This window comes from Mya arenaria, chromosome 5, assembly GCF_026914265.1.
Source record: "Mya arenaria isolate MELC-2E11 chromosome 5, ASM2691426v1".
Lineage (NCBI taxonomy): Eukaryota > Metazoa > Mollusca > Bivalvia > Myida > Myidae > Mya > Mya arenaria.
The window spans coordinates 36611228-36733123 of NC_069126.1; the positions used below are offsets into that span (position 1 = coordinate 36611228).

At 35.7% G+C, this 121896-nt stretch overlaps 4 protein-coding genes and 2 long non-coding RNA genes across 6 annotated transcripts in view; 3 read left to right on the top strand and 3 right to left on the bottom strand.

The window, feature by feature from the left end:
* LOC128236253 (RNA-binding protein 42-like) overlaps positions 1-4624 on the bottom strand; it is a 9322-nt gene extending 4698 nt beyond the window's left edge. Inside the window, exons 1-5 of the mRNA XM_052951136.1 lie at positions 4488-4624; positions 3267-3420; positions 2007-2106; positions 1325-1801; positions 231-460 (exon numbers count right to left, since the gene is read on the bottom strand). Of these exons, the coding sequence (XP_052807096.1) occupies positions 231-460; positions 1325-1801; positions 2007-2106; positions 3267-3420; positions 4488-4540 (1014 nt within the window). The 5' untranslated portion in view covers positions 4541-4624. The remainder of the gene's footprint in view (positions 1-230; positions 461-1324; positions 1802-2006; positions 2107-3266; positions 3421-4487) is intronic.
* Positions 4625-20446: 15822 nt separating this feature from the next.
* On the top strand, positions 20447-26311 carry LOC128236264 (uncharacterized). The gene is made up of 2 exons (XR_008261302.1): positions 20447-20775; positions 21988-26311. It is a non-coding gene; the product is annotated as an uncharacterized LOC128236264 (long non-coding RNA).
* Positions 26312-43229: 16918 nt separating this feature from the next.
* On the top strand, positions 43230-47802 carry LOC128233817 (uncharacterized). Its single transcript, XM_052947673.1, has 9 exons — positions 43230-43300; positions 43605-43702; positions 44583-44688; positions 44999-45097; positions 45315-45422; positions 45803-45888; positions 46434-46509; positions 46797-46874; positions 47773-47802. The coding sequence occupies exons 3-9, from the start codon at positions 44641-44643 to the stop codon at positions 47782-47784; spliced, it is 507 nt and encodes a 168-aa protein (XP_052803633.1). The 5' UTR covers positions 43230-43300; positions 43605-43702; positions 44583-44640; the 3' UTR covers positions 47785-47802.
* Positions 47803-52954: 5152 nt separating this feature from the next.
* On the bottom strand, positions 52955-66299 carry LOC128235374 (uncharacterized). The gene is made up of 15 exons (XR_008261202.1): positions 66237-66299; positions 65465-65592; positions 65045-65158; positions 63328-63435; positions 62556-62683; positions 62136-62249; positions 60420-60526; positions 59648-59775; positions 59228-59341; positions 57512-57618; positions 56740-56867; positions 56320-56433; positions 54605-54710; positions 53833-53960; positions 52955-53526 (listed from the first exon to the last, which is right to left on the bottom strand). It is a non-coding gene; the product is annotated as an uncharacterized LOC128235374 (long non-coding RNA).
* Positions 66300-69687: 3388 nt separating this feature from the next.
* On the top strand, positions 69688-83316 carry LOC128235656 (uncharacterized; the record flags this gene model as incomplete). Its single annotated transcript, XM_052950460.1, has 3 exons — positions 69688-69730; positions 69899-69951; positions 83260-83316. Coding segments are annotated over exons 1-3 (153 nt in total), but the record flags the coding sequence as incomplete, so codon positions are not given.
* A 28961-nt stretch (positions 83317-112277) lies between these two features.
* LOC128234544 (uncharacterized) lies at positions 112278-121198 on the bottom strand. The gene is made up of 7 exons (XM_052948812.1): positions 120991-121198; positions 117606-119141; positions 117097-117242; positions 116508-116666; positions 116091-116229; positions 114948-115078; positions 112278-114508 (listed from the first exon to the last, which is right to left on the bottom strand). The coding sequence occupies exons 1-7, from the start codon at positions 121064-121066 to the stop codon at positions 114272-114274; spliced, it is 2424 nt and encodes an 807-aa protein (XP_052804772.1). The 5' UTR covers positions 121067-121198; the 3' UTR covers positions 112278-114271.
* Between the last annotated feature and the right edge of the window lie 698 nt (positions 121199-121896).

Sequence of the window (121896 nt, forward strand, 5' to 3'; positions counted from 1 at the left end):
GAAATGCAAATAAATCTCCATCTGGTCTACTGAAATAAGTGCCATTTTCCAGTTAATTGATAAACTCTGACAAAGTTAACAGCGAAAAACACACACATTCCTCAGATTAATAATTGTTCCAAAAATTAAACTTAAAGTTGTCTGAAAAAACACTGCAAAATCAATTACTTAACTGAAGAATTACAATTGGTACTTAATTAATAATAACCATCATCAACAGTAAAACCCACCTTCTCCATAACCTTGGCAGCCTGAGTATGAGCCTCGCCCGTGCTGACCCCATACATGTTGTCCCCAGGGGGTCCTGGTGGGCCTCCCCCCATGGGTCGTGGCCCCTGCATGAACCCTGGCCTAGGACCTGGACCCCCAGGCCCTCCCATAGGTGGCCCCGGCATCCTCATTGGTCCACCTGGTCCGGGACCTCCCGGACCACCCATCCCTCCCATACCATGATGGGGACCTACAAGAAATGTGTTTTTACAGCAAAATGCAAACTACAACACTGAAACAGGGTTTGACACTAAAGAGAGCCTGAGACTCCTAAATTTAGACCCAATCTCATCCTACATTTTTGGTGGATATAAGTCCAACAGACTCTTACTTTATTTCATGCTGATTATTCATCAACAACAATACTTAAATCATTACTCGATATATATTTAAGAGCCATGCCATAAATGATACCGAATGTGACGTTACTGATTTTTCTTCCAAGCACTTTATGCAGTGAAACAGGCTTAAATGAGAGCTCTAAAATTATATTTTTTATGAAATCACTGTCACGACTGGGAGATTATCTGGATATAATCCACTGTTATTTTTGGGTAAACAACCAAAAATAACCTGAAATAAAATAACTTAACTTTTTATTAAAGTAATTAAATTAATTAAGATATAACACTAAAGTAATTTAATTTTGTGACTGAGATATTAAAATTGGCTCCAGGCCAAGAGGAGGTTGTCTCTGATTGGCCTAGAAATGGTAGTCTCTGATTGGTCAATAGATGGTAGTCTCTGATTGGCCAAGAGATGGTAGTCTCTGATTGGCCAAGATATGGTAGTCTCTGATTGGCAAAGAGATGTGAGTCTCTGATTGGCCAAGAGATGGTAGTCTCTGATTCAAGAATACCCATTTTTACTATATGTTCTTCCAAGGTTACTTTTGATTCAACAGAATAGTTGTGTTTGCGTCTAGCTGCAAACAAATGCAGCATGCATACTGATTGTTAACTGTCTCTAAACTGGAAGTATCTAGATACATATTTATTAATGATGAATTTGTATAAAATTAAGCAACAAAACACATTCAATAAATCATACATACCAGGTGGGTATCCTCCAGGCCCGGACTGGTGACCCGGATATCCTCCAGGCCCGGCCTGGGGTCCTGGATATCCTCCTGGGCCGGACTGGTGACCCGGGAATCCTCCAGGCCCAGGATGGTGACCTGGTGGTCCATGGGGTCCTGGTCCCTGCATTGGACCTGGGCCTGGACCCATATGGGGACCGGGGTAGGGTGGTCTGGCATGAGGGGGTGGGGGAGGTGGCCTCATTCTTGGAGGTCCTGGTGGTCCACTGTGGGGCCCTTGTCCACCTGGTCCAGGTCCCTGAGGTCTGCTAGGGGGTCCCTGTGGTCTGTTTGGAGGTGGTGGAGGAGGGGCACGGTGTCGTAACTGTGGGGGCACAAATGAAGGGGTGGAAGAGGGAGTGGAAGAAAGCATGGGTGGTGGGGGAGGTGGTGGCAGAAATGAGAGGCTAGGATCAAGTGCTGGCTTTTGAGTTGGTGGCTCATTTCGATCCCCTGAAAAAAGAGATCATTCCTTAATGTTATCAGTTCTGACAATTGTTAATTCAAATCAAGAAAATAAATTGATACAGCAAAAAGCACTTATATAATATATTTCACTTTTATTTGTTAAATGCACAGACACAATACTGAAAATTGAGGTAATAAATCTTCTAGAAACATTTGATTTCCCAGTTAGGGAATAATTCTTGATTATTACCCGAGCTGTATGCCTCCCCTTCATCGTCATCATCACTACTTTCTTGGCTGTGTTGTTGACTCTCTGATGCTGCCCGCAAAGCCTTCAACTGACTGGAGACCTGCAACAAATTAATTCATTTATTAGAAATGTGAAAACAAAAGATAATTTCATATTTCCCTTAGTAAGTTAAAGCTGCACTCTCAAAGTTATACTGTTTTTACAACCTTTTTATTTTTTGTCTTGGAAAGAGCAAATTTTTGCGTAAATATCTGCAAACCAATGATAAAAGATTGCTGACAAAAGATCAGATCGCAGATATTCATATTTCCGATCGAAAATTAATGTTTAATGGCTTACACCGTTACTAACGGTTTTTGAAAAATGCATATAACACCAATTTATTATTAGGTTATTATACTTCTCAGAGATACTGTGTCCATTCACATTCTCACCTAATTAGATAATGAACGGACTAAGGCTTCTAAAGTAATTGATCGGACAACTACTGGGTAGTTTTTTTTCTTTTTTGTTACCTAGGTTTTTTTCTTATTGGATGGTATTCCATTTAATGCATTGGTTTTAGTATTAGTATCATATTCAGTCGTAACATTTACATCATAAGAAGTATAGTTTTTCTTCATGAAGTGTATTGTTATACAAATTTGTGATTTTATTTAACAAAATGTACATATTAATCTATCCAATACCGTTTTTGAAATATTTTCATGTCAAACTGCAGATCAAGCTGTAGGTGCGAAAAAATTTATGACGGTTTGCGGCATGTCACTAAATTACCAAGCATGTCATGCGAATAATAAAAGTTGTTTACCGGTATGATTTTTATTAAAGAGATATTTACTACTCAAGCTCTGGACTTATTGTTTATGTATAAACATGGAGATCTTAATTGATTCGATGGCATTCAAATGGGTCCTGAAAAAATAACTTTAAAATATCAGATGTTGGTTGACCAATTCAGAGAAGAACCCAGGGTAAAATGATTGTTCTATATCTGTGATTGTGTCAACACAAATAATTCATTGTTTTTATTTTCAATAATAAGTTTGCTGTTTTCATGATGGCAATAATAAGACTGATTCAATTGCATATGTAAACATTAGACATAATTCGGACTCAAATGTGATATGTTTTTGTATTTTGGATGTGTCCAATGTTTGTTATCTCAAAAAATTTCCCTAGGTCCCGATAACTTTGACATATTGAGTTTGGACTATATATTATTATGTGGCCATGTCTGGTTGCTAGGTTTATATGTACCTCTTGCTGGCGCTGTTTGCGTTCACTATCGGACATGTTTGTCTGTGCCCTGAGCATTTTCAGCTGGGAGGAGACTTGGTTGTAGGTGTTAGATCCTATCACAACACGTGGCAGATCACTGGCGGATGGCTCAGACAAAATCTCAGCTTCAAACCTGTCAATTAAAATTTCAAAATAAGAGGTTGAAATAAAGTTAATAGTAATAACAATGTTTGTCCAACTGAATTAATATTGTGATTTAAAACTGCACAACCAAGAATCTATCATCATCTTAAAGAGTTTTTATATCTTCAATAGTACAGGGACTAAGAGGTAATGTTAAAGAAATTAGTATTAGGTTGGAAACATTATTGCTGACAAGGACTATTAAGCATGTAATTGCTTTAAGTAATATTAAAAGTAAGCTGTAGGATTGATGCAGATCTCAAACCCATATCCCCCAAACTGCACTTTACAGACACTATAGAGGGGACTATTTAAATGATAACAGTCTTCATGAAACTTTCAAGTTCCAACTCAAAATATTTAAAAGTTCTAAGCATCATCAGATGTAAAATTTCCAATTATTTTAGTTATTTACATGTATTACTGTTAAATTACCACAACTAGTTGTAAGGAAAATATAGACCAGATTCTTTGAGACTAAGTTGGTCTCAGAATGGAGCCATTCCTTGATCTCTACATAAGGGCCCATGAACTTTCATTAACTTTAAGATTGATGAGTAATGAACATGATGTTTTTCCTGAAAGTGGTTTAATTTTTCTTGGACATACTCTTCTTTGGGACAGTTGAGAAAAAAACAACCTGAATAACAGTGTTCAGACAAATTTGCATCCTTGTGCTATTAGCAGGGTAAAGTTTTAAATGGAGCATCAAAATACCCAAAAGTAATTGCCACTAGTGAAATTGTTTACGGAAGTTTGCTAGAGAGTAGTTACACTTGTTACAGCATATTCGGATCACGTCTCAAGAAATCCTGCCTCTTTGAAAAATAGCGATAATGTATTTTTGCTGATGATTTTGAAAGAAGATTTCAATCCGTCATTGGGCTTGTCATGCCTTTTCGGACGTTGACAAGTTTAGACGGCAGTTTACTTATGTCCAACGTAATTTCTTGAAATGTGAAAACAAGTGATATTTCTCTTGTCCAACAACCGGTCTGATTCTGAATCGAAAAAGAAATTTTCGACGATTTTGATTGTAAAACAGTAGAGGAGTACCTATCCATCTCCGCCTCCATTTCTATCAGTCGTTGCTGACTGATTCCAGCCATTGTTGAACGCAGACAAGACAGTGATTATCTGTAAAATGGGTAAAAATTGCTAAAATACTTTTACAATACGTCTTGCTCACGAAACGCTTTGAGGATATTTCATGGCATCAAAATCGCAAGCGGCTACACACAACTAATATGTCAACTGTCAAATAGACAAGAGTATTACCCCTTGTCATTGACTTCTTGATAAAGATCATTGTAAACTTACTATCGTTTAGCGTTACTGTAGCTTAAAAAAATGGGGAAAAAAATGCACCTCTTTGTGTTATTAAATTAGTATCGTTCACTGACCTGAAACAGTGTGAAATAAACCGATCTAAGAGTGAAACTTATTTAGTGTCCTACAAAAGGAAAACATGTTTTATGCATTTAATATACAGTGCACAATAAATGGGTGGCTCAATGTTATCAATCTTATAGTCGGTTCAAAATCATACATAAGCTAGCTTATGTTGTGTTGTAATGCTGTTTTGCTGACCTTAAATAAATCTTATTTTATTTGATCAGATAACAAAATTATATAATAAATAAAAAGCGAAGCTGAAGGTCCAGGGTGGGGTTGGGGGTTGGGTACGAATATACAAATTAACCGGTGGTGTCTATGAAACCGGGATGCATTTTGTTCATTCCAGGTCGGAGGATTTCGATGCATTAAAAAACCGGTCTTGAAAGTTGTATAGTCGATCTTGGACTCGGCATGATCGCGTGTAAAAAAGGTTGCGGAAGGCCGGATCTTTTCAGAGGCACCTAGATGCGTTCTTCTTTTGACAATAGACCTGGGATCTTTATTTCAAATTTTACTAACCGTTAAAAACTGACCCCAGTACTGATTTAAATTTAACATGACCAATTTTTAACAGCTATTTTGATCATAATGAATTTAAATGCTTAACTTTAATTTTTAAAGTTTGAAAAATGACCTTTGAGCTTGGGGTCAATTTTAAATTTAATATAACCCCGGATCCAGGAGTTGGCATAAGAGAGGGAGTAACCTAGGGATGCAAGATTTTAAATGCGGCCCCTTGCTCAGAACCGTAGCGTCCCGGCTCCCCCCCGTCAAACCGCTGATGAAACTTGATCATGGTGTAGGTGGCCATGATCATGAGTACTCTTGACAGCTACATGTAGTAGGTATTTGGAGTGGGAGTTAATTTTATGCACCGGTAAATCAAAGTCAAGGTGCTAATGTACATGAACTGTATCAAACGGTCACGCTCTCATGACTCTTACTGACAGCGGCTAATGCAAGAAGGGAACAAAAAATAGCTATAAAAATAATGACTATATAACAATTAAACTGCAATTGAGTATATGACATATTTCCTAAACATGCTACTTTGGGTCATGTTAAATGCAAGTAACGGAACCATAACACATACAAATGGGAAGTTTTTGGAGTTTTGTTAAACCTCATTTAAATGACGAACCAAAATCGAGAATGCATAATACGTTCTTACTTCAGGACGACCATACACATATATTTTTTCATATTCGTACCATGTCTGAGGGTACTTCCTTTTTTGACAGTTCAATCACTCCCATATCGGAACGGTAATAAGCAGGCGGAGCTTAACCATTCAATAACTATTATGCCATGTTTGAGAGTGTCTCGTTTGTTTTTGTCTGTTCATTAACTCCCATTTCGGAACGGCAACAAGAAGGCGGAGCTTAACCATTCAATAACTAGTATGCCATCTTTGAGAGTGTTTCCTATGTTTTCGCCAATACATTAACTCCCATATCGGAACGGTAACAAGTAGGCGGAGCTTAACCATTCAATAACTATTATGCCATCTTTGAGAGTGTTTTCTATGTTTTCGTCTACATTAACTCCGATATCGGAACGGTAACATGTAGGCGGAGCTTAACCATTCGATAACGATTATGCCATGTTTGATAGTGTTTCGTCTGTTTTTGTCTATTCATTAACTCTCATGTCGGAACGGTAACAAGAAGGCGGACCTTAACCGTTCAATAACTAGCATGCGGATAAATTATTACCAGATTCTTAAATCGCACGCTTGATATTGAACATTGCACTACACAACATCATACGCAACAGATACGTCATCCGCTACCCTCGTGGTTAAAAGTATACTGTCTCGGTGAACCGCCCGGGTATAATTTCAATAATTCGGGTTGTGAAATGACTTTTATGACTTACATACTAGATGGGTTTTTTTTATTCACGTATAATTTATATATTTATCCATGTTATGCTCATATCTTTAAACACATGTTAACTGCATATATATGCGTTTAATTTAAAAAAAAAATGTTCATATTTTTATATTATTATCTCACTTGGTCAAACAAAATAACCGGTGTATGTCTAAAATGTATGCAGAGAAATAATATAAATTATAAACACTAACGTTGGTAAATTGTACAAACCCGTTACAAAAAAACCTGCACGGAAGTATGTGAATCAGACGTATCGATAATTACAGTGAAAAGCGTCTGTCAGATATTGACAGATCGATGTTATTAAACGGAGGTTACAGATAGCGTCATAACCCCGGCTGTATTGACACTAAATCGAAAACCTTCACATGTTTACACATTCGTTGCAACTATTTGGTTGCATAATCTCGAAAGCGTTTCATAAATTAAAATTAAATTACAATACATGTAAAGTTGCGTATTCTTTGGATACATGTTAAGTGACACATGAAGTGGTTTTAAGAATAAGTGAATCTAAGTTTGCATAATAGTGAATGCACAGCGCGGGACGGAATATAGACATCGATGGTAATCTTATATTTCTTTACATTTTTATTTTTCGAATTTCATATTTAAGATTTTATCATGCACCCTTTTAATTCTCGACTCCATTTTGTCGCATTTATTTCGGGCGTGACTGAACAAAGTTGAAATACTTATTAATGAACATTTATTTGCGTTTCACACGAGCTTCATATAAAGAGTTTTATAACATCATGAAATAAGTTGGCATGATCTTAATGCTCCCATTTTTGAATGAAAGGAAGAGACAGTTCAAAAGTTGCTGTTTTTTTCGTTGATTTCTTTCCATCAAATATGTTCCTTATTCCATATAAACACAGTATTTTTTTTACCATATCAAACTTCTTGAAATACATTTACGTGCATGGCAGTGGGTTTTTCCCTATTTTTGAAGTACGCCTTTTTAGCGACAATTTCGATATTTGGACTGAATTTGGAAAATCCAATTTTCCATGAAATTCGTAATAAATGCTGTAAGTAATATATAGAGAGAGTAAAAGTCTGCGATAAGGTTTGCTCCTTTCGATTCTGCCATACATTTTCTTTTTATTACAAACTATTTTTCTATCTCAGAAAAGGAATATTAATGATATATATTATCGAAAAGTGACACGCTTATTTAAAATCAATACTTACACATGTATAGCAAACATAAATGTGGAGTGATTAACCTTTAACTATTAACTAAAAATGTATTAATGGAAAATAATAATTACTGATAACAAAATTGTAACCGTGTATTTAATAGCTGAAAACGCACAAATATTAAATGACAGTGGGGTCCTAAAAGATTTACAGTGATCAACTCTCGTCTCATAAGGTAAAAATACCGTGTTTTCTGCAAGTTTCTTTCGAATTAAACACAGTATTTTTCGTAAGAACCATAGTTTTCGATATTTATTCATCCGTTTCGGTAAATTAAAAATTGAATTAATTGTGGTACTGCCTCTGTGTGAGTGCATCTTTAAGGCAGCCGATGTACAGATTATCTTGTACATTTATTGAGGCATTTGTGATAATGTTAGATGTTGATGCCTTGTTAACACATTTAATTCTTGTATCATTTGAATTTGTATTTTGCTTACCGATAACTGTTATCACAAATAAATGACCATTATATTTATTCAGTATTTCAACCGAAATCGGACGTGAAATGACTAATTGTGCAATGTTTCAAAGCAGAACATGGGTGACAGTAATACAATTTCTCGGTATATCGTTAACATATCCGTCTACTACACGTCAAACTCGATGAAATTTTACCAAAATAAAAAGTGGTCACCAGACACCCAAAGTCACATTATTGTACGCCGGACACCCAAAGTCACATTATTGTACGCCGGACACCCAAAGTCACATTATTGTACGCCGGACACCCAAAGTCACATTATTGTACGCCGGACACCTTAAAGCTGCACTCTTATAGACCGACAAGTTTGACGTTATTTAAATTAAGCCATTTTAAATTGCTAACAAAAGTATATATCTCAGTTGTTTGAAAAACTGCCGAAAGTTTCATACTTCTTAAAGCGTAAGTAACGCTTTTAGCCATAAATCATCCATTTTCGAACATAAATAATAAAAAAAACTGAGATCTGATCTTTTGTCAGCAGTCTTGTATAACTGGTGTCCAGATATGGAGGCAGAAATTGTCTCATTCGAAGACCAAAAATAAAGTATCAAAACGGTCAATCTGTGAGGGTGCAGCTTTAATACATTTGAACTGAATTGTGAGTATACCAAAAAGAAATTACATGAGAGGAAATGGATATTTTTTATTACGAGCAGCCAAGGTTAGCAGTGTCTCGGTTTGTTTTCGTCACATCATAACATCCCTGGTCAATGCATACAAGTAGGTCCAGTTTATTGTAATTGTCGATCATGTTCTATTATGATTTTATTGCAGAGGGACACTATGTGTTAGTATTAAACGTATTCGTCGGGCAGCCAATGACCATTTTATGGTCAATAAATGTTATTTTGGTGTGGACTTTATATTTGAAGGTCATTTTTATATCGCTATACATTTGTTATACAGACGGAAAGGTATTGCAACTATTTAAAGAAAAGGAGAGGAAAAAAACTTTAAATAATAAAAACAATAATGCAAATATAATGTATACAGGTGAGTTCCAAAAAAGAGACGCTTAAAATTTGACGCATAAACTATATTGTCTTGGAAAAATGGATAGTGGATATCTCTCTATATAGGGCATGAAACAAGAGTGAATGGTTGAACTTCTTCAATACCTGACCCTCAGAGCAAAACCATTCTGTTGGTTTTGTCCTAGTATATATGCATTTTTATATCTGCTCATATGGAACAGCCCCCACACATACTACATAATACATATATACAAAATAAATCACTCTGCGGCGCTGCGTTCAAGTTTGCACCAAATAAACCACTTTTGCAATAATATTTGCAGATATTGTCTTGATTGGAAGTTACAGTTAAGTTGAGTTAGACCCGCCGTGTGACTTAGTACCTTGACCTTGGCCAATACATAAACAAAATTTTGTCAATGTGACTCTCAAGTGATACCTTATCCGTGTATAGCATATATTCAGAAAAGGCGTTAACGCATGGTATACATACTGTTTGGAACTTATGAAAGATAGCTGATTTCAAAGCACGGTTTGTTCTGCGCCATTTCGTCCCAAATGTATGTCACTCACTTGACTGAGTGCTTTGAAGAACCTAATAATAAACTTTAAACTTACTGCTGATAGTTGCCTGAAAGCCTAGAGTGTTTAGTATATATATTTAAACCAACAAAACTTCGCTGTAAGTCAATCAATTTATTGCTGTTTAGTTCGTGTGATTACGAAACTAAGCCGACGTTTAACTGCTACCGATCCCAACTCTGTCAATACCTTTATGTATAAGATTATAGGAAGTCCACTAGTCTACATCCTAAAGCTGGGAGTGAATTGGAAATATGTGATTTATATTCGCTATAACGTGAGTAGTTTTTTTCCTTTAGTAATTTTACAGCGTACCAAAGCATTATTTTAATTAAAAAAAGATCTCATACGCGAAAGGAATTTTCATCAATTTGCGAAAAAAAGGTAAATTCTATTAAATAGTTCTTGCAGACGACTTAGAAACCAATGCCGATATTGGAATGTCATTTTATCTTCTCCATTATTATCACTATCGTCATTATCATCATCATCATCATCATCATCATCATCATCATCATCATCATCATCATCATCATCATCATCATCATCATCATTGTCATCTTCATCATCGTCATCGTCATCATCATAATCATCATCACCACCACCAGCATCATCATCGTCATCGTCATCATCATAATCATCATCACCACCACCACCTACATCATCATCATAACCATCGTCGTCGTCGTCGTCATAATTATCATCATTACCATCATCGTCGTCGTCGTCGAAAGCGAAACACAATAATATTGGGAAAATATGAAAATATTTTATTAAGTAGCTGAATATTGTTTCAACTGCTTTCAATTTGAATAAGACTTTATTTTGTACTTAATATATCATCATCATCATTATCATGATCATCATCATGATCCTCCTCCTCCTCCTCACTTGCAAATGGAATAAGACTGCTTTAGGACATGTTGGCATTAGTCGACATAGTTTGAACACAGTGATTCCTTTTACGTAAAGAAAGCTATTATCTTGAGCTTGGATTAAAGTATAATCTGTTTAATAATAATTGTTGTATTGCCACTGAATAATTTTATTGTTGAATATCAAAATATATTATTTCTTTAAGATTTAAGTAAGGCGTTCAAAAGTTCACAGCTGATTTAAGACAAGCACTTTTTGTTTTGCAGATCAAGTTTGTTATATTAATATTTGAACACTTCTGATACGGCAAAGTGTGGATTAGGGAAACTTTTCAATAAATACTGAACGAAATAGATTTAAAACGGAAAACTAGCAAACATTCCCACACATATTATATATCAACTAATCATGCGAATCCTGGTACAATGCTAACCTTTTAACACTGTTTTCCGTGTGTCCGTGGTTGGCGCTAATAGACCATACTCTACACTTAGTTGCACAAGAAAGCGTGCACGATTTTATATATTCGGCCAGTCTAGAGTACTTAACGAACCGTAAAAGGGAACAGCTTCGTTACGTTAGTGTTTGATTTAGTGTAAGATCGTAATATATTTCACCGAATAAGCACTACAAGTTATACTTCACGAGGGACATAGCTTCGAGTGAAATATTAACTTTGGGTGTTCATGAGGTGAAATATGTATTGCGATCTTACACTGAAATGAACAATTTTTCTTTTTTATTGTATGCAAGTCGAGTCAATATCTAGTTATTGTCGGATATGACATAACTTATAATCATGAGCTATGTTTAGCTTTTTATCGACAGCCGTTTAAGGACATAAAATGGCAGTGTATTACGCTCTTTTCCAGGAATGGAATTTATTACGTTCATGATTACGTCGTGTGACGTCACAGTCGGCCCATGCGCGGCCTTATCGTCGCTTACATTAACATCAGGGGTGATCATACTCGATATTCAACGAAAGCCATCCTAAAAATGACGCTGATAATGTCTCATTTTTCCAATTATTAAAGCAGTTTTCAAATTTCTTTTTTAACCCGATCTACCATTTTTGGCCAAAATATAACTTAAAATATTCAATAATTTCAAAATATAAATGCAAACGAAATTGAGCAGAAACTGATCTAAAGTTTGATAGCAAACGTCATTGTATTTGTGTTTTAAATAAAACATAAAAACGTAAGTGCACACTTTTCTCCGAGTCAAGTGCATAAATTTGTTGCTAATTAAATAATATTAAATAAAATCACATAGTCATGTTATGCTTTTTTGTAAGTTTTATTGCTAAACGTTCCGGACTTGTACGCATTTAGCATTAACAAAGTTTTTAAATGTCTTTTTAATGTAAATAAAAATAGCGTTCAATGGATGCACTTTTAAACAGAAAATTTGTTGCACTTCGGTTTTATTAAGCCATGTTAGACAGAGCAATTTATATTTACGAGTGTTTCTATTTGAAAACTGTTCGCAAATACAAGTAAATAATAACATCCTTAAACTAAATCGTTTTAAATTGAACTTAATGAGGCATTCAGGCGAGGATAGGGATGAAACCAGGAACATTTAACAAAGCATTACACAAAATATAATGATTTTTTGTTCAATTTATGATAAATATTTAAGACAGTTTCTCTTTCTTTACACCTGTCAATGATTAAAACAGCTCGTAGAAGATATTTTTTTAGTTACTTTCCGATATACAACCTACGCAACTTCATGTATTTTTCATTCATGCTATTTTTTCTTTGTAAAGAAGACTCTATTTACTGTTTATGCTTTTCGATGGAAGGTTATTAAACCTTGTCACATTAAAGCTGAATGGTCTTTGGCTTTCTATACTTGCTTTTCATAGTCATATATATTATTCACTTGTGTTCCTTTGCTTAAAGCCGCACTCTCTGGGCCTAGGTCAATATATGTGTTAATATTCAGTAAATGAGTAATAAAGATACAAATTAGTAATCACTGGATACATGTATATGCATTTTTATAAACCTTCTGCTTGATAGTGAGGTGTCGACAAAATGTTTTTTTTTTTCAAAAGAATGTTTGCTTAACCTGTACAGTATAAATATACTGATTGTTGAAAAATATCAGATAATTTATAATCATGCATTTCTAACGCCTAACATAACATAACGCCTGCCTTAATCGTAACAACTCGGCCATCGGACAGATATTGTTGGATATTGGCCGAGATGTTCCGATTGATCGATGCCTCAGTGGTCCATCTACCGATCCAGTGGTCCTTCTTTTATATTGATTTTTTAGCATCTATTTTAATGCTAACTTTCATGATTTTTTTGAAAACCATTTTACATTTCATTACTTTAATACTGCGCTTAAATTTACAAAAGATACACATTCTTATAACAAGATATTCGGGGTAAATGACGGGGTTTCAAATTGGGATGATACCGTATTGTTGCTAATGTTGATCCTTCTAAATTTGGCTGCCATCTTGGATTTCTCGGATATGACCATCATGCGACACGATCACCCTAACTTGTTTGCACCTGAGTCATTCCTCTAACAAAATCGGCAATTATAATGTTGGGACCTTTTATGCACACAGAAACCCCCCAGGAACTGTACCATGAGACAGAAAACTACCGTTGACTTTTTAAATTGTGTGTCCACTGATCGTAAGTAATACGATAAATAATGCTGGTTTCCTGAATCTCTCACCGACCTTAACTCTTGTTTGTTATTCTTTAAAATAAGCTGCTCGTATGTGAGAGGTTTATTTTGTGAAAACCATATTATTATTCGAAATGAGATGACATGCTTACAAATGTTCAGGTGTCGGGTATCTCAACGGCTGATACCATGTTGAGCGGACATGGACTCTTTAGACAATATGTAGATAAACTAAAAAGTTATTCAAGCATCCACGATTAAGCTGTTTTAGCTCGTCTGTCATTGAATGAGATAAATCTAGGGACAGTCGAACTCCGTTGGCTCGAACTCGCTTGGCTCGAATTACGCGTTGGCTCGCACACTAAGGGAAAAAATTCCCGTTTCGCTCGATTTCTCCGAGGCTCGAGGTATGTTCGCCGGTCCCCGGGAGTTCGAGCATAACGGGGTTTGACTGTATAATCATAGCCTGGTCGGCGTCGTCGGCGTCGTCGTCATCGTTGTATAATATTTTTAACCTTGGCCACAACCCAGCACGGTTCAATATTATTCCAATGAAACTCGGTACACATGTTGCAAGGGATTATGCGCATATGTATAGGAAGGACCGTAACTCTGGCTTTTAGATTTGTATAGCTATGCTGCCTTGTTCAGCTAAAAGTCAGACTAGCGTTTGCGTTCGCCTCGCAGTGCGTTTGTTTAAACTGTGTGTCACCCATGAAAACACGAATCGGCCAAACATTGTCTATCGTTACAGACATTGGCTGTGAAAAAAGATGGTTAAAATTTTGAATTTCTCAAACCTTTTAGGATTCGTTCCAATTACATTGTTATGTTGTCAATGTATGATGCATTCACAAAGTCAAATGATCAAAATAAATGTCAGGGATTTTACTTGCTCGGCCTTGACATGAGTCATGATAAGCGACTATCATTAATAATTCAACAGACGTCTGTTTGTTGTTGTATGTTTCAGAAAATGTGCATGCATATCTTGTAATCTTTGAAAAGAACCAAGGCCACTTTCAGAGATGATTTTCTATGCAAAATTAAACAGCGAAGACAAAATCATATAGACATATCATTGATATATAAAAATAAAGTTTAAATTTTTATCAATAAAAGCGCGTTTTAAGAGAAACCCAGAATTTATAAATTGTTTATTTGACATACACAAGATTAGGTCAGTAGTTTATTACGGTATAAATGTAAATGAATAAGCCACGATGTAAACAGATTTGAAAACATCAAAAGGTCTTATTTATTTGAACTCATTGTTAAAACAGTCGTCTTTATTCTTTTCAAGGAGGAGTGACACCACAATGTCATAACTCACTGGCCTAAACTTCTTCACCTAATACACAGATTTGTGAGGGGTGTGTGTGTGTGTGTGGGGGGGGGGGGGGTAAATTAGTATATATTTAGTATTATCTACTACTTCAAGTATTTCATAACATTTACCAAACATATTGTTCTTACTTTAAGAACTAGATGTGTAATACAATTGATCAACTGTGAAGACTGAAGCTCTATGATGTGATATGCAACACTCTGTTGAATGGCTCCTGGATGAAAACCAGGGGCCGTGATTACGAACAGTCTAAAGAAATTCAGTCAGAGTCTGATCGGGAGCCTCCTTGTAAACACCGTCAAAACAAATAGAGTCTGAAATCGGTGAGTGTGAGCCCAGACTCAGACTTAAGACCGTTCGTCATCACGGCCCCTGGGCACGTTTTCACAAACGTTTTGAGTGTAAATTTGAGACTCAGATTCAGAAAAGCAAAATATTCATTTTGTTGTAAAAATGCTATTAGATACAAGATACAACTTGAGATACAAGAATCTTTATTTAAAGTCGGGTATGTGTTAACAAGAAATATTAGCTCAATGAGCTATTTTCCAACATGAATAACAAACATACATAACATATCAAATAAAAATAACAATGAGATTATAGAAGCAAAGATGCTAACAAATGGCTGCATATACAATCAAACAAACATCTTTTTTCAGTTTTCTGAGCCTGAGTCTTAAACTCAGACCTAAGACGATAGTGAATACATCCCCAGTACTCGAATGTCTCCTTTAGAGATGCATAGAGACCCTCCTCCTGGTGGTGCTCTAACCAATTCAAAATATTTTGGATAAAAGACGATGCGTCTGCCTCACAACCATCCTCTACTCTCAAAAACATAGTTTACCATGTATGACATTCATTGTATCTCAAACGAACTGAAGTGAGGGTATAACTCTCTCCCCGTGGCATCCGGAGTATTCCTTTATTTTTTGCCCGATTTTTACTGCGTAACAAATTACATAAAACTATATTTTGAGTCTGCAAACCAAATAATGCCAGTTTCATTTTTATTCGTACTGCATACCACTATCTTCAGTTCCGAGTACTCCATAAACAGCCCATGAATACTGCGTACCGAAAGTAGAATAGAGACATGGGCGGGGAGGGGTTCAGCCTGTATCTAGTCAGTAGTTTTGTACAGTAGACAGCTGACAAAACCGAAACTGTGACGGACATGATGATTCATGGAAGAATAAAGCCCGTCTGTCTGCATATATTACGCAATCGGACACAGACATTCGTTTTAAATGAATTATAGTTATAATGTACCGTATACACCTCTGATTTAAACACCTATAACCAAAATCAAAACCACAATCCAACAATCATGACGTGGCCCCCCTTTTTAACCCAGCATTTATTTTCATCACCTTGATTTGTGCGTATTATCAAACATCTGATTCACACTAGTTCAAATTATCATTAGACGACTGCTCGTTAGGATCAAATTGATATCTTGTGAATATAATCATGTTTCATCACGTTTGACAAGTTTGATTAACTGCCATCTGGATTTTAGGTAAGATCTTATTTTCTTGTTTATAAACATCATGTGAATTAGGATTTTTGAAAAAAATAATTCAGTGTATGTTATTTTGATTACTGACTTCTATCATCATCATCATCACAACCACTACCACTACAACCACCACCACAACCATTATCATCATCATCATCATCATCATCATCATCCTCATCATCATTGCATAAAATTTAAACTAGCTTATTAACTGCAGCTTGTGAAACATTGTTTCAACTGCGAATACGCCGTGACTTTATTTTGTACTTTATTTATATATATATATATTAATCAATTGGCTCATGATTTGAATCGAAACTAGCCATAGTTATTGCATTATGCAAGTAATAATATTGATACTTATCCTAAAATTATCGAAATCTGATTATTATTACACTATTAAGTACACATAAGAGTATAAATGTCTTATTTAGTTATTGTGAGTTTTATGCGTTTGCTATTCTAGAAGTTTTTAAGTGGATCGTCTTTGGACTAATATGTCAGATAATATACAATGTACACCAGCTGGCGTCGAAGAGTTGTTATAAATTTTAAGATGGCAAATAAATCGAAACAGAAAGAAGCAAGTAAACTAGCCCTAAGTAGACCTAATCTTCTTATTTCAGACATAATTGCGGAAGATTAGTGTACATGTAAGCCTTAAATCTTCCGAGAGTGCACACTGTATTTGCACTGGCATGTATTTTTTTGGACTTTCTCCAAATGAAGGGCATTAGATAATGGTTCGTTTATGGGCATTGTGGTGGTGTTAAAGCTGCACGCTCACAGGTTGGCCGTTTTGACAAGTTTTATGGGGGCTTGGAAAGAGCCAAATTGTGTGTAAATATCTGAAAACTGTTGATATAAGACTGCTGATGAAATAGCAGCTCGCAGTTACTTTCGAAAATTGATGTTTTATTGCTAAAAGTGTTACTAACGCTGAAATTTTCGGCAGTTTTTCAACCAATTGAGATCAGTTCTATTGCGAGTTCATTTATATGACTAAAGTTAATGCAGTGATGCCAAAATCGGCTGATTCTGAAACAAAATATAAAAAAGTTGTCAAAGCGATCAATCGGTGAGAGTGCAGCTGTAACAAAAAAGTAAATATACATTTAATGTATTCCAGTATGTGATTTTCTTACCCGCAGATAACAGACCAAAGTATAACGTATAGTAATTCCAGGGGCAAATCTAGGAAATCACGTTTGATTTGCGCCCCCAGCTCGAACCGAAATGCATATTGCATAAATATATTGCACGGGGTTTTGGGGTAACTCCCCAAGATAATTTTATCAATAATGCATTTTGCGCGTAATTTATTACTTTTTTTTCTCCGATATTGATATAAGAAGTAACCTTGGTTAATTTAAGGGGTTAATCCGCTAATGCATTCGACAGGAATTTTAAAATTATCCCCTTTCAAATATGATAAACGTACAAATGTACTCCTTGAGTGTGCACCTTTAATGTACTATGCATTGTCTGTCGATCCAGCCAGATAAGCCTTTGAACCAGTGTGAATATAAATAATTCCGTAGCATGGGAATTGAACGATGTCTTTAATTCTCACCGTAGATATATCGATGGTTTGAATTATAAATGGTCCCTGGCAGTACCGCACGTGACATGAAAAATACACAGGGTATCTTTGATGTGTGCGTCTTTGTTCCCTTAAAGACTGGCAGATTGTTAGCGCATCATTTAGGAGTAGTTTGTTAAGTCAGCTGTCATTCGGTTTTTCTATCTAAATAAAGAGATGGGTAATCTACAACATGTCTGTCAAAGCTAATAGGATCATTCTGATGACTTCCTTGGTATTTAACGTCAAGCTAATATAGCCAAGAAACGATTTATTTGGGGCGATTTCAAACATTTCTTTTTATCGCAAATTACTGCACGACTTCTGATTATCTGGGTTCAACTGAAATAAAAAAAATCCACTTTTCGTTTGCATTTTAAATTCTAATATCTGCTTCTGTATGGGGTCTAACTAAGGCAAACGTTTGTAAAGATTTCTATGTAAGCAGAATTTATCAATGATATTTCAATTCTCAAATTAAACGCAACCTTCTTCATTAGAATTTAAAATACAAAGCGTATCAATCGTGTTACCTAGTATGGAAGTTTAAAAAACAAAAACACACTGTCAGATCGTGCCGTTGTGTTTCTTATCTTTATGCCTCGATGCACTTTTATGGAATTTATATTCAACATATACACTTGAAAAAAATACCACAGTTGGTAGTATGTAACCTCCAGGAACGGTGCCAACGACCGCCCGGTAGATCCTTACCATACATTTAAGCTGTCAGCGCTTATCCTGTTCAAATATTTAATTAGATTATGGAATGATTAGCTAACATAGGCATTTCATACACATTCACTATTTTTCGTCAACTTTAGTAAAATATAGAACGTTTCATTGTCAATCTGCGTATTTATACTATTTTATTTTTTACTTTTTGAAAAAGTATCAAAAAGTTGTGTTTCAGAAATGTTCAATCAATCAATCAATCAATCAATCAATCAATCAATCAATCAATCGATCAATTAACCTATAATTAAAATAAATATAAAATAAATAAATAATAAATAAATAAATAAATAAATAAATAAATAAATAAATAAATAAATAAATAAAATAAATAAAGAGATAAAGAGATAAGCAGATTAGATCTACTTCACTCATTATATTTTTCTTAATATTGCGAGTGACCTGTTTATGACATTTCTTGATATCTGTGGCAATAAATGTCAATAAAATTACAGCATACAAAATGAAGACTGCAGCAATTCAAGAAACAGGAGCTGAAAAATCAAAATTTGACACACTAGCAGTTTTAAACCACCATTATACTGTGTGACACGAGTGAGCGCCTGGGGTATTAAATTTAATGAGGATGTGTATATGTTGCCCTGTGATGTATGTCCGGGCAGATTACAGTTATGGAAACACAAACATCACTGGATCCGGATCTTGAAAATGATGTTAAATTCGCACTTAATCCTTTTACAAACAAACAAAAACACTTAAGACTTGTTCACTTTCGATAGGGTCAGACCTCAACAAAATAATCTCATGTGAAATGTGAACAAATTGGTTTATACTCATTTAGAAATTCTCTATTTTACCGAAAAGCATCAGTTAAGCTATTAAAAATAATTTGTCTGGGCTTTGCTTACAAAAAATGTTGATATGGGTATCAGCCAGTTGTGGCTTGGTGTTTGTTCATATAAAAGTAAACACAATAAACTAATTTTCAACAACGTTTCAAAAAGATTTTTTCAGCATAAATTGTGTGAGTGAGTTCCTTAAATACCATGTTTTCTGGAAGGGGGCCGTAATTGCTGTTGGTAAAACTCGCTGCCCAATTTCCTTGGTAGGGTTGATTTCTGAATGTTTGTTTCAAATCTCATTGCATTTTTTTCATCCAATAACATACTTTAAAGACATTCAACATATTGCGCATAACCTAAGTATTGAATGGGACGAAAACATTGAAGTACCATGGCTTTAAGACTTAATGTAAATCCATTTTTATAACACTTATGTTCAAATAATACGTGGGATTTTTTATTTACCTTTCATTGTTCTATAATCTATAAATTTGATCGTGCAGTGTACATTACAATACAGCCGAAACCCGTTGGCTCGATATCGCTTCGCTCGATTTCCTCGTTGTCTCGAACTTGCTGAAAAGGACCGATTTTCTTACTGTAAGTCATTCCCGCTTGGCGTCGTATGTGCAAGGCTCGAAGTATTTGGCCGGTCCATGGGATATCGAGCCAATGGTTTTTGTCTGCACATATTTGCAAAGATTGTATTTTTTGTCATTGCAGTCAGTCAATGCTATTTTATGTCCTTGTATGAGATTCACTGTTAGTTCAGCTAGTACACTAAGTATGACTTCTCGTATATCTTTCACCTCAGTAGATTGTGTTTCAATGTTTTTGTCTTAAGTTTGAATAAGTTTGGCAATGCATTCACGCAACTCGGGCACAATATATAAAACTAATATGTATAGCTGGCTATGCATTCCCAAGTTGACGAGTAGTCAATCTATTTTCTCTGGCTCTTATCTACCCGGCAGTAGATTTGTTTACTTGAAGCAAACATTAAGCTAGACAAACACATTTCTCTTCATTGCTGCATGGGCTCTCAGGAAGACGTTGTGAAAGAGCCCTCCGTCCATCTCCGACATCAGGGTCGGTTAAGGACACGAACATTCAATTAAATACGTGTTACAAGCCAATCTTCACATTTATTTAAGTTCCGTATCCATATTTGATCTTGTAATGTAATTGTCGAGGATAAGATTCAAGTAGGGAAAGGAACTTATTTAATTCGTGTTTAGTGGTGCCTTAAGTCAGTGTCGTTAACATGTAAGTTATACTTTGAAACATTACTCCTTGTGTTTTGTTTTTGTTTTGCGTATTAATACTTGAATGTTTTTATTCAATATTATGTCTGTTTTATCGTTTTTGAAGGATTATTAAAACTGTTAATCGATCTGATTGATTTTCCAAGTATTGTATAAGCCACGTTATCTGATATGTATTGCTGTAGGGGCGAACCCTTGATATTCTTACCGATTTGGGCGGTGATTAACCTGGGCAATTGCGTGTTTTAAACGGAAAAGCTTTTCGAATAGTAATATATCAGAGATGAAAAAACACGGTGAAAGATACAAATGATAGGTTACAGATTCTCCCAAAAAGGAATATTTGAACATTTTAAACACCGTATGCTTGATGTTTTATATATAAGTCTATGTGATGCTTTCATTAACAAGCGTATTTTATAAACAGGCTTTTCAGAACTGATATTTTCTTTAAGCATATTAAGCATATTTCCAAAGAACATCAAAATAATTCCTAATTTCTTCATGAAGTTTTATTGAAACGAAAACAAATTCTAACTTCTGGTTTGGTCCTTATATTTTTGCACATACATGTATATCATATTACCTGGCTTTTTTGCTATTTAAAGCTATGGGTTTCTGAAACTGAATGAGGAACTTAATCCAACATAGATCTTCGTCTCACTTGTTCTTAAACCTACCGTGAGCGATTCCTCGAACTCCGCATCTATATCACAAAAATACTTAAGCCAAATCTCACTTTGATAAGATATATAAGATGGAGCCCTCACATTAGGATATAATTGATTAGCTCACACTATTATTTACACAAGCGTTTTCGTGTCAAGGGTGACTTTTTCCTGGTTTATGTGTCACTGTTGTGTTCTTCAAAGAAATAAGACCTCATTTGCGTAATATTATTATATATTGTGCGATTCATTGAATTATAAACCTCGAAGGTATTGGTGCGTTTGAAACGATTTGCATCTGAGCATATATATATATATTAAAGCTTGTTAAAATGAGTTCATGTAAGATCACACATGCTAGAATGGGGATTGTTTAATTGGAATTACAGTAAGAGGGTAATTTGTTTAAATAATTGAATAAACATTGTCCTATTGGACATTGACAAACATTCTGTTCAGATCATTTTATCCATGTTTTTTTCTTTATTCAGGCGCAATGTAAATATTTGTTTTCCGCCATACACTCGATATTTTTCTCTTTGCAGATCAACCTGATGTAGAGCAGAGATCAGAGTCTCAGTCTGCGGAAAATACGCCATGTAGGAACCATATTCAGACTTGGTCATCTACGTGATACAACGCGAAAATTCTTGACAAAAAACAGCGCCATTCGCCAGTTTCTTAAGTCGTCGCAGACAATTACATTTTCCGGAACTATAATACAGTGTTCTTATAGAAGATTATTTGGTGCCCCTCAAAAAACTTAACTTCGTTCTTGCGAGAAAGGATTAACACATCCCAAAGCCATGTCGTGGCTTAAATTCTGGGGAAAGAAGTCTTCGAAGAAGTCACGGAACGAACTTGCCAGGTCCGAATCTTTTAATGAGGAATCGGGCTTGCCGAATGAATCCGAAAAGGATAAAAATGGCCGACTCCGACACTCTATGTCGATTTCTAGGTCGGGTCGGTTCAAACAGAAGAACAAACAACGATCCGGTATCCTGGACAAACCGGAGTTCTTCGCCAATGGGAATGAAAATGGTGAGGACGGACAAAAAGAGAACTACGAACAATCAGGAGTGAATCAATCCAGTGGTCCTTATAGCAATCAAAGCACTAACTATACTGCAATTAGCGTTAACTCGCACGAGAGCAAAAGGACTCCGCCAAGCACGTGCCGTGAGGTGTCATCCCGACAACCAATCACAGCGCGGAATTATGAAGGACATCAAACGGTTCTGTGATTTTGTGTATATATTTATTTTATTTTGAAACAGTCGTACAATTGTAAATGTGTTCTGAACTTTTGCTACAACCTGTGTATATAGTCATCCGTTGCCATTCAGTGGTGCCTTAATAGTGATAGTACTTTGGAACGAACGGAAAAAAATGGGAGTTTCCTTTATAACCATTTTGGTAATATGTGTACTCATATGTGATATGAAGTGAATAGTTTTGAGTTAACATCTGCGAGAGCGAGAGTTAAGCGTGTGTAACATTAGAACAACCATTGATCACCACGGCACTCGTGCTTGGGAATATGCGCGTTTTTAACTTGAATCATTTGATCCATTGACCTGTACTTGTATATGAGAACCACGTGTGCATTAGAAAAAGTAGCGTATGGTGCATGTTTGCACGCTTAAAAGGCATGTTTGTACGCGTATAATGCATGTTTGCACGTGTATATTGCATGTTTGCACGTGTGCACATGCCGAAAGTGACTGAGTGTAAACATTCGGCAAAAACACATGTTTTTATTATATGCTGTACATGTAAAATTTGTCACAAATGCTCGTAGCCTAAGGGACAGTTTGGTTATGTTTTGATTGAAAAGCTTTGAAGAAAGTTCATTAAGCACGTTCGGTCTGCATTGTCGGAAGCCTTCATATCCCATGCACTAACACGTGCAGGGCTTAACCATCCGTCAAGTTCCACGTGTCCACGTTTGACTGGAGAGGCACGACTTTCACGATCGACTTACAATGACGTAACAGGGAGATTTCACTTGCTAAGCTTTAGTACAAATTCTGAAGGGTGAGGTGCTTTGAACATTCAGGAGAATATTAGATGCTTCTCGCTTAAATCATTACCAATCCGGTTTTCTAAAATTGCTTTCCCTTTTCTTTTTAAATATAATATATTTCATATTTTATTTATATTTTTGTTAATAGAATCAGTAATGAGATCGCTATACTTGTACAAAATCTCATGCAAAAAATGTTCGGTAAACATTCAGTGTATACCTGCAGCTTATGTTGCTGTTTTCCTTCGTTTAATGTTTACAATTTGCTTTTTACATCATTTCCGAATGTTAATGAAATTTTATTATATTATCTTCAAAATTGTGAGTGATTATAACTTTTTTCTATAAAACATATATTATTACCAAAGTTCTTAAGGAAAAGGATACAATAATAATTCAACAATCCATCAAGCACGCAATTAAACATTTAATTGAACTATTCATGTACATTTGATAGGAAGTTCATCTCACAAAATCTATTTAAAGTCGATAATTTATTGATCAAATCGACGAATGTGTTTAAGATGATAGGTTTAACATGTTTTGATGTTTGTTGAAAACCCGATGAGGACTATTTCATGGCTATCACGGTTGAATCACTCCACGATTTATGTACTTATGTACTATCAAATGACAGCCTCAAGTGTTTGATTAGTATTCAAATTGGTGATTGTGGTGAGCACGTAGGCTGGTAAGGTAAACATCTACCCCGATATTGTAAACATTTTAATTTGACGTACATGTCACTTGCACAATCTGCATTTTTATTTGTCTGGGCAACTTTGTAAACACTGGCTTATTCTGCATGTAAAGATAACTTTCCTCATTAAGTCCAAATTAATTTTAATGTTTTCGACTTTCACCTCGCCCTGGCACTGAACTTAGGACCTTCTGATAACTACATAAATGGGCTTTTATCTTTTTCTTAAGCCCCTGGTTTCAGCACCCGAAACATTTCGACTTGTTATAAATTAATTATACCCCATTATGCTTTTCTGACTTCCTGCTCCGGATAGCTACAGTTTAAGCGAATAGCATCTTCATTTCCAAGCTTCCAAAACTTAATTTGACTTACTTCTGACATCACAGATGAGAACTTTTGCATGAAGCATTTGACTCTACCGTACCAGAACAGAACATACTATATTAGAAAAGAACAGACTGTTCTAGAACAGAACATACTACGACTGAACAAACTATAATAAAAGCATTGAAGAATCCTTAAGCATTTGACTCACCTGTACCAGAAGAGTACGTACTATTATGGAATAGAGTAGAACACACCAGAAATGAACATACTATATAACATAACAGAACAGAACAGAATGTACCATATTAGAACAGAACTTGCCAGAACCGAATAAACTAAAACAAAACAAAGCACTCTTTACTAGAATAGAACAGAATATACCAATGCTGAACAGAGCAAATATATAAACCAGTTCTTGTGACATACATTTAAATAACTCTTAAACGACTTTTAGTGGCTTTTGATGTTTCCTAATTTTAGGGCTGTAGAGAAATCATTTATCATAGTACATACTTCACTGTGTTTTGGTGAATGAGGGCTATGAAAATCACTGAAGATTCGTGTGTACGCGTATTAATGCACCTACTTGTTGTAGCGTAGCGCTAATGAACAATATATATTATATTACATTGTAGAAATGCTAGTCCCCAAGTTCATTATTGTTCGTTATCATGTCCTGATTTGTTAAAGATTTGTACTTGAGATAAGCTGTCTTACTCTGTGCTATCTTTAAATGTATCATTGTATTTGTCTTTTTTTTAAATGGCGTGGCGTGTCCCATTTATAAGCCCGTGAGAAAAGAAATCATAGAAATCTTTGTCCTACAAAATAATTGTGTTTTAATGTCTCACCTTTAAGTGTTTTTCAAATGAAGCATTGTAGATATTACATGTTTGTTTGGTCTGCTTTTTCATTATGTTCATTTATTTGAAGTTTTAATTAAGAACTGAAATATTCATGAGTAGTTTGACAGGCGCATTAACTGGTGAATCATTTTTGGGATGCTGTCAGAACTTTCGTATTTTAATTTTGACAACTTGTTTCATATGCACTCACGGGAAGTTTTATCATTACAAATTTAAAAGAAAAAAACATGTATAAGTATAAGTCAGTATTATGAGTCATCTGGTATCTGCATGACATTATCAATTATCTTGCAACGCGAGCGATATCAGTGTGAACATATTTGCAGAATGCTGAGTTTACCTCATTCAAAGAAACAAGATACAGATAGATGATGAATGTGTTTAAAACTAGTGTTCATGCATGAAAAATACAGACATTATATACCATATATGGCTGTCCGACACCTTTTATTGTAAAACAATGTAAATATGTTTAAAATTCAATATGCTATTCATCGAGATGCTTTCTGTCATAATAGGCCATCCTTCAAGATATTTGTTTGCATCTGCCTTACCGACACAACAAAAAGGCTTTGAATGCCCTTTTTTGGTGTCCAGGGCCTTATTGTATTGTATGTTGTTTGTAGTTTTTCAGTCAGTCATAAAAGGGAAGGATATCCAACCCACCGACCAAAGGAACAAAGTATTGGTCGGAGCACCGCAAACAAATATCTTAGCTCAGTCATAAAAGAGGATTTCCAGCCCACCGACCAAACGGAACAAGTCTTGGTCGGGGCACTGCAAACAAATATATTTTAAGGACTGCCTCACCATGCATGCATTGTTCGAAGATATTTGTATTTGATTGTAGCTATGATTTTTGTGCCACACTGGTACCTATGGACAAACATATCATTGTTGATTTTGTCTCAATGAAATATAATTATATAATAAAGTGCTTGATGATACCCGGTTTTGTTCCTGCTTCTTCAATGTTCAATAGTCTTTTATCATTATTCATATCTCTTATAGCAATCAATGCGACGATATCTGAAGAAAAAACACTTTGGCCTAGTAGCGAGGCGACAGGTTAGTAAAGTCACGAATCCAGACATGTGGGTTTTTCTTCCGGTTACTTCTTACTTTCTTCTACGGCATAAAACCACAAGCTAACGCAGTCAATTACTCTTAAAGCTGCACTCAAAGATTTACCATTTTTAAAACTTTTTTATTTTTTGTCAAGGAAAGAGTAATTTTTTGCGTAAATATCTGCAAACTAATAATATAAGATTGCTGACATAAAATCAGATCGCAGATTTTCATATTTCTGTTCGAAAATTAATGTTTTACAGCCTAAACCCACTGGCACCGGATTTTCAAACTCAAATATTTTTTTTAAAAATAAAAAAAAAATCTTATAATTCCTCACTAAAAATTATAATACCGAATATGTGAAAAAATATTGAATTTTTTTTTTTAAATATGCACTTTGTACTGTATATTATACTAACATGGTATTGAAGGTTTCTCTACCCGGGTCAGTATAACATATATTGAAAAATATATTTGTTTTAAATATGCACTTTGTGCTGTACAAAGTGCATATTTAAAACAAATATATTTTTCAATAGTTTTTCACATATTCGGTTTTGTAATTTTTAGTGAGGAATTATAAGATTTTTTATGATTTTTAAAAAAAATGTTTGAGTTTGAAAATCCGGTGCCAGTGCCTAAACCGTTACTAACGGTTTAAGAAATATGCATAGAACATCATATTTTAACTTAAATACAAATATCTGCGATTATTTTTTTGTCAGCAGTCTTATTTAACTATGTCCATGGATTTTCGCAAAAATTTGCTCGTTGCAAGACAAAAAAAAAATGTTGTGCAAATGTTCATTCTGTGAGAGTGCAGCTTTAAGTTGGCTTGTTTGGTGGAAACCAGTATGGATATTCCTTTTGACGGACGCTCCTAGTGGTTCTCGAACCCGGGGCGTCTTGGATAAAAGGCGGACACATCGGAATGTAATTCGTCACAAAGAGTTGAAATCAGCTCCAACTCAACTAATATTGTATTACTATAGTTTATACCAATGAAGTTAATTATAATCGCATCGTCAGCAGTATCGGTACTTAATTTCGTTTACACCATATTAGTAGTAATTAAAGTAGAGCGTAAAAATGTACCAGCGGTGTCTTGCTTAGTTTGGCTGTGTCCGGCAGTGTACCGGTGGTGTTCGGCAGTGTATCGGTGGTGTCCGTCAGTGTACGGCAGTGTACGGCAGTGTAGCCGACTTTCTAACAAAATATAAGGGCGCAACAACCCCATCCGTTTTCTTTGTATGCGTTAAGGAGGCTGTACGGTGTACTTAATACGCAAGAACTACAGTGGTTAGCGATATATATGCACTGAAATGGGCAATATTTCTTACGAATACTCTCGTATTTTTTAAAAAAAAAACACACTATTTGAATCGAAAGATTTTGATATAATTTATAGCAATATTCATTACATAGAGGGGTTGGACAATCCCTGATAAATGTGCTCAATAATCGTGCATATACATATGAATACATTTCATCAAGGGGATATAATCTACCGACTCCTGCCTAATACACCTTACAGATTATATACGTAGACAATATTCTAAAGATTTATTTACTGGCATGATCATGTTGGATCTGCAAAAAGCTTTCGACACAGTAGAACTTGATATTTTATGCCGAAAGCTACAGGTCTTGAGTGTGGAGTCGGTGGAGTGGTTTCGCTCATACCTAACTGACAGAAAACAATCTGTTCATGTTAACAATACCAGATCAGATTTTGATCAAGTTGTGTGTGGTGTACCTCAAGGAAGTATATAAGGTCCTCTGCTGTTTTTATGCTACATTAATGACATGAATACAAGCATCAGTTCTAAATGCAAACTTATACTTTATGCTGATGACAGCGCTATCTTATTTTCTCATAAAGACCCTGATATTATTAGACAAGTTCTTGGTCAAGAATTGCAAAACTGCAGCATGTGGTTAACTGATAACAAATTATCCCTCCATCTAGGAAAGACCGAATGCATTATTTTTGGCTCCAAACGTAAACTTGGCAAAATAGGGGATTTCAGCATTCAATGTAATGGCCATGAAATCAAGTCTCAAGATTCAGTCAAATATCTTGGGTCAATTTTGGACTCTGATTTGTCAGGTACATCTACTGTGATTAATATTGTTAAGAAGGTTAACTCTCAAATCAAATTTTTATATAGACAACGTGAATTTTTAAACAATTCTCTTAGGAAAACTCTTTGTAATGCATTAGTTCAATGTCATCTTGACTATGCTTCATCATCTTGGTACTGTGGCCTTACCATGAAGTCTAAAAATAGACTCCAGGTGGCACAAAATCAAATTGTTCGTTTTATTAATAATTTTCATTGTAGAACCTTGCTTTCAGTGGCAAGTTTTGTTGATCTTGGTTTTTTAAATGTCGAACAAAGATGTAGACAACTTAGGCTAAATCATGTACACAAAATATTTTATGACAAATGCCCAAGTTATATGAAGGATAATTTTGCCAAATGTAACGAAGTTCACTTATATGGCAGTAGATCCAACTTAAAATTTTATGTCCCACATAATGGTGGTTTTACAGCAGCTTCTTTTTATAATAATGGTATACGGGATTGGAACATGCTTCCAAATAACATCAAAGACACAGAATCAAAGTATGTTTTTTAAGAAATTAGTCAAAACTCACCTCTTAAAGGAGATGGAGAAGTTTGAAAAGTCTGTCTTTTTGTATTCATAATTTTTATGTATTAGATAAATATAAGTGCGCTTTCTAAGAATACGCACAATTTTTATATAGTTGCTTTGGTAATTTTTAAATATTCCTTAACTATTTGTATAATTGTGTGGTGTATTATATAATTATGTGATACTGATAGTAGTTTATTTGTGATGAATGTCATATATTAATTTAATTCATCTGAGTATATGATTTAATATTATATAATACTGTTAACTAAATCATTTAATGCCAACTTTAATACCTTAGACATGGACCCCGTTGGAAATAAGCGTTTGTACTTGTGCAAATCTTTACGGGTTATCCTGTGCAATGTCATTTATTATGTTAAACTTTATTTGGTGAAACTTTATTTGGTAATAAATTAGATAGCTTTATCATAAACACCTAGTAATACTTGTTTCAGTAGATCAAGTATTATGTATTTCATGTTAAACTTTCTGTGATATAACTTATTAGGACTCTAAATATCATGCAAATACAATATCATGCAAATACAATATGTGATATATCTTATATTGATGTAAAATGTACTGTTATTGACATAGTGCACGAATTAAACTACTACTACTACTAATCGCGTTGGTGTTTCCCAATTACTAAGTTAACATTGGTTGAGTGTAACCGTGAACATTTCCTTTTATGACGTCATACCGGAAGTGACTTTATGTATCTAAGGAGAAGGCTTCTTAGTTACTTTATTGTGACAACGCAAGTGAGACGTACATAAAAGTAATCTCCAGCAATATCGCAATTATTTTGCCTTTATTCTGTTACAGATCATACGGAAAGGTAACTCTTTTATGAAAACAATGTTCAATGTTGCTGTTGTTTACATTCTTATCTAAATAATTCGTATTTTGAAAGTTATATTTACTCAACTTGAAATAATATACCCCACCCAGGGATGCTCCAGTTAAATAACAATAGATTGTTGTGTTCAAAACGTTATTTATTAAATAAGACATGTTACATTAAAAGTTGATGGTGTTAGTATATTCCTAGGGGTCGTTCCAGTGTAGCGGTCCCAACTATAAACATTATTTAAGAGTAACCCTATACATGTATTGATGTAAAATGTACTGTTATTGACATAATGCACGAATAAAACTACTAACTACTACTACTATGCTCAACCAGCCTAAAATATGCTTGACCTCATTTTCATTGACTTTGAATCTAGATTAGCACATTTAATACATGATTCAGATAAAACAATCTTCTTTTTTCCAGATGGCTACATCAGAATCATCATCCCTTATTGTGGGTGTGGAATTTCTCAAACCGCTCCAGGTTCCAGCCCTCAAAGCCCCATCTGTTGCAGACATACTGCAACCCTCTCAGGGCCCTACAGGCCTTGAAGAAGTGTTCCAGCCTTCTGAAGCCAATGCAATTCTTGCAACTGCAGAGGTTTTTCAACCATGTGGAGCGCCTGCAATTCTTGCTGTTACCGAGGCCTTTCAACCGTTTGAGGCCCCTGCAGACCATGCAGCTATTCTGCAGAGGCTGGACCCTGTTACTCAGATCGACTTCCAAGCAGCAACAAAGCCAGCCGCAGTTACCTCGGCTGTTATGGAAGATATCTGTCTAGCTGAGTCCCAAGTGTTGGCGTGGGATGGTTCAACACAGCATTTAGTGGATCTCACTTCTGCTCAGGCATGTGAGATGACCCTGATATCCTCATCTGATATCGGTCCTGTCCAGGCCACGAGCTCAGCTTCATCTGATATCTGTACGACTCAGTCTGTCTTCTCAGCCCTTCTACCAGCAGTGGATGCCACAGTCGTGTATATACCTAGGCCAAAAGTCTTCACTGCCAACATGCATGTGTAAGTTTTTTCACCAAATCCGTTATATTCCACTGAAGTGCACTTACACCATAATATGATACGATTGGAGACTTATTATCTTTTTTAAAATTTCACCATTTTTTACGCACCGTATGTGCATAAATGTCATACACCTATCAATGTTTGGGTGGGACAGGGGGGTCACTTTCAGTGGATAAAGACAAACTGCAATTTTTTGTCTTAATCCTTCCCATGGAACAGGGAGATTTGTAAAAAAATAAATATCTTCGGTCGGGGTTCCTGGCGCCTAAGTCTGTTTAAAATACTAAACCTATCTCGATTCAACCGCCGGTGGAAAAAACATTGAGTGGTGCATATATGTTACATAACTTACATAGTTTTATCCACAAACAACTTGAACGCCTTTTTGTTTTCCAGCTTTACTGACTTGGCTACATTTAGCAAAGCCACGGGATTCGTGCCAACCACCCCTTCTGTGAAGATGACGACAAAGATGCCCAACATATTTACGCAAGGTAATATACTGGTTGGACTGTTGGTTGCATAGGTGTTTTCTCACTCCTCAATTTCTACCTGTCGCTGAAACAAAAACCCTGTTCTGTTTCGTTTCTATCCCTATCATCAACCAAATTAATTTGTTTTCTTCCTCACAATGTATATCCCTTTACTCCTATGTCTGTTATTTCTTCTTGGATCTTTTTTTTCAACTGTTTCTTTATCTCTATTCTGTCTTTCTCTCTCCCTCTACCCGTATCCAGTGCGGACTCTCGGCACTGCGTGGCGCGGCATCAAGCGCAAAATAACGCCAAAATATAGCGGCGGGAGGCAGCAAGGCACTCCTGGAGTCACAGACATGCTTTCACAGCAGCTGTAAGCTTTTAAGCATATTGTAGGTAACCTTTCTCGGTGAATTTTTTGTTGATGAATTTTACAGTCGAATATCTCCGGTTTTTCCCCTTACAAAATTCGTTCAATTCCCTTTCCCCCTGCCAATGCAAGATGATGATGATGATGATGATGATGATGATGATGATGATGATGACTACGGCTTTGACTACTCCTACTCCTACCACTACCATTCTCACTACCAATACTCAAACCACAACTACCACTTCCACTACCAACACCACTACCACTACCACTGCTACTACCACTTCTACAACCACTACCAACACCACTACCATTACCACTTCCAACACCACTACCACTTCCACTACCACTTCCACTACCTTTACTAACACCACTACCACTTCTTCTACTACCACTACCACTACCACTTCTACAACCACTACCAACACCACTACCACTTCTTCTACTACCACTACCACTACCACTTCCAAACCACTACCAACACCACAACCACTTCTACAACCACTACCAACACCACTACCACTTCTACTACCACTACCAACACCACTATCATTACCACTTCCAACACCACTACCACTTCTACTACCACTACCAACACCACTACCACTTCTACTACCACTACCACTACTACAACCACTACCAACACCACTACCATTACCACTTCCAACACCACTGCCAACACCACTACCTTTTCTACAACCACTACCAACACCACTACCATTACCACTTCCAACACCACTACCACTTCTACTACCACTTGCAACACCACTACCACTTCTACTACCACTACTACTACCACTTCTACAACCACTTCCAACACCACTACCACTGCTACTACCACTACTAACACCACTACCACTTCTACTACCACTACCACTACTACTACCACTTTAACAACCACTTGCAACACCACTACCACTTCTACTACCACTAGTAACACCACTATAACTACTACCACTACCACTACCACTACCACTTTTACTACCACTTTTACTACCACTACCATTACCACTTCCAACACCACCACTACTACTACTACTACTGCTACTACTACTACTACTACTACTACTACTTCTACTACTACTACTACTACTACTACTACTACTACTACTACTACTGCTGCTGCTGCTGCTACTACTACTACTACTACTACTACTACTACTACTACTACTACTACTACTACTACTACTACTACTACTACTACTACTACTACTACTACTTCAACAACTACTACTACTACTACTACTACTACTACTACTACTACTACTACTACTACTACTACTACTACTACTACTACCACTACTATCACTACCAACACCACTACCAACTCTATGTCCACTACCACTACCTCTTCTACTACCACGACCAACACCACTACCACTTCTACAACCACTACTACTACCACTACCACTTCTACTACCACTACCACTACCACCACCACCACCACCACCACCACCACCACCACTACTACTACTACTACTACTACTACTACTACTACTACTACCACTACTACTACCACAACCACTACCACTACCACTTCTACTACTACTACTACTACCACTAGTTACCAACACCACTACCACTACTACTACTACCACTTCTACTACCACTACCACCACCACCACCACCACCACCACCACCACTACTACTACTACTACTACTACTACTACTACCACCACTACTACCACAACCACTACCACTACCACTTCTACTACTACTACTACTACTACCACTAGTTACCAACACCACTACCACTACTACTACCACTTGTACTACCACTACCACCACCACCACCACCACCACCACCACTAGTTACTAACACCATTCCTACTACTACTAAATCTACTACTTCTACCACTACCATTCCTACTACTATTGCTACAACTACCACTACCACTACCACCACCACCACCACCACCACTACTACTACTACTACTTCTACTACTACTACTACCACCACTACTACCACAACCACTACCACTACCACTTCTACTACTACTACTACTACTACTACTACTACCACTAGTTACCAACACCACTACCACTACTACTACCACTTCTACTACCACTACCACCACCACCACCACCACCACCACCACCACTAGTTACCAACACCATTCCTACTACTACTAAATCTACTACTTCTACCACTACCATTCCTACTACTATTGCTACAACTACCACTACCACTACCACCACCACCACCACCACCCTTACTACTACTACTACTACTACTACTACTACCACTACTACCACTACCACTACTACTACTACTTCTACTCATATTACTACTTACAACAATAACAACTACTACAACGCCTACAAAACTACCATAACCTCCTTTACATAAGACTACTCACTAGTTACTATTTCACTCTTCTTTTATCCAATGTTTGTGCGTTTTGGTTATGTCAAATATAAAACCAATTTAATTCATCTGACAATCGTGTTATCACACAAACCATGTGCCCACTTTTTCAGATTTCCCTACGATATTCTTCAAGCTTGGAGAAAAAAGAAAAAGGATCTTCTCTCCTCCATTCGCAAACATAATGACTCCCTCTCAGAACTCAGAGTGGCCAGAAAGGTGGACCTCAATTATTCAATTGCTGTTTGCTTTTCATTGTCGTAATAAGGAGAGAAATATGGAAAAATGTTCAACAATTTTAACAAAAGTAGCCATACAAACAAGTAAAACAAGGCTCGTGTTTTGCTGTCTCCAAGCAAAGTTTAGAAGTGTTACAACTGCTGTGATCATTCCTTTTAAAAATAATGTTGCTGTTGAGCCAACAAGGGGTTGCTGTTGAGGTACCGTTTGAATTGCTGTTGTTATTGCCGCAACATGTTAAAGAATGTTGTTGCGGTGAACCTTGTTAAACAATGTTGGTTTGGACATTTCAGGCATGCTTGAAGAGCGAAAGAAAGGTCCAGAAATACACGAACGCTCGGACAAGTTCCTTCAAGGTACATACAGATCATAAATTATTAACTCATTATTATATCGTTTGAGTATTTCGGTAAATATCCGCGAATTCTTAAGTTTAATATTTTTCTGACTTATATACTGACTCATATATTAGGACGGTATTCATAAAGCTATTTAGTGAACATTGTTTCAAATTTCTTGATTTTTCAACTACACATATTTTGAATACCCACTATTTTTATAAAATTAATTTAAATGACTTATCATTTGAATATTTGTCTTGCATATTTTTAAATTTTAAGTGTTAAAACATGTTAGTGTTTATTAAAATTCAACTAAGAAAAGAAGAATTTTTTGTATTTATTATTTTCACTAAAATGCTTTCAATACGGCGCCTGATAACAAAATTTGGAATTGCATCAGATGACGTGAATAAAATACATGTTATTATGGGAGTGTTAATTTACATGTTCGAGATAGTTAAAAACACTTCACAAGATACTAGAAGACAATTTTACGTTGTTTCCAGAGGATGGCGGGCGTCTTGGAACGAAAACAGATGAAACACCAGCGGAATGTTGAAGCATTTATGGGGACTTTCAGGAGGGAATTCGCCCTCAGGAAAGCTGTCCTCGAGGTAAATGAACTGTATAGAACCAGTCAGTTTAAAGCTGCACTATAACAGATTGACCGTTTTGACTTTTTTTAATTAATGTCTCAGAATCAGCCGAGTTTGGCATCGATTCCTTCAATTCAGTAACATAAGATAACTTGCTATAGAACAAATCTCATCCATCAACAAGCCCATCGCATCTCAAAAAAGTGTGAATTCTGAGTTAAATTCATTTCCATGTTTATTTCTTACAGAAGACTCGTGATCTGGAGACGACCATCCTGATCACGATGGAGAGGGCCATCACCCGGCTGATGAACTCAAACAGACAGGATGTAAGGTAGGGCTTCTGAGGACTCGGAGAGATGAACATTATCTTTTTAACGTTAACGCATTTTAACGTTAACGCATGTTAATTATGCTTAAATTATTAAATTGGTTGTGTGTTTTTAGGCCTTTAGTATTTTTAACACTAGTTTATCGATATACTGAGTTATCGAGATGAATTTTTAATAATAATATTATGCTCGGCGAAAGTTGAATGTCATTAAGATATTTTTTTTAAAGAGTACATTTTGTGTATTTTGGGTCAACACTATATTACTTAATTTTCCACCTTCCCCTGAAAAGGGTGATCTTAAAAAGTATTCGACAATCTTCCATTATATAGCTACTTGTGATCGCCAGAATTATGTATACTTGTTCTAATGAAGGCTATCAACACTAGGTGCAGATCTCCTATTCAGTGATCTCCCTTGATTTGCAGACAATAAACATGATGTATATTGTCTTTTTTTCAGTGCTGAGCAGGTTGCAGACTTTGCAAGGACAATTTACGCCATGACCTCCCGTGCTTATATCTTTAAACCAGTCTTGGTAGGAACATAACTTTATAATCATATTTTTCATTCTTATTCAGAGATTAAACAGTAATGTTCCAATTAAATTCTTCTTTAAAAACAGTATTTTGTTTGATAAACATTTAACTTTATTAAATGGTTTTGTTGAATTTCATTATTTTTGCTAATTAAAATGATAAGGATTTCCCAAATGCCTGTTTAAAGAACACTATTCATTTATTTCTTGTGCCACTGAGTACCAATGTATATACTTAACTATTTTCAGCCCGAACCCTGCCACAAGGAGTTGATCTCCAATCCAACATTCGCGACCAGCAAGATCAACAGGAAGAGGATGCTAAAGGTAAGGGGTAAATGATTGCACTCATTTTAATGAAAATGTCTTAAATGAGGTGGAGATGTCTTGGGGCCCGAGATGTCCGTAAAGATGATTTATGATTAAAGGCGCACAATATTGGTTGATGCGAAAAACGTATAAGCGATTTTGGGCGCTTTTTGTGACCACGTAGTTATTTATTAAAAACAACACCATATATAAGGGCTAATATTTTTAATCTGTACACAAATCATATGTTTTTGTAGTTTTTTTTTTCTTAGAAAGGCAAATGAGTTTTAAAACATAATAATGCATTAAAATATTTTTTTGCATCAATTTATATTGTGCATTAATGCTTTAAAATTAAAACATTTACATTACCTCATTGGTACCACCTGTTGCATTAGAAAACACGCACATGCCCCTTTTTCGACTGAAAAATAACAGAGCGTTGGTGTTCCTCCTGTGCTGCTTTTGTTTAGCTGAAATCCAGCTGTCAGCGCACAATTTGAAGTTATTGGATTCCGTTTCTATGGTTTCCTTCGTCTCCTGTCAGATTTCAAAGCTGTAGTTTCGATTTGTTTTCTTTCAGTTATCGGCTTGAGGCCTTTCAGTTATCGGCTTGAGGCGGAGCTCAACAGCTTGCAACGTGTGCTTTGTTACTTAAGTTTTAAAATAAAATTACTCAAACAAGCTGTAGCCTTCCATCTCTTTTTTTTATAAAACAAGCAAACGTGTGTACGGATATTGAATCATATAATGTACACTCAAAAGTATTGTGTACTCAACTATAAGTATGTGTTAATCAAGCCCGAGTCCGTTTCCTCAGTAGAAACCAGTACTGGCGTGGTGATTAATTTTAAAGGTTAAATGAAAATGGCCCTGGTTTAACTCGAACCCATCATTGCAACTCCTGGATGCGACGCGGACACCTAGACTACACTTATCATTGGGCGGAGATACCGGTATATCAATGCCTGGTTGGAAATGCATAGAAATGATTAATGCATGTACACTGGCAAACACGATTATGTAAAACCCGAACCCTTTAATAATGAGAAGCGGACATCTTTACCAATTAAAGACTTGAGACGATGTAGCTGTACATCAATGGTTGGTGATGAAATGCATAATTATCAATTCTGTATACACAGAACTGTCAAACAAGTCTATGTAGAGCTCGAACCCATCATGGCAACTCTTGGATGAGAAACGGACACCTTTACCAATCTTATCTGTCGGAGGAGGTTCATATGTATTAAGCATGGTTAGAAAATCAAACACATGTATTTTTAAGAAGTATGCATTGACAAATATTTTTCAAAAATGAATAAATTCTTTACCTTAAATTTTAGTTTCACCTTCTGGTCATAAGTAAATATAATGAAACGTGTTAAACCATATCTAGGGATATAGCACGAACAAATAACAAAACAAAAAAGAAATAGTCCGTTGTTGGACACTAGCCTTGTAATTGTCTTGCCCTGTCACATACAATCTGTTTTGGGGTTTAAGTATTGTGAACATGGTAAATAATCAAAATAATTCTTTACCATCTACGTTATCAAATAGTGACAGAGCCAATTATGATAAGCCAATGCCGTTATAAGTGGATGTTATACATAATAACTTATCACCAGGGCATTAAGATAAATAGCTCATGGTTTGACCCTGACCCAGTGTTGGCCGAGAGGCCGGACATTACTAACGAGTCTGGAGCGTGGAGAAGGGAGGGGAGCGCAACCGACGTGCGACCCCTAACATTGTCCGAGTGATCTTTTCGTGACAATATAGCAGCTAATAAATACTTTAGCCCCTGTCACATCTACCTATGGCCTTGTTAAATTTACCAAAGCGCCGTAAAATTTGCAGGGCAGGAAAAATGATATTTTTCATAAAGATGGCGATGTCATGGCGTTCTCACGGCGACATTGGCGTTTCTACGGAGCTCCATGGGGCTCTACCGCTTTAATGCGGAGTTTTAGTTGGCGATTGTCTGCGCTCTCATGGTGCTTTCACGGCGCTTCCACCGAGTTGTCACGGCGTTCTGTGCGATACAACCGCGTTCACTGGCGATGCCACTACGTTGCCACGGCGATGCTTGCGATTCCATGCGCTCAGATCGGCGTTCTTGATTTTTCATGTACGCCGTGGGAACGCGGCCCCAATGTGACAGGGGTTTTAGACTATACCAGAATGCACCGTTTTAGACTGAAAATAGCCGAAATATTAAATTATAAAAACTTTTTCAGTTGTTAAATAATCAAGCTAATTATGGTCATTCTTTCTCAAAATACATTGATACTGCTATTCTTTTAAATAAGACTCTTTGAAGCATATATAGAATTTTGATATATAAAGCACCACACAAAATAAAAACCACAAAACAGCTTGGCATTACAAAAAGATACGTTCTAAGAAAAGTAAGGTTAAGCATAGAAATCACTTTCACGGCTCTATATTTGCGTTTCAAGTTGCGTGTCGGAAATGATGAAGATGTTTTGTTATAATACCGTACAGCTCGTTCTGTGTTCTTGGTTGTCTACTTCTGTTAACTTCACGGTCTACATCTTTGTCTATGAGTATTATCTATCCCTCCGTACCTAAAAGATGCATACATGTCTTCAGTACGTATTCCTATTTCACAGTTTTTAGAGTTGTCTTCCTCTACCTAACTTACAGTCTTCAACTCATGTTACCTCGCCCCACTTCGCCTAAAAATTGAACATCTGTCTACAAAGTAAAGCTGTCTATATCTCCCTATCGTTCAGTTTTGAGCTATGCCTACCTCAACCTACTTAACGATATGTAGTCTTTCCTTCCTCTCACTTCATCACAATATGCACATATGATCACCTTTTCATGTCGTATAGTCTGCGACTTTGCCTTCCGCAATTGCCTTTATCTCTCCGTCTTCCCATTATTCTGCTCTGTCTACCCCTCCCTTCATTACGGTCTGCAACTATGACTTCCTCTCCCTAATCCACAATCTGCATAATATCTACCTCTTACTAGCGTACAGTCTGCAGCTATGCCGTTTCCTCTCCCTACAGACTGCCTATATGTCTACCTCCACTGCTTTACAGACTGTCTATATGTCTACCTCCACTTCTTCACCGAATGTCTATATGTTTAGCCTCACTTCGTCACATACTGCCTATTTGTCTATCCCCACATCTTCACAGACTGCCTATTTATCGATCCACACTTCTTCACAAACTTACTGTATGTCGACCTCCACTTCTTCGGAGGCTGTCTATATGACAACACCCCCAACTTCTTCACAGACTGCCGATATATCTACCTTCTACTTCTTCAGAGACTTAATGTATGTCTATCTCCCAACTTTTTACTTACTGCCTATATGTCTACCTCCCACTTATTCACATACTGCCTTCATATTTACCTTCCACTTCTTCACACACTGCCTATATGTCTATCACCCACTTATTCACATACTGCCTTCATATTTACCTTCCACTTCTTCACACACTGCCTATATGTCTATCTCCCACTTATTCACATACTGCCTTCATATTTACCTTCCACTTCTTCACACACTGCCTATATGTCTACCTCCTACTTATTCACATACTGCCTTCATATTATGGCTACCTCCTACTTCATCACAGACTGCTTATTTGTCTGTATTCGGGTCGCTGCAAACATTTTTTTTTTAAATAACTTAACCATACATGCATCTCTTGAAGATTTTATTGTTTTTTCTTTGCTGTGATTACTTTGTCAAACTGGTACTTATGAACAAACATCGCATTCATTACTAAATGCAAAAATAAGTTAGTGCGTATCAATATAAAAACAGTTTTCAAAGAAACTTACTCAAGGCATTCATCTATTTTTCAAGCCTGCACGCATGTGATATATATATTGCATACTTTAATTGGCCATTCAATGTCTAACAGTGTTCAATGGGTAAGGAGATTGATCAAATAAGAATTTTATTGGAGCACGGTACATAATTGGAATATTCTGTCTAATGACGAGCGTCCGTGAAACATTTTTGATAGAACAAAATATTATGTCCATCATTTCAATTATCTCATTTTGTTGTCACATAACGTCAACTTATGAGTTCGAAACAACGCGTAAGTAAGATGAAGATGTTCCCGTGGTCACGTTGAACACTGGCCTCTTTCGTAGCCAGTAAGAAATTGAATCCCTTTTTTGATACAAGATATTAAAGGTAGGAACGCAAGAGCTAGGGTTGTACACGTTTCACAAACATAAAATCGCCAGTATATGATATCGGTAGACAGACTCTCTAATTTGATAGAAAATATTTTAAAAATATTATTTGAATGTAACTTTTTGTGTACTCGCTTACATACTCGATCAAAAACATGATCTCCCCGCTACAAATAATATATTTATCTAGGGGAGATCACCGCGTAAGTGTTATATAAGTTATTAAATAAAATTAGTTGTATGTAGCCGTGCAATATCCTATTATGACATCAAACCGGAAGTGATATCATGTTTCTAAGAGAAAAGCCCCTTAGTTACTTTATTGTGACAACACAAGTGAGACGTGTATAAACAAGCTCAAGCAATATTGCAAAATTTTGCCGTTATTCTGCTACGGATCATTTTGAAAGGTAACACTTTGATGAATTAATGTTTAATTATGACCTAGTTCGATTATTAGAAACTCTTACCTAAATAAAGTCGATTTTAAAAGGTATCTACCAATTTAGAAGGTTCATACCCCACCCATCGATGTTTTAGCTCGATTCAAAACCTTTGATGCTGGAAGAAACACATACTATTTTATTGCTCTTGAAATAAGAGAAATCATGCCATTCAGCTTTTAAACACCGAATAGTTTTGAAATCTTTACTCTTATATTTAACAAATACAAAATAATTAGATCTACTAAAATTGGACCTCTTAACTGGAATCTACCTCATGCTATTTTTATTTTGTGCACACAACTAAGCCTGGTACTCCCCGCTATATTTTATATCAAAGTTCATGGCTATAGAAATGATTAGTCATCATGCGAGTTAAAAGCACTTATAAGATTAAGGTAGATTGAAACAAAAGCACTTAACTTTTTAATGCAATGTAATTAAAGGGATGGAAGGTAGAAAAACGGGACTAAAAATTGTCAGAAGAGGGAGAAGAGCCCTGTAAGGGGACTATATTAAAAACATAGGAGCTATGTTGCTCATACAATTTCCCTGTTCATCACCAATTCAGTTGCTTTCACAAATTTATAATTTTCTTTTATTTAGCACTGTAAATTGAAACTAAAGTGGTAGTAGATTAGTTCTAGTTCTAAACATATAAGAACTAAGTATTTTCAAAACTAAAATGTTATTTAAGCATAAGCAATCTGCATGTTTAGCTCGAACTTTTGAACAAACTTTTGAATTTAAGACAGGTACATACATCGTACATTTCTTATCAAATACAGATCTGACGGGTTTTATTCACTGGAATTCACTGTTTCTTGTTATGTAATCAGCATATATACATATTACTAAGAATCACTTTAAACACAGATACTGGGAGTTTTGTAGAAGATGGGACTCTTTGCTTTGACCAATATCTCGCCCCAGTATCACAAAGATGCTTAGGTCAATTCTCAATCTCAATCTCAACTCACTTAAGCACAGAACTACATAATTACCATGATTCAAAATTGCATATATTTTATTAAATCTTTTCAAATGCGCATTTTACATAAATTATGTTGATAAACTATATTAAAAGCAATTCACTTTAATTTTGATATCCTTACCGTAACAAAACATTTCATATTTATGTAAAACATCAGCACTTTCTGTGATTAATATTGTATCGTCAGAATAATTAAATGGCTGAATGTTCTATTCTGAATTATCAACACCTGCTATGACCCATTCATGTGTTAATTTGGAGTATCTTGTAGATGTGCTTTATGGTTGAAGAAATCAGAAAGACCCTAATTTATCTAATGGTATTTTTGAGCCATCTAATATTTTAAAAAGTGTATTAAGTTTCTTTTTCTCTTTTCTAGATGTCTACATCAGTCTCGTCTGCTCTAGCTGCGGAGGCAGGTGTTCTTCAACCTTTTGATGACCCAGCCTTCCAGTCCCCTATATTCCCTGAAGAAACACTTCAGTCCGCTCAGGTTGCAGAGGCAGTCCTTGCGTATGCAGAGGCATTTCAACCGTCCGAAGCCCCTGCAATCCTCGCCATTGCGGAGGTTTTCACTCCATTCAAGGTGTCTCCAGTCCTTGGAGAAGTTCTGCGGGAATTTGACCCTATTACTCGGCCTGACAGCCAAGCAGCCGCCCAGGTCGCTACATGTTACGATCTTACTGACAGCGCTAGCCTAGCTGTCATTGATAATATTTGCCTTACCGAGCCACACAGCCGCAGTAAGGTTGATGGGGCACCCTTGTTTGCAGTTGATGCTGGAGATGCTCAGGCCCATTTTCGAGCTATTTCCCCAGTTAATGCCGGTCAAACTCAGGCCGCTGTCCGGGATATTTCTCCAGTTAATGCCGGTCAAACTCAGCCCTCTGTCCGGGCTATATCCCCAGTTGATGTATGTCATACTCATACCCCTGTCAGGGCTATTTCCCAAACTGATGACTATCCTGCCGAGGGCGTCTGTTTTACATCTGAAAAGGACCAATGGTCAGAAATTGACCCTACACTAAGCCTTTATTGTGGAGATTCCACCAACAAACGCCAAACGGTGGTGTACATTCCTCGCCCAAAAGTCTTCACGGCAAACATGCATGTGTAAGTTGAAGTCAGCAAAGCTCAAAAGACTTGAATACAGCTGATACCTATTAATAGTGTGTAAATTTATTTATATTTATTTGTAAGTCAATGTTGATGGATAGATATATTTTAATGTACAATGTACTTTAATTAACAGCAACGTTCAAGCCAACGAGAGACAATGTATAATATGAGTTGATTAAGCATTCTGAGCTTTATTGTTGATTTAAATTTATCTATGCAGTCGAAAGCATTTTATTATTAAAGTTAACATCGGACTAACGCACATTAAACGGTTTCTAATACCATTTTCGTTATTCAGTTTCAGCGATTTGGGGGCGTTTTGTAACACCACAGGGTTCGTTCCCACTTCCGCTCCTATTAAAATGAAATCGAAGATGCCAAACATTTTGAAACAAGGTATTGTACTTAACTATACACATGTAAATACTACCACGTAAGAAACATTGGTCTAGCACGTTTTTCATTTTCTTTACCTTTTCTTTTTGTCACCAATCAAAATATAGCCTTGTTATTTCTATGAATGTCACAGTTGTTGTTATTTTTCTTAAACAGTGACATTCGTTTCAATTCCATCTGTTAAATTCTTGCTGTTTTGATGCTAAGCCAACAATCTTTTTTAGTCGTTACTTGAAACTGTATGCCAGTCATGTATACAATATTTAAACCAATCTTTATGTGGAATAATGTTTCTTTAGCTTCCCAACTGCCACCTGTTCCTCAATCTATATTCTGTCTCTCACTCTCTCTCCGCGTCTCCAGTGCGGGCTCTCGGCAGTATGTTGGGCGGAATCAAGCGCAAAGTAACATCCAAACTAAACGGTGGCAAGCCCAAAGACACGCATTCAGTCACAGACAAGCCAGCCTTACAGCTGTAAGCTTTTAAATAGGTTAATTCCTTCTAAAACCATATTGACTCTCGTGGGATAATTAAAACAACTGTCCTTATGTTATCACTAAAGATGTCAATCCTCCTGTTTTATAAGGTCCTTATTCTACATTTTCATTTTTAAAATGGAATAATTTCCTGGAACATCTTCTGCATTTAAATACTAGTAAAAGTTGAAATATTTTATCGGTTTTATTTATCCCCATCCTTGAACTTGAACTACCGTCAGATGGCATGCATGCATTCTGTGCGACTGCTCGATTTGTGAAATACACAACTGTATTTGTTCATTAATATTATTATTAACTGTTGAGTTCGTCAGTGTATGCCAAACGTGTGTGTACACGATCATGGAGTCACACACTCGTCAAACAATGCGCTTCCTTCCAGGTTTTCGTACAAAACTGTACAGACGTGGAGAGAGAAGAAAAAAGAGCTGATCTCCGAAATGTACAAACACCAGGACTCTCTCATAGTCCTCAGAAAGGCCAGAAAGGTTAGTTGGCAGAAGCTTTTGAATAAAGTTCTAGAACATTTTTATTCAATGATACAAGAATATGATGGTCAAGCGTGCAATTTCCAGTACCACGGTTTGTGCAGGTAAATTGCTGCGGATATTGTGGCCATAAACTCTTCAACAATGTTGCTGTTCTTGTTGTGGTCATACAATATAAAACCATGCTGTTGTTGTTGTGGTAATACAATATTGATGTTGTTTTGTTCAAACACTATTAAGCAATGCTGATGTTGCTGTTGCAGTCATATAATATTAAACAATGATGTTGTTGTTGATGTGTACATTGTAGGCATGCTGGAAGAGTGAGGGAAAATTAATCATTGCCACACAGAAATGTTCAGACCGGCAAAACCAGACGGATGTAGATGTTCGGCCAAAGGCATTGAAGGTACGTGGTAACATTGGCCTTGGTACTTTTAAATGAATACTGCAAATGCAGCTGCGAGCTCTTCGAGTGGTATAAATTATTTTCTGTTTGGTAATAACGATTTGTCGTTAATCCGTTTGTATTTGATATAATAACGTATTGAACATATTCAAAAAAGTCATACAACTCAAAGACATGTAAAAGACAATACATAATTATTATTTTGTTCTTTTACCAGAAGCTGGAGAGCATCCTGGAGCGAAAGCAGGTGAAGCACCAGCAGAATGTAGAGACGTTTATGGAATCATTTAAGAACGAATTCACTCTCAGGAAATCTGTCCTCGAGGTACTGAACTTATCGTTTTCCAGTTTTAAATAAAATAGAATGAATAGGTTTGGATTGATGAGACTGAATGACACATATCGGCCTCTCTTGATTTGCTTAAAAATGTCATCTATAAAACATATACAGTATAGCACTATATAAAAAGGAAATTTGTTGGATGTTTTCGTTAAAATGTCCTATGTTCACTAGAACAGTGTGTGTAGTTGATTTTCTTTCTATTTAATCAACAGCGACATTGCAAAGGAAAGTGAATCAATTTAAATGACATTTGAAATCTTTTACCTATCCCCACCCATTCTCAAAGTGCACGTAACTCAAAATCAACGTGTTTAATTAAATATTGCATAATTATTTTTTTTAAATAAATTTACCTTCTGCAGCAAGCGCAAAGGCTTGAGAGTCTCATCCTGGCGGAGATGGAGGCGGCCATTACCCTTCTGATGAACACGAACAGGCAGGATATCAGGTAGGTATAAAAGCACCTGGTTCTTGGGTCACAAACAGTTCTTACTTTTGAGAATCAATAGTTATAATCTCAATTTAAACAAAATTTGATTGCCAATTTATTACGAATCGCATTTTTATGCTTCCCGAAGGGAGAGCTCGCAGTCGCCGCTCTGGCCATCCCTCCTTTCGTCCTTCCGTCCGTCATACCCTTGTCCGGTGAATAACTTTTAATGGTATTAAAATAAAACTGGTATTTATTTAGATGGCAATGAGGGGTAGCGCATAGTATAAGAACCATAATCCTTTCATGCAAACTTTTTAAGTTATCTACCCTTAACCATGTTTGTTTATAATCGGTGATCCCAGCGATGCTCTTGTTGGACGTGAGAGCATCGACCGCTTTGCTCGGGTTTTGCAAATTGATCTAATTTAGCGTAGTTCATTTTTCTAATTTTCGTAATTTTGACTGAGCCATATGTCATTGGTTTAAAAAATCCAATAGTTTTTAAGCTCTATACGACCAGATAAAAAGGAAACTCAACATGGATTTTGTCTGATTTTCAGTGCTGAGCAGGTTGCAGACTTCGCGAGGTTAATTTACGGCAAGACCTCCCGCGCATATTGCTTTAAGAACGCCTTGGTAAGAACTAGAGAACATGTCCAAGGCATATAAAAAAACAGACATCATAAATGAAATTGCATTTCTTTTTTCAAAACATTTTATTTTATGAACATGTTCAAGCCAACAATAGTATATAAACATTTTTTTCCTACACTTATTTATTGATATTCCGTTATTCTTCATATTCTTCATGTCTTGCTAACTCGAACTGAATTTCATTGAACAATTTTTATTTTGTGTAAAGTTCTTCATCCACACATATGCCACTAATAACCAATATTCATACATGTATGATCTATGTTCAGCCCGAACTCTGCCTCAAGGAGAGGGTCTTGCTTTCAACCTTCGACACCAGCAGGATCAACAGGAAGGGCATGCTTAGGGTAAGGGATACTCCCCCACCCCTCCGTTAAACATATTTCTTATTTCATTATTTTAACAAGAATAATGTTAGTCATCTCTTGAACTAATGAATTTAATCGCATTTTATTGACTTAATTAAAAAGCGTACTTTTGGCATTTATCTGAAAAATAAAAGCACCAAAGGTACTCGCTCATGTTTTGTTAAATGCACTTTTTATGACGAAATAAAGTGTGGCAAATAATTACACTGGAACCCTTCAACAATGTTGATATATGCTCATATAGAAGTCCACTATTTTGAAAATAATTAGTTACGCTTTCAACAAAAGGTTAAAGCCTAAAGGCTTAAAATCATCCCTCAGATTATGTAAGAATCCTCGTGGGCGAGTGGTTTTGTTTTCAGTTTCCTTATTTTTCTTAGCTGTACCAGCGTGGATTCGCTGCCCACTAAGACTATGTTGTTTTTGTATACTTTAATTGTATTTTTTTCGACAATTTCGGTATCGGAATGTAAAATAATTATAACATTAGTTTTTTTCAGCTGCATAAACGTGAACAAAAAAGTAGGTCTAAAACATGAGCGAGTCCCTTTGAGCATCCTTTATTAATGTCGTTCTTATTTTCGGTCAAGTTTATTTTAAAACAAAAGGGCGAAATATCTCTAGCCCGATTTTCAAGCTCCATTTTTTCGTTTTTTCCGAGGCCGCTTTGTCATTGGCCATAACGTCCGAAAAGCTGTTGTCTTCGCACATTTCAAAACAACTGAATTCACAAAGTAATTGAAACACGTTCATTTTTTAATCAACGCTGTCATTTAAATCTGTCAAACAATTTGAGAAGTTACGTACATTGTCTGCGATATATTCGAAATTACAATATAAAGACCATAATTATTTTAGATTTGTCTTCTCGTTTCAGCTGTCGGCCTAAGGCGGAGCTCATCACTGGGTATTTGGGGTGGGGGGGGGGGGGGGGGGGGGGCAGGGGATTTTATAACCTAGGTTTTGGTGGTATAGCTGCGGTCAAACAATATGTACTCTAACTAGTGCACCGTTGAGGCCCGCCTACCAAAACTCGGGTCTTATTTTCTACTTTTTTATGTTCTTTAATAAAAAAAAATAAGAAAATAAAAATATATTTTCTGTTTTTCTCTTCTCTGGCTGTCATGTATGCCTAAAGTACATGTACTATTATAAGTACATGTACCATTGTTGAGTATTGATCATAGCCCAAGAGCTAGAGCATGGAGTTATTGCACCTGGTGTGTGCGAGAGTCGATAAGAGTTTTATGTACAAAGTGCATACACCTGAGGGCCGTGTACAGAGGCCCGGTTTGGGATGCATGCTAATGTCTTTGACACGTTACGTGCTGTCATTTTTCATGGTTTTCAACTCGCTTTATATTTCAAAAACTTAATATACGCATGTTTGATTTAATACAGTTACAGTTTAGTCTACATTTATTCAATCTTAGAACTGTATTATTTTTTGCTCACAACGTTGACAAAATCCAGCCGATTACACCAAGTACATGTATGGTAAATGCAGTTCTACAATTTGTAGCGAGGCAACCTTTTGCCAAGCTTTAAATATGCGAGGGAATTGCCTAAATCTACGGAACGAAAACACTTTCCATGAAACGCTGTTAACATTAAGCGCTCGCAAGTTATACACGTTCTAGACGATCAGATTTTGAGTTTTACATAGAGTTTTAGCACAGCACATAGTCAAACCTATCGGGAACTGAATTCCCCGATGTTTTTTTTTACTCGTATAAACCTCTGAAAAAGAGACCATACAACCATACTGTTTATGTCCATTTTCAACTCAACATGGTTTATAGGTTCTCGGTGATATATAGTTGTCTCCCTTTGATCATACTTTTCCTGTGTGCGGCTTTGTAAAAGGTGCTTTCTGGATTTGACATTTGTAGCATCGGAGCCGAAAACATTTTGATTTAATTGTAACAGTTTAGTCAGAAATGGAATGCTGCATATAAACATACTTATGTGTGTGTACAAATAGACGTCAGAAATAAAGGGTGTGGGGTTGAGAGAGGCAGAGCTTTACCTGCACCCACCAGGACAGCACCCACTATAATACAAATATAGTGCATGCGTACTTTACCTGCACCCACCAGGACAGCACCCACTATAATACAAATATAGTGCATGCATACTTTACCTGCACCCACCAGGACAGCACCCACTATAATACAAATATAGTGCATGCATACTTTACCTGCACCCACCAGGACAGCACCCACTATAATACAAATATAGTGCATGCATACTTTACCTGCACCCACCAGGACAGCACCCACTATAATACAAATATAGTGCATGCATACTTTACCTGCACCCACCAGGACAGCACCCACTATAATACAAAGATAATGTATGCATACTTTAACTACGCCTACCAGGACAGCACCCACTATAATACAAAGATAATGTATGCATACTTTAACTACGCCTACCAGGACAGCACCCACTATAATATAAAGATAATGTATGCATACTTTAACTACGCCTACCAGGACAGCACCCACTATAATACAAAGATAATGTATGCATACTTTAACTACGCCTACCAGGACAGCACTCACTATAATACAAATAATATGTATGCATACTTTAACTACGCCTACCAGGACAGCACCCACTATAATATAAAGATAATGTATGCATACTTTAACTACGCCTACCAGGACAGCACCCACTATAATATAAAGATAATGTATGCATACTTTAACTACGCCTACCAGGACAGCACCCACTATAATATAAAGATAATGTATGCATACTTTAACTACGCCTACCAGGACAGCACTCACTATAATACAAATAATATGTATGCATACTTTAACTACGCCTACCAGGACAGCACCCACTATAATATAAAGATAATGTATGCATACTTTAACTACGCCTACCAGGACAGCACCCACTATAATATAAAGATAATGTATGCATACTTTAACTACGCCTACCAGGACAGCACTCACCATAATACAAAGAATATGTATGCATACTTTAACTACGCCTACCAGGACAGCACCCACTATAATATAAAGATAATGTATGCATACTTTAACTACGCCTACCAGGACAGCACCCACTATAATACAAAGATAATGTATGCATACTTTAACTACGCCTACCAGGACAGCACCCACTATAATATAAAGATAATGTATGCGTACTTTAACTACGCCTACCAGGACAGCACCCACTATAATACAAAGATAATGTATGCATACTTTAACTACGCCTACCAGGACAGCACCCACTATAATATAAAGATAATGTATGCATACTTTAACTACGCCTACCAGGACAGCACCCACTATAATACAAAGATAATGTATGCATACTTTAACTACGCCTACCAGGACAGCACCAACTATAATACAAAGATAATGTATGCATACTTTAACTACGCCTACCAGGACAGCACCCACTATAATATAAAGATAATGTATGCATACTTTAACTACGCCTACCAGGACAGCAACCACTATAATACAAAGATAATGTATGCGTACTTTACCTACACCCACCAGGACAGCACCCACTATAATACAAATATAATGTAAACATACTTTAACAACATCCTACGGTGCCAGCACCCACTATAATATAAATATAATATATGCATACTACAACTACGCCCTACCAGTACAGCACCAACTACAATACAAATATAATGTATGCATACGTTAACTACGCCCACCAGTTAATGCCCACTAGAATACAAATTCACATGTTTAATGTATGCATACTTTAACTACGTCCCCACCGTGCAGCACTTACTAGAATAAACATATAATGTATGCATACTTTAACTACGCCTACCAGGACAGCACCCACTATAATACAAATATAATGTATGCATACTTAAAAACGCCTCGACAAGACGGCACCTTCGTGTATACAGGTATAGTTCATACATACTTTAACTATGCCCCACCAGGACAATACCCACTAGAATACAATTACATGTATAATTCTTTACATATTTTAACAACGCCCCACCAGGACAGCACCCACTAGAATACAAATATATTTTTTTACATATTTTAACAGCGCCCCTCCAGGACAGCACCCACTAGAATACAAATATAATGTATATAGACGTTAACAACGCCCCACCAGGAAAGTACCTACTTAATACAAAAACAATATAATGCATACTATCATTATATCAAAAGTTTAACAACGCCCCACCAGGACAGCACCCACAAGAGCAGTACATATCTCGAGTAATCCGTGTCAGTCCAGTGCACACTCTTAATTAAAATATAGCAACACAATAGAACGTGTAAAGATATTATATTGTATTTGAACAATGAAGTCTAGCCCCTGGACACGTGAATATTTAGGTTTGTGTGAATGAAATGTAATGTGGTCAGCATTGCCTGTATATTGGTCAGGTGAAGGAAGGAGCGATACAAGACGGATGTTTCGTTATGGCTATCATCAGGTCAAACACTTCTCACTTCTGTTATAGGTATTTGAGTGTGTTTAAATGCATTTTGCTTCCTGATATTACGATTGATGAGAATATAAATAAATGAATTGTTATCCAAAGTGGAACTTATGAACGTTCATTGCGTCACCATCGCAAGAAAACATCGCATGATCGTACTGGCACAAAACCTACTCCCGCACCCCACCACTGTACTGCTTTATGACGTCACAATGGTTTACAGGTAATATTAATTTTGCTCACATTTTAGTATTATGAAGTGTGAGTTAGAATCAGACCGCCGTGCTAGTGTTTCCAGGTATACCACAATTAGAATTTGTTGAAAGCCAAATCATTTTGCATTTAATTCACGGCGAAAGTATTACAAATATTTAATGTTTTGCACAATTAGGATAAAAATAAATCAAAACTCATGTTTCACTAATTATGTCATTTTGTATTTCATGAGCTTGATTTTAAGAAACACACGATAAACAAACTGCATTTTCTTTTGGTCTTAGACATCTTTAATAGCATCTTTTCAAAGACCTAGAGCTAACCCGAGTGTCAGAAAGTATTTGATTTATTTCCGTGTATACATGTTGTCATAAATATGATATTGCACATTGGAACACACTTTTTCCGAAGTGGACTTCGTTTCAATGAGATCACTGATATTATTTTAGGAAAGGCTTATGAAATATAAAATGAAAATTATTATTATGAAAAGTAATACAGTAAAGGTACGTTATAACAAACTGTCAAGTACCCGTATGTGGTCTAGGATGCACACACTAAATGGCGTGAGACCACAGTTATTTTTACTATATGTTTCATATAGACACTAACCTGGCTTTTGACTTTATACACACACCAATTGAAAAACAAGGACATGGCATCTCTAGAACAATTCAAGACACAAAATATAATCACAAGAAAACACCATGTTGACCATTGACCCGACTGTCAAAATTGACTTCAAATACATAACCCTTCCGCCAGGGAGTCAATCGGCTACAAACAACTAATTTTCAGACTTGCACAAGCTATGATTTTTCCAATATTTACATTGAAAACTATCAATTTCTGCAATAGAGTGTCAAATTCAGTCAAGTTCTCTGCAAAAAGAACATTTTTTGCTTCTTTTTCATTCAATTTTAATAAAATATTGATACTTGAACACAAGCACTCTTTGTTTCTGTATTCACATCCGGATCTTGGTCAACGGGGGGCAGATAACTGTGGTCTTGAGCCTATTTAAGCAACATTTTTTCAGAAACAGACTTCAAAACTCCTATAGTTCAGCTTCAGGCTATATGCAACACATACTGAAAGTTTGGCAATGATATATCAAACACTAAATGAATGAGACAAGTATTAGCACCTGTGGTATTTTCATAAAAAGCAGAAACAGCCATTTCCCTCAAATGTTAAGCCGCAAACCTTTGAAGAGCCATTATTTCCTTATGCATTGGAATAATTTGACCAAGTAAAGTTTTCCTTGTAGCTTTTAATGGTGTCTATAGAACAGCACCACAAAACTGGCCTGCCTACTCTTTTAAGATTTTTTCTAAGCAAAATAAGGTTTTTCCACTTCATCGGCTTTGTGTTTTATATAAAAAATGACATAGAGCCCAACTGAAATGCCTCAACTTGTCAAAATTTTGCTTTTCTGGTCCACTTATATACAAAGATAACAGAACTGTTCAGTTTAACACAAGAAATTTAGTGATAATGTGTTAATAGACAGTCTAAACAACACTATATGCCAAATTGTTGGCTTCCGGGACAAATGGCGCAACAAAGGAAATGGCAAAAAACACACCAAAACTTAAAGATTCATGACAACTGCTAGTGTTTTCATGTATGAGGTGGCTACATGATGTAGAAAATGCAGAGATAGCATTATTATGCCCATTTTTAAAAAAAAATTACTTTAAGAATCTGTTTTGAAGGCTAGATTTGGCATTAAATTCAGAGTACAGCACTTCACTATTGTCTATAAGATGCTTATTTACACCTGATTTGCTATAAATCTCACTCATTGGAATCATTTACACACAAACAAGCACTACAGAGTTGACTAACATCTTCATTCTTCTGAAATATTGGATTCAGAGCTGCATCTCCTGGATTCAGATTGCAGGACTACCGCCAGGGGAAAAGGCCGCAGCTAACTGGAGCTTATTGGCACATCATGATCTGCAAGCAAGACACAAAAGCAATGTTTTACACAAATAAAACTATCTGCCACTACTGTTAAAGTTTGAAAAAGGCCTGTAAACACTCATTTGAGGCATACACAACCTTTAATATAGTCATAAATGTGATAAATATGCAGAAAAGTTCATGAATTCAAAGATTTTCAGGACAAATTTAATAGAATATATAGTCTTTTGGACATTTTGCAATCAGTTTTTAACAACTCAAAGGTAAACCTCATCTTATTGAGTACCCAGATGCATTTTGCAAGCATTCAAACCAGACATGCTTAGAATTTCTTCTTACTTGGAGATGGTATTCCTTTCTTGAAAATCCTTGCCGAGAGCCGGTATGGAAAACCACAGAGACCACAGTTTTACCAGCACTGGTTCTTGTCCTTGAAAATTCCTCTGTGGCTACAGCAACCAGGCTGGCTATTAAAATAAGCAATAAATTAGGGTTTTTAAAACATTTATACTGTATTAAGGTTGTGTTTTTTAATGCATTAAGGGAAAAGGCTCTATTCTTTATGAAAGCTGCTCACTTTTTATTTATTTTGCCTTGAGAAATGTCAAGTTTTTCAATGAATAAATTGAATAAATGAATGAATTAATGAATATATATGAATGATTGATAGAATGAATTAATGAATTAATGAAAGGTGGCATTATTTCTTTAAAATTGGGATCTCATTGTGTTGCTGTGATTGTTAAAGTATATGTTTTCTTGTCCATAAGCTGAAAATCATATGCACACTAAATAAAACATCATTCTGCATCCTATGTGCAGTAAGTTTTGTTTAATTGCTTATAGAATTTGCAATTATTGTAATGTTTGCTTAAAAGAGCAAACAAAATGTGTGAATAGATGCACAATACAGACCAAAGACTGATACAAGTCAGCAGTTTCATTAGAAAATAATATTATTATCAAAGCCACATCAGAAATGATTGACAACATGAAAGAAATTCATTTAGGAATGGAACAAACAGTCTCAATGGGCTTTTATGACCAAACTGTCTCACTTTGTACTTCAGTTTGGATACCATTTTTTAATATATTATCTTGAAGTACTTACAAATTACAGCATGTTGGCAAACACCAAGTACAGCTTGGCCTCTGGTGGGCAGCTTGGTGGGGGGGGGGGGGGGTCTTCAACAGACAGTTCCTCCTGGGTCTGCTTCCTATGTTAAAAAAATCCCTCCATTTATACTTTGGAATTGAAAGTGAGGCTTTCATTCATTAGTTACCATCATTTGGAACTATTTCCAAACATTAAATTGAAAGTGAAAGTAGTTTTTTTTAAAAATGTCAAAAATATATAAGAAAATTATATATTATTAATTTATATTATGTAATATAAGATTTTCACATTTCATACTCAAACACCAATATTCTATGGCTAAGCACTGTCAACTGGCCAAATTTCAACCAGATAGCTGTATAAATTAAGAATTTATAACAATTTAAAATAGGCCACCCCTCCAAAAGCTTCCTCTATATCAGGCGTGAGACCACAGTTATTTTTACTATATGTTTCATATAGACACTAACCTGGCTTTTGACTTTATACACACACCAATTGAAAAACAAGGACATGGCATCTCTAGAACAATTCAAGACACAAAATATAATCACAAGAAAACACCATGTTGACCATTGACCCGACTGTCAAAATTTAGTTCAAATACATAACCCTTCCGCCAGGGAGTCAATCGGCTACAAACAACTAATTTTCAGACTTGCACAAGCTATGATTTTTCCAATATTTACATTGAAAACTATCAATTTCTGCAATAGAGTGTCAAATTCAGTCAAGTTCTCTGCAAAAAGAACATTTTTTGCTTCTTTTTCATTCAATTTTAATAAAATATTGATACTTGAACACAAGCACTCTTTGTTTCTGTATTCACATCCGGATCTTGGTCAACGGGGGGCAGATAACTGTGGTCTTGAGCCTATTTAAGCAACATTTTTTCAGAAACAGACTTCAAAACTCCTATAGTTCAGCTTCAGGCTATATGCAACACATACTGAAAGTTTGGCAATGATATATCAAACACTAAATGAATGAGACAAGTATTAGCACCTGTGGTATTTTCATAAAAAGCAGAAACAGCCATTTCCCTCAAATGTTAAGCCGCAAACCTTTGAAGAGCCATTATTTCCTTATGCATTGGAATAATTTGACCAAGTAAAGTTTTCCTTGTAGCTTTTAATGGTGTCTATAGAACAGCACCACAAAACTGGCCTGCCTACTCTTTTAAGATTTTTTCTAAGCAAAATAAGGTTTTTCCACTTCATCGGCTTTGTGTTTTATATAAAAAATGACATAGAGCCCAACTGAAATGCCTCAACTTGTCAAAATTTTGCTTTTCTGGTCCACTTATATACAAAGATAACAGAACTGTTCAGTTTAACACAAGAAATTTAGTGATAATGTGTTAATAGACAGTCTAAACAACACTATATGCCAAATTGTTGGCTTCCGGGACAAATGGCGCAACAAAGGAAATGGCAAAAAACACACCAAAACTTAAAGATTCATGACAACTGCTAGTGTTTTCATGTATGAGGTGGCTACATGATGTAGAAAATGCAGAGATAGCATTATTATGCCCATTTTTAAAAAAAAATTACTTTAAGAATCTGTTTTGAAGGCTAGATTTGGCATTAAATTCAGAGTACAGCACTTCACTATTGTCTATAAGATGCTTATTTACACCTGATTTGCTATAAATCTCACTCATTGGAATCATTTACACACAAACAAGCACTACAGAGTTGACTAACATCTTCATTCTTCTGAAATATTGGATTCAGAGCTGCATCTCCTGGATTCAGATTGCAGGACTACCGCCAGGGGAAAAGGCCGCAGCTAACTGGAGCTTATTGGCACATCATGATCTGCAAGCAAGACACAAAAGCAATGTTTTACACAAATAAAACTATCTGCCACTACTGTTAAAGTTTGAAAAAGGCCTGTAAACACTCATTTGAGGCATACACAACCTTTAATATAGTCATAAATGTGATAAATATGCAGAAAAGTTCATGAATTCAAAGATTTTCAGGACAAATTTAATAGAATATATAGTCTTTTGGACATTTTGCAATCAGTTTTTAACAACTCAAAGGTAAACCTCATCTTATTGAGTACCCAGATGCATTTTGCAAGCATTCAAACCAGACATGCTTAGAATTTCTTCTTACTTGGAGATGGTATTCCTTTCTTGAAAATCCTTGCCGAGAGCCGGTATGGAAAACCACAGAGACCACAGTTTTACCAGCACTGGTTCTTGTCCTTGAAAATTCCTCTGTGGCTACAGCAACCAGGCTGGCTATTAAAATAAGCAATAAATTAGGGTTTTTAAAACATTTATACTGTATTAAGGTTGTGTTTTTTAATGCATTAAGGGAAAAGGCTCTATTCTTTATGAAAGCTGCTCACTTTTTATTTATTTTGCCTTGAGAAATGTCAAGTTTTTCAATGAATAAATTGAATAAATGAATGAATTAATGAATATATATGAATGATTGATAGAATGAATTAATGAATTAATGAAAGGTGGCATTATTTCTTTAAAATTGGGATCTCATTGTGTTGCTGTGATTGTTAAAGTATATGTTTTCTTGTCCATAAGCTGAAAATCATATGCACACTAAATAAAACATCATTCTGCATCCTATGTGCAGTAAGTTTTGTTTAATTGCTTATAGAATTTGCAATTATTGTAATGTTTGCTTAAAAGAGCAAACAAAATGTGTGAATAGATGCACAATACAGACCAAAGACTGATACAAGTCAGCAGTTTCATTAGAAAATAATATTATTATCAAAGCCACATCAGAAATGATTGACAACATGAAAGAAATTCATTTAGGAATGGAACAAACAGTCTCAATGGGCTTTTATGACCAAACTGTCTCACTTTGTACTTCAGTTTGGATACCATTTTTTAATATATTATCTTGAAGTACTTACAAATTACAGCATGTTGGCAAACACCAAGTACAGCTTGGCCTCTGGTGGGCAGCTTGGTGGGGGGGGGGGGGGGGTCTTCAACAGACAGTTCCTCCTGGGTCTGCTTCCTATGTTAAAAAAATCCCTCCATTTATACTTTGGAATTGAAAGTGAGGCTTTCATTCATTAGTTACCATCATTTGGAACTATTTCCAAACATTAAATTGAAAGTGAAAGTAGTTTTTTTTAAAAATGTCAAAAATATATAAGAAAATTATATATTATTAATTTATATTATGTAATATAAGATTTTCACATTTCATACTCAAACACCAATATTCTATGGCTAAGCACTGTCAACTGGCCAAATTTCAAGCAGATAGCTGTATAAATTAAGAATTTATAACAATTTAAAATAGGCCACCCCTCCAAAAGCTTCCTCTATATCAGGCGTGAGACCACAGTTATTTTTACTATATGTTTCATATAGACACTAACCTGGCTTTTGACTTTATACACACACCAATTGAAAAACAAGGACATGGCATCTCTAGAACAATTCAAGACACAAAATATAATCACAAGAAAACACCATGTTGACCATTGACCCGACTGTCAAAATTTAGTTCAAATACATAACCCTTCCGCCAGGGAGTCAATCGGCTACAAACAACTAATTTTCAGACTTGCACAAGCTATGATTTTTCCAATATTTACATTGAAAACTATCAATTTCTGCAATAGAGTGTCAAATTCAGTCAAGTTCTCTGCAAAAAGAACATTTTTTGCTTCTTTTTCATTCAATTTTAATAAAATATTGATACTTGAACACAAGCACTCTTTGTTTCTGTATTCACATCCGGATCTTGGTCAACGGGGGGCAGATAACTGTGGTCTTGAGCCTATTTAAGCAACATTTTTTCAGAAACAGACTTCAAAACTCCTATAGTTCAGCTTCAGGCTATATGCAACACATACTGAAAGTTTGGCAATGATATATCAAACACTAAATGAATGAGACAAGTATTAGCACCTGTGGTATTTTCATAAAAAGCAGAAACAGCCATTTCCCTCAAATGTTAAGCCGCAAACCTTTGAAGAGCCATTATTTCCTTATGCATTGGAATAATTTGACCAAGTAAAGTTTTCCTTGTAGCTTTTAATGGTGTCTATAGAACAGCACCACAAAACTGGCCTGCCTACTCTTTTAAGATTTTTTCTAAGCAAAATAAGGTTTTTCCACTTCATCGGCTTTGTGTTTTATATAAAAAATGACATAGAGCCCAACTGAAATGCCTCAACTTGTCAAAATTTTGCTTTTCTGGTCCACTTATATACAAAGATAACAGAACTGTTCAGTTTAACACAAGAAATTTAGTGATAATGTGTTAATAGACAGTCTAAACAACACTATATGCCAAATTGTTGGCTTCCGGGACAAATGGCGCAACAAAGGAAATGGCAAAAAACACACCAAAACTTAAAGATTCATGACAACTGCTAGTGTTTTCATGTATGAGGTGGCTACATGATGTAGAAAATGCAGAGATAGCATTATTATGCCCATTTTTAAAAAAAAATTACTTTAAGAATCTGTTTTGAAGGCTAGATTTGGCATTAAATTCAGAGTACAGCACTTCACTATTGTCTATAAGATGCTTATTTACACCTGATTTGCTATAAATCTCACTCATTGGAATCATTTACACACAAACAAGCACTACAGAGTTGACTAACATCTTCATTCTTCTGAAATATTGGATTCAGAGCTGCATCTCCTGGATTCAGATTGCAGGACTACCGCCAGGGGAAAAGGCCGCAGCTAACTGGAGCTTATTGGCACATCATGATCTGCAAGCAAGACACAAAAGCAATGTTTTACACAAATAAAACTATCTGCCACTACTGTTAAAGTTTGAAAAAGGCCTGTAAACACTCATTTGAGGCATACACAACCTTTAATATAGTCATAAATGTGATAAATATGCAGAAAAGTTCATGAATTCAAAGATTTTCAGGACAAATTTAATAGAATATATAGTCTTTTGGACATTTTGCAATCAGTTTTTAACAACTCAAAGGTAAACCTCATCTTATTGAGTACCCAGATGCATTTTGCAAGCATTCAAACCAGACATGCTTAGAATTTCTTCTTACTTGGAGATGGTATTCCTTTCTTGAAAATCCTTGCCGAGAGCCGGTATGGAAAACCACAGAGACCACAGTTTTACCAGCACTGGTTCTTGTCCTTGAAAATTCCTCTGTGGCTACAGCAACCAGGCTGGCTATTAAAATAAGCAATAAATTAGGGTTTTTAAAACATTTATACTGTATTAAGGTTGTGTTTTTTAATGCATTAAGGGAAAAGGCTCTATTCTTTATGAAAGCTGCTCACTTTTTATTTATTTTGCCTTGAGAAATGTCAAGTTTTTCAATGAATAAATTGAATAAATGAATGAATTAATGAATATATATGAATGATTGATAGAATGAATTAATGAATTAATGAAAGGTGGCATTATTTCTTTAAAATTGGGATCTCATTGTGTTGCTGTGATTGTTAAAGTATATGTTTTCTTGTCCATAAGCTGAAAATCATATGCACACTAAATAAAACATCATTCTGCATCCTATGTGCAGTAAGTTTTGTTTAATTGCTTATAGAATTTGCAATTATTGTAATGTTTGCTTAAAAGAGCAAACAAAATGTGTGAATAGATGCACAATACAGACCAAAGACTGATACAAGTCAGCAGTTTCATTAGAAAATAATATTATTATCAAAGCCACATCAGAAATGATTGACAACATGAAAGAAATTCATTTAGGAATGGAACAAACAGTCTCAATGGGCTTTTATGACCAAACTGTCTCACTTTGTACTTCAGTTTGGATACCATTTTTTAATATATTATCTTGAAGTACTTACAAATTACAGCATGTTGGCAAACACCAAGTACAGCTTGGCCTCTGGTGGGCAGCTTGGTGGGGGGGGGGGGGGGGTCTTCAACAGACAGTTCCTCCTGGGTCTGCTTCCTATGTTAAAAAAATCCCTCCATTTATACTTTGGAATTGAAAGTGAGGCTTTCATTCATTAGTTACCATCATTTGGAACTATTTCCAAACATTAAATTGAAAGTGAAAGTAGTTTTTTTTAAAAATGTCAAAAATATATAAGAAAATTATATATTATTAATTTATATTATGTAATATAAGATTTTCACATTTCATACTCAAACACCAATATTCTATGGCTAAGCACTGTCAACTGGCCAAATTTCAAGCAGATAGCTGTATAAATTAAGAATTTATAACAATTTAAAATAGGCCACCCCTCCAAAAGCTTCCTCTATATCAGGCGTGAGACCACAGTTATTTTTACTATATGTTTCATATAGACACTAACCTGGCTTTTGACTTTATACACACACCAATTGAAAAACAAGGACATGGCATCTCTAGAACAATTCAAGACACAAAATATAATCACAAGAAAACACCATGTTGACCATTGACCCGACTGTCAAAATTTAGTTCAAATACATAACCCTTCCGCCAGGGAGTCAATCGGCTACAAACAACTAATTTTCAGACTTGCACAAGCTATGATTTTTCCAATATTTACATTGAAAACTATCAATTTCTGCAATAGAGTGTCAAATTCAGTCAAGTTCTCTGCAAAAAGAACATTTTTTGCTTCTTTTTCATTCAATTTTAATAAAATATTGATACTTGAACACAAGCACTCTTTGTTTCTGTATTCACATCCGGATCTTGGTCAACGGGGGGCAGATAACTGTGGTCTTGAGCCTATTTAAGCAACATTTTTTCAGAAACAGACTTCAAAACTCCTATAGTTCAGCTTCAGGCTATATGCAACACATACTGAAAGTTTGGCAATGATATATCAAACACTAAATGAATGAGACAAGTATTAGCACCTGTGGTATTTTCATAAAAAGCAGAAACAGCCATTTCCCTCAAATGTTAAGCCGCAAACCTTTGAAGAGCCATTATTTCCTTATGCATTGGAATAATTTGACCAAGTAAAGTTTTCCTTGTAGCTTTTAATGGTGTCTATAGAACAGCACCACAAAACTGGCCTGCCTACTCTTTTAAGATTTTTTCTAAGCAAAATAAGGTTTTTCCACTTCATCGGCTTTGTGTTTTATATAAAAAATGACATAGAGCCCAACTGAAATGCCTCAACTTGTCAAAATTTTGCTTTTCTGGTCCACTTATATACAAAGATAACAGAACTGTTCAGTTTAACACAAGAAATTTAGTGATAATGTGTTAATAGACAGTCTAAACAACACTATATGCCAAATTGTTGGCTTCCGGGACAAATGGCGCAACAAAGGAAATGGCAAAAAACACACCAAAACTTAAAGATTCATGACAACTGCTAGTGTTTTCATGTATGAGGTGGCTACATGATGTAGAAAATGCAGAGATAGCATTATTATGCCCATTTTTAAAAAAAAATTACTTTAAGAATCTGTTTTGAAGGCTAGATTTGGCATTAAATTCAGAGTACAGCACTTCACTATTGTCTATAAGATGCTTATTTACACCTGATTTGCTATAAATCTCACTCATTGGAATCATTTACACACAAACAAGCACTACAGAGTTGACTAACATCTTCATTCTTCTGAAATATTGGATTCAGAGCTGCATCTCCTGGATTCAGATTGCAGGACTACCGCCAGGGGAAAAGGCCGCAGCTAACTGGAGCTTATTGGCACATCATGATCTGCAAGCAAGACACAAAAGCAATGTTTTACACAAATAAAACTATCTGCCACTACTGTTAAAGTTTGAAAAAGGCCTGTAAACACTCATTTGAGGCATACACAACCTTTAATATAGTCATAAATGTGATAAATATGCAGAAAAGTTCATGAATTCAAAGATTTTCAGGACAAATTTAATAGAATATATAGTCTTTTGGACATTTTGCAATCAGTTTTTAACAACTCAAAGGTAAACCTCATCTTATTGAGTACCCAGATGCATTTTGCAAGCATTCAAACCAGACATGCTTAGAATTTCTTCTTACTTGGAGATGGTATTCCTTTCTTGAAAATCCTTGCCGAGAGCCGGTATGGAAAACCACAGAGACCACAGTTTTACCAGCACTGGTTCTTGTCCTTGAAAATTCCTCTGTGGCTACAGCAACCAGGCTGGCTATTAAAATAAGCAATAAATTAGGGTTTTTAAAACATTTATACTGTATTAAGGTTGTGTTTTTTAATGCATTAAGGGAAAAGGCTCTATTCTTTATGAAAGCTGCTCACTTTTTATTTATTTTGCCTTGAGAAATGTCAAGTTTTTCAATGAATAAATTGAATAAATGAATGAATTAATGAATATATATGAATGATTGATAGAATGAATTAATGAATTAATGAAAGGTGGCATTATTTCTTTAAAATTGGGATCTCATTGTGTTGCTGTGATTGTTAAAGTATATGTTTTCTTGTCCATAAGCTGAAAATCATATGCACACTAAATAAAACATCATTCTGCATCCTATGTGCAGTAAGTTTTGTTTAATTGCTTATAGAATTTGCAATTATTGTAATGTTTGCTTAAAAGAGCAAACAAAATGTGTGAATAGATGCACAATACAGACCAAAGACTGATACAAGTCAGCAGTTTCATTAGAAAATAATATTATTATCAAAGCCACATCAGAAATGATTGACAACATGAAAGAAATTCATTTAGGAATGGAACAAACAGTCTCAATGGGCTTTTATGACCAAACTGTCTCACTTTGTACTTCAGTTTGGATACCATTTTTTAATATATTATCTTGAAGTACTTACAAATTACAGCATGTTGGCAAACACCAAGTACAGCTTGGCCTCTGGTGGGCAGCTTGGTGGGGGGGGGGGGGGGGGTCTTCAACAGACAGTTCCTCCTGGGTCTGCTTCCTATGTTAAAAAAATCCCTCCATTTATACTTTGGAATTGAAAGTGAGGCTTTCATTCATTAGTTACCATCATTTGGAACTATTTCCAAACATTAAATTGAAAGTGAAAGTAGTTTTTTTTAAAAATGTCAAAAATATATAAGAAAATTATATATTATTAATTTATATTATGTAATATAAGATTTTCACATTTCATACTCAAACACCAATATTCTATGGCTAAGCACTGTCAACTGGCCAAATTTCAAGCAGATAGCTGTATAAATTAAGAATTTATAACAATTTAAAATAGGCCACCCCTCCAAAAGCTTCCTCTATATCAGGCGTGAGACCACAGTTATTTTTACTATATGTTTCATATAGACACTAACCTGGCTTTTGACTTTATACACACACCAATTGAAAAACAAGGACATGGCATCTCTAGAACAATTCAAGACACAAAATATAATCACAAGAAAACACCATGTTGACCATTGACCCGACTGTCAAAATTTAGTTCAAATACATAACCCTTCCGCCAGGGAGTCAATCGGCTACAAACAACTAATTTTCAGACTTGCACAAGCTATGATTTTTCCAATATTTACATTGAAAACTATCAATTTCTGCAATAGAGTGTCAAATTCAGTCAAGTTCTCTGCAAAAAGAACATTTTTTGCTTCTTTTTCATTCAATTTTAATAAAATATTGATACTTGAACACAAGCACTCTTTGTTTCTGTATTCACATCCGGATCTTGGTCAACGGGGGGCAGATAACTGTGGTCTTGAGCCTATTTAAGCAACATTTTTTCAGAAACAGACTTCAAAACTCCTATAGTTCAGCTTCAGGCTATATGCAACACATACTGAAAGTTTGGCAATGATATATCAAACACTAAATGAATGAGACAAGTATTAGCACCTGTGGTATTTTCATAAAAAGCAGAAACAGCCATTTCCCTCAAATGTTAAGCCGCAAACCTTTGAAGAGCCATTATTTCCTTATGCATTGGAATAATTTGACCAAGTAAAGTTTTCCTTGTAGCTTTTAATGGTGTCTATAGAACAGCACCACAAAACTGGCCTGCCTACTCTTTTAAGATTTTTTCTAAGCAAAATAAGGTTTTTCCACTTCATCGGCTTTGTGTTTTATATAAAAAATGACATAGAGCCCAACTGAAATGCCTCAACTTGTCAAAATTTTGCTTTTCTGGTCCACTTATATACAAAGATAACAGAACTGTTCAGTTTAACACAAGAAATTTAGTGATAATGTGTTAATAGACAGTCTAAACAACACTATATGCCAAATTGTTGGCTTCCGGGACAAATGGCGCAACAAAGGAAATGGCAAAAAACACACCAAAACTTAAAGATTCATGACAACTGCTAGTGTTTTCATGTATGAGGTGGCTACATGATGTAGAAAATGCAGAGATAGCATTATTATGCCCATTTTTAAAAAAAAATTACTTTAAGAATCTGTTTTGAAGGCTAGATTTGGCATTAAATTCAGAGTACAGCACTTCACTATTGTCTATAAGATGCTTATTTACACCTGATTTGCTATAAATCTCACTCATTGGAATCATTTACACACAAACAAGCACTACAGAGTTGACTAACATCTTCATTCTTCTGAAATATTGGATTCAGAGCTGCATCTCCTGGATTCAGATTGCAGGACTACCGCCAGGGGAAAAGGCCGCAGCTAACTGGAGCTTATTGGCACATCATGATCTGCAAGCAAGACACAAAAGCAATGTTTTACACAAATAAAACTATCTGCCACTACTGTTAAAGTTTGAAAAAGGCCTGTAAACACTCATTTGAGGCATACACAACCTTTAATATAGTCATAAATGTGATAAATATGCAGAAAAGTTCATGAATTCAAAGATTTTCAGGACAAATTTAATAGAATATATAGTCTTTTGGACATTTTGCAATCAGTTTTTAACAACTCAAAGGTAAACCTCATCTTATTGAGTACCCAGATGCATTTTGCAAGCATTCAAACCAGACATGCTTAGAATTTCTTCTTACTTGGAGATGGTATTCCTTTCTTGAAAATCCTTGCCGAGAGCCGGTATGGAAAACCACAGAGACCACAGTTTTACCAGCACTGGTTCTTGTCCTTGAAAATTCCTCTGTGGCTACAGCAACCAGGCTGGCTATTAAAATAAGCAATAAATTAGGGTTTTTAAAACATTTATACTGTATTAAGGTTGTGTTTTTTAATGCATTAAGGGAAAAGGCTCTATTCTTTATGAAAGCTGCTCACTTTTTATTTATTTTGCCTTGAGAAATGTCAAGTTTTTCAATGAATAAATTGAATAAATGAATGAATTAATGAATATATATGAATGATTGATAGAATGAATTAATGAATTAATGAAAGGTGGCATTATTTCTTTAAAATTGGGATCTCATTGTGTTGCTGTGATTGTTAAAGTATATGTTTTCTTGTCCATAAGCTGAAAATCATATGCACACTAAATAAAACATCATTCTGCATCCTATGTGCAGTAAGTTTTGTTTAATTGCTTATAGAATTTGCAATTATTGTAATGTTTGCTTAAAAGAGCAAACAAAATGTGTGAATAGATGCACAATACAGACCAAAGACTGATACAAGTCAGCAGTTTCATTAGAAAATAATATTATTATCAAAGCCACATCAGAAATGATTGACAACATGAAAGAAATTCATTTAGGAATGGAACAAACAGTCTCAATGGGCTTTTATGACCAAACTGTCTCACTTTGTACTTCAGTTTGGATACCATTTTTTAATATATTATCTTGAAGTACTTACAAATTACAGCATGTTGGCAAACACCAAGTACAGCTTGGCCTCTGGTGGGCAGCTTGGTGGGGGGGGGGGGGGTCTTCAACAGACAGTTCCTCCTGGGTCTGCTTCCTATGTTAAAAAAATCCCTCCATTTATACTTTGGAATTGAAAGTGAGGCTTTCATTCATTAGTTACCATCATTTGGAACTATTTCCAAACATTAAATTGAAAGTGAAAGTAGTTTTTTTTAAAAATGTCAAAAATATATAAGAAAATTATATATTATTAATTTATATTATGTAATATAAGATTTTCACATTTCATACTCAAACACCAATATTCTATGGCTAAGCACTGTCAACTGGCCAAATTTCAACCAGATAGCTGTATAAATTAAGAATTTATAACAATTTAAAATAGGCCACCCCTCCAAAAGCTTCCTCTATATCAGGCGTGAGACCACAGTTATTTTTACTATATGTTTCATATAGACACTAACCTGGCTTTTGACTTTATACACACACCAATTGAAAAACAAGGACATGGCATCTCTAGAACAATTCAAGACACAAAATATAATCACAAGAAAACACCATGTTGACCATTGACCCGACTGTCAAAATTTAGTTCAAATACATAACCCTTCCGCCAGGGAGTCAATCGGCTACAAACAACTAATTTTCAGACTTGCACAAGCTATGATTTTTCCAATATTTACATTGAAAACTATCAATTTCTGCAATAGAGTGTCAAATTCAGTCAAGTTCTCTGCAAAAAGAACATTTTTTGCTTCTTTTTCATTCAATTTTAATAAAATATTGATACTTGAACACAAGCACTCTTTGTTTCTGTATTCACATCCGGATCTTGGTCAACGGGGGGCAGATAACTGTGGTCTTGAGCCAAATGGCTCAATACCACGTTATTTCCACCTCCGTTGACCAAGATCCGGATGTTAATACAGAAAAAAGAGTGCTTGTATTCAAATATCAATAGTTTATTAAAGTTGGATGAAAGAGAAGAAACGGGTGCTCTATTTCATTGAACTTAACATAATTTGGCACTGTATTGAAAAAAAGAGTTTGTATTGTAAATAATGGAAAAATCATTGCCCGCGGAACTCTGCTGTAAATTGGTTGTTTGTAGCCTTATTTTCTTTTCGAGCATAGAGCTCCGATCATGTATTTCTTCTCAATTTAGTGAGACGGTCAACGCTGAAGGTCACCGTTATGTTTTCTTGTGATAAAATGTTTGTGTCTTAGAGTGTTTTACAGAAGCCAGTCGCTTGTTCCTTTATTGCTTTTAAATTATATGACTGTTTAAAAAACTGAGTAATGAACATAAATCATAGCCGTCACTCTTAAAATTTGTTTAAAAAACATATAAAGTAAATGATCATGAATATGCCAGAGATTTTTTTTCTACAAGACTTTCTACTTTTGAATTGATTCAAAAAAGATTCCGTGAAAAAATTTAAACTGGGCGAATTTCCATAGAAAAAAGCGACATGTCTTTTTCGTTTAAATCCATTGGTTTTATACTTATTTTTAAGGTCGTCTTTTATGCGAAAAGCTAGACATGGATTTTATTCCGATCTTAAATCTTCACACAGATTTACCGTTTTGACATTTTTTTGCATAATGCATAAAGCATCAATTTTTAAATTTAAATATAAAAATCTGCGATTTGATTTTTTGTCAGCTGTTTTCCATCCAAAATCGCATTAATTGGCCCGTTCCAAAACAAAAAAGAAGTTAAAACGTTCAATCTGTGAGTATAAATTAGTAGTCTAGAACCTAATTGACATATATTTGAATAATTTCGATTTGAATTAATGATATTCGTTTATTACCACCTGCAAATCATTAGTTTAAAATTTCCTGGTTTAATTATGAGTGTTCTATAACATATAAGCTCTAAAGTAGACCTTGATATCAGTCCAAGGTATTACTTAAATACCGGAATTAACCTTTAAAGAAAGAAGAAGAAGAAGCAGCAGCTGCTAATGCTGTTGATGATTGTGCTGCTGCTGCTTTTTCTGTTATTTCTTCTTCTGCTGCTGCTGCTGATAATGATGATAATAATGCTGCTGCTACTGTTGCTGACGATGGTGATGCTGTTACTGCTGCTGCTGCTGATGATGATGATGACGATGTTGATGATGATGATGATGACAGATGGAGATTATGACTGATGAAGATTATGTCAGATGATGATGATGATAATGATGATGATGAGGAGGAGGAGGAGGAGGAGGAGGCGGATGAGGATAAGGATAGAGATAAGGATAAAAAACAAGAAGAATGCTTCTGCTCCTGGTGGTGCTGCTACTACTGCTGCTGCTGTTGATGCTCATGATGATGATGATGATAATAATAATGCTGTTCCTGCTGCTGATAATGATGCTGTTGCTGCTACTGCTGCTGCTGCTGCTGATGATGATGATGAAGACAGACGATAATGATAATGATGATGGTGAAGAGGGGGTGAGAAGAAGAAGAAGAAGAAGAAGAAGAAGAAGAAGAAGAAGAAGATTGCTAACTTTGGCATTCAAGATATTCACATTGCAAAAAAGACTGATGAATCGATTCGTTAATACTTTTCAAGTTTTGTCCATTCAAATTTAATTAATCTAATTTACTCAGGTTGGCGGGATGCGGCTTGGCTAGCACTGGAGTTCGCTTCCTCTGCTGCTGTGGACAACACCATCAACAAAGTTATGTTTCATTTTGCTCGCTTTTTAAGAATTTGTTGAAAAGTTCGAAAATCTGTTTCAATCAGTAAGTCAAGTTTTCTTTTTTAAAGAAATACACATACATGAATAGGCATTTTCTGTTGGTTTTTGAAATCTTACAGTGAACATGTTAAAAGGCACCAGCATTGTTCCCAAGATCTCTTAAACCGAACCTGAGTAGTAGAAAATGTTTATTTAATTTTGTGTATTTCAAGAAATATAGTATTGTATATTGGATGGGTCTTCGGGTTTGTAGATTGAATGTTATAAATGGTGTATTTTCATCAGATGAAAAGGATTAAGAAAACCTGATTTGTTTTATTCTGTTGGTTAATACTAGTTTATAAGCACTTTTATGTATTTGTTTGTATTATTATTATTACTGTACTTGATTTAATTATATATAGACTTTATATGGGAACATATGGTGCTGCTTTTAGTCAAATGTTTCAGGGTCCACTGTACCGGAAGGGTCCAGCCATCCACCCGAAGAGAAGCCGCTTGCAGTGGAGTTGGCTACTGATGACAACCCACCAATGAGGCGATGGCTCAAAGCGGGCCCGGATGAGGTAAGAATAGGTCTTGAAACCTTATTCATATATATATATTGGTAAAGAAGATAATGATAATAGTGATGGGTAAAATGCGTTCAGTTAGTGAGAATTCAATGACAAAGGATGTAATGGATGTTGATTATGGTCTTGCATTTGGAATATGATGAGGAGGCGGATGAGGATAAGGATGGAGATGAGGATGAAAACCAAGAAGAAAGCTTCTGCTCCTGGTGGTGGTGCTACTACTGCTGCTGCTGTTGCTGCTCATGATGATGATGATAATAATGCTGCTGCTGTTGCTGCTGCTGCTGATGATGATGAAGATTATGACAAATGAAGATTATGTCAGGTGAAGACGATGATGATAATGATGATAGTGAAGAGGGGGGATTGAGAAGAAGAAGAAGAAGAAGAAGAAGAAGAAGAAGAAGAAGAAGAAGAAGAAGAAGAAGAAGATTGCTAACTTTGGCATTCAAGATATTCACATTGCAAAAAAGACTGATGAATCGATTCGTTAATACTTTTCAAGTTTTGTCCATTCAAATTTAATTAATCTAATTTACTCAGGTTGGCGGGATGCGGCTTGGCTAGCACTGGAGTTCGCTTCCTCTGCTGCTGTGGACAACACCATCAACAAAGTTATGTTTCATTTTGCTCGCTTTTTAAGAATTTGTTGAAAAGTTCGAAAATCTGTTTCAATCAGTAAGTCAAGTTTTCTTTTTTAAAGAAATACACATACATGAATAGGCATTTTCTGTTGGTTTTTGAAATCTTACAGTGAACATGTTAAAAGGCACCAGCATTGTTCCCAAGATCTCTTAAACCGAACCTGAGTAGTAGAAAATGTTTATTTAATTTTGTGTATTTCAAGAAATATAGTATTGTATATTGGATGGGTCTTCGGGTTTGTAGATTGAATGTTATAAATGGTGTATTTTCATCAGATGAAAAGGATTAAGAAAACCTGATTTGTTTTATTCTGTTGGTTAATACTAGTTTATAAGCACTTTTATGTATTTGTTTGTATTATTATTATTACTGTACTTGATTTAATTATATATAGACTTTATATGGGAACATATGGTGCTGCTTTTAGTCAAATGTTTCAGGGTCCACTGTACCGGAAGGGTCCAGCCATCCACCCGAAGAGAAGCCGCTTGCAGTGGAGTTGGCTACTGATGACAACCCACCAATGAGGCGATGGCTCAAAGCGGGCCCGGATGAGGTAAGAATAGGTCTTGAAACCTTATTCATATATATATATTGGTAAAGAAGATAATGATAATAGTGATGGGTAAAATGCGTTCAGTTAGTGAGAATTCAATGACAAAGGATGTAATGGATGTTGATTATGGTCTTGCATTTGGAATATGATGAGGAGGCGGATGAGGATAAGGATGGAGATGAGGATGAAAACCAAGAAGAAAGCTTCTGCTCCTGGTGGTGGTGCTACTACTGCTGCTGCTGTTGCTGCTCATGATGATGATGATAATAATGCTGCTGCTGTTGCTGCTGCTGCTGATGATGATGAAGATTATGACAAATGAAGATTATGTCAGGTGAAGACGATGATGATAATGATGATAGTGAAGAGGGGGGATTGAGAAGAAGAAGAAGAAGAAGAAGAAGAAGAAGAAGAAGAAGAAGAAGAAGAAGAAGAAGAAGATTGCTAACTTTGGCATTCAAGATATTCACATTGCAAAAAAGACTGATGAATCGATTCGTTAATACTTTTCAAGTTTTGTCCATTCAAATTTAATTAATCTAATTTACTCAGGTTGGCGGGATGCGGCTTGGCTAGCACTGGAGTTCGCTTCCTCTGCTGCTGTGGACAACACCATCAACAAAGTTATGTTTCATTTTGCTCGCTTTTTAAGAATTTGTTGAAAAGTTCGAAAATCTGTTTCAATCAGTAAGTCAAGTTTTCTTTTTTAAAGAAATACACATACATGAATAGGCATTTTCTGTTGGTTTTTGAAATCTTACAGTGAACATGTTAAAAGGCACCAGCATTGTTCCCAAGATCTCTTAAACCGAACCTGAGTAGTAGAAAATGTTTATTTAATTTTGTGTATTTCAAGAAATATAGTATTGTATATTGGATGGGTCTTCGGGTTTGTAGATTGAATGTTATAAATGGTGTATTTTCATCAGATGAAAAGGATTAAGAAAACCTGATTTGTTTTATTCTGTTGGTTAATACTAGTTTATAAGCACTTTTATGTATTTGTTTGTATTATTATTTTTACTGTACTTGATTTAATTATATATAGACTTTATATGGGAACATATGGTGCTGCTTTTAGTCAAATGTTTCAGGGTCCACTGTACCGGAAGGGTCCAGCCATCCACCCGAAGAGAAGCCGCTTGCAGTGGAGTTGGCTACTGATGACAACCCACCAATGAGGCGATGGCTCAAAGCGGGCCCGGATGAGGTAAGAATAGGTCTTGAAACCTTATTCATATATATATATTGGTAAAGAAGATAATGATAATAGTGATGGGTAAAATGCGTTCAGTTAGTGAGAATTCAATGACAAAGGATGTAATGGATGTTGATTATGGTCTTGCATTTGGAATATGATGAGGAGGCGGATGAGGATAAGGATGGAGATGAGGATGAAAACCAAGAAGAAAGCTTCTGCTCCTGGTGGTGGTGCTACTACTGCTGCTGCTGTTGCTGCTCATGATGATGATGATAATAATGCTGCTGCTGTTGCTGCTGCTGCTGATGATGATGAAGATTATGACAAATGAAGATTATGTCAGGTGAAGACGATGATGATAATGATGATAGTGAAGAGGGGGGATTGAGAAGAAGAAGAAGAAGAAGAAGAAGAAGAAGAAGAAGAAGAAGAAGAAGAAGATTGCTAACTTTGGCATTCAAGATATTCACATTGCAAAAAAGACTGATGAATCGATTCGTTAATACTTTTCAAGTTTTGTCCATTCAAATTTAATTAATCTAATTTACTCAGGTTGGCGGGATGCGGCTTGGCTAGCACTGGAGTTCGCTTCCTCTGCTGCTGTGGACAACACCATCAACAAAGTTATGTTTCATTTTGCTCGCTTTTTAAGAATTTGTTGAAAAGTTCGAAAATCTGTTTCAATCAGTAAGTCAAGTTTTCTTTTTTAAAGAAATACACATACATGAATAGGCATTTTCTGTTGGTTTTTGAAATCTTACAGTGAACATGTTAAAAGGCACCAGCATTGTTCCCAAGATCTCTTAAACCGAACCTGAGTAGTAGAAAATGTTTATTTAATTTTGTGTATTTCAAGAAATATAGTATTGTATATTGGATGGGTCTTCGGGTTTGTAGATTGAATGTTATAAATGGTGTATTTTCATCAGATGAAAAGGATTAAGAAAACCTGATTTGTTTTATTCTGTTGGTTAATACTAGTTTATAAGCACTTTTATGTATTTGTTTGTATTATTATTATTACTGTACTTGATTTAATTATATATAGACTTTATATGGGAACATATGGTGCTGCTTTTAGTCAAATGTTTCAGGGTCCACTGTACCGGAAGGGTCCAGCCATCCACCCGAAGAGAAGCCGCTTGCAGTGGAGTTGGCTACTGATGACAACCCACCAATGAGGCGATGGCTCAAAGCGGGCCCGGATGAGGTAAGAATAGGTCTTGAAACCTTATTCATATATATATATTGGTAAAGAAGATAATGATAATAGTGATGGGTAAAATGCGTTCAGTTAGTGAGAATTCAATGACAAAGGATGTAATGGATGTTGATTATGGTCTTGCATTTGGAATATGATGAGGAGGCGGATGAGGATAAGGATGGAGATGAGGATGAAAACCAAGAAGAAAGCTTCTGCTCCTGGTGGTGGTGCTACTACTGCTGCTGCTGTTGCTGCTCATGATGATGATGATAATAATGCTGCTGCTGTTGCTGCTGCTGCTGATGATGATGAAGATTATGACAAATGAAGATTATGTCAGGTGAAGACGATGATGATAATGATGATAGTGAAGAGGGGGGATTGAGAAGAAGAAGAAGAAGAAGAAGAAGAAGAAGAAGAAGAAGAAGAAGAAGAAGAAGAAGAAGAAGAAGATTGCTAACTTTGGCATTCAAGATATTCACATTGCAAAAAAGACTGATGAATCGATTCGTTAATACTTTTCAAGTTTTGTCCATTCAAATTTAATTAATCTAATTTACTCAGGTTGGCGGGATGCGGCTTGGCTAGCACTGGAGTTCGCTTCCTCTGCTGCTGTGGACAACACCATCAACAAAGTTATGTTTCATTTTGCTCGCTTTTTAAGAATTTGTTGAAAAGTTCGAAAATCTGTTTCAATCAGTAAGTCAAGTTTTCTTTTTTAAAGAAATACACATACATGAATAGGCATTTTCTGTTGGTTTTTGAAATCTTACAGTGAACATGTTAAAAGGCACCAGCATTGTTCCCAAGATCTCTTAAACCGAACCTGAGTAGTAGAAAATGTTTATTTAATTTTGTGTATTTCAAGAAATATAGTATTGTATATTGGATGGGTCTTCGGGTTTGTAGATTGAATGTTATAAATGGTGTATTTTCATCAGATGAAAAGGATTAAGAAAACCTGATTTGTTTTATTCTGTTGGTTAATACTAGTTTATAAGCACTTTTATGTATTTGTTTGTATTATTATTTTTACTGTACTTGATTTAATTATATATAGACTTTATATGGGAACATATGGTGCTGCTTTTAGTCAAATGTTTCAGGGTCCACTGTACCGGAAGGGTCCAGCCATCCACCCGAAGAGAAGCCGCTTGCAGTGGAGTTGGCTACTGATGACAACCCACCAATGAGGCGATGGCTCAAAGCGGGCCCGGATGAGGTAAGAATAGGTCTTGAAACCTTATTCATATATATATATTGGTAAAGAAGATAATGATAATAGTGATGGGTAAAATGCGTTCAGTTAGTGAGAATTCAATGACAAAGGATGTAATGGATGTTGATTATGGTCTTGCATTTGGAATATGATGAGGAGGCGGATGAGGATAAGGATGGAGATGAGGATGAAAACCAAGAAGAAAGCTTCTGCTCCTGGTGGTGGTGCTACTACTGCTGCTGCTGTTGCTGCTCATGATGATGATGATAATAATGCTGCTGCTGTTGCTGCTGCTGCTGATGATGATGAAGATTATGACAAATGAAGATTATGTCAGGTGAAGACGATGATGATAATGATGATAGTGAAGAGGGGGGATTGAGAAGAAGAAGAAGAAGAAGAAGAAGAAGAAGAAGAAGAAGAAGAAGAAGAAGAAGAAGAAGAAGATTGCTAACTTTGGCATTCAAGATATTCACATTGCAAAAAAGACTGATGAATCGATTCGTTAATACTTTTCAAGTTTTGTCCATTCAAATTTAATTAATCTAATTTACTCAGGTTGGCGGGATGCGGCTTGGCTAGCACTGGAGTTCGCTTCCTCTGCTGCTGTGGACAACACCATCAACAAAGTTATGTTTCATTTTGCTCGCTTTTTAAGAATTTGTTGAAAAGTTCGAAAATCTGTTTCAATCAGTAAGTCAAGTTTTCTTTTTTAAAGAAATACACATACATGAATAGGCATTTTCTGTTGGTTTTTGAAATCTTACAGTGAACATGTTAAAAGGCACCAGCATTGTTCCCAAGATCTCTTAAACCGAACCTGAGTAGTAGAAAATGTTTATTTAATTTTGTGTATTTCAAGAAATATAGTATTGTATATTGGATGGGTCTTCGGGTTTGTAGATTGAATGTTATAAATGGTGTATTTTCATCAGATGAAAAGGATTAAGAAAACCTGATTTGTTTTATTCTGTTGGTTAATACTAGTTTATAAGCACTTTTATGTATTTGTTTGTATTATTATTTTACTGTACTTGATTTAATTATATATAGACTTTATATGGGAACATATGGTGCTGCTTTTAGTCAAATGTTTCAGGGTCCACTGTACCGGAAGGGTCCAGCCATCCACCCGAAGAGAAGCCGCTTGCAGTGGAGTTGGCTACTGATGACAACCCACCAATGAGGCGATGGCTCAAAGCGGGCCCGGATGAGGTAAGAATAGGTCTTGAAACCTTATTCATATATATATATTGGTAAAGAAGATAATGATAATAGTGATGGGTAAAATGCGTTCAGTTAGTGAGAATTCAATGACAAAGGATGTAATGGATGTTGATTATGGTCTTGCATTTGGAATATGATGAGGAGGCGGATGAGGATAAGGATGGAGATGAGGATGAAAACCAAGAAGAAAGCTTCTGCTCCTGGTGGTGGTGCTACTACTGCTGCTGCTGTTGCTGCTCATGATGATGATGATAATAATGCTGCTGCTGTTGCTGCTGCTGCTGATGATGATGAAGATTATGACAAATGAAGATTATGTCAGGTGAAGACGATGATGATAATGATGATAGTGAAGAGGGGGGATTGAGAAGAAGAAGAAGAAGAAGAAGAAGAAGAAGAAGAAGAAGAAGAAGAAGAAGAAGAAGATTGCTAACTTTGGCATTCAAGATATTCACATTGCAAAAAAGACTGATGAATCGATTCGTTAATACTTTTCAAGTTTTGTCCATTCAAATTTAATTAATCTAATTTACTCAGGTTGGCGGGATGCGGCTTGGCTAGCACTGGAGTTCGCTTCCTCTGCTGCTGTGGACAACACCATCAACAAAGTTATGTTTCATTTTGCTCGCTTTTTAAGAATTTGTTGAAAAGTTCGAAAATCTGTTTCAATCAGTAAGTCAAGTTTTCTTTTTTAAAGAAATACACATACATGAATAGGCATTTTCTGTTGGTTTTTGAAATCTTACAGTGAACATGTTAAAAGGCACCAGCATTGTTCCCAAGATCTCTTAAACCGAACCTGAGTAGTAGAAAATGTTTATTTAATTTTGTGTATTTCAAGAAATATAGTATTGTATATTGGATGGGTCTTCGGGTTTGTAGATTGAATGTTATAAATGGTGTATTTTCATCAGATGAAAAGGATTAAGAAAACCTGATTTGTTTTATTCTGTTGGTTAATACTAGTTTATAAGCACTTTTATGTATTTGTTTGTATTATTATTTTACTGTACTTGATTTAATTATATATAGACTTTATATGGGAACATATGGTGCTGCTTTTAGTCAAATGTTTCAGGGTCCACTGTACCGGAAGGGTCCAGCCATCCACCCGAAGAGAAGCCGCTTGCAGTGGAGTTGGCTACTGATGACAACCCACCAATGAGGCGATGGCTCAAAGCGGGCCCGGATGAGGTAAGAATAGGTCTTGAAACCTTATTCATATATATATATTGGTAAAGAAGATAATGATAATAGTGATGGGTAAAATGCGTTCAGTTAGTGAGAATTCAATGACAAAGGATGTAATGGATGTTGATTATGGTCTTGCATTTGGAATATGATGAGGAGGCGGATGAGGATAAGGATGGAGATGAGGATGAAAACCAAGAAGAAAGCTTCTGCTCCTGGTGGTGCTGCTACTACTACTGCTGCTGCTGTTGCTGCTCATGATGATGATGATAATAATGCTGCTGCTGTTGCTGCTGCTGCTGATGATGATGAAGATTATGACAAATGAAGATTATGTCAGGTGAAGACGATGATGATAATGATGATAGGTGAAGAGGGGGGATTGAGAAGAAGAAGAAGAAGAAGAAGAAGAAGAAGAAGAAGAAGAAGAAGAAGAAGAAGAAGAAGAAGAAGAAGAAGAAGAAGAAGATTGCTAACTTTGGCATTCAAGATATTCACATTGCAAAAAAGACTGATGAATCGATTCGTTAATACTTTTCAAGTTTTGTCCATTCAAATTTAATTAATCTAATTTACTCAGGTTGGCGGGATGCGGCTTGGCTAGCACTGGAGTTCGCTTCCTCTGCTGCTGTGGACAACACCATCAACAAAGTTATGTTTCATTTTGCTCGCTTTTTAAGAATTTGTTGAAAAGTTCGAAAATCTGTTTCAATCAGTAAGTCAAGTTTTCTTTTTTAAAGAAATACACATACATGAATAGGCATTTTCTGTTGGTTTTTGAAATCTTACAGTGAACATGTTAAAAGGCACCAGCATTGTTCCCAAGATCTCTTAAACCGAACCTGAGTAGTAGAAAATGTTTATTTAATTTTGTGTATTTCAAGAAATATAGTATTGTATATTGGATGGGTCTTCGGGTTTGTAGATTGAATGTTATAAATGGTGTATTTTCATCAGATGAAAAGGATTAAGAAAACCTGATTTGTTTTATTCTGTTGGTTAATACTAGTTTATAAGCACTTTTATGTATTTGTTTGTATTATTATTATTACTGTACTTGATTTAATTATATATAGACTTTATATGGGAACATATGGTGCTGCTTTTAGTCAAATGTTTCAGGGTCCACTGTACCGGAAGGGTCCAGCCATCCACCCGAAGAGAAGCCGCTTGCAGTGGAGTTGGCTACTGATGACAACCCACCAATGAGGCGATGGCTCAAAGCGGGCCCGGATGAGGTAAGAATAGGTCTTGAAACCTTATTCATATATATATATTGGTAAAGAAGATAATGATAATAGTGATGGGTAAAATGCGTTCAGTTAGTGAGAATTCAATGACAAAGGATGTAATGGATGTTGATTATGGTCTTGCATTTGGAATATGATGAGGAGGCGGATGAGGATAAGGATGGAGATGAGGATGAAAACCAAGAAGAAAGCTTCTGCTCCTGGTGGTGGTGCTACTACTGCTGCTGCTGTTGCTGCTCATGATGATGATGATAATAATGCTGCTGCTGTTGCTGCTGCTGCTGATGATGATGAAGATTATGACAAATGAAGATTATGTCAGGTGAAGACGATGATGATAATGATGATAGTGAAGAGGGGGGATTGAGAAGAAGAAGAAAGAAGAAGAAGAAGAAGAAGAAGAAGAAGAAGAAGAAGAAGAAGAAGAAGAAGATTGCTAACTTTGGCATTCAAGATATTCACATTGCAAAAAAGACTGATGAATCGATTCGTTAATACTTTTCAAGTTTTGTCCATTCAAATTTAATTAATCTAATTTACTCAGGTTGGCGGGATGCGGCTTGGCTAGCACTGGAGTTCGCTTCCTCTGCTGCTGTGGACAACACCATCAACAAAGTTATGTTTCATTTTGCTCGCTTTTTAAGAATTTGTTGAAAAGTTCGAAAATCTGTTTCAATCAGTAAGTCAAGTTTTCTTTTTTAAAGAAATACACATACATGAATAGGCATTTTCTGTTGGTTTTTGAAATCTTACAGTGAACATGTTAAAAGGCACCAGCATTGTTCCCAAGATCTCTTAAACCGAACCTGAGTAGTAGAAAATGTTTATTTAATTTTGTGTATTTCAAGAAATATAGTATTGTATATTGGATGGGTCTTCGGGTTTGTAGATTGAATGTTATAAATGGTGTATTTTCATCAGATGAAAAGGATTAAGAAAACCTGATTTGTTTTATTCTGTTGGTTAATACTAGTTTATAAGCACTTTTATGTATTTGTTTGTATTATTATTATTACTGTACTTGATTTAATTATATATAGACTTTATATGGGAACATATGGTGCTGCTTTTAGTCAAATGTTTCAGGGTCCACTGTACCGGAAGGGTCCAGCCATCCACCCGAAGAGAAGCCGCTTGCAGTGGAGTTGGCTACTGATGACAACCCACCAATGAGGCGATGGCTCAAAGCGGGCCCGGATGAGGTAAGAATAGGTCTTGAAACCTTATTCATATATATATATTGGTAAAGAAGATAATGATAATAGTGATGGGTAAAATGCGTTCAGTTAGTGAGAATTCAATGACAAAGGATGTAATGGATGTTGATTATGGTCTTGCATTTGGAATATGATGAGGAGGCGGATGAGGATAAGGATGGAGATGAGGATGAAAACCAAGAAGAAAGCTTCTGCTCCTGGTGGTGGTGCTACTACTGCTGCTGCTGTTGCTGCTCATGATGATGATGATAATAATGCTGCTGCTGTTGCTGCTGCTGCTGATGATGATGAAGATTATGACAAATGAAGATTATGTCAGGTGAAGACGATGATGATAATGATGATAGTGAAGAGGGGGGATTGAGAAGAAGAAGAAGAAGAAGAAGAAGAAGAAGAAGAGAAGAAGAAGAAGAAGAAGAAGAAGAAGATTGCTAACTTTGGCATTCAAGATATTCACATTGCAAAAAAGACTGATGAATCGATTCGTTAATACTTTTCAAGTTTTGTCCATTCAAAGTTAATTAATCTAATTTACTCAGGTTGGCGGGATGCGGCTTGGCTAGCACTGGAGTTCGCTTCCTCTGCTGCTGTGGACAACACCATCAACAAAGTTATGTTTCATTTTGCTCGCTTTTTAAGAATTTGTTGAAAAGTTCGAAAATCTGTTTCAATCAGTAAGTCAAGTTTTCTTTTTTAAAGAAATACACATACATGAATAGGCATTTTCTGTTGGTTTTTGAAATCTTACAGTGAACATGTTAAAAGGCACCAGCATTGTTCCCAAGATCTCTTAAACCGAACCCTGAGTAGTAGAAAATGTTTATTTAATTTTGTGTATTTCAAGAAATATAGTATTGTATATTGGATGGGTCTTCGGGTTTGTAGATTGAATGTTATAAATGGTGTATTTTCATCAGATGAAAAGGATTAAGAAACCTGATTTGTTTTATTCTGTTGGTTAATACTAGTTTATAAGCACTTTTATGTATTTGTTTGTATTATTATTATTACTGTACTTGATTTAATTATATATAGACTTTATATGGGAACATATGGTGCTGCTTTTAGTCAAATGTTTCAGGGTCCACTGTACCGGAAGGGTCCAGCCATCCACCCGAAGAGAAGCCGCTTGCAGTGGAGTTGGCTACTGATGACAACCCACCAATGAGGCGATGGCTCAAAGCGGGCCCGGATGAGGTAAGAATAGGTCTTGAAACCTTATTCATATATATATATTGGTAAAGAAGATAATGATAATAGTGATGGGTAAAATGCGTTCAAGTTAGTGAGAATTCAATGACTAAAGGATGTAATGGATGTTGATTATGGTCTTGCATTTGGAATATGATGAGGAGGCGGATGAGGATAAGGATGGAGATGAGGATGAAAACCAAGAAGAAAGCTTCTGCTCCTGGTGGTGCTGCTACTACTGCTGCTGCTGTTGCTGCTCATGATGATGATGATGATAATAATGCTGCTGCTGTTGCTGCTGCTGCTGATGATGATGAAGATTATGACAAATGAAGATTATGTCAGGTGAAGACGATGATGATAATGATGATAGTGAAGAGGGGGGATTGAGAAGAAGAAGAAGAAGAAGAAGAAGAAGAAGAAGAAGAAGAAGAAGAAGAAGAAGAAGAAGAAGATTGCTAACTTTGGCATTCAAGATATTCACATTGCAAAAAAGACTGATGAATCGATTCGTTAATACTTTTCAAGTTTTGTCCATTCAAATTTAATTAATCTAATTTACTCAGATTGGCGGGATGCGGCTTGGCTAGCACTGGAGTTCGCTTCCTCTGCTGCTGTGGACAACACCATCAACAAAGTTATGTTTCATTTTGCTCGCTTTTTAAGAATTTGTTGAAAAGTTCGAAAATCTGTTTCAATCAGTAAGTCAAGTTTTCTTTTTTAAAGAAATACACATACATGAATAGGCATTTTCTGTTGGTTTTTGAAATCTTACAGTGAACATGTTAAAAGGCACCAGCACTTGTTCCCAAGATCTCTTAAACCGAACCCTGAGTAGTAGAAAATGTTTATTTAATTTTGTGTATTTCAAGAAATATAGTATTGTATATTGGATGGGTCTTCGGGTTTGTAGATTGAATGTTATAAATGGTGTATTTTCATCAGATGAAAAGGATTAAGAAAACCTGATTTGTTTTATTCTGTTGGTTAATACTAGTTTATAAGCACTTTTATGTATTTGTTTGTATTATTATTATTACTGTACTTGATTTAATTATATATAGACTTTATATGGGAACATATGGTGCTGCTTTTAGTCAAATGTTTCAGGGTCCACTGTACCGGAAGGGTCCAGCCATCCACCCGAAGAGAAGCCGCTTGCAGTGGAGTTGGCTACTGATGACAACCCACCAATGAGGCGATGGCTCAAAGCGGGCCCGGATGAGGTAAGAATAGGTCTTGAAACCTTATTCATATATATATATTGGTAAAGAAGATAATGATAATAGTGATGGGTAAAATGCGTTCAGTTAGTGAGAATTCAATGACTAAAGGATGTAATGGATGTTGATTATGGTCTTGCATTTGGAATATGATGAGGAGGCGGATGAGGATAAGGATGGAGATGAGGATGAAAACCAAGAAGAAAGCTTCTGCTCCTGGTGGTGGCTGCTACTACTGCTGCTGCTGTTGCTGCTCATGATGATGATGATGATAATAATGCTGCTGCTGTTGCTGCTGCTGCTGCTGATGATGATGAAGATTATGACTAATGAAGATTATGTCAGGTGAAGACGATGATGATAATGATGATAGTGAAGAGGGGGGGATTGAGAAGAAGAAGAAGAAGAAGAAGAAGAAGAAGAAGAAGAAGAAGAAGAAGAAGAAGAAGAAGATTGCTAACTTTGGCATTCAAGATATTCACATTGCAAAAAAGACTGATGAATCGATTCGTTTAATACTTTTCAAGTTTTGTCCATTCAAAGTTAATTAATCTAATTTACTCAGGTTGGCGGGATGCGGCTTGGCTAGCACTGGAGTTCGCTTCCTCTGCTGCTGTGGACAACACCATCAACAAAGTTATGTTTCATTTTGCTCGCTTTTTAAGAATTTGTTGAAAAGTTCGAAAATCTGTTTCAATCAGTAAGTCAAGTTTTCTTTTTTAAAGAAATACACATACATGAATAGGCATTTTCTGTTGGTTTTTGAAATCTTACAGTGAACATGTTAAAAGGCACCAGCATTGTTCCCAAGATCTCTTAAACCGAACCCGAGTAGTAGAAAATGTTTATTTAATTTTGTGTATTTCAAGAAATATAGTATTGTATATTGGATGGGTCTTCGGGTTTGTAGATTGAATGTTATAAATGGTATATTTTCATCAGATGAAAAGGATTAAGAAAACCTGATTTGTTTTATTCTGTTGGTTAATACTAGTTTATAAGCACTTTTATGTATTTGTTTGTATTATTATTATTACTGTACTTGATTTAATTATATATAGACTTTATATGGGAACATATGGTGCTGCTTTTAGTCAAATGTTTCAGGGTCCACTGTAACGGAAGGGTCCAGCCATCCACCCGAAGAGAAGCCGCTTGCAGTGGAGTTGGCTAACTGATGACAACCCACCAATGAGGCGATGGCTCAAAGCGGGCCCGGATGAGGTAAGAATAGGTCTTGAAACCTTATTCATATATATATATTGGTAAAGAAGATAATAATAATAGTGATGGGTAAAATGCGTTCAATTAGTGAGAATTCAATGAATAAAGGATGTAATGGATGTTGATTATGGTCTTGCATTTGGAATATGATGAGGAGGCGGATGAGGACAAGGATGGAGATGAGGATGAAAACCAAGAAGAAAGCTTCTGCTCCTGGTGGTGCTACTACTACTGCTGCTGCTGTTGCTGCTCATGATGATGATGATGATAATAATGCTGCTGCTGTTGCTGCTGCTGCTGATGATGATGAAGATTATGACAAATGAAGATTATGTCAGGTGAAGACGATGATGATAATGATGATAGTGAAGAGGGGGGATTGAGAAGAAGAAGAAGAAGAAGAAGAAGAAGAAGAAGAAGAAGAAGAAGAAGAAGAAGAAGAAGAAGATTGCTAACTTTGGCATTCAAGATATTCACATTGCAAAAAAGACTGATGAATCGATTCGTTAATACTTTTCAAGTTTTGTCCATTCAAAGTTAATTAATCTAATTTACTCAGGTTGGCGGGATGCGGCTTGGCTAGCACTGGAGTTCGCTTCCTCTGCTGCTGTGGACAACACCATCAACAAAGTTATGTTTCATTTTGCTCGCTTTTTAAGAATTTGTTGAAAAGTTCGAAAATCTGTTTCAATCAGTAAGTCAAGTTTTCTTTTTTAAAGAAATACACATACATGAATAGGCATTTTCTGTTGGTTTTTGAAATCTTACAGTGAACATGTTAAAAGGCACCAGCATTGTTCCCAAGATCTCTTAAACCGAACCCGAGTAGTAGAAAATGTTTATTTAATTTTGTGTATTTCAAGAAATATAGTATTGTATATTGGATGGGTCTTCGGGTTTGTAGATTGAATGTTATAAATGGTATATTTTCATCACATGAAAAGGCTTAAGAAACCTGATTTGTTTTATTCTGTTGGTTAATACTAGTTTATAAGCACTTTTATGTATTTGTTTGTATTATTATTATTACTGTACTTGATTTAATTTATATATAGACTTTATATGGGAACATATGGTGCTGCTTTTAGTCAAATGTTTCAGGGTCCACTGTAACGGAAGGGTCCAGCCACCCACCCGAAGAGAAGCCGCTTGCAGTGGAGTTGGCAACTGATGACAACCCACCAATGAGGCGATGGCTCAAAGCGGGCCCGGATGAGGTAAGAATAGGTCTTGAAACCTTATTCATATATATATATTGGTAAAGAAGATAATAATAATAATGATGGGTAAAATGCGTTCAATTAGTGAGAATTCAATAATAAAGGATGTAATGGATGTTGATTATGGTCTTGCATTTGGAATATGATGAGGAGGCGAATGAGGATAAGGATGGAGATGAGGATGAAAACCAAGAAGAAAGCTTCTGCTCCTGGTGGTGCTGCTACTACTGCTGCTGCTGTTGCTGCTCATGATGATGATGATGATAATAATGCTGATGCTGTTGCTGCTGCTGCTGATGATGATGAAGATTATGACAAATGAAGATTATGTCAGGTGAAGACGATGATGATAATGATGATAGTGAAGAGGGGGGGTGAGAAGAAGAAGAAGAAGAAGAAGAAGAAGAAGAAGAAGAAGAAGAAGAAGAAGAAGAAGAAGAAGAAGAAGAAGATTGCTAACTTTGGCATTCAAGATATTCACATTGCAAAAAAGACTGATGAATCGATTCGTTAATACTTTTCATTTTTTGTCCATTCAAAGTTAATTAATCTAATTTACTCAGGTTGGCGGGATGCGGCTTGGTTAGCACTGGAGTTCGCTTCCTCTGCTGCTGTGGACAACACCATCAACAAAGTTATGTTTCATTTTGCTCGCTTTTTAAGAATTTGTTGAAAAGTTCGAAAATCTGTTTCAATCAGTAAGTCAAGTTTTCTTTTTTAAAGAAATACACATACATGAATAGGCATTTTCTGTTGGTTTTTGAAATCTTACAGTGAACATGTTAAAAGGCACCAGCATTGTTCCCAAGATCTCTTAAACCGAACCCGAGTAGTAGAAAATGTTTATTTAATTTTGTGTATTTCAAGAAATATAGTATTGTATATTGGATGGGTCTTCGGGTTTGTAGATTGAATGTTATAAATGGTATATTTTCATCACATGAAAAGGCTTAAGAAACCTGATTTGTTTTATTCTGTTGGTTAATACTAGTTTATAAGCACTTTTATGTATTTGTTTGTATTATTATTATTACTGTACTTGATTTAATTATATATAGACTTTATATGGGAACATATGGTGCTGCTTTTAGTCAAATGTTTCAGGGTCCACTGTACCGGAAGGGTCCAGCCACCCACCCGAAGAGAAGCCGCTTGCAGTGGAGTTGGCTACTGATGACAACCCATCAATGAGGCGATGGCTCAAAGCGGGCCCGGATGAGGTAAGAATAGGTCTTGAAACCTTATTCATATATATATTGGTAAAGAAGATAATAATAATAATGATGGGTAAAATGCGTTCAATTAGTGAGAATTCAATAATAAAGGATGTAATGGATGTTGATTATGGTCTTGCATTTGGAATATGATGAGGAGGCGAATGAGGATAAGGATGGAGATGAGGATGAAAACCAAGAAGAAAGCTTCTGCTCCTGGTGGTGCTGCTACTACTACTGCTGCTGCTGTTGCTGCTGCTGATGATGATGATAATAATGCTGCTGCTGCTGATGATGATGATGATGATGACAGATGAAGATTATGACAAATGAAGATTATGTCAGGTGAAGACGATGATGATAATGATGATGGTGAAGAGGGGGGGGGGGGGTGAGAAGAAGAAGAAGATTGCTAACTTTGGCATTCAAGATATTCACATTGCAAAAAGGCTGATGAATCGATTCGTTATGATGACAGATGAAGATTATGACAGATGAAGATTATGTCAGGTGAAGACGATGATGATAATGATGATGGTGAAGAGGGGGTGAGAAGAAGAAGAAGAAGAAGAAGAAGAAGAAGAAGAAGAAGAAGAAGAAGAAGAAGAAGAAGATTGCTAACTTTGGCATTCAAGATATTCACATTGCAAAAAAGACTGATGAATCGATTCGTTAATACTTTTCAAGTTTTGTCCATTCAAAGTTAATTAATCTAATTTACTCAGGTTGGTGGGATGCGGCTTGGCTAGCACTGGAGTTCGCTTCCTCTGCTGCTGTGGACAACACCATCAACAAAGTTATGTTTCATTTTGCTCGTTTTTAAGAATTTGTTGAAAAGTTCGAAAATCTGTTTCAATCAGTAAGTCAAGTTTTCTTTTTTAAAGAAATACACATACATGAATAGGCATTTTCTGTTGGTTTTTGAAATCTTACAGTGAACATGTTAAAAGGCACCAGCATTGTTCCCAAGATCTCTTAAACCGAACCCGAGTAGTAGAAAATGTTTATTTAATTTTGTGTATTTCAAGAAATATAGTATTGTATATTGGATGGGCCTTCGGGTTTGTAGATTGAATGTTATAAATGGTATATTTTCTTCACATGAAAAGGCTTAAGAAAACCTGATTTGTTTTATTCTGTTGGTTAATACTAGTTTATAAGCACTTTTATGTATTTGTTTGTATTATTATTATTACTGTACTTGATTTAATTATATATAGACTTTATATGGGAACATATGGTGCTGCTTTTAGTCAAATGTTTCAGGGTCCACTGTACCGGAAGGGTCCAGCCATCCACCCGAAGAGAAGCCGCTTGCAGTGGAGTTGGCTACTGATGACAACCCACCAATGAGGCGATGGCTCAAAGCGGGCCCGGATGAGGTAAGAATAGGTCTTGAAACCTTATTCATATATATATTGGTAAAGAAGATAATGATAATAGTGATGGGTAAAATGCGTTCAGTTAGTGAGAATTCAATGACAAAGGATGTAATGGATGTTGATTATGGTCTTGCATTTGGAATATGATGAGGAGGCGGATGAGGATAAGGATGGAGATGAGGATGAAAACCAAGAAGAAAGCTTCTGCTCCTGGTGGTGCTGCTACTACTACTGCTGCTGCTGTTGCTGCTCATGATAATGATGATAATAATGCTGCTGCTGCTGCTGCTGATGATGATGATGACAGATGAAGATTATGACAAATGAAGATTATGTCAGGTGAAGACGATGATGATAATGATGATAGTGAAGAGGGGGGGGGTGAGAAGAAGAAGAAGAAGAAGAAGAAGAAGAAGAAGAAGAAGAAGAAGAAGAAGAAGAAGAAGAAGAAGAAAAGATTGCTAACTTTGGCATTCAAGATATTTACATTGCAAAAAAGACTGATGAATCGATTCGTTAATACTTTTCAAGTTTTGTCCATTCAAAGTTAATTAATCTAATTTACTCAGGTTGGCGGGATGCGGCTTGGCTAGCACTGGAGTTCGCTTCCTCTGCTGCTGTGGACAACACCATCAACAAAGTTATGTTTCATTTTGCTCGCTTTTTAAGAATTTGTTGAAAAGTTCGAAAATCTGTTTCAATCAGTAAGTCAAGTTTTCTTTTTTAAAGAAATACACATACATGAATAGGCATTTTCTGTTGGTTTTTGAAATCTTACAGTGAACATGTTAAAAGGCACCAGCATTGTTCCCAATATCTCTTAAACCGAACCCGAGTAGTAGAAAATGTTTATTTAATTTTGTGTATTTCAAGAAATATAGTATTGTATATTGGATGGGTCTTCGGGTTTGTAGATTGAATGTTATAAATGGTATATTTTCATCACATGAAAAGGCTTAAGAAACCTGATTTGTTTTATTCTGTTGGTTAATACTAGTTTATAAGCACTTTTATGTATTTGTTTGTATTATTATTATTACTGTACTTGATTTAATTATATATAGACTTTATATGGGAACATATGGTGCTGCTTTTAGTCAAATGTTTCAGGGTCCACTGTACCGGAAGGGTCCAGCCACCCACCCGAAGAGAAACCGCTTGCAGTGGAGTTGGCTACTGATGACAACCCACCAATGAGGCGATGGCTCAAAGCGGGCCCGGATGAGGTAAGAATAGGTCTTGAAACCTTATTCATATATATATTGGTAAAGAAGATAATGATAATAATGATGGGTAAAATGCGTTCAATTAGTGAGAATTCAATGATAAAGGATGTAATGGATGTTGATTATGGTCTTGCATTTGGAATATGATGAGGAGGCGGATGAGGATAAGGATGGAGATGAGGATGAAAACCAAGAAGAAAGCTTCTGCTCCTGGTGGTGCTGCTACTACTACTGCTGCTGCTGTTGCTGCTCATGATAATGATGATAATAATGCTGCTGCTGCTTATGATGATGATGATGATGATGATGATGATGATGACAGATGAAGATTATGACAAATGAAGATTATGTCAGGTGAAGACGATGATGATAATGATGATGGTGAAGAGGGGGGGGGGGGTGAGAAGAAGAAGAAGAAGAAGACTGCTAACTTTGGCATTCAAGATATTCACATTGCAAAAAAGACTGATGAATCGATTCGTTAATACTTTTCAAGTTTTGTCCATTCAAAGTTAATTAATCTAATTTACTCAGGTTGGCGGGATGCGGCTTGGCTAGCACTGGAGTTCGCTTCCTCTGCTGCTGTGGACAACACCATCAACAAAGTTATGTTTCATTTTGCTCGCTTTTTAAGAATTTGTTGAAAAGTTCGAAAATCTGTTTCAATCAGTAAGTCAAGTTTTCTTTTTTAAAGAAATACACATACATGAATAGGCATTTTCTGTTGGTTTTTGAAATCTTACAGTGAACATGTTAAAAGGCACCAGCATTGTTCCCAAGATCTCTTAAACCGAACCCGAGTAGTAGAAAATGTTTATTTAATTTTGTGTATTTCAAGAAATATAGTATTGTATATTGGATGGGTCTTCGGGTTTGTAGATTGAATGTTATAAATGGTATATTTTCTTCACATGAAAAGGCTTAAGAAAACCTGATTTGTTTTATTCTGTTGGTTAATACTAGTTTATAAGCACTTTTATGTATTTGTTTGTATTATTATTATTACTGTACTTGATTTAATTATATATAGACTTTATATGGGAACATATGGTGCTGCTTTTAGTCAAATGTTTCAGGGTCCACTGTACCGGAAGGGTCCAGCCATCCACCCGAAGAGAAGCCGCTTGCAGTGGAGTTGGCTACTGATGACAACCCACCAATGAGGCGATGGCTCAAAGCGGGCCCGGATGAGGTAAGAATAGGTCTTAAAACCTTATTCATATATATATTGGTAAAGAAGATAATGATAATAGTGATGGGTAAAATGCGTTCAGTTAGTGAGAATTCAATGACAAAGGATGTAATGGATGTTGATTATGGTCTTGCATTTGGAATATGATGAGGAGGCGGATGAGGATAAGGATGGAGATGAGGATGAAAACCAAGAAGAAAGCTTCTGCTCCTGGTGGTGCTGCTACTACTACTGCTGCTGCTGTTGCTGCTCATGATGATGATGATAATAATGCTGCTGCTGTTGCTGCTGATGATGATGATCACAGATGAAGATTATGACAAATGAAGATTATGTCAGGTGAAGACGATGATGATAATGATGATAGTGAAGATGGGGTGAGAAGAAGAAGAAGAAGAAGAAGAAGAAGAAGAAGAAGAAGAAGAAGAAGAAGTCGATTCGTTAATACTTTTCAAGTTTTGTCCATTCAAAGTTAATTAATCTAATTTACTCAGGTTGGTGGGATGCGGCTTGGCTAGCACTGGAGTTCGCTTCCTCTGCTGCTGTGGACAACACCATCAACAAAGTTATGTTTCATTTTGCTCGTTTTTAAGAATTTGTTGAAAAGTTCGAAAATCTGTTTCAATCAGTAAGTCAAGTTTTCTTTTTTAAAGAAATACACATACATGAATAGGCATTTTCTGTTGGTTTTTGAAATCTTACAGTGAACATGTTAAAAGGCACCAGCATTGTTCCCAAGATCTCTTAAACCGAACCCGAGTAGTAGAAAATGTTTATTTAATTTTGTGTATTTCAAGAAATATAGTATTGTATATTGGATGGGTCTTCGGGTTTGTAGATTGAATGTTATAAATGGTATATTTTCTTCACATGAAAAGGCTTAAGAAAACCTGATTTGTTTTATTCTGTTGGTTAATACTAGTTTATAAGCACTTTTATGTATTTGTTTGTATTATTATTTTTACTGTACTTGATTTAATTATATATAGACTTTATATGGGAACATATGGTGCTGCTTTTAGTCAAATGTTTCAGGGTCCACTGTACCGGAAGGGTCCAGCCATCCACCCGAAGAGAAGCCGCTTGCAGTGGAGTTGGCTACTGATGACAACCCACCAATGAGGCGATGGCTCAAAGCGGGCCCGGATGAGGTAAGAATAGGTCTTGAAACCTTATTCATATATATATTGGTAAAGAAGATAATGATAATAGTGATGGGTAAAATGCGTTCAGTTAGTGAGAATTCAATGACAAAGGATGTAATGGATGTTGATTATGGTCTTGCATTTGGAATATGATGAGGAGGCGGATGAGGATAAGGATGGAGATGAGGATGAAAACCAAGAAGAAAGCTTCTGCTCCTGGTGGTGCTGCTACTACTACTGCTGCTGCTGTTGCTGCTCATGATGATGATGATAATAATGCTGCTGCTGTTGCTGCTGATGATGATGATCACAGATGAAGATTATGACAAATGAAGATTATGTCAGGTGAAGACGATGATGATAATGATGATAGTGAAGAGGGGGGGGTGAGAAGAAGAAGAAGAAGAAGAAGAAGAAGAAGAAGAAGAAGAAGAAGAAGAAGAAAAAGATTGCTAACTTTGGCATTCAAGATATTTACATTGCAAAAAAGACTGATGAATCGATTCGTTAATACTTTTCAAGTTTTGTCCATTCAAAGTTAATTAATCTAATTTACTCAGGTTGGTGGGATGCGGCTTGGCTAGCACTGGAGTTCGCTTCCTCTGCTGCTGTGGACAACACCATCAACAAAGTTATGTTTCATTTTGCTCGCTTTTTTAAGAATTTGTTGAAAAGTTCGAAAATCTGTTTCAATCAGTAAGTCAAGTTTTCTTTTTTAAAGAAATACACATACATGAATAGGCATTTTCTGTTGGTTTTTGAAATCTTACAGTGAACATGTTAAAAGGCACCAGCATTGTTCCCAAGATCTCTTAAACCGAACCCGAGTAGTAGAAAATGTTTATTTAATTTTGTGTATTTCAAGAAATATAGTATTGTATATTGGATGGGTCTTCGGGTTTGTAGATTGAATGTTATAAATGGTATATTTTCTTCACATGAAAAGGCTTAAGAAAACCTGATTTGTTTTATTCTGTTGGTTAATACTAGTTTATAAGCACTTTTATGTATTTGTTTGTATTATTATTATTACTGTACTTGATTTAATTATATATAGACTTTATATGGGAACATATGGTGCTGCTTTTAGTCAAATGTTTCAGGGTCCACTGTACCGGAAGGGTCCAGCCATCCACCCGAAGAGAAGCCGCTTGCAGTGGAGTTGGCTACTGATGACAACCCACCAATGAGGCGATGGCTCAAAGCGGGCCCGGATGAGGTAAGAATAGGTCTTGAAACCTTATTCATATATATATTGGAAAAGAAGATAATGATAATAGTGATGGGTAAAATGCGTTCAGTTAGTGAGAATTCAATGACAAAGGATGTAATGGATGTTGATTATGGTCTTGCATTTGGAATATGATGAGGAGGCGGATGAGGATAAGGATGGAGATGAGGATGAAAACCAAGAAGAAAGCTTCTGCTCCTGGTGGTGCTGCTACTACTGCTGCTGCTGTTGCTGCTCATGATGATGATGATGATGATAATAATGCTGCTGCTGTTGCTGCTGCTGCTGATGATGATGAAGATTATGACAAATGAAGATTATGTCAGGTGAAGACGATGATGATAATGATGATAGTGAAGAGGGGGGTGAAAAGAAGAAGAAGAAGAAGAAGAAGAAGAAGAAGAAGAAGAAGAAGAAGAAGATTGCTAATTTTGGCATTCAAGATATTCACATTGCAAAAAAGACTGATGAATCGATTCGTTAATACTTTTCAAGTTTTGTCCATTCAACGTTAATTAATCTAATTTACTCAGGTTGGCGGGATGCGGCTTGGCTAGCACTGGAGTTCGCTTCCTCTGCTGCTGTGGACAACACCATCAACAAAGTTATGTTTCATTTTGCTCGCTTTTTTAAGAATTTGTTGAAAAGTTCGAAAATCTGTTTCAATCAGTAAGTCAAGTTTTCTTTTTTAAAGAAATACACATACATGAATAGGCATTTTCTGTTGGTTTTTGAAATCTTACAGTGAACATGTTAAAAGGCACCAGCATTGTTCCCAAGATCTCTTAAACCGAACCCGAGTAGTAGAAAATGTTTATTTAATTTTGTGTATTTCAAGAAATATAGTATTGTATATTGGATGGGTCTTCGGGTTTGTAGATTGAATGTTATAAATGGTATATTTTCATCACATGAAAAGGCTTAAGAAACCTGATTTGTTTTATTCTGTTGGTTAATACTAGTTTATAAGCACTTTTATGTATTTGTTTGTATTATTATTATTACTGTACTTGATTTAATTATATATAGACTTTATATGGGAACATATGGTGCTGCTTTTAGTCAAATGTTTCAGGGTCCACTGTACCGGAAGGGTCCAGCCATCCACCCGAAGAGAAGCCGCTTGCAGTGGAGTTGGCTACTGATGACAACCCACCAATGAGGCGATGGCTCAAAGCGGGCCCGGATGAGGTAAGAATAGGTCTTAAAACCTTATTCATATATATATTGGTAAAGAAGATAATGATAATAGTGATGGGTAAAATGCGTTCAGTTAGTGAGAATTCAATGACAAAGGATGTAATGGATGTTGATTATGGTCTTGCATTTGGAATATGATGAGGAGGCGGATGAGGATAAGGATGGAGATGAGGATGAAAACCAAGAAGAAAGCTTCTGCTCCTGGTGGTGCTGCTACTACTACTGCTGCTGCTGTTGCTGCTCATGATGATGATGATAATGCTGCTGCTGCTGCTGCTGATGATGATGATGATGATGATGATGATGATGACAGATGAAGATTATGACAAATGAAGATTATGTCAGGTGAAGACGATGATGATAATGATGATGGTGAAGAGGGGGGGGTGAGAAGAAGAAGAAGAAGAAGAAGAAGATTGCTAACTTTGGCATTCAAGATATTCACATTGCAAAAAAGGCTGATGAATCGATTCGTTATGATGACAGATGAAGATTATGACAGATGAAGATTATGTCAGGTGAAGACGATGATGATAATGATGATGGTGAAGAGGGGGGTGAGAAGAAGAAGAAGAAGAAGAAGAAGAAGAAGAAGAAGAAGAAGAAGAAGAAGAAGAAGAAGAAGATTGCTAACTTTGGCATTCAAGATATTCACATTTCAAAAAAGACTGATGAATCGATTCGTTAATACTTTTCAAGTTTAGTCCATTCAAAGTTAATTAATCTAATTTACTCAGGTTGGTGGGATGCGGCTTGGCTAGCACTGGAGTTCGCTTCCTCTGCTGCTGTGGACAACACCATCAACAAAGTTATGTTTCATTTTGCTCGCTTTTTTAAGAATTTGTTGAAAAGTTCGAAAATCTGTTTCAATCAGTAAGTCAAGTTTTCTTTTTTAAAGAAATACACATACATGAATAGGCATTTTATGTTGGTTTTAGAAATCTTACAGTGAACATGTTAAAAGGCACCAGCATTGTTCCCAAGATCTCTTAAACCGAACCCGAGTAGTAGAAAATGTTTATTTAATTTTGTGTATTTCAAGAAATATAGTATTGTATATTGGATGGGTCTTCGGGTTTGTAGATTGAATGTTATAAATGGTATATTTTCATCACATGAAAAGGCTTAAGAAAACCTGATTTGTTTTATTCTGTTGGTTAATACTAGTTTATAAGCACTTTTATGTATTTGTTTGTATTATTATTATTACTGTACTTGATTTAATTATATATAGACTTTATATGGGAACATATGGTACTGCTTTTAGTCAAATGTTTCAGGGTCCACTGTACCGGAAGGGTCCAGCCACCCACCCGAAGAGAAGCCGCTTGCAGTAGAGTTGGCTACTGATGACAACCCACCAATGAGGCGATGGCTCAAAGCGGATCCGGATGAGGTAAGAATAGGTCTTGAAACCTTATTCATATATATATATTGGTAAAAGAAGATAATGATAATAGTGATGGGTAAAATGCGTTCAGATGGTGAGAGTTCAATGATTAAATATTGATGTTAGCATAACAAAATCACAAAGTGACAACCTATGCATTTAATTGCCATGATCATCTTTTCATTTGCTAGATGTCACCGCTTAGGAATACAGTTAAAAAACATTCCGTATTAGGAAGTACAAATGTTTTGTATTTTGTTAATGTTCAGGAAATCATATTGTCGAAAGAATTATTTTCATAACTTTTGAACTCCACAATGGCTTCCATATTTTTTAAGGTTATGGTGTCTTAAATTTTGCAAAGAAAATCGAGAGGAAGACATGGTCTGTCGCGGAAAAGCTCCTATTAAAACCACTGATTCAACTTTCTTTGAGATCCGGCAAACCACCAGTGGCGTTGGCGTTATCTCCTTGGGTGAAGATTAAGCATCAAATATGGGCATTAGCCCAGGCTGAAACAATCTTAAAAGATCATGAAAGCACGAAAACTATAAATATCCTTTGGAGGGTAGTATTGTAACAGTGCATCTGCCTCTTAGTGAAGTAGTTTAAACAAGAGCATTCAAATATTGGGTTCTTTGATGTTTAATGCATATGCTTATAATTTTAATTTGAACAGTGAAAAATCGTCGGCCTCAAAGATAAAAGTAGTTCTTAATAACCTTGGATTTGGTGATATTTTTTATCAGCAAGTGCTTAATCATAATTTGATCCATTAGTAAAACAATGTATCCATGATCAATATGTCCAGCACTGGGCCTCACAACTTCATGACATTATTATTGTAAATGCAGAAGTGAGTTTAAATATATCACTGTACATAGATATTGTCAGAAATTGTGATAAACCTAGAACTTGAACATGTTTCAGATTAAGCTTGCATAATCTTGAAATAGAAATAGGTAGACATAATATTGTTAGGTAGACATGACCTTTAAGATATTGTCATATATGTGTTCCAAGAATGTATATCATTTTCTGATGTGTTGTACAAAATATATTTCATTAGATCCAAAATCCTTTCAAGAAGATATATATCTTTGTCAAATATGTTTAAATTTTCTGACTTCATGTCCTCAACTAATAAGAATGATTTTTAGCTCGACTATTCGAAAAATAAGGAGGGCTATACTACTCGCCCCAGTGTCGGCGTCTGTGGTTAAGGTTTCAGGCCATGTTGGGATTTTCACTTGTAACTTCAATACCCTTCACTCAATTTACTTCATATTTCACACAATTCTTCAGGACAATCACACAATTAGGTTACAGAACTCCATATGTGTCATCATAAATACAAATTATGGCCCTTGAGTTCCTTTGGAACAACTCAGGTTAAAGTTTTAGGGCACAAGGTGTCCGGTTAAAGTTTTAGGGCAAGTTGGAATTTTCAGTTATATTTCCAATATCCTTCATTCACTTCATACTTCACACAGTTTTGCACGGCCATCACACAATTAGGTCACATAACTCCATACTGTATCATCCTAGATACCAATTATGGCCCCTGATTGACTTAGAAACTTAGGTTTATGTTTGAGGCACATTTTTTTCAAGTTTAAGTTTTTGGGCAAGTCGGGATTTTCACTTATAACTCCTAAAGCCTTCATTCAATCCACTTCTTACTCCACACAGATGTTCACAGTCATGCCACAATTAGGTTGCATAACTCTATAACCCAGCAAGCAAGGCTAAATGGGTCCCATATGGGCTGAATCTGTGCAAAAAGACCATATGGGGCCCATATTGGTCCTATATGGTCGTCATCTATAGATATTAATTGGATACACAAAGGGAAACGAAGATCATTATAATATGAAAATATGTAAACATCGATACTATGTGAAAAAGTTCATTATTTCATGCATCACCTTCATATCTTTTGCCATGATATGCTCCAGATAGGTCCCATATGGGTCCCATTTTATATACTCGGCATTATCATTATAGTAGGGCAGTGTTGTTTTTTTTTATTTCTTAAATATAAACCTTTTGCAATTTTATTTTAGTTGCAATTTAGTCACAAATAATAAAATACGGAAAATATGTCACGTGATATTTTATCGACGTTCGAATGATGAACGTGATTGAGTGAAAGGCATCTTTAAAGAAAAGACAAAGGTTCTTATTTAACTTTTAAAGCAAGTTGTATTTATATTTATAGTGTTTTGATTTTAAAAAAGTGAATTACTGATGACTTTCATGTAGAAGTATTGTTTGTGCTTCGATTTTGTTATTTGTCATATAATTTCGCGATAATATCGATACAGTCGATTAAGGGATTCCGAATCAGTAAAGACAAATCCAGTGCTGTATAAATATTAGGATAGTCAGTTAAATGAAACAATACATGTTCTGGAGCTCATATATATATGGACTAGATTTTTATTACTTTCAAATTATGATGAGACTTCTGAAGTCCATATATCTTGTTGTCTAAATATACACACTCGTTGTAGGAATTCCGAATCAATTGGAGGTGTTTAGGATCACGTAATATGTTAGGTTGTTTTATCCAATCACTGCATCTTCTGTTCTCTGAAGTTGGGGGTCGTTTCAAAATCAACTTGAACTGTCAAACACATGTTGAAACAAACATGGAAAAGGCCAAAGAATATTTTTTCTTTGATTCTCATGCGGACTTTAAACATTAAATTGGGTGTTTAGGTGGATTTCATATAGAAAAAATAGGCTAGTTAGAAATAATGAACTTGCAGTCTCTCATTGACAGGCACTTATTTTTTTATAAATATGAAGGTTGGTCATATTTAACTTTATTTTACATAATCATTTGTCCTAGTCAAATGAAAAAGTAAGGCTGGTGGGTTAAAGTAAGGATGTGGGGTTTCGGACAGGTGGTCAAGTGAAAATCCAAAATGATTGATTTTGCCATCAATCTTGTTAATGTATTTGAAGTAGGGCTGGATGTAACAAATATCTTTTGTAACTATATTTATTTTTTGTTAATACCTTTAACACAGACCAGTAACAAAAATAAATTGTGACAAAATATACATGGAATATATAAACCAGTGTCTACTGGCTTTGTTAATACCTTTAACACATGCAGTACCAGTCACTGACTAGAAATTAAATAAAAAGAATATGTAACAAATAAAGATAACAAACATGGTATATATGAAATGGAGATATGATGGAATAAGATAATGATGGTGTTGAAAATAGTAGAAAATGGGCATTACTACTCACTCATTTTTTAAGCTGGAGTTTTGCCCAATGAAGTTGCTATTGAAACATGTGTACCAAGTTTCATTTGAATATCTTAAACGTCATCTTATCTGAAATGCCAAGGGTATCACAATTCCTCGACTGTTTTCTTAAAATTCAAAAAAGAAAAGCTAAAAGTATAATTGTCCCATTATCTGATAAAATTTCAATACAAAGTAAATCTAACTGTTTATATTTCTGATCACAAGGTTCATTGCACTCCCAGATGTCATTTCAGCAACAGTATCTTCCAAATTCTTAACAGTTTCATCAAAGCATGATGCCATTGGCTGGATGGTGTAGTGACATTGAAGCACCACACCATCACCATGTAACTTCATTTTGCTCTGGCCATTGACATGTACTTGGTACTGGATCACCACATGTTTCAGCATGCACAGTTCCTCTCACCATGAAATTGGAAATAAAACACACTTTTTTGTATATCTAAATTAAGTAAAGGCATTCGGGATGGCAGATGTCAAAACAAAACAAAACTAAAAAAACAACGACAAATTAATGGTTTTGCAGCTGTGGGGAATCTATTTACATATAGACCTCCAAAGAGACTTTAACATATTATTTTCTCTTGAATGGATTCTGTAATTTCTGACAATCAGTACAATCTTTTATCCAATTTAAAAGTGCACCAAGGAGGCTGTACGAGGATATGAGCGAGGGTGAACAGCCTGCCACTGCTGCCCTACCACTGCTGCTAATGGTAATGATGAAGATGATTGCCCTGTTACAGCCAACTACCCCCCCCCCCCAAACATTCCAGCTACCCGTTCATTACTTTGATGCTCGGCAGAGCAGAATCCAAGAAGGTAAATAGGAAATTTTAATGGAATGTAAAACGATTTTCATAATTGAACCTTGCATCTTTTTATTATCATAAACATTAACAAACAGCCAATCACATTATTTGTTAAATGGTTCACTGTATATTACCTGAAGTGTCTTGTTTCAAGTTTTATTTTTGACAGAATGTTATTTGTTCCAGTTCGGGACACCTGGATCTTTGTGCTGTTGGAAAACAGCAGGGGCAATTTGCACAGCATACGCGGCTCCTGCGTCTCATCCTGGCGAGAGGTTCAGCACAAGATGCAGTTCCAAGTGAGTTGCCAGAGAGGATATCTTTCACCCTCAAAACTGTGGAGGATTTGGCAGCCTTCAAAGAGCGAAAGTCAGAAGCAAATGCTGCAACATCCCTTGTAAGTTTCCCAAACATAGTTGACTGATTTTTTTTTCATGACTATGATGTGTCTTTTAATTTAAAACTGCATAATTTGAGCATTAAAATTACATTTTGAATTGACATTATTCATTCAGATTTGTTTTTGAAACGTGATCTGATCAATATAAGGGCAGGCACACAAACCAAGCCAGTACTAGGGGGCACTGACAGTGCTTCAAATTTTAACATTTAATAGTACCACATTGAGTGTGATACTATTGTTCTGTGGCTTTACAGGCATTTTCATGCAGAACTTTCTGTTCAAGGTAAAATACTTGGCAGAATATGGTGGGAGTGACACAGTGGACACAGTTTCCCGGATAATGAAGACGGTGTTGACAACAAATCTGGCCCGCCAATACAACCTAAAGGGAACCAAAAAAAAAAAAAAAACTGGACAGACTCCACTTGATAAACATCTTTTTCAGTAGGTGGTTTTGTTGTTGTATATATACTAGTATTACGGTGTGCTAAATGAAACTACCTATGCTGTGCATATACATCAATGCATTTAAAAAAAATATTATAATAGAGTATAAGTATTAAAAAATGACAAACTTTTTAAGATAGCTTTAAGATTAATTCATCTGCCTAGCTAAAATTACCATATATATAGTTGACGATAAAATGCTGCTTATTTATTACTAAACATTTGATAATCGCTTTGATGAAATAACTGTCTCAGATATTCATCTATCGACTGACACTATTTACAGGATGTCTACAATTGAACCCAGCAACATGCTCTTTTAACCGTAAGGAAATGGAGGAGGCCATTTAGAAGTGGCTTTCCGAGTCTCAAGGTCGTGAGGTTGGCCGCAAAGATGGAGCAAGGGTCACCCTTATGCTTCCTGAGTAGAATGTTGACTTATTTTATTTTACTTACAAAAAAAATTCGGATTTACAACTCAGAATTTAACCAACAAAATCAGAATATTTTTCAAATTGATTATATACAATATGAATGCATTTATTGTTTTTAGCTCTACTGGCCAAAGGCCAGAAGAGCTTATGCGATGGTAATGTGTACGTAGTATGTGCGTCTGTAAACAATTGCTTGTGAACACGATATAGTCTTCAGTTTCGATTGTATCTCGATGAAACTTATGTAGTATCTAGATATCCATTAGAGCTCAGTCCCTTTCGAAAACCAGCCAGATCCGCACATGCATGCCTAGATTATGGCCCTTGATAGTATAAAAAAATGCTATTGTGTAAACAATTGGTTGTGAACACGATACAGTCTTCATTTTTAATTGTATCTCGATGACACTTGTACAGTATCTAGATATCCATTAGAGCTCGGTTCCTTTCGAAAACCAGCCAGATCCGCCCATGCATACCTAGATTATGGCCCTTGATAGTATAAAAAAATCAGTTCGTCTGTAAACAATTGCTTGTGAACATGATACAGTCTTCAGTTTTGATTGTATCTCGATGAAACTTGTACAGTATTTAGATATCCATTAGAACTGGTTCCTTTTGAAAACCAGCCAGATCTGCCCATGCATGCCTGGATTATGGGTCTTGAAAGTATAAAAAATGCTATTTTAAGCAAAGTCTATTTTTAACCAAGTCTACATGAGCGAAGTCTATTTTTAGCCAAGTCACAATTGCTTGTGAAGGTTTGGTGACGACCTCGGTGACGTTGGCGGAGGCCCAGGGAAGAGTTCTCTTTTCTTTGTAAGGGACGCCCCCCCCCCCCCCTAACTGGGAAATGTTAAAAACCTTTTTGTCTGAAACCACTATGCAAAACCTTTCTATTTTGAACAAGGCTTTATTTAGTGGTCCACTTCCATGGTTGTTCAAATTATGCCCCTTGGGTCAAAACTGGCACTGCTCTGGGTGTCACAATTTTCCTAGAGACTTATTTAAGAAATATTTTCAAAATCTTTTTGTTTCAAACCACAAGGCCCATACCTTTGATATTTGTTGTGGATCATCATATGATGCAATTAAAAACATTTGAAATAATGCCCCTTGGGCAAAAGCTGGCCCCACCCCTTTTGACTTACTTATTCATTTTTAAAGCTACCGTACATGCAGTAATGAAATTTTGACCATGTGAACAGTTTTGCAAACAAGCATTAATGTTGTCCTCTGATGTCCTGGACTTTGACCTTTGACCGACTTTTTATTTTTAAAGCTACAGAAATGAAATTTTGACAATGAGTACAGTTTTGAAAGCAAATATTTTTTACCCTCAGATTACCTTTACTTGGCACATATTAAAATAGTTCATGCAACTAATCTGCTTACAACACTTCCTGTCCTCAGATGTTGAACGTGCAGCGTTTTTAGCTAACCCAAACATTAAAAGTGAACTATATATTTCTTGCCTATTACTCAAACGTACATGCTCTGGATTGAAAATGACCACAAGAGCCATACCAATAGAGCATAGGCCCTTTTGGGCCTCTTGTTCATATACACATCAATGTCATGTGACATGTTATAAATGTAGTTTGTATGCAAAATGTATCACAATAATGTAATAATGAGATATCTACAACTTTTGCCCTAAATTTTCATATTGTTAAGGGTTGCAAGAAGAGCATTTAACTATATTTATAGGCAAATCTGTGTTGCTTTTACTTTTTTGTATAAATATAAGACAAAACTGTCTATGACAAATAACAGACCCATTAACAAGACAAATATGTTTAGTTCACACCTATGGAGTGAGTGTGTATGTATTAATTAATCCTTCTTGATAGACAACAATCAAACGGGTATAAATGATATAATTTTATTATGTAAATATTTGTTATATGCTGTTGCTCTACTTTTGTTTCATATGTATTTTGTGATGTAACTCTTCATACATGGAGGAAATAAGAATATATATGTTTTAACATTCAGTCATGTCAGTTCACTAGTCAGTACTACAAGGTGCATTTATTTTGATAGTCAATTGTTCTGGTTTGTGTTTAATTTTTTCTCCTTTTAAATTCTTTTTTATTTTACATGTATGACTTTTGTGATTGAATCGAAATTGCCAATTAACTTGAAACTGTTATTTCATTTCTGGTTTGAAATGCTGCTTTATGTCTTTATTGCATTATTGTTATACTTGAATGTGTAGTTGCACTTCATGCTCTGTTTATTAGAATTGTGTGTCTTTCGATCTGTGTATTTTTTAAACACATTCGTTAAAGCATTCGGAGCTCCTCAGCCATTTTTATCGAAAACAACCTCAGATGTATGCCAGTATATCAGTTGAAGTAGTTTGTAAATTTCTTAATTATATTATTAATTAAATGTAGGGTATTAGAGTTGTATTTATTGATTTAAGTTTAAATTGATTGCCAGTGAAGTGTATTATTGCAAACATAATTAAGATTCCCAAGAGTTAAGTCATAAAGTTGAACTGCTAAATAAATTTACTACGCGATCTACTTGCAGCGGACTTAAACGTACCACTTTTCGAGTATGTAAACCGTCCAAATACATCCGAGGTTGTTTTTGATAAAATGGCCGAGGAGCTCCGAATGTCGTTAAAGCCTTACCGGTAATTCAAATTGTGTAATTTTTGACATGCTTTTTAGCTCATCTGTCACATAGTGACAAGGTGAGCTTTTGTGATCACAATTTGTCCGGCGTCCGTCCGTAAACTTTTACTTTAAACGTCATCTCCTCATAAACCGCTTAGCCAATTTCATCCAAACTTCACAGGAATGTTCCTTGGGTGGTCCCCTTTGAAAATTGTTCAAAGAATTGAATTCCATGCAGAACTCTGGTTGCCATGGCAACGGAAAGGAAAAACTTTAAAAATCTTCTTCTCCAAAACCACAAGGCCTAGAGCCTTAATATTTGGTATATAGCATCATCTAGTGGTCCTCTACCAAAATTGTTAAAACTATCCCCCTGGGGTCAAAAATGGCCCCGCCCCGGGGGTCACTTGTTTTACATAGACTTATATAGGGAAAACTTTAATCTTCTCAAAAACCACAAGGCCTATAACCTTGAAAATTGGTATGTGTCATCATGTAGTGGTCCTCTACAAAATTTGTTCAAATTCCCGCCCCAGGGGTCACTAGTTTTATTACATAGTGTTATATAGTAAATCTTTAAAAATCTTCTTCTCCGAAACTGTAAGGCCCAGGACTTAGATATTTGGTATACAGCATCATCTAGTGGACCTCTACCAGATTTTTTCAAATTATTGCCACAGGGTCAAAATTGACCCCGCCTAGGGGGTCCTTGTTTTTACGTAGTGTTATATAGTAAATCTTTAAAAATATTCTTCTCCAGAACCGTAAGGCCAGGAGCTTAGATATTTGGTATACAACATCATCTTGTGGACCTCTATCAAAGTTGTTCAAATTATTGCCACAGGGTCAAAATTGGCCCCGCCCTGAAAGTTATTTGTTTTTATATAGTCTTATATAATAAAACTTTAAAAATCCTTTTCTCCAAAATATAAGACCTAGAGCTTTCATATTTGGTATATAGTGTTACCTAGTGGACCTACACCAAAGGTATTCAAATTATTGTCCCGGGGTCAAATTGGCCTTGCTCAGGGGTCATTTGTTTTTACATTGTCTTGTCACTTAAACATTTTTTTCTCTGAAAGTAAAGGTCAGAATGACTCCATACTTGATATGTAGCATCCATACATGGTTCTCTCTCAACTTTGTTCAAATGGTTTTGTTTGGCCCCTTTTAGGGGTCACCAGAGCAAAAAATAGAAACAACTTGATCTTATTAACTGCTTGATGGATCTTCAAGTCTGAAGCATCCTAGCATGGGCCTCTGTCAGGTCTTTTCAAATAATTTTGTTTGGCCCCTTTTAAGAGCCACCAGAGCTAAAATTAGTAAAAAAAACTTAACATTTTCTTCGCATGAACCCCTTGATAGATCTTCAGCAAATTTGGTTTGAAGTGTCCTTGCATGGACCTCTCTTAAATTTGTTCACATAATTTTGTTTGGCCCCTTTTAGCTAAAAATAGAGTAAAAAACGATTATTCTTGTGAACCTCTTGATGGATATTTACCAAATTTGGTCTGAAGCACCCTTGCATAGACTTCTCTCAAATGTATGAAAATAATTTTGTTTTTTGTTTGGTCTCTTTTATTTTCATATTTGCATATTGATGGAACCGTACAGAGATATTGAATGGTGTACTAATTAGTGCAACATCCATTTAACTTAATGAAAAGTGACCAGCCTCATCAAAAATGTGCCATTGATGAAAACCTATTTGATTATTATAAATTTCGTTTTAATAATCATAAATTCATTCTTACATTAATAGTTGATATTTATTCCTTTCATGCCTAGTTGATCAGATTTGATTTTAAATTATTTCATCAGTGAAATAAAAGGGCCTCTTACACCTGGGCATGTTACCTCCTGGCTGATCAGTGTTGCTTGTGCTTATTTTGTCGTTGTTATATCATTTGCTTTCTGATTAAAGTTAAAATGTAAAGTAAAAGAAGTATTGTTTACTTTTGCACATGTTTTAGAATTAAAAGAGTTTTACATACATGTATGAAGGTGCTTGAAGGAACAATTGTATATCTAAAACAAGCATCTTTTGTGTCCTCTGTACCAGGTAGGTTTCTTTAATATATAATATATTTTTTGTAACAAGGGAATAGATTTTAAATTTTATTAAATCTTCAACATAGTCACTTCTAAGGTAATTATTGTTCTTTTTTTAGGATCATAGATTGAAATAATTATTATACACTTTATTCTTTAGAAGAAATTTCATTTTTACTCAATGATAAAATTAATAATAAGACTTTTACATTGAACTTTATGTATATTATTGTGAACTTCTTGTAGATTATTCTAAGCTACAAATCTTATTTTCTGTGTGGATAGTGAATAAGCCTTATACAGAAAAATTTTATTAACAATATTTGAAGTATGGTGATGTTGTCCTAGATGGAATAAGCAAAAATAGAATATGATGGTGTACTGTACTTCGATGGTTAGAACCTAGGGCAGATTATTGATTTTATTGGATGGTGCAGTGTCTGTTGTTTATGTATCTATACTAAAAGTTATTTTAGTGTGCAAGCAAATTAACATAGTTCTGTCAGTGTACAGGCAATTGAACAAAGTCCTGTCAGTTGTTTGTGTATCTATACTTAAAGTTCTTTCAGTGTGCAAGCAATTTAACATAGTTTAGTCAGTGTGCAGGCAATTGAACGAGTCCTGTCAGTGTGCAGGCAATTGAACAAAGTCCTGTCAGTGTGCAGGCAACTGAAAGAAGTCCTGTCAGTGTGCAGGTATGCAGTCAATCTTCAAGTCCTGTCAGTGTGCAGGCAACTGAACAAAATCCTGTCAGTGTGCAGTCAATCGACAAATGCTGTCAGTGTTGACAAGTCCTGTCAGTAATTATCCAGGGAGCATGTTTGACCAGTATGTTTTTCAATAGTCTTTGAGAACAATTATCAAGCTATATTGATTACAAAGGTTAAACTCTTTTACTCAGGTGAGCGATTTAGGGCCATCATGGCCCTCTTGTTTAGTTTAACAGCTGTAATGACCGATACTATCAATAAAACAAAGTTTATTACTAAGTTATTAATCAAATTCCCATATAAATGTACATGTACTAGATCTTTTAGCTTGGTATTGTCTAACCAAACTGAAAAAAATGTGTCATAATTTTAGTAACATTTTTCTTGTTTTTATCACTTTTATATTGCCAATATTACACAAAATCTTAACATTGTCAGTATTTAATTTTTGTTGACTTTTAGTTAATACATCTTGTTTTACATTTCTAATGCTTTCATGTTTATAAACTTAATAAGATTATTGCTATCTTTGTTGTGTAATGAAATATTATGTTGACATTATGTCATTTGTACTTTTCAACATAGCTGTTGGTCTAGATAACGAATGAAAGGATAGTAATGCAATAGGTGAACACTCAAGATAAAATATTTTAGGTAATTGGCATCCATATATAAAATGTAATAACAAAAGTAACGGTTTACCCCAAATTTATTGCTTAGGTAGGGCCCATATACAGCCCACATATACCATGTGGGACCAAGATGGGTCCCATATCAAGCCCAGTTCAAAAACCCATGTGGGGCCCATATGGGTCCTAAATCGAGCCCTGTTCCAAAACCATATGGGTCCCACATTCAACCCATATGGGTTGCCCATATGGGACCCACATAGAGCCCTGTTGCAAAACCCATGTGGGGCCCAGATGGGTAGCCCATATGGGTCCCATATGTTTTGCTGGCTGGGTAATATCTAAATACAAATTATGGCCCTTGATCGACTTAGAAAGTTTGGTTGAAGTTTTAGGGCAACGTGGGGTTTTAATTCAGTTCTCCAATACAGTTCATTCAATCGATTTATACGTCACACTATTGTTCAGGGTCATCACACATAACTTCATATTGTCTTAAATACAAATTATGGCCCTTGACCGACTTAAAAATTTTGATTAAGGGCAACTTGGTGTTTTAACTCCGTTCTCAAATCATGGTCATTAGATGGATTTCGTACTTCACGCAGATGTTCATGGTCATCACACAATTAGGTTACATAACTCCATATTATCCTGAATATAAATTATTGCCTTTGATTTTATTTACTTTTTTAATTCTTTCTTTTTACTTTATTTTTTTTTTTAAATGCGTCTTTCTGCTTACTTTTTGTTTTTTGTTTTTGGCAGGCATATATGACAGCATTAATGCATTAATGCATTAATTTCTAAGTCAAAGCGGCGTAGTTGGGCACGCTGTCTTACGACAGCTTTTGTTAAAATTTGCTAGTGTCTTATATGATGCGTTTGAACTTAGAAAAAAGAACATTTGCCGAAAATTGATATGTATAATTGTATATCAGCTGGTTAAGAGTTGTCCATTTGAGATATGATTGCATAACAAATTAAAATGACTTTTATGTTCAAATAAAACTTGTGTTGTATAACCATGGTTGTGCAGCTGCTATAATAGTGTCATCCAGTGAAAGGGATTTAACTTGGAAAGTATGAAGTCCATATTATCCAGCTGGTGATAAATAAATGACTTTACGAGTAATGGGCAGCATATGTTCCAATTCAATGTTGTTGAATTGACGCTAGCTGCCAAGCAAAGCCATGTAACCTTGGCGCAAGGGTAACTCGGAACTGATGCCATAAGCTGCTTGTACTCGTGAACTTCTCCTGTAAAGGAAATATTCAATGTTTTCAAAATATACAGAACGGTATTAACACAACACGCTTTTTAATGATTTTCTAAGGTGTAATCGTACAAAAGGTGTAATTGTCAAACCTACGCTTGTTCATTAAATGCTTATTATATTGGTTCCTAATGGATGGGGGCTATTCTTTTTTGAGCCGTAATTATTGTCGGTGGGTGGCTGGTGCCCACTGATGGAGAGTCGCTCCTCCTAGGTTGCGAGTCTCCCCGCTAGTATAGCTAATTCAGTGGTAATTCTGTCCTCCATAAGGGCCCTGTAGTGGTGGATATGCCATTGCCGGCCATGGTGGCTGAAATCCGGTTCTAGAACTTTAAATATATTGTCTGACTGTTCAGTTTGTGAACCTACTCATGCCCGTTAATTTTGTGAATATATGCCTAAAAAGGGAAGAAAAAACAATTTCGGTTCCAAAATAAGCATTAACTGCAGAATACTAAATTTTGACCTTCAATTAGAGTTACACATTTTTGTGGGTATGTTCCACATGTCAATGTGTTGACGGATATTCCGTACTGATTCCAACTAGACGCAAATGGTTAAAATTAATTATTTAAAATACTACCGAGAAAATTGTTATATTCGACGTCCCGACATAAGAGAAAGATGCTCTCCAGTCTGTGTAAGGACATGTGTGCCCACTTGTGTGCTTCTAACCTACTATAATGCGATAATTTGCTTTTAGGACAGAAAGATTTTGTCTCTCATGTTCTAGGGACACTTAGGCCAGAGTTTTTTTATCTTTAGATTTACGGGAGATTTTCCAAAAAGTCGGGTAAGGAGGAGGAAATAAAAATAAAATGCATAAAATGTCCCAAAGGAGAAATAAATAAAAATAAAACGGATTTTTCTCCGATTTTTTTTATTTTTTAAAACTTCTTATATCATGAAGACAAAACACACCTTACTTGTGTCAGCTATTTCATAGGCTGAAAAAAGGGTGATAGATCACCATAAAGTTTCAAAAGCATAATTAAAAGGTCCTTTTAATGACTGAAAATATTGACCTCAACACTGTGAGTTCAAGCGCTCGTTGAAATTAATTGTATATATTTGTTCGAATGCATCTATGCATATGAGGTGCATATATTATCAACCCATGGATTTTATGAAACATGTCAGTGTAATAAAGAAGTTTAAATGGCCAATTCTAACCTTTTGCCCACAATATAAGCATATCCTTTCCATTGTGAAGTAATCAAACATTGAACACAGTTTCAGACACGGTATAATAAGGAGGTCAAATGTGTTTTTCTGTCTTTAACGAAATAGCACCGTGACAATTTACCATGATGTGGTTTTTATATAGAAAATATAACAAAAAAAAAAGTAGAAGCCCTGATGAAAATTCCTCTTCACTTCAAAGTTTGACAGGGCTTACGGATACACAGACAGTCAAAATCTACATTTATGTACTTTACCAAAGAAAATTCGGGAGCATTCAGATAAATTTTACAAGTGTTACAGTATATGTTTCAAAAACCAGGTCTAAGAACTGATTTTAGAATCAGTCCTGAAAAATATCCTTCTAATTCCAGCTATGCCCGTTGGCAATAAGAAACGGATAAGTTTGACTTCTTGCACTGACTGCCAGATATCTTATGTTCAGATTTTTTCTGTTTTATCGGAAACACACATGCTATTATTACATCATTTTCAGTATTCTATAACGATTTAAATTCGAAATCATTATTAAACTAATTAACAACTACGAATATCACGATACCTTGTGTTTTTCTCTTCAAATATGTGATCGTGAAGCAGTGTGTTCAATGCTCCCCAGAGTCAAATTCAGAAAAAATATCCATTTTGACTATGATGAACACGATATCATTTTGCTGTTTGTGTTTGTCAGAAGCTATACATTTTTGCGCTGTAATCCAATTCATCCTTGTTAATATACGACGTGCGCCAACGACTTTTAATAGACAATATACAACCCACGAATTTCTGTCTCCTTATTTTAACCGGAAGTTTCGCAATCATTCCACGAAAAAATCACAATAAACACGCTTTAAGTTCACCACGGTTTGATTTAAACAATGAAACATAAACATCGGAACGTTTTTTGTAGTAAAACATTCCTATATAGCTGCAGAAATTGCGAGAAATAAGGGGTAGGCAAAGTACTTTCACTTTTGACAGGACGTTGTTATGGTAACGGGTACCTGTTCTGTTTCCCGCGTATTTCCGACTGGTTAACGTGGTTTGAGCAGTAAAAAGACCGATAATGAATGACAATTGGTACACCAGTTGGTTCTGAGATATGGGTTATAGAACACTAATTTTATTTTGTTCTTAACATTGGAGCAACGTTCGTCGGAAAAAATAAAAATAAAACTACCAAAATGAATTTTATTTTTATTTGGGTTTTGCAATATTTAGGTACGGCGCTCCCGTAAATCTAAAGATATAAAAACTCTGGCCACACTTACTAGTCCTCAAAAAACTACTCTCATGTGGTAGTGTATCAATGAAAACACATAAAACGATCCGTGATGGTCAATGGGAGGTGATAAGAAATGACAATCAGAGTGAGAGTTGCGCATAACGTGTTCGGAGAGAGAGAATTTACTTCTTTAAGGGTTTTTATGCTTTAGATAGGATATCATTATATGATAACCACAATAAACCGTTTTTCATTAATCAAAGTATGTGGTTTGACTAATTGAAATAAGCTACTTAACCCTGTTAAGCTTAAGAAGTTTCGAGAAATTAGGGCCTGGTGTGTGTGAGTCGATAAGACTTTTAATTGCAAAATGCATAGACCGGGTCCTAATTTTCAAACATTCTTAAACCTAACTTAAATATGACTTTGTAAAACAGAAAGTAATTTATCGTATTGATTTCAAATATTATTTCCTTCACAAGCCTCAAATATTACACAGTTTATACCACTCAAAAATAGTGTGCAGAGCTTGAACCTGTTAAATGGGACTTGATTAAGATGTTCCGAGAAAATGGGGCCTGGCCGTGTACCGAGGCCCGGTTTCAGGTGCATGCGACACATTAAGTGCAGTCATTTTACATGGTTTTCAACAGACGCTTTATATTTTGAAAACTGTATGTACGTATGTTCGAGTTTAAATAGTTACACTTTCCATCTAAAACCGGAGTCTAAAAATATTATTTTTTTAGAACTGTATTATTATTTGGATCACAACGTTCACAAAATCAAGCACGATACGTATACATAACACTTTCCATGAAACGCTGTTACATTAATTAAGCGCTTGCAAGTTATGCGAGTTCGAGACGATCAGATTTTTATTTTAACATTTAGCACAGCACATTATCAATTCTATCGGGAACTGATATCCCCGATCTTTATTTGTACTAACATAACCCTCTGAAAAAGAGAGCCATACTTACTGTTTACGTCCATTTTCAACTTAATTACACTACTTCGGAAAGCGTTTTCTACGCATAACAAAATGTGACGGCTCCATGGTTTATAGGTTCTCGGTGATATGTAATTGCCTCCCTTTGACCATAATTTTCCTGTGTGCGGCTTCATTATAAAAGGTGATTTCAGGATTTGACGTGTGAGGCATCGGAGCCGAAAACATTTTGATTTCATTCTTTCTAAACACTCATTACCTCATTTTCATCAACTGAGTCGACCTCTACCTAGATCATGACCTATTCCTCCCTATATTAATGTTTTTAGCTCTGTCTTTCCTCCGTACCTCACGGTCTGCAGCCATGTCTACCTCTACCTACCATACTGCCTGCAGCCCATTCTACCACTCACTACCTCGTCTGCAGCTCTGTCTATCGTCTCTCTCTTTATCTCATGCAATGCAGCTTTGTCTAACTCTCACTACCTCACGGTCTGCAGTCATGTCTACCTCTACCTACCTTACGGTCTGCAGCCATGTCTACCTCTACCTACCATACTGCATGCAACCCATTCTATGTATTCCTACCTCATATCTGCAGCTCTGTCAATCTTCTGTCTCTTTATTTCATGCAATTCAGCCATGTCTACCTCTCACTACCTCACGGTCTGCAGCCATGTCTACCTCTACCTACCTCACGGTCTGCATGCTTTCTCTATATCTGTCTTCCTATTTCTATCTCACAATCTACATCGTTCTACCTCTCTACCTGAAGCTGTTCCTTCGTTTCTCTCATCATTTGCTGTCTATTGTTTACCTCTCAATACATTGCTGATATGCATAGCATGGTATGCAGCTCTGTATATCACTTACTACCAATTAGTAGCTCTGCCTACCTTACTCTGCATACCTCTGCCTACCACAACATAAGTATGACTTTGTGAGTCTTCCTTGCTTGAAAACATTTATTCTAAACAGTTAATGGTTTTGCAGTCCATTTTTTCCTATCTAAGGGGAAATGACTACTTCTAGTAAAAGCTAACTTGCCAATGTTTCATTAGCTTGTGACTTTCAACTAACATAATTGTATATATATATATTGCCAAGACTGTTAATCCTTGTGGTAACGTTTCACTCCCGTATAAGTTTGCATGTAATTTAAATTCGCCTCAAGGCTACAATTAAATGAATGATCATATTCATATATAAATATTTAACTTTGCTAACTGAAGCTTGGCGTTTCTCAAATAATCTTAAAATGAAATTAACCTTTGTTCATGCACAGAATTTTATAACTTTCAAAATGACATTATTTAGCATCAAAACCTATAAGATAAGGTAATCATTGTGACTAGATGAAATGCCCTTTAGTTTGATATAGTGTACACTTACTTGGTTATAATAATAATATTAATGTTGACAAGGTTGACAGGTATACATTTAGTCTAAGGTGTAATTGACAAGGCTGTCTGGTGTATTCAGCACAGCTAAAGAAAATAGTTTAACTGTTTCCTATCATATTTTTCAAGATTGCATACACCTTTTGATGGTGCGACTCTTGTCTATAGACAAAAGTAATAAAAAATTATTATGCAACATTAATTTTAAGAGGTTATATGTACATACACAGATTTTATCATAAGTGACAGTATCACTCATAGATGGTGAAACAGTTTTTATTTATTTATATCATTAACATTATACTATGTATATAATCATATTAATAAAATGTTTTCGTTATCTCAGACTGAAACTGTCACCGATGGAGTCAATGTATATGAAACTATTAACATTCATTGAAACTCCATGTGATAAAGTGCACAGACTTAGGACTCAAACTTTGGATTTTGTGAAAAGCCTTTCTAGAGCCATGGGAACATCTTCAGTAATTTCTTAACTTAAGTTGACTTCCTAAGATTTTCATAGTCAAGATTTAAATAAAAGTTGAAAGTGTGTTGATCATAAAAGTATGTACAGTGCATAGGCCTACTTTAAATAAAAGTATTGTATTTAAGGTAATATTAAATTCTTATTTCATATGACCAGTGAAATACCTAATTGATGAAAATGACCTAAGTTAGAAAATCAGTTCATGTTTTATGAATACTCATCCAGGGCCTGAGTCTGAGACTTGTTCCTTGAGCTTGAATGGCAAAAACGAATTTAAACATTCTCTAATTTATTCTCAAATATTCATCCAAAAGGAGATTAACAAACAAAAGTAAATGATTTACGATTCAATAATAAATGTAGAATGAAATATTTAAACAATGAAAACAATACATAAAACATAAAGATCAATGGACAATGAATTACAGCAAGCACAATGTACATGTATATAGCAGCTACATGTTTAATAACTAGAAATGTACATACATTCAAGAAATGTACACACATTCAAGAAAGTATGTTAAAATTGCGAAAAGTTAATATATAAATCAAATCTCATAAAAGAAGTTGTAACAATGAGCAATGTACATATGGGCAATGATATGTAGAAAATTTGTTAGATTTGATACCATATTGACAAATGGCACTATTTTGCTGTTAAACAAATAAGTTTAATGTAATCAAATAACATGTTTCTTTTTAACACATAACATTTTTCCTGTTTGCATACCAGTAGTAAGTGAAGGAAATACGATAAGATGTATATTGAAAATGCTTGACATCATACACAAGGCAAATGATATTTACACAAAAACTTACTTTACCTTTTATGTATACTCAATAATAGGTTATGATTATAAGAGTTTAATTAATCGTCTTAAGATATACACTTTGAAATGCCATTAAACAATAAGTACTGTAGTTTAATTGAGGCTTAAAGGGGTGAAATGGGGAATTTGTCAAATACAATCTTTTTTCTTCTTTTTTTTTTAAACCTGTTGGCACAGGCAAAATCTGTAAAGAATTCGGGGTAGCGCAGAGACTGTGTTCATAACATACATGTAGCATTTAACCAGAGTGTTAAAATTTGTAAAGTACTGACCAAGGAGATTTTGGAGCAAATTGTAGGTGCCACAACAAACACATTTATAACATTTTAAAAAACTATGACACATTAATGTATTTTGCTGTAGTTGATTGAATCATGTGATGAACCTTGACATTTAAAGTCTTATTTACAGCATCTTTGGTATAACATTGAACAATTTAATAATTATTTCAAACATGAAAGAACCAACTAAAGTGACCTTGACCTTGGTGTATTAGAACTACATATGTACGGTATGTAAGACTGGTAACTTATAACATTTATGACAAATGTATTTTTACAAACGCAACAAATCCCCAGAACCGATAAAAACACACTCAAAATAATTTTCTAAAATTCAGTTACATTATCAAGATAAGCATAGACAAAGCCTATTTACAATGAAAGCAATAGATTGACATGTTCATAAGACTAATAAACATTGCCAACAAGTTTTATATCATTATTAGGTATTTAAGGGACTCATTCACTTTTTGTCATTGGAACATAGAAAAATAAAATGAAAAAAAAATGTGATATGTAAACGAAATCCTTGTAACAATGATATAACATCATCGAAAGTTCTAATTAGGGCTATCTTGCTAAAAATTATTTAAAATGTGACAGAAAAATAAGCTCCATATTGCCACAAGCGTAAGCAATGCAATTAAAAGTTGAATTATTCTAGGCTTGAATTTACACAATTCTGCTAAAATGGGCATCTACTTGTAGTTCTTTGGTGTTTGCTGATTCAAAACAAGAAAAATAAAAAACGGTTGCCGAAATAAAGTCTGTTAGCGAGTCTATAAATCTATTTAAATACATTGGACGTTTCTAGTACAGACATTAAGCACAATGATACATACATCAATGAGTTAACCGCATGAAATTCATCATACCACATTATATCATCATCATCTATTAAAAAAAACACTAATCCATTTACAATCCAGTAGGTGGGCTTTTTACAGTTGCAACTGACAATATTTGATTTACAGTTATTTTACAACAACATTGATATACAGTTGTATTTAAATTGTTCTCTTCAATAATTAACACAATTCTCCCTGCACGCACATATCTATGTACACGTACCACATAAAAAATGAAACCAGCTCATGAGTTCAAACTGTATCTGAGACATTCCATGGCATTTTTCCACAGAAATTCTTGTGTCACTTATCGAGGTCCACTGGCTGCACTCTGTAGAGTGTTCCAAAGTCTGTTCCAAATCTCCACCTCAAAACTTGCCTTCAAACCCTCAGCAATCTTAATACATGAGCTGCCGTCAAAGGCTTGGGTTTTAACCACATTCTTAACTTTGTCTTTCGGGACACACTTCAAAATGGTGTCCACAAGGTCTACGTTTTTCTGCTCGATAGCATACATGAGAGGAGTCCGCCCACTTTTCTTGTCCTGCAATGAAAAAGGCAATGTTTACATAGTAGGAGAGCAGACCAATAAACCATGATATTCAATAATCAAATTTCAACCAGAGTTAAATCATATATACCGTACTATATGCTATTTACAAGGGTTCTTGTTTCATACCAAAATATTCAAAAATCATTTTTTTGAGCACATTACCTCTACATCTTCATGATATCATGTCCTGAACAATTATAATCTGACATTTAAAAAAATTGCAAAATGAAAATAATTTTGAATAATTTATAAATAGCTTAACAAAAGATTGTATACAAATATTGTTCCAGGTGGCTTAATTATAAAATAATGCAATTTCATATAAGAAGGTAAAAACTGTAAAACATTTTATAAATAAAAGGCTGTTTCTGGACTGATATATTCACATAACGTGTAATAGTCAAGCATCCAGTGTATAACATATGCCTACCTGTGCTGAAGGATCTGCGCCCGCGTTGATGAGGGTAACGATGATCTGGCGACTGTCTGTCCGCTCAGTGCTGTCTGCGCGTTTCTTCATGCGTCCGTGGGCCAGTATCGCACAGTGAAGGGCAGTCTGACCTGGAAAGAACAATGACAACTTTATCAGAAAGCATTCAAAAGGGAAATCTAATGAATAGAGATAAAAGGATGATTGAGTTTGACAAAAATCCATTGTTATCAACAGAGGTCGCTGATAATCATTTCCATGATATCAAAATCAAATATGGCCATGTTACTGTATTCTTAAACATAGAAATACATGTACACAGAAGGACACAGGTTATAATTAGTATCTTAATGTTGATATTTTTTGCAAAATGAAACATGCATTTAGAGTATTTCATTGGTAACAAGATGGAACAACAGGTCATAAAATACTATACTTCTGCTTTAATTGAACCATACTGACAGATATCAACTTGCTATGCTGTGTATGCACTCAAGATTGGGACAGGTTATACAATTTATCAGACAGTTGTTAATTTAAACATAAAAAATATCTCCCTTCAATTAAAGGAAATAAATTTACTTCACAAATTAGCATAACTTTTATAACCGGTAATTAATTTCCCTTTGTTATGTATCTCCTATCTGACAGTGTGAGTGTATTGAATTGAATCATGATGCATTTGTGAAAACTGCTAAGTTTAAAAAGTTACATTATTTCCTGATAGTTTGCATAGAAACAGACAATTGCCTAAACTGAACTGACATACATGCACAGTAGGTTTTACCAATTTGAAAATGTCAATCTGGAAATTCTAAAACAAGGGCAATGCCTTTATTTTATTATTTTTTTAGTTAGTTCTTGTTTTCTAATCCTCCAACATATTGTGATGTATTTCATTTCTATACATATAACGTATGTATGTTTGTATACTATTTGTTAAATAAATAAAGATTAAACTAAGGGCAATGCCTACACAGTTCTTAATGCCTAGCTTTAAAAAATGAAGAAATACCCACTTGACAAACACCATACATAATCATGACAATAATCAAGTGACTGATGCATAACTTGCCATTTCTATTTTATTCCAAATCAAAACGAGCTAATAAAACTAATCGGACAATTAATTTCTACACATACCATAATTGTTGCAGTTGTTGATGGTGATATCGGGGGCTTTGAGAAGCTCAACTAGTGTTCGATGATGTTCCTTGCCACACGAGGCAGCAACGTGTATCGCGGCCTTTACCTCCCTCGTGAGACCGTCCGTTGAAAGGTTCTGAAACAAGTATAAGCATGTAATTAATAATCAATGAGTTAAACCTTAATAACACAGCAAACAAGTTTCAGATTAATACCTCATAAATTTTGGAAAAATTTTGCTCCACAAACCCCCATTTAGCTATAAAATGAAGATTCAGTTCAATCGCTAAATATATAGAATATTTATATCAGAGTGGTTCGGTGTCATGTCATGTCAATTGAATCAATAAAAAGAAATTTAATATAAACTTAAGACAAATAAATGGACGATACATGTATAAATGCTGGGGTTACCTCTGCAAGAAAGTTTGCGTTGGCGCCATATTTGATGAGCATAGCAACCATGTATGGCTGGTTGATACACACGGCCAGATATAGTGGGGTCTGGCGCTTCTTGTTCTGTATGTCGACTAGGTACTCCAAATGTTCACGCTTCAATCGCTCCAGTAAAGCCTGAAGAACAACAAAGTAATGATGTAATATGTTAGGCTTTGCTACCGTATCATTACAGCAGACTGTGCACACAACTGGACTATATGTATACTGTTAGGATAGAACTTCATTTTGATTGCATATTAATATTTATATGATCTTGAACACAATTATTAAGTAACATAGTAAGTTGGCAGCAAACTGTAAATGTTAAGTTTATTAATTAATTATTATCCAGTAAAAAGAAATCGTTTTCAAATAAATCAAAATTTTACCAGGTAAAAATTAAACAAGTATCTTAACAAGCCTGAAGCCGATTGTTTAGAAAACAGTAAAAATACTAACTTTCTTAGTGTTAAGTGACAAATGTCTCTCTACAAGCCAGGGAGCATGTGCAAGCTTCATCGCTCTCATTAAACACTAAGCCTCATTACAGCTAATGATGACGTACCTGTAACATGTGGCAGTCTGTTTTCAGGACGGCAATGTGCAGATAGGTGTCACCCTCTTCGTCACATTTCTCCAGTTTCATTCGCTCCATGTCTGCGACTGTACGTCTCGCAATCATCAACAGCTTGTTCTGTTTTTCTTTGTCAACTAGAAAAATTATCTACTATTTATTTATAAATAACAAAACATCCTTTGTGACATTTTGAATAGGAAGCAGCAGTGTTCGGTGATTGCAAGTTCTTTTTTCTTTCATCATTCGATGCATTATTGCATTATTGGTGCAGATGAGTAAATTCATAATAACAAGTGATTATTTTCAGTATTAAATCATCTTTGGAAATGCTACATTTGCAGATATTTAAGAAGCAATATGTTGCATATACATTAATATATTTTGCATAATTTTCATCCCTACAAAATAAACATAACCAAAAGATCACTTAGTTAAACAAAGAAGAATTATAAGCAAAATTATCTTATGAAATTTCTATTCAAAATTCAGACACATACCATTCTCATTCCTATTGCCACCAGGGCCTCTGTTGGCACTAGACTGTCTTCCTGCAGCAGTTACACGACCCTTGGGTTGTGGGCCAGCCATGGTTGAGATTGCTTGGTTTGGTGTGCTAGAGCCAGATGTTTGCTGTCCAGATATCTTCGGCAGAATCTTTCTTGGTTCCCTCTTTTTAGAAGGGGGTGGATTCACAATCCTCATGCCTGCAGGCAGTATAATTATAGGCTGATTAGCTGCTGTAACATTTGGCATGACGATCTGTTGACCAGGTTGACCCATATTTTGCAGAACAGGAGCTACTGCTGGCTGAAGTTGTGGAGCAGGGGGCCCTAGTTGGAGCTGAGGCATCATGTGGGGCATAAAATTAGGTAGCTGCTGCTGCTGTCTGTTTAAAGCAATCTGCTTCTTGCGTTCCCTTTCCCTCTCTCCATCTTCAATAACATGTTTGAAGGCTTCCTCTACATCTTTCAATTCTTCAGCATCAATGCTAAAACTGTTTTGACTTTCCTCCGTCATCTGCATCAGGGGGCTTCCATAGCCAGAGGATGGAGAGGGTGTGGCTCGATAATTTGGAGAAGGTGCCCCATGGTACTTGGGTGGTGACATGCCCATAACCAGCTGAGTTTCATGCTGGGGACTGAGCCCACAGGCACTGTCAACAGAAGGTGGTGACATATAGGTCTGGCTGCCTGGGCTCACGGCCCTGTCAGAGTAGGGGCTCCCTAAGCCCTCTGACTGGGAATCTACACCGCTGTCAGACATTGTCTCTGAAGGCCTGCGGTAGTCCTTATAAGTTTGAGCATTGAAGTCGGTCTGACTGGTCATTTGAAACAAGTTCGCCATTCCGTTGCCCATTGAAGTCATATTTGTGGTGGGGAGGTCAAAAGCATTCCCAGGAACAATAGCGTCCAAGAGTTTATCAGCTTCTGTTATATCTGGTAACTGTGTCTGAACAGTCACCTCTCCCCCATTCATCCTGTTGTTCATCTTGATTGTGCTTGTTGGTGCAAAATCTTGTGTATAGAACTGTTGTGGCATTCCAGCGTTGGTGAAAGCAGGGAAATTTGCCTGCTGGTTCAAGTTGTTTAAGGTTGCATTACTGTCAAACATCCCAGGCTGAAAAGTTGTAGGTAACGGAAATAAGCCAGGCCTGACAAATTTTGATGGCTGCGAGGAACCAAAATCATCGCAGTCATCGTCATATGGACGTCTACCATTTGTATTATACGGCGGTTCTTGTTGACTATAATTTGATGGGAAATATGTCCCATTTGGCTGCATAACTGGGACATTTGGGTATGATTTTCTTGTGGTAATCACTGGCTGGCCATGCATCGGACCACGTTCAACAAACTCTGAATCATCGTCTTTATCACCATCCTTGCCACCCCTGTTTGCAAGTATTTCACTATCATCCTCTTCCACATCACTAGTTGATTCAGGAGCAATATTTAGCTTGTTGACAGCCTCAGACAGGTCCTTCAGCTCATCTGCCTCATCCTTAACTTTCTCCTTCATTTTGCTTCCAATGGCTACAATGCAAAGAATGGAAAATGTACAATCAGGTTTATTTCTTTTATCCTTTAAAAACTTATTAGGAGGTCACAAACAGAATTCAGATTTTTAAATACATATATGCACATGCCATGAGCATTCAAGGTACATGTAACTTGGACATTAATTTTGTTACAGCTTACATCACTAAAGCAAAATGTTTCACTATTGAACTCTGAATTATTGAATTTTGACAAAGGGTTATTAAACACCTAAATGAAGATAGTGATGTTCTTCATTAAAATCAGTTGAGATGTTATGAATATTAATATAGTGGCCACATCTGGTAAGGAATACTAAGACAGAGAGCATACAAAATGACTTTGGTCAAGTTTTGACAATTCGTGAGCCATAACTATGAAATATGTAATGCAATATTTTTGTTTACAAATTAAGTGATATATTATCCCTGTAATCCTTAAAAAGAAATGCTTAAGAAATAGAGAAGACGACGTGAATTTGGTCCAATGTTGACAGTTAAGGGCCATAAATCCAGCAAGATATTATGCCCATATTTATTGTAACCAAGTTTGGTAAATATTGCATAAGAAATGCTCAAGTAAGAAAGTAAACAAAGTGAAATTGGTCAAATAAGGAAACACAGTCTAGTATCTCCAGAGGTAATAACGGATCTGTATGTTAATCAAACTCGGTCTAAATATTATGCTAATGAATATTGTAACCAGATTTGGTAAAAATTGGATAACAAATAAAAGGGTTAACACCCCCTAACGAGAATGACCCAGACAACATCATACAGCATCATACAATCATATAATCTATATTATGTCCCAATGATAAACAAATAACCAAAGATATGCACCCCCCCCCCTCAGCCACAATAATGCGCATTTAGGGAACTTTGTTTAACATTTGGATATTCGTTTTGTTCCCTAAACGCCACCAGTCAACTGATTCATACCAATGTAAAATATATTCTTCAACTGTAATGCCACAAAACTAAACACTTCATTATAAATATAAAACACAAAAGTTGAACATTAATTGATTTAGCCAATACCCTTCTCTTATTACACTTAAGTGTTTCATAAAACATTTCAGATCGGCTTTTGTCAACAAAGTATTGTCATTTTAGCATAAAACCGTAAAAACCGTGCCCGTAAACTTTTCGCTCAATATACTTGGATCTGTCATTTTGGGCTAGAAAAAAAACAAGTGGGATATGGACGCGCAGAGACGCGAAATTAAAAATCGTCAAAGACTCTGGAGCGGCCATTTATATGGACTAAGCCCCCCCCTCCCAACACACATGAAACTGACCCCCACCCCGCCAATAATGAATGTGATGGAGAAAGCATTTTCACATTTTCCTTTCCCCCTGAGGAATTCCTTTCCAAACTTTTAAATAAACATTTATGATCTAATGAGTAATGTAAGTTCCAGTTCTACTCCGTCTCCGTGGCCTAGTGGTTAAACGTCCGCCTACGGAGCGGGAGGTCGTGGGTTCAATCCCTGGCCGCGACATACCAAAAGACGTTAAAAATTGGTACAAGTAGCTCCCTAGCCTGGTGCTCGGCATTTAAAGGGTAGTGCTTGGAAAAGTGCTTTACACCGAGCACGTAAAAGAACCAAGGGGTCTCTTCGAAAAAGAGCTAGGGTATCGTATCCGGACTTCCTTGTATCACACCAGTCTCTTCAGCGTGCTGTCCCTTCAGCAAAAACAAAGGACCCCGTTGGAAATAAGTGCTTGCACTTTCACGGGTTATCCTTGACCGCAAGGTCTAAAGAAATACATACATACATACATACTGTAATAACATTAACAATATCATAAATAAACAAATACAGTATTGAAACAAATCTTACTCTCTCCACGAGTAATATTTCGGTCCGACGTTTTCTCTACTCCAAGCACTATTCCTACGCCTGATTTGTCCTTCATGATTCCAAATAATAATCTTTAAACTCTGAATTTGTTCGCAAGAATTTACTCTCCAAGACTAACGGGGAAAATTCAGAAAAGACCTCTATCCGGAAACGAAAGTTGATTGGTAGAAAACAGTCGCTTCGTCAAAAGGGAAATTCCCTCATGAATATTGGCTGATGACGTCCAACCAATGAAAATTCTTATTCTAAAAATAGCTTAAGTTCCTTGTTGTAATGTTACTAAAAATAAATTCCGCCATTTGCCGGTTATTTCCGAATGTTTCCGTTTCATGAGGATAACTAACATACCAAAATTGCCTCATCTCCGCGCAAATTGATTGAACTCGCGAAAAGACCTCAAAATAACTTACAGATAAAATTAATAATCAATAAAAAGGACATAATTCAGTTTTTCTTTTTGAGTATCGATAACTGTTCGAAAATAGTAACTTTATTTATAAAATATCGTTGGCAGTGAAGGCTGTGTGGAATTTGAGCTGGGAGTAGGATTTTGTTATTCGGGTCCCAGAGTTTAGGGATGATTTGTGCACAGTTACCATAAATGGCCCCGCCCCCAATTATAATTTTTACTAATGTTTTAAATGACTGAATTTTGTTGTTAACAGTGAGTGAAATTACTGGATTTTGTTGTTGGTAGTGAGTTGACGCTTTATGATATGTTTACTGGTTTAATTATGTATTGTAAGTTTGACCATTAAAACAATTTGGATTTATATTGACTGTGAGGGTTGGTGTGTGGCCATGATCACGCCAAGGCCGCCTGTGGTTAATAATAATCCTAATGCACCATTTTATTACTACAATATTATGTGAGTGTGCATATTT

Bases quoted from the DNA above. Each gene is read 5' to 3' on its own strand.
- LOC128234544 (XM_052948812.1), bottom strand. From the start codon at position 121,066: ATGAAGGACAAATCAGGCGTAGGAATAGTGCTTGGAGTAGAGAAAACG. The intron at 116,667-117,096 runs GTACGTCATCAT...GTTGTTCTTCAG, and splicing joins CAGACTGCCACATGTTACAG to GCTTTACTGGAGCGATTGAA. The intron at 114,509-114,947 runs GTAGGCATATGT...TTTTCATTGCAG, and splicing joins GCGCAGATCCTTCAGCACAG to GACAAGAAAAGTGGGCGGAC.
- LOC128233817 (XM_052947673.1), top strand. From the start codon at position 44,641: ATGTACAAACACCAGGACTCTCTCATAGTCCTCAGAAAGGCCAGAAAG. The intron at 45,423-45,802 runs GTACTGAACTTA...TACCTTCTGCAG, and splicing joins TCAGGAAATCTGTCCTCGAG to CAAGCGCAAAGGCTTGAGAG. The intron at 46,510-46,796 runs GTAAGAACTAGA...ATCTATGTTCAG, and splicing joins ATTGCTTTAAGAACGCCTTG to CCCGAACTCTGCCTCAAGGA.